This window comes from Hippopotamus amphibius, chromosome 4 (genome assembly GCF_030028045.1).
Source record: "Hippopotamus amphibius kiboko isolate mHipAmp2 chromosome 4, mHipAmp2.hap2, whole genome shotgun sequence".
NCBI lineage: Eukaryota > Metazoa > Chordata > Mammalia > Artiodactyla > Hippopotamidae > Hippopotamus > Hippopotamus amphibius.
Window position 1 is genome coordinate 142544968 of NC_080189.1, and position 144179 is coordinate 142689146.

Consider the following 144179-nt stretch of genomic DNA (forward strand, 5'->3'; position numbering starts at 1 on the left):
TGAAATAAAGTGGGGAGGGAAGGCACGGGCGTGAAGGCAGTGAGTCATCAGAAGGCGGCGTGGAGACAGCACGGGGCTGCAGGCATGAGCTGGGGGAGCCTGGGTCCATCCTGCACAGGCCTCTCGATCAGTGAGCTGAGCTGCATATCAAGCCCTTCTGACATGAGCAGAGGGCCTTGTGAGAGGTCCAGAGGGGGTTGATACACAGGATGGTGGGCAGCTGGGGGCAGCTGGAGGCACGGGGGGAAAGCAGACAGATGGGTATTGGGATTTTGGCTGGGGCCGCTCAGCTGCTGGAAAATGAGGTTCACAAAGTTGCTTGGACTGTGTGGATTTGGACTTAGGGTAACTTAACACTTGGTTAGGTAGCACACACCACAGGCACCCTGCACAGGGACGTGAACAGGATCATGGGAAAAGGCAAGACTTCGAAGGTGAGAAGTGGAAGAGGGTAGAGAGAGCAGAAGGGGGCACCTGGACAATCAGGGCAGCGGCCTGAGGCCCTGAGAGGAAGCATGGGGCTCCCTCAAGCTGGACTTGATTCAAGCAGCTGCAGGAGGAGGGGCCAAGGGCAACCGAGAGGCCCAGCCAGAGGGGAAACTGAGGAGGAGGTTCCGAAAGAGGTTGTAGAGTCCACGGTCAGGCACTAGGGCCACCCAGCTCCGCCCCCAGCTAAAAGTGGTGATCACACGCCAGCAGCTGACCCTGGGGGTGGCGGGTGAGTGGGAGGATGATATTCTAGATAAAACCTCGACTGACAAGTCCCACGAGTGCTTCAAAGAAGCAATTAGGAAAGGGACCACGAGTTGCCTGGTCCCACTTGTGTCAAATTTAGAGTCAGTGCCACGTCACCAGTGACCTACTCTAAGCTTTGCTGTGGTTAACTGCCCCCCCGTTTGCTACCTTTGTTACCTTCTATTTCTCAACAGTCGGGAGTGCACTGCAGTGAAGAAGTGTGGTCAAGAAATCAGACTGCCTGGCTTCACACCCTCGCTTTCCCACTTAACTGTGTGGTCCCGGCCAAATTTTGGGGTTGATTTTTTTTGTTTTTTGTTTTTTGTTTTTTTTGCCAAGTGTTTTTTCAATGTCCCTTCATTTCTACTTTATCTGTGAAGTTGAAATATAGATAGAAACAACTCATGACATAAATATGATTAAATGAAATCATGCACGTAAAGCCCTTGGCACCGCGTAAGGGTTCAATAAACATTTGCCTGTTGTGATGTTGAGGCTAGAAATAATAGTAGCAGTAGACATAGTGATAGCAGTCACGTACCTGTTTCAGGGATGGGAGAGTGGAAGAGAAGTTGGGAGGGGTGTCCTGTAGGTTTGGGGCCCAGAGGAATCTGAGAGGCAGAGCTTCCTTCCATGTTGAATCTCTGGGCACCTCATCATCCCAGGTGGGTTCCTGTAAGCCTGCCCATAGCTCTGGAAATCCTCCCTTCCTTCAGCCTCTGTGTTGGAACCATGTCAGTGGAGTCTTTCTCCTGCTGGGACCCCGACTGATCCACTACCTGACAGTGGTTGTATGTCTTTGCATCAGTCTTTCGTGCTGGTCCTCAAACCAGCCTCTTCTTCCAATTTTCCCCTTTGGCTGTGGGCACCAGCATTTTCCCAAGCACCCAGGTGTGACTTTTAGTCATCCCTGACTGGTTCTTCCCTCTCCCTGAGCCGCCATAATCCAACATCCTGAGACCCTACATTCCTACCCCACAGAATACCTCACATCCTCCCCCTTATCTCCTTTCCCATGGCTTCTCCTTCCCACTCAGGTCCTTCTTACTGCCCCCTTGGGCTATGACGAGAGCACCCTAACTAGACGCGCAGCCTCCAGGTTCCTCCTCTCTGTGCCCCTAATTCAGCCTCTGATTTGTCATCAGATTACTCTTCCTAACTTGGGGGCTTTCAAAATTTTTTGGCCATGACTCACAATAAAAGATATATTTTACCTCACAACCCAGTACACACATACAAAACACGTCAAGCAATACTGCACTCTGATATTTTTTTATCATGAGACCCACAAAATTGACTTTGTGACCCACTAATGGATCACATCCCACCGTTTGAAAACACTGTCCCCACAAAGCTCTAATCATGTCACTACCCCAGTGAAAGCTGTCAATAGTCTCCATCATTGACTGACTTTAGTACAAGTTGTTTAACCTGAATTTCGTTGTTTAACCTGAATTTAGCAAAAGTTGTTTAACCTAGCGTTAAAGGTAGGATGACCTCAATTTCTCTGTCTAAACATTTCTCTCCCTCCATTTATGTCATTTTAACCTCTCTGAGCATTTGTGGTCTAATACATAGAATAAGAACAAAAATATTTCCCCAGCACAAAGGCCAGGAGTAGACCAGATGATATGTTTAGTTTCTTATTTAAGGGCTACAATTCTGGGGTTATAAGTACCCAATATCCAGTAACCAAACATATCTCCTCTTGGTCTCCATATACTCCCATATCTATGTCATTGTTCCTACGGCTCCCTTTAGCCATCTTCCTCCATCTCGCTCTATCTTCCCATGTTGAAATCCCATCAAAGTCCAGCAAGGGTAAAGGACACAGGAAGGAAAGCTCAGCACATACTTAAGCAATGCAATTAGTCCACCAAGGGTGGAGCCACCCTGGTATGTTACACACAGGTCAGAAGAAAGCTGAAACTAAAGAGGTGGGCCAGGGACTTCCCTGGTGCTGCAGTGGTTAAGAATCCACCTGCCGAAGCAGAGGACCCGGGTTCGAGCCCTGGTCTGGGAAGGTCCCACATGCTGCAGAGCAACTAAGCCCGTGCACTACAACTCCTGACTGAGCCTGCGCTCTACAGCCTGCAAGCCACAACTACCGAGCCCGCGTGCCACAACTACCAAAGCCCGAGCACCTAGAGCCTGTGCTCCACGAGAGAAGCCACTGCAATGAGAAGCCTTTGCACCACAAAGAAGTGTAGCCCTTGCTAGCCGCAACTAGAGAAAGCCCATGTGCAGCAACGAAGACCCAACACAGCCAAAAATAAACAAATAAACGAATAAATTGATTTAAAAAAATAAATAAATACAGAGATGGGCTAGGCTAGATCATGCCAAACTGAGACCCTCAGGCTGAGATTTCATCTTGATTTCGAGGTCATGGGGAGTCACTGAGAGTTTCTGAACAGGTGTGATATGACCAAAGGTGAAGTTTAAGAAAACTGATTTGCCTAGAGCTGGGGCATCAGAGGTTATTTCAGTAGTAAAATAGCCTAGATGTAGCTGGTCTCATGACAGGCCAGGTCAGGGACAGATCCTAGAAATTCAGACAGACAGCATCAAGGAGGTTCAGCTTTGGCCATAGATAAGTGTCCTGGAGAGCAAAAGGCATATGGTGTCGTGTTATAAGGAGCAGTCTTGAGCAGAGCGCCGAGAAGGTGCCTGGCTTCTCCAGCCCTGGCAACACAGTGTAGGGGCCCAGCCAAGAACTGGGACTCAGGGCTAGGAGGCCAGTCCTTCACAGGGCTGGTGAGAGCAAAGCTTCTGGCAAAAAAAGAAACCACAACCGTTACTCAGATCCTGTACGTGACAGTTTCTCTGCTAAGCACTTTTGCACACTGGTCTATCTGATGCCAAAGTCTGAAATCTGAATGACACCAAACTGCTCCCAAGGTCTCTGAGGACAAGAAGCAAATTCTCTCTCCTCCTGAGGCCTGGCACAGTGCTTATACAAAGTAAGCCTAGATAAATATGTGTCGGATTGAACTGAAAAGAGATTATCATTCCTATCACCCCATGGATATCGCTGCATGTTTGTCTGTCTTCACTGGTGATTCTAGGGGTCCTGGACCTTACACTGTTTAACTGAAATGCCAGACTTCTCTGGCTGATTCTGTTGATACTCTGAATTCATTAACTTAAATATATTTCTAGATGAAAAGCTTCAGGTGCAGCGTCGACGACTGATGATGTTTGAACAGCCAAGGGAGAAACGAGTATGTGTCGTCTGTCATCCCAAAGGCCTTGGGGGACAGCAAGAGCTCAGCTCTGCAGCAGAACAGGGACTGTAAACCATCATGAGCTTTGTTTCTCTCATGCAGGAGGAGAAACCTGCACTGTTATTATGTCTCTTTCCAAATGCCCTTTTCCAGATATATCTTGGCCTCCCCACTGCCCAACGTGCTCAGTAGATGGGTGGAGCCCCTCAAGGAGTAGTCGGGGTTGGAAGGAAGCTGAGGCTTGTGCTGGAGCTGCTGGGCTCTGCGTGGGGCCCACCACAATTCTGGCTGCCCTGATGTGGGTGGGAGCAGTTGGCTGTGTTCCCTTGGGAGCAGCACATTCCCAGGTGTGAATAGGAGATATGTGATTGCCAGAAAAAGCGTGTAGAACTGTTTCTCTTAGTAACCTCTCCATAAGCATGTATTATTCAGTCTCCCTACCTCCTCGTTATTCAGTCAACACTTACTAACAGCGCCTCTGCTAGCAGGAAAGCAGAGTGAAGGCAGGTCAATTCCATCTTGAGGCTCCTAGTGTATTAAGAAAATGGGACTTCCTAGGTGGCGCAGTGGTAAAGAATCCGCCTGCCAATGCAGGGGACACGGGTTCGAGCCCTGCCCTGGGAAGATTCCACATGCCAGGGAGAAACTAAGCCCGTGCGCCACAATTATTGAGCCTGTGCTCTAGAGCCCGTGAGCCACAACTACTGAGCCCATGTGCTGCAACTATTGAAGCCCATGCGCCTAGGGCCTGTGCTCCACAATAAGAGAAGCCACTATAATGAGGAGCCCGTGCACCACAATGAAGAGTAGCCCCTGCTCGCAGCAACTAGAGAAAGCCTGTGTGCAGCAACGAAGACCCAACACAGCCAATAAATAAATTAATTAATTAATTAAAAAAAAAGAAAATGAACAATGGTTAAATAAGATTTCAAAGTCGTAGTATATTTTAATGTTTGTGTCTTTAAAACTAAAATTATATGATGAATGCTGTCTTCTTTCCCTCCTGTAACTACAACTTTCCATATCTGAGTTTATAACCTTATCTGCAGGTAGTGCAGAAGTCCAAACTTGAGGCTCCTTATGAATATGGGGACTGCATCTCTTGCCCCTAACCCCCCAAGCCTCCTCCCCTGTTCCCTACATAGGTTCACAGAGGACTGAACCACAGCTCATTAGGGCTTTGACTAACATCAGACTGTCCACTGCTTCCGTTCAATCACAGAGACTCCCTCTGACTTCAAGCCAAGCCTGGAGCTTTGAACCGCCCTGAGGCGCTACACCCAGATGCAAGACTCTGTCCTTGTCTGAAGCATGTGAGAGCCTTTACTGCCAACTAAGCTCATAAACCCCACTGCTTGGCTTGAGTTCTACATATGATTTCCTCACATGCACTTGAACTGTGAGGACACCTTATTTCTAAATGCTTGGACACACTCGCCTGTAGCAACAGGAAATGAAAGGGTTCCGCAGAGAGGCTCTTTTGCTTGGGCACATGACACATGCCTCTAAATTCACTGAGCCAGGAGCAGGAGGTACCCTGATGTCCAAACACAGGAGCACATGATTTGATGCCATTGTGATAATATGAGGAACTGCCAGCACCTTCTTTTAAAAAACAGCCAAAGGAAGCTAACCCAAAACATGAACACATCTTCTCTGTAAGATTTTGGCTTTAGGGAACGATGGTCAGAGGGACCCATTTCTTTGGGATGGCTGCATCTCTTTCTTCTCCAGCTTTGCAGGGACCCACCCTGGGGGTTCCTACAAGACCAAATGACCTCCGGGTCAAAACCTTGTTGGATTTCCCTCACTCAGACCTTTCCTCTAAGCATCTAAATCTGTTTCAAGAGAATTAAGGAGATAGCAATCAATCTGTACAATCCCCATAAAAACAAGGGGTTCTGTCTCTTTGAGAAGTGGGAAATCCGAGGCCTCGTTCTGTGTCCCGAGGTGGCAGACCTGATTCCTGCCCTAGAGTTCGCTGATAGCTGGAAGTGTAAAGAGGTGATGAGGGACAGGGAGTGACGCGGCTAGAGAGGGCTGTCTAAAGATCTCAGTAACCTGGAAATTACTGACATGTAAACGGGCCTACCCTTCAGAAAAAGCAGGTAAGCAGATGACAGAGAGCAGGAGGAATAACATAGACGCTATAGTATCATTAAAGGAATAAAAATATTTTTTCAAACTTCATCTTAATTATAAGGAGGTACAAATATGATGGTGTAGCTGCCAGAATTATGCTTTTCTGGCAAACAGCTATGTAACTTTGTTTCCTCACAGACTATGACAAAGGGAAAACATTAAAAAACATTTTTTTTAATCCCAAAGGGAAAAAAAGACACAAGTGGAAGAAACACTCTTTTCCCCAGACCTGATCACACTTATATTTGAAAAAACAGTGTACCTCTATTTATTTTAGAAAGTTTCCACCTATCAGAGAAATGCTAGAAGACAGAGCTGGTTACTCTGTCTTGGGTGTTATCTCTTAAAAGAAAAGTATAAAGGAAGTACCATATCCATCATTAATCACTGAGATTTAGAAATCATTGGTCACGTGACTTTTAGAGTATTTCTGAAGGAAATATTGACTGCTGCCTTCCTCTTTGACTTTAAGAGGGAAAATTCTGGCATAGCTTTTATGTGAATTCTGGTGGATTTGACCATAACTGGACCACCAGTTTCTCTGCCTACACCCGCACTCTTCACCACCTTCTTTATCACCAGTTAAAAATGATTTTCTCCGGACTTCCCTGGTGGCACAGTGGTTAAGAATACACCTGCCAATGCAGGGGACACAGGTTCAAGCCCTGGTCCAGGAAGATCCCACGTGCTACAGAGCAACTAAGCCCGTGTGCCACAACTACTGAGCCTGCATTCTGGAGCCCACGAGCCTCAACAACTGAGCCCACGTGCCGCAACTACTGAAGCCCGTGTGCCCAGAGCCTGTGCTCCACAACGAGAAGCCACAGAAGTGAGAAGCCCGTGCACGGCAACGAAAAGTAGCCCCCGCTTGCTGCAACTAGAGAAAGCCCGCTCACAGCAACGAAGACCCAATGCAGCCCCCCAAACAAATAAATATTTTAAAAAATGATTTTCTCCACCCCTTGCTATCAAGAACATTAGTCCTAGTGACTCCTTCCTTCCTGTCTAAGGAAAGGGGATGCCATTCAACTATTTATTGAATTTATTCAACATGTAGTCATTCAGTGCCTGGTGCTTTCCTGGGCACCGGGGATAAAGTAATGACCAAAAAAAAGGCAGAGCCTTGGACTGGTAGTCAGAACCACACCAACAGATGTAAATTACACTGTGGTAAGTGCTTATCTTTCCAAGAAGATATCCTCCTTGTCCTTAATTCATCCCTTTCGCCTCCTTTGTATCCTAGCTGCTTCCTCTCTCTACCATCGATCTCATCCTGTTCACCTCTTCCCTGTCAGCAGCATGCTCCAGTTCTTCCCTTTAACCCTGCCTCCAAACTTCGTGACAGGATAGGTTTATATTCTGCTTCTTTTCAGCCACGAAACCAGGTAAGTTGGTTCCCACCCACCGCACACTACTAAAATGCTCTCTCAAGACTGGCAACAAGGGGGCCCCCGCTACAGGTCCTCATCGCAGCTTCATCATGGCTCTCGACCTCTCCCAATACCCACCACACCTCCATCTGAGAGGATTCTTCCCTACCAGACGGTGCTCTTCTTTCTCCCTACACTGCCGAGCCACTGGTGTTCCCAGGGTTCCATCCTCAACCCTGTCTTCTCTCTAATCTGGGAGATGCCATTCACTTTCTAAGCAACAGTGACACTCTCTCCACTCACAGCTCCCGTTTGGATCTCTCCTGGGCTCAGATCCATATTTCCATCTCAACCTTTACTCTTGGATGCCCTGTAGGACTTCAGATCTGAGGATGTGCGAAATAAAATTCATGGGTTTCCCTCCCACCCTGCTTCTCCATTTTCTATCACAATCAATAATATCACTTTCCATTCAGGAACCCAAGTCAGAAGCCTCCAAGTTATCTGTGATCACGCTTCCCCCCTCATTCAGGCATTCTATCTGCCATTGAGTTCCACTCCCAGAAAGTCTATCCCAAGAAGGGATGGCAAGTAGGTTTCATATGATGTACCGACTCTAACTAATTTGTAATGACTGCTTGGAGCACTACTGTGTTGAGAAGGATGCTGAGGCAGCATGTGGCCTCACCAAGAAAAAGCACTGTGATCAGCTATCAGTTCTGCTTTGGCTGGCGGTACACGTGCCAGGTATTTGCCCTCCAGCCCTAAACCTTCCCCGGTGAACAAAAGAGATAACCCCTTCCTGTTCCCAGTGCCCCCACTCTGGATGCTCTCTTAAAGTATTACAATAGTCTCTCTTCCCCACATCAACAATCATCCAGCCCTTGCTTTATCGCTCCAAAGCAAAGATCAACCTATTCATGCCTGTTTAGAAAGTTCCCCTCATACTAGGATAAAGCATATGACATTAAAGGTCATTTAGAATCTGGCTACAGCACACCTACCTACTGCCCTGTGGCCTGTGCCTCCCAGACCAAGCAGTATAGCATCGTGGTTCACAGTATAGACTTGAGACCGCCCTGCCCCATTTCAACTCTGCCACTTTGGTTGTATGACCCTGAGCAAGTTATCTGACTCTCTGTGCCTCAGTGTCCTCATCAGCAAAATGAGAAAAATCCTACCTAGCTCACAGGGATTAAATGAGTTAAAGGACAGACAACACTAGAAGAGCTGCTGGCATGTCATAAACCCCATGTAAACATGGACTTCTATCATTGCTACCACGCCTGCATACGTAGCCCCAGTGACTTTGGTCAGGCCATTTCCATTGACCCTGCCCCACCTTTCCCCACTCCCAGGAAGAATACATTGTTCCGTGCTCTGTCCTCCCCCAGAATGTGTCATACTCCTCTACTCCAGCAGTTATCGCAGTGTACTGTGCTTAGGTGGTTTTTTGGTTTTTTTTTTTTGGCTGAGCACGGCAATGTGGGATCTTAGTTCGCTGAGCAAGAATCGAACCCGTGCCCCCTGCAGTGGAAGAACAGAGTCTTAAGCACTGGCCCGCCAGGGAAGTCCCTTTGCTTGCTTTTTCATGTGTGTGCCCGATAGTTGGGGGCCCTTTTTTAGGGCAGGGAAGGTTCATGAGAGAAGATTTCAACCTAGATGGGAGGGTGTCATTTATTTTTATGTCCTCTACTTCTACCATGGTGTCTGGAGAATAGTAGACTTCATTATGCTTGAATGATGATGATGAATGAAGGAAGAAGTGAGCTGGCAGAGGCAGAATAAGCACCGGGTAGTGATAATGATTACAGTTGAAACTGTGGTTTATCTACAAGGGAGATAATAAATAACAGTCAATCTATTGGAATCCTATACCAGTAGCGGGTACGTTTGTTCTTACTTTTATACCAGTAATCACCAGGAATCAACTACCCAGCTCTGTCTTTGCTTCCAGAAAGGGCTTTTATTGAATGTTACAGTGCTCATTTTCACCTCTATAAACACGGACTGCACTTCTCACGGCCCGATTCCACCTTCACCTCCAATCCTATGCTACATTTAGCACAAACAGAAGCTCCCTACTGGATGGTAAGACCCTTGACCTTTACTCTTGAAGGGACCGTGGGCAAGTAGCTCTGAGGGTCCCCTAGTCATAAATATCAGGATCCGCTCAATTCTGCTCTAATCCTACGGCAAATGAGAACAAGGGATTTGGAGAGCTTTGACTTACAGGCTGGATTAGAAAGAATTAGACCTCTACAGGAAAGTACTCATCACTTATCACTGCCTAACGCTCTGGGTGTGATTCAGAATGTATTTGATAGGCAATAGATTTCCACAGTTTATAGTAAACAGCCAGGCACACCTATGTGCCTCCTAGCTTCTCTTCGAGATTTACGACCTTGGTTCTGCCCTTGCGGGTTCAGAGCACATGGCGTGCCCCTCAAAAGTGCAGAGGGGGAATCCTCCACCATGTTCCCTTATTTTCTGTACAAACCAGATCTTCCAGTTCATTCCAGAGAGATATTTATGATTGCCGACCAGCAGATGCACTGAAAATTTGCACAGCACGTTGCCAGTGTGCAGACTGGAAGGATCCCTGAGCAGGAGCCTGTCAGTCCTGTTCTGCCCCACCCTGCCACAGCCCTGGCCATGTCCCGAGTTCTGTTTGCACTGAGGCTCCATGGAGGAGACGCTGATCTATAGTGGCTGGCACGCTTTCCAGCTGGCCTTCTCCTCTCTGCTTCCCCTATTCTAACAGACCACCAGATTGGAGAAAACTCACCCAGAGAGTGTCTTGACTGTTGCAATTTTAGCAGAAGACTGAGGGAAATCCATGTAAAGCAAGCCTATGTGATTTTGCAGTGGGGAGAAAGGAGGCTGCATAATTTTGGGGTGTGTGTATGATTTTGGAAGTAAGAAGAAGATAGAATCTGCTGAGGGCCGGGGTCGGGGGGACAGAATGACAGTCCTGGAGAATGCAGCAAGGTGGGGGCCAGCACACATGAGTATTCACTGGGGATGAAGATCAGGAAACCATGGATCTGAGCAAGCCTGGGCTGACAGTGGACAGGCCACCTAGTACAGAAGGTGTAGCCCAATGCCAAGTGCCCAGAAAAGACTTCCCAAGAGCAGGGTGTCTCCCAGGCCCCTTAGTTGTGGATGGGCAGTGTGGGATTCAGCTGAGAAATCCTGGAACATGAGTCAAATACCAGCAGCTATGGCAACACCACTGAAAGCCAGTTCTCTCTGGTTCAAGTCTTCCTTCCTTCCTCCCTCTCTCCCTCCTTCCCTCCCTTCCTCCCTTCCCGCCTCTCTCTCTTTTCTTTCTTTCTCTCTCTCTTTTTTTTCCGGCCACGCTGCACATCTTGCAGGATCTCAGTTCCCCAACCAGGGATTGAACCTCGGGCCACAGCAGTGAAAGCCTGGAATCCTAACCGCTAAACCACCAAGGAACTTCCTAAATTTTTTTTCTTTCCTTCTTTTTTTTTGGTGGGGGGAGGACCCAGCCGTCCACAAGTCACATGGACTTCAGTGAAGCCCCATGACGGCTTATGTTCTATATTAAGGCTCCTTAATGGCAAGTGACAGAAACCAGCTTCAGCAAGCCTAAGCAGAAAAAGAGGGGATGGGGTGGCGGGCAAGACTGACATATAAAATCCAAATGCAGAAATGAGACTTGGCCTCTGAAAAGGGCTGGAACCAGACATTTAAGTACTACGTCAGAACTGTGTGTCTTGTGTCTTCTCTCCGTGCAGCTTCTTGATTCATCTGTGCAGACAGCTTTCTCTGCTCTTCATTGCATGTGGCTCCCAAGTTCACATGGTACAGATGCAGCCACACCAACTGGCCAACTGCTGGCTTCTCAGAGGCCCAAATCCAAGCTCCCAGGTGACAGAATCCAAATGCTCAGCTTGTTTCAAGAGTTCGCTCCTGATCCCACCAACGCCAGCCACATGGTGCCAACATGGCTGCTGGGAGCCACCCCTGCGAGGATGCGGGAGGGGACTTCTGAGAGAAGTGGCTAGAAGACATGCAGTAGGTGTCTACCCTGTCACCTGTCTCTGCCGCTGCTCTCAGTGTTTGTTTTTTTTTTTATTGGCTGTGCTGGGTCTTCATCACTGCACACGGGCTTTCTCTAGTTGCTGAGCAGGGGCTACTCTTCATTGTGGTGCACGGGCTCTTCATTGTAGTGGCTTCTCTTGTTGTGGAGCACGGCCTCTAGGCACACGGGCTTCAGCAGTTGCAGTGCATGGGCTCAACAGCTGTGGCTCACGGGCTCCAGAATGCAGGCTCAGTAGTTGTGGAACACAGGCTTAGTTGCTCTGTGGCATGTGGGATCTTCCTAGCCCAGGGATCAAACCCGTGTCCCCTGCATTGGCAGTTGAATTCTTAACCAGTGCACCACCAGGGAAGTCCTATCAGTGTTGTTCTTGCTGGTCCCTCTTTCCTCAGATCTTTATATGACTGCCCCCTCCTTTATGTCTCAGCTCAATTATCACCTCCCTGGAGACAGGATCCCTGACCACACCAGCTAAAACAACTATCACCCCCCTCCTCACCCTTCCTACTCTCTCTGTTGGGGCTAAATTGTGGCCCCCCCAAATCCATATGTTTAAGTCCTAACTCCCCGTACCTCAGAATGTGACTATATTTGGAGAGAAGGTCTTTAAAGAGGTAATTAAGTTAAAATGAAGTCATTAGGGTGGGACATCAGTCATAATGCAATATGACTGATGTCCTTATAAGAAGAGGAAATGTGGATAAAGACATGTATAGTGGGGAGAACATGTGAGGCCACAGTGAGAAGGTCTGCAAGCCATGGAGAGAGGCTGAGAAGAAACCAACCCTGCCGACACCTTGATCTCAGACTTCCAGCCTCCAGAACTGTGAGAAAATACATTTTTTGTTGTTTAAGCCACCCAGCCTGTGGAACTTTAAGCCACAGCAGCCCTAGCCCTCTGGGCTCTCTCAACAGTAGCGGCAGCAGCAGCTGTGACAGGGCCTGGTGGGTGGTCCAGAAGCCCTGACGACAGAGACGTGGCTGCGGCAGGCATGGGGGGTTAGTGGCAGCTGGGGAGAAGGCAGGCCTAGGCTCAGGCTCCAGGGGCAGACCAGGCACGGCTGAGGTGGCCAGGCCGAGGCAAAGCTGGAGAAGGGCCTTTCCACCTGCTCTGGTGCCAGGGAGACCTTTTTACAGGTGCTACTGTCTTCCCCATCCAAGAAGCGGGGGGTGGCAGGGGGCCTCCCCTCTAAGCAGGCTATGGCCTCCACGGCACCCCTGTGCGGCTCTAGTTAGAGTACAGAAGGGGACCTTGCAAATCAGCACTGAGCTTGTCACTGCCACTAACCCCATTTCACATGCTGACCAGGCTTTGATGAACTCATCATCCTGTGACCTAGTGGGGGCGGATTCTGCAAAACGGTTGAGGGATATATTAGGTCCCCATTGAAAACCTCTGAACTGAAGGGACTATGTGCAAACCACCAGGAATAAAAGCAGCACACAGGCACACAACCACTCTGACTGGATTTGGAAATTTCTCTGCTTCACAGGATATACTGTGTCCTCATTAACACCCAGTCTCTCCTTCAGTCCCTCAGCCTGCCAGCCACATGGTCCACATTTCCAAGCTCAGAATCCAGTGGTTGGCATCAGACAGACCATACGTCCCAATGCCTGACTCAGCTTCTCACTTCTCACCTAGATGTGTTGATACTCCGTGGGCACAAAAAGAATTGCCAAACTTGCCATGGGTTCTCCAGGGTCCAAATATGAAAACTGCAAAGATGTGTTTGTTTTCCCTTATCTGGCTGTTCCTGTATTCTATTGACTTACTTACAACATATTTTTGTTTATATCTCATAAGAGCTTCATTTTTCGCCATTCTTTATTTGGCCCAGTGTCGTGCTACTTTCTGGGAAGCTTTTTTTTTAAATTAATTTATTTATTGGCTGCATTGTATCTTCATTGCTGTGTGCGGGCTTTCTCTAGTTGCAGAGAGTGGGGGCTACTCTTCGTTGCGGTGCATGGGCTATAGGTGCATGGGCTTCAGTAGTTGTGGCAAACGGGCTCAGCAGTTGTGGCACACAAGCTTAGTTGCTCCACGGCATGTGGAATCTTCCTGGAGCAGGGATCGTACCCGTGTTCCCTGCATTGACAGGCAGATTCCTAACCACTGCGCCACCAGGGAAGTCCCTGTGGGTAGTTTTTCCTCATCTCTTTTCTGGCTTGTTCCAGTTCGCTCACACTTTTTGTATGTTCAAAATTCTCCTATTGTCCTCTCTATATTCTTCCTCTCCAAATCTATTTTCCTATTAAAGATTTGGCTCTGCTTTCTCCTCCACTTTATTTTTTCTTTCTTTTCTTTTTTTTTTTTTAATTAATTAATTTATTTTTTTGGCACACGGGCTTAGTTGCTCCGCGGCATGTGGGATCTTCCTGGAGCTGGGATCGAACCCGTGACCTCTGCACTGGCAGGCGGATTCTTAACCACTGCGCCACCTAGGAAGCCCTCTTTCTTTTCTTTACTCACCCTTGGAGATCTCTCTGCTCTCCTCTTCATCTCCTACTCTGTCTTGGCCCTCTCTAACGAAAGTTCCCCTCATCCAGATGCCCTCTGAATCTTCTGGCATGTCACCAGCTTCCTCAAAGTCCCTCCTCCTCATTCTGGTGAAATGCCTCTCCCAGGGTCCTTGCTTTCATATCAGGGTCCTAAAAATCTCTGTATCGGTAGAAATCAGCCAAACTATTGCTTGAGGGCTAATACCGGGCTTCTCCCTTATTTCAAATAGCATAGTGATTTGTATACAGAAGTTAATGATATTCTTATTGATGTTATTAGATTGCTTTTTACCCTTATCTTGGAAGAGTTTTATAGGCTTTAGGTTGGGTACTATTGAGCCCTTTACTGCATGTGTACAAGTTATAAACTCCCAGGCACACCCGGATCATAGTAAAACCCTTTTGTTAGCTTTAAGAGGCATGGATTTGACACCAAAGAGTGGTGCATGCAGATGTGCAGTTAAGGAAGTGAAGCCAAAACAGATGTTTGAGCACATGATGAGCCCACTAAGTAGCAAGGACGTGAGCCTCATCCATCCCTGAAAGGACTGAAGATTACTGGAAAGAAAGGCAAGATGGTGACTCATCCCTTGTCTCCATAGCAACCGGTTTGGCCACTCCTTCTTATTACCAGAAGCTAGCCCTCTAAGGTCATCAATGCCACTCCTGGCCCTGTGGCCTCATGACTCAAAGTCTTAAGATTTATAGCATTTTCTGAAGGGGCAAAGGCCATTCCTGTGGGTAACTCCTTTTTAAAACTCATAGGTTAGTTATTTACTATGGATGATTCTTTCAAGTCATTGGTTGCCAGGGACCCTCTTCAGAGAAGAGGTTTTATTTTCATAAACAATCCCCAGCATACGGTGACTTCTATGTGTAAGCTAGAGGGGACGGCGATGCAAGAACAGTACCAGCCACTAAGGCACTTTCAAACATACCGTAAAGGATGCAAGACACCTTCTCAGTTCCATCAGGTGGGTCCTTCACATGCACATTTCCCTCCTACGGTGAAAAACTGGACAAAAGAATTCCTCTTTACGTAATTAATCGTTTGGTTATTTTAGGGAGGATGGGAATTATTCAGGAACCAGATTATACCTGGTTTCCTCCCTAGTTTACATAAGCAAGGATTCTCTGTTCAGTGTCTGTCCAGATGAGTTGTAAAAGTCAGGACTTCTGGATTCTGTTCCTAGACATGGATGAACTTGAATAAGTATCACTTTCCCTGACAGTAAAAATGAGATAAGACTTTATCTATGACTTCCAACAAAAAAAATAAGACAAAGTTAAAAGGAGAATATACATAATTTGACTTTCCTGTGCAAAATGTACTAAAGAGTTGGCCGACTGCTTCATCATGGAGTGGCTTGGAGACTGGGTCTGTTTATCTGAAACAAGTGATCAGCTTTTAGTTCCCTGGGGAAGAGACATTTAAAAGCAGTTTTTTGTCTTTCATTGTTTTGTTTTGTTTTGTTCGTATTTTACAAATATAGCAACCTATTAATTGAATTCTTGATTCTTAAATTTTTAATCATTTTAAGAGGCATTATATTGGGAGGGGGTGGGGGGTGAAGGGGAAGCTGAGACGAAGCGAGAGAGTAGCACAGACATATATATACTACCAACTGTAAAGTAGATAGCCAGTGGGAAGTTGTTGTATAACAAAGGGAGTCCAACTCGAGGATGGAAGATGCCTTAGAGGACTGGGACGGGGAGGGTGGGGGGGACTCAAGGGAGGGTTGGGGGGGAGTCAAGGGAGGGAGGGAATATGGGGATATGTGTATAAAAACAGATGATTGAACTTGGTATACCCCTCAAAAAATAATAAATAAATAAATAAAATTAAAATTCTCAAAAAAAAAAAAAGAGGAATTATATAGTTAACTAAGAGGGAAGAGCATTGAAAGTGATAAAATCAAACAGCCACAGGATTTTTTTCCAGTGCCCACACTATGAATTTATTTCCTTAGCAAATACTGAGTGCCTACTATGTGCCTCTTGGATTCATCAGTGAATAGTACAGCAAAGAACTCTGGTCAGGAAGGGGAGTAGAAGAAAGTCGGGGTGAAGCAACAATACACAGTATATATAAGAAATAAATGAATTCTATAGCAAGCTGGAAATTGATAAATAGTATGAAAAAAAGAAAAATTAGAGCAGAGTAAAGGGGGATCCGCAGCGTGAGGAACTGGGGGAACTTTTGAGCTGCAATTTTGAATAGGGTACTAGAATAGTAGACTCATGGAGAAGGGCCACTGGAGCAAAGACTTGAAGGAGGTGAGAGAGTGAGCAGGTAATGGGAGAAGAGGATTCCAGGTGTGGGAACAGCCTGAGCAATAATGCCAAGTTCGGAGCAAATATTGTGTGCAGGAAGGAACAGCTGGGGGCCCGTGTGGCCCGGTGGCGGGGTAGGGGTGGTAAGCGAGGGGAGGAGAATAGGAGGGAAGTCAGAGTTAAACTCCAAATGCAAATGTTTGCTTTCTTCAACTTTCTTAGCAGCAATACAGCTTTATGTATCACATATCCTTCATCCTCTGACATTATAGGACCCCACCCGAGCAACACTGTCAGGCGACTTGGGTCACCTTAGTGTGATTTCTGAGTTCATAGGAACATTGCAGCCCATTGTGAATCACACATTTTAAAAACATTAATGTATCTTCGTTTTCAGAGTTATTTATAGATAGATGGATTGATACATATTTATATATCTAAATAAATTTCAGGAGTGTAAACTGTAATTTGCACTTTTCATAAATTTCCATCTTTCAATCCTACTGTATCAGAGATTACACCACAAGACCTCATTTCCATCTTCCACTTTGGTTTACTTAGTAAACTCACTGCCCAAAACATAGAACATGCATAACTGTATCACTAAGTTACATCACAACCACCAGTTGGCCAGTTCTAGCCAGGCCTCCTTTGTCTCACTGAGGTTATTTATAGACTCCCCACAGTCCTGTTCTTGCAAGAGCTGGACCCTCCCCAGCCCTCCCCTGCTCAGTGCACCCCAAACAAGTGCCCTATGTGGACCCCTCTCGTGCCAGCCCTGGGGAGCTGCAGCAGCTGCCTGCCTCTTGGGAAATGTCCATTATCTACTTAAGGGAACTCCCAGTGACACTGCCAGTGCCTCTCCCTGGTGAGAACACAAACATCTGTCCCAGGTGTCTGCTCTGGAAATCTGTAAAGAGCCAGTAAGCCCTGGGGTGTGTGTAGAAGGGGGAAGAACAGCTGCCTCACACCCCAGCGCTGTATTTTGTCACTTGGGCCTTGATGCAACTTCTCAAAAAGTTTTCACAAAGACAACCCCATCACCTTCTGGCCCCACGCCTCTCTCCCTGAGGCTCTAGCCCAGCAAAAGAGGCTGGACTGGGACTGGTTCCGACATCCCCTCCTTAGTTCTCTGTCCTTACTCCATCGTCTAGCACCAAGTCCCTTCCTCCTCTAGTCAAAACCCCAAATGCTCCCCGACACAGGTCAAGCAAATACAGAGGCTTTCTCACATATGCTATCAGCCAGACACACTACGAAATTATTCTTTCCTTTTCTGAATGACACCTTCCAACTTCTAAACCTACCAATTTTTGGTGGCCTGCTGGCAGTGGTGTTTTCCCTTCCTCCTTCCCTTCCTTCCTTCATTGGTATGATTCTCTGCCTCATTCTGTTGAATAGCAAAGATCCCACTTCCAAAGGTTTACTTCTTAGATGCTGACATACTTTCAACCTGACCTACGTTGTGATCTTGGTCATACCTAATTCTCTATGCCTCAGTTTTTTCATCGTTAAAATGGGCATAAAAATACCTACCCCTCTGATATATGCACGTAAAGCACTAGGTGTAACACAAAGCACATAAGAGGTGACTGATGAATAGCAGCCGTTAATATTATCTAAACTTTGTTTACATATACATATAAAATGAGACCTATTTGTATATAATGAATATATATACATATATGTGAAATGATTACCACAACAGTTACCACATCCATCACTTCACATAGTCACCTTTTTCTGTGTGTGTGATGAGAATATTTAAGATCTACTCTTTCAGCAACTTTCAAGTATTGTTAACTATAGCCACCATGCTATACATCAGACCCCAGAACTTATGCATCTTGTAACTGGAAGTTTGTGCCCTTTGACCAACATCTCCCCATTTCTCCCATTCCCGAGCCCCTGGGAATCACCAAACTATGTTTCTATATTTCTGTTCTTATGAGTTCAACTTTTCTAGATTCCACATATAAGTGAGATCATTTTGGTATTTGTCTTTCTCTGACTTACTTCACTGAGCATAATATTCTCAAGTTTCACTCATGTTGTCACAAACAGTAGGATTTCCTTCCTGCCATTTTTTATGACTGAATAATATTTTAGTGTGTGTGTGTGTATGAATGTGTATAGATATAGATATCAATATATAGCTATAGATATATAGCTCACATTTTCTTTATCCCATTTATTCATTGACAGACCCTTAGGTTGTTTCCAAGTCTTGACTATTATAAATAATTCTGCAATGAACATGGGGGAAGCAGATATCTCTTCAAGACAGTGATCTCATTTCCTCTGGATATGTACCCAGAAGTGGAATTGCTGGATCATATGGTAGTTCTAGTTTTAAGTTTTTGAGGAACTTCCATATTATTTCTACAATGGCTGCGCCAATTTACATTCCCACCAACAGTACACAAAGGTTCTCTTTTCTCCAGATCCTCTCAAACACTTATCTCTTGCCTTTTGGGTAACAGCCATCCTACCAAGCATGAGATGATACTTCATTGTGGTTTTGATTTGCATTTCCCTGATGATTAATGATGCTGAGCCCCTTTCCATGTACCTGTTGGCCATTTGTACATCTTCTTTGTAAAAATGTCTATTTGGGTCCTCTGCCCATTTTTTAATCAGGTTTTTGTTGTTGCTGTTTGTTTTTGTTTTTGCAATTGAGTTGTATGAATGAGTTCCTTATATATCTTGGATATTAACCTCTTATTTGGATATATGATTTGCAAATATTTTCTCCAATTCTGTAGGCTGCCTTTTCATTTTATTCATGGTTTCCTTTGCTGTGCAGAAGGTTTTTAGTTTGCTGTAGTCCCACTTGTTTACTTTAAGCTTTTATTGCTTGTGCTTTTGGTGTCATATCCAAAAAATCATTGCTAAAATCAAGGTCAAGGAGCTTTTCCCCTGTTTTCTTCTAGGAGCTTTATAGTTTCAGGTCTTACATTTAGGTCTTTAATCCATTTTGAGTTAATTTTTTATTGAAGTATAGTTGATTTACAGTGTTTCAGGTGTACAGCAAAGTGATTCAGTCATATATATATTATTTTTCAGATTATTTTCCATTATAGGTATTACAAGATATTGAAATAGTTCCCTGTGCTATACACTAGGTCCTTGTTGTTTATTTTATATATAGTAGTTTGTATCTGCTAATCCCAAATTCCTAATTTATCACTTCCCCTCACTTTCTCCATTGGTAACCATAAATTTGTTTTTGATGTCTGTGAGTCGAATTAAAAATTTTTGTGAGTGGTTTTCTGAGCTTAAAAAAAAATTCATCTTGGACATCCTTAGCCATTTCACTCAGCTATTACCCACCTAAATGCTACCAAACAAATACCGTTTCTCTTGGAAGCATCACTACTTGTGACAACATTTCTTAGAGCCATACGCTATATTTTATTTTATTCCTGCCTTTTCCAAAGATACATTTGGACTCTCTCCGATCTTTGAGAAAACAGACTTTCTAAGAAGTGATTCACTATTTCGATCATTCATTCATTAAACAAATATTTACCAAACACAGATGCTAGGGAAGCAGTGAGGAGCAAACAGCAAAAAGCGGTTTAGGGCTCCTAGTCTGAGAAGCGTGCACCCGCATCACAGTTCAGAAAGGGAACAAAAGCAAGGCCAAGAACACGGAGCATCTCACCTAGCACCTCAGAAAACCTGACAGGGCCCTCCCTGTGACCCAAGTCACTGTGCGAAGGCTTTGATGCCGAGAAGGGATTTAGGTAGAGTAAATGCAGAAGGGATGAGAGTGCCTGCGATGCAGGCAGAAAAAGAGTAAACACGGCTAAAGCAAGCAAGTAAGTGGGTAAGCAAAACTCCCCAAAGCAGCACACACTAAAAGATTCCCAGACTCTCCCTATTTTGGTCCGAGGAGTAGGCAGGTGAATCTGGGAGGGCGAGGAGCCCCAATCTGCAGCCGCTGCGGAGGGCTGCGGGGACGGAGGCCGCGGGTCAGGGTCCCACAGGCCGCTGTCCCAGGTTAGGCGTTTCCTTTGTGCCACCTGGGCGCCGGGGTGTCCGGCGGGGCCGGGGACTCGCCCAGCCTTGTCTGCAGGGAGAGGCCGGGGTGGCAGGGATGGCGCCCCGCCCCGGGAGAGGCGTGCCGGCTCGGGCGTATTTGAGGCGCAGAGGCGGCCGCCGCCCCGCCAGGACGACACGGCCTCTGCCTGAGTTGCCCCCGCGGCGCGCGCACAAGTGCCGAGGCGTCGGGTGAGTGGCGGGGGCGCGGGGCCCCCTTCCGAGGGCTGGGCGGGCGCGGGGAGCGGGGAGGGGGCTTGCCTTCCCGGGAGACCGCGCGCGGGGGCACCGAGGAGCGAGAGCGCAGCGCCGCGCAGCGCAACGAGGCGGTGGGCCGCGCGTTCTGGCCCGGGTCCGTATCCCTCGCGCCGTCGAGAGAGGAGTCCGAGACTCGAGGGAAGTTAGTAGCGCCTTACAAAGACTCACCTGCGTTTCCTCGCGGCGGGCGGCGGTGTCCGCGGAGGCCGGGCCGGACTCGGGACGCCCTCCGCGGCGGCGGGGAAGCTCAGCCCCGGCCGTGCGCCCGCCCCCGCGCCCCGGGCAGCAGCGGTGCGTGGTGGGCGCGCGCGCGCGCACCGTCCCAGCCGCCCGGCTCCTGCCTGGCGGGATGAGCCAGGCCCTCCTGCCCGCGTGCGCAGCGGGGCTGCCCGGGACTCTGTCGGGCGGCTCCACGACCCCTAAACTGGCTCTCGGCCACTCGATCTTGCTGTGGGATGGGAATGCGTTCTGCTGCCAGGCCAGCGGCGTCAGGGGCTGCAGCCGCTCCCTGCATGCTGACCCCGCAGAAAGGGTGCTGCCCCGAGGCTGAGTGTGCGTGTGCCCGATTTGGCGAAGACCGCACATCCTCAGTTTTTGCAAATCAGTGACTCATCCTTGTCCAAATGTGGGCATTAACGATCTCAGATCAGTGCCGGGGATCTGTGGGGTGTGGCTGAACGTTGGTCCAAGAATGCAGAGCCCTAGCTGAGGTGGGGGTAGGGGGGCTTTTAAAACTTGTTTGAGGATTTATTCCGTATTGTGAGTTGCTCAGATCAAAGCACTAAAATGCATCCAGTTTGAGGAGTAGGAGCTCAGGGGCACAGGGATGGAGGTTGTGCCTTAGGCTTCATGACCTCTCCTTAGCGATTCCTATTCCAGATACCGTGGAATATTTGTAAAGTGACTCCTGGGAGTTGGGTTGCTGGACAGTGAGGACGGTTGGAACTCAGTGACCCAGTCTGTTTCTAGGATTCTGGAAATGGAATGGAAGACAGGCTCATTTAGTTCTGAAGAAAATGATAGCAAAAAAAAAAAAAAAATGACCATTTGGCACCGAGCATGAGAGAAAATTTTCACCAACTTCCAAAATTCTGACTCATTTGCCTCAAGTTTATGAAGCTTATCTTTCATAGTAGGAAACTGTGTTTGCATAAAAATTTAAGTTCAATAACAAAAATGTATTGTTCCACAATAGCCTCCTTTTCAGACCTACAGTCTTTCATTCCTTTGATGGCCATGGCTCATCCTTGATCCATGGGACACTGGAGCCGCTTCCTAAATTAATAATGTGCGGAGGTTACACTTAGAATCAGCATTTACTTCATATTCTGGGGAGACGTTTGATGATGGGTCTTGAATGTTTTGAGCTTAGAAATATTAGGTGGATGCCTCACCAGGTTACATAAGAAGCAGAAGAGGAGGAGCACTGCTTGATAGATTGACCCCAAAAGCTAGTTTTTTGTTTTTTAAGTGGAATAGGCAAGTCTCGCTCTGTTGAGGGCTCCTTAATCAATGATAGTTTGCTATGCTACAAATATGCAGAAGTGCTTTATAAAGACTTTTTACTTATTGCTAGTGAGGTCAAAAGGTCAACATTGGTCTCCCCTATGATTTAGATACTGTTTGCCTAGAACCCTCATCAGCCAGACTCTAAATCTTAACTGTAATAGAGATCTATATTCATACAGTAAAACTTACCACTCTTATGTTACCTTAAATACCAGTTGGCTTGTAAATTTCATCTACCTGAGACTCATGGTAACTGATCTAAAACTTAGCCTCTCTTTCCTGCGATAGTTTGGGACACAGGCTTCTGCTGAGGACAGCTAGTTAACATTTCGTCTGATGCCTGACGGGTTCTTCTCATTAAATTCTGAGTGGTAAGCCTGCCAGGTCAGTAATTCCAATTTGCTGCTGACTAAGTATCATGTGTTCTCTCTTGACTGATGTTCAGCTTTTCCATATGGGAAAAAAAATCAGTAACTGAGAGGTACAAAGTAACTTTACCTTCCTTGATGCTGAGGAACTATGATGAAAAAGAAATCCTAGTAAAGGACCGGTTTTCCTTTATTCTAACCAGCATCACTGAATTTGGCTTTGGTAAGTGGGTGTTCCTCAAGCCCTGTTCTGTGTTTCAGTAAGGCCAGGAAGTAGACCTCCTCTCCTGTGTTCTTTGCGGAAGAGTGTGGGCAGTGCTTGGGGTTCTGAGGAAATATGTTGGTGATCTACTTCCCTTACAGCTTGTGTAAAGTTGGGGCCCTGTGTGGGCAGAAATTTCAGAACTGCACCTGGGAACCCGGGCAACTGAATTAATTGCCACATGGGCCTAGAATAGTGGATAGACACTCTTTATTAAAGGGCAAAGCTGCAATTAACAGCTGATTAAAGAGGTCTGCGTTCTGACTCATGTTTAAGTTCCTTATTCCAAAGTGATATTGAACTACTTCCTGTAGGTTTTTCCAAATGTGAAGATTCAGGTAGTATTTCTTAAATGTTTTTGTCTTTGGTGTAGTGTTTCTTTTCTGTCTTTTCAGACCTCTCTGATTCTGGGAATGCCAGAGTTCACATACCTATAGTATCTATAGAGTGGGAAGTTTTTTTTTTTTTTAGTATTTGATTGTTTTTCTATATAAACTACTCCTCTAAAAGGAAGGAAGGAAGGAAGGAAGGAAGGAAATTTCCAGGCAAGTAAGGGAGATATTTATCCAAATAGATGTGTAGTTGTGTTTGGTTTTTTTTTCTTTTGGTTCTTTTTGTTTTTAAGTTCTGAGTTTGCTAACCTTGATTTCAAAGGAACATTGGTTAGAACCCGTTTCATCAAAGATCTGGGAGTTGACATAATCAAAACAATGCATACCCAATTTTTGGAAAAGTAAGCTTTATTGGTTTAAATCTGGTTATAATTAGCAAAGTGACTGTGCAAAATGGCATCCTTGTATTCAATATCACTGCACACTGAATGAGTCACCCAGCTAGTTTCTGACAAAAACACCATCTCTTTTTTTATTTGTTTACAATTTCAGCGTGTTATGCAGTTCTGAATAAACAAACCAGAGAATTTATTTCTAAATGAAGTAATTAACACTTTCAAAGGACTATACTTTAAAACTTCAACGTATGAGGTTTTATACCAGGGTAAAATCAGCCTGAGTTAGGCGTCAGGGTGCTTGGACCCTGATCCTTGGCCTACCAATGACAAAATGACTTTGAGTCACCACAGTAACTCCCTGAGCCTCAGTTTCCTCACCTCTAAAGTGAGGATATTAACTTTCCCTGTCAATCTCATAAAATTATTATCAGAATCAAAATAGGTAAGGTGTGTGAAAGTGCTTTGTAAGCTGAAAAGCACCACACAGATGTAGGGTGTCATTATTCTAATGGGCTCGTCTAATGTGTCACAACACAATCCAAGCTGTCATCCTTGGTGTTATGTGAAATGCGGTAGAAATAAAGTGGAATCTGCTTTGTTTCTCAAATTGTTTTGGTCTGGTTGGAAAATAAACGGAAAATGCTTGAACAGAGACTTTGAAAAGAATAAATGTTACATTTTGGGAATGCTATCTTTGTGTGAGTTTCTGGTTGAGACCAGCCTTTAAACACATCTAAGTTTAATTGGATTTATGTTAATAAGACACTTCATGAGGCTCATGGTACAGATTTAGCTAGTTTTAACAGTTGAAACTACCTTTCTGGTTTTTATTGATCCACATTTGTACATTTATGTGAGGATAAACATGCTAATTAGCCTAAACCAGTGGTTCTCAAACTAGGCACAATTTTGCCCTCTTTCCACTTCCCCCAGGGGTATTTGGCAGTGTCTGAACATATTCTGGGTTACCACAATTGGGGGAGGGGGCGGGGGTTGCTACTGGCATGCTGTGCGAAGCCAGGGCTGCTGCTGCACATGCTGCGGTGCCGGGGACAGCCCTTGCCTACAAAGTATCCACCTGAACTGTCAGTGGTGCTGAGGGTGGGGATGAGCTTGAACACAGGGGGATATTTACAAGAAGTCCAAGCACTTACAAAGTTATAGCTGAGTCTTTGATATGTTGCCCAGGAGTGCAAAAAGAATTTGTGTAATCAAAGGAACTAAGCTTTCTGCCCACTATGAAGTTCAAGATTGTTTCTCACTGGCATCCAAAATGAGAAGCTTTATTTTCGTGACATAAGAAATGTCCTTTCTTTCCCTTTTCTGTTCCTTCTGTGGTAGCAGCAGTTTTCAAGGCAGAGGCAGCCTTTTGGGGAAGGAAGCACAGAGGAACACCCAACTTTTGCTTTAAAACATACTAACTAAATACAGTTAATATAAGTCCTGGGAGAATCACGGTAACTTCCCAAATTGCCAGCAGTTTCTGTACTGGAAGACAGACACAGTGATAACAGTGATAATCTGAATGTTTCCAAGTATATTTGAGAATGCCCAGGTTAAAAAAGAGATGTGCAAAAAGAAAAAAAAAATAGTGAAAGGTAATATTTAACTGTTATAAATAACAGCTGAGTAGGATAAAATATCAGGTGTATAAATGAAACGTACGTTAAATTCTAGGATGAGCTCTGCCTGTTTGGTTTTTTTAACAATAAAAATCTAATAATTTACATTTTTAGGACCTAACAAGTAGCCACCATTTACTCAATATGTTAAGAATAATAACTGAGAAACTATCACAAATAGGCAACTTAAGGAAAAAGAGATTGTGATTGTTTAAGGTCCAGGTAATTTTGCCCGTACCACAAGTGACCCTCCCCAGGCCTGAGGAGCCCTAAAGCTGCCCTTCTCCCCTCACTGCTAGAGCACCAGCAGCCGGAACAGATGGAAAACATCCTGTTTGGATGGAGACTTGGCACAGGAGGAGGAGCAGGAGAAGCAAGAATGATGTCTGGGGGCTACTCTTTGAGGCAGCTTTGGGCAAAGCCAACCTTCTTTGGTAGCATCCTACCCAAAAATATTTTCCTCCACCTTGTCTGGCTTTTTTTTTTTTTTAAACTGTAGTTTGTTATACTGCCAGAGATTTCATTTGGAATAACAAGTATCTTAAAAAAAAATAAAAGGAAGCATCTTTTGCCCACCTTTCTTCTTTATTGCCCCACATCCTAATCTCACCTTTCCTTCAAGGCTTAGCTCAAACAACACTGTCCCTTCTGCTGTTAGAAGTCATCTTTCGGGGTTGGGAGGGGGCGAAGGGGAAGCTGGGATGAAGTGAGAGAGTAGCATTGACATACATACACTACCAAATGTAAAATAGGTAGCTAGTGGGAAGTTGCTGCATAACATAGGGAGATAAACTCAATGATGGGTGATGACTTAGAGGACTGGGATAGGGAGGGTGGGAGGGAGTCGCAGGAGGGAGGGGATATGGGGATATTATGTATAAATACAGCTGATTCACTTTGGTGTACCTCAAAAACTGGCACAAGAGTGTAAAGCAATTATATTCCAATAAAGAGCTTAAAAAAAAAAAGAATGCCCTGTCAATCTCAAATGTCTCTGGTTTGACTGATGAAAATAATTAAAATGTGTATACCAAAAAAGAAAGGAAGTCATCTTTCCAGTGTGACTTCCCACAGCACGCAGTGTGGCTCACAGCATCCATCACTTGTGACCCCTTTTGGCCTCTGGACTCTTTGACCATACATCTTGGCCGATGCCATCTTCAAACCCAGGAGCCCGCCCAGTGCCTGGCCCAGAGCAGGCATAAATGTGTACAAATGAAAGAATAAATCAAGCAACTAGGTCTTGGGGGAGTGGAGTGGGGAAGGCAGGGATTATTTTTCAAATCTCAGTAGAAAGTACCAACTGCTTCCTCCTAAAACCCAGAAGAAGGCTTAGGGCTGTTAGTGGGAACTGGAGCCCGGTGGGTGGGTGAGATTAACGTGCTGAACACTTTTTATGAGGTGGTGGAAAAAGAATACAGGAAGGAAGACGAAGGAAGACCAAAAAACCAGGACTGTTTACATTTGTTACCAAGGAAAAGGGGCAGAGCATTTTCTTCCCCCCTCCCCCACCTGTGCTGTATGGCCTGTTTCCCCCAGGGTTCAGGCCACAGGCTAGTGTGATTAGAGTTTGTTGTTGTTGTTTTTTTATAAATTTATTTATTTATTTTATTGGCTGTGTTGGGTCTTTTTTTGCTATGCGCGGGCTTTCTTTAGTTGTGATGAGTGGGGGCTACTCTTGGTTGCGGTGCGTGGGCTCCTCATTGCTGTGGCTTCTCTTGTTGCGGAGCACAGGCTCTAGGCACATGGGCTTCAGTAGTTGCAGCACATGGGCTCAATAGTTGTGGCACATGGGCTTAGTTGCTCCGCAGCATGTGGGATCTTCCTGGAGCAGGGATCGAACCTGCGTCCCCTGCATTGGCAGACAGATTCTTAACCACTGCGCCACCTAGGAAGCCCTAGTGTGACTAGAGTTTAAAGCTGTGAATTAAATACAGCCTGGTGATCCAGGTGGAGTGCGTCCCCACCCTGTGATCAGACATTTCTGTGGCTCCCCGCTGTTGATTTGGGCATATGTGGGGAACAGACTGGCTTGTGTTAGGGGAATGCCTGTACATTGACTAGACCTGCACAGTGAGCTGTTTGTGATGTTAAATGCATACGGAAACCAGTGAAATCTTTTGGAATCAAACGATAACCTGTGTTTATTTGTTTTTGTTTTTTTTCTACTTTCAGGAAAATGGCGGATGGTTTTTCGGTAAGTGTTTTATGTCTGTTTTCCTACCCTAATATGGATAGGTCAGGAGGTTGAAGATGTGTTTTTGTTTGTTTGTTTTAACCACCCAAGTTTCCCATCTAACTCTGCCACCACTGGCTTCCTCTGGCCAGTGTCCAATGAGGTGTTGTTAGCTCAAGTCTTGTTTTTCCACCAACAGATTTGGGAAGAAAGCCAGGCAGAGAGAAGCCTGGCCCCACTAACAGTAACCCCTTCACCAAAGGCCTAGGGCAGATGTGGGTGGATTTTACAGGCAGGAGCTGAGAAACCAACAGAACAAAGGGCAGTGTGGTACAGTCTCAGCATCCTGATTTTTTTTTTTTAAATCCTGCAGTGCCCTCTACTCCTCCTCCCTTCCCAAATGCTGGAGTAAAAAGCAGGCAAAATAAATTCCTATTAGTATGCTTTTGTAGTCCCATACTCCTTAGCAGAATGACTCACACCACCTACAGCCATGAGCTCGAGTTTGTTTTCTTTCTTTCTTTTTTTAAAAAAATATTTATTTATTTATTTATTTATCTATTTTTATTTATTGGCTGCATTGGGTCTTCCTTGCTACACACAGGCTTTCTCTAGTTGTGGCGAGCGGGAGCTGCTCTTCATTGTGGTGCTCAGGCTTCTCACTGTGGTGGCTTCTCTTGTTGTGGAGCACTGGCTCTAGGCACAGAGGCTTCAGTAGTTGTGGCATGTGGGCTTAATAGTTGTGGCTCACGGGCTCTAGAGCACCGGCTCAGTAGTTGTGGTGCACAGACTTAGTTGCTCCATGGCATGTGGGATCCTCCTGCACCAGGGATCAAACCCACATCCCCTGTGTTGGCAGGCGGATTCTTAACCACTGTGCCAACGGGCAAGTCCCTCAAGTTTGTTTTCTAAATCCAGTTTACTTTCTATCATCATCCAGGCCACAGGGGCTCCCTTCACAGCCTCACTCTGTTGCCCCAATACCAGGTCTGGGGTTGGGTTCCTGATGCATCAAAGGGTCAGACAGTCCTGGCAGGTCATATTCAGTCAATGTAGAAGTCTTTACCGAGCATCTTGCAGGTACCATCTAGCACTGTGCTAAACACTGTAGGGGACAGGGAGGGAGAAGGCACAGTCTCTTCCTGGGGAGAAAGGACACAAACCAACACTGGCGCAGCGTCTTGCAGTCTGTAAAGAGCCATCCCAAGTGCTGCCGCACCTGTTCGGCACAACAATCACATGCAATAGATCATTATCCCCATTTATACAAACAAAGACACTAAGCCAATACAGGTAACATGATGGCTCCAAGAGTTTGGAGCTCTTGATGGGTGGCACTGGATTTCAAACCAAACCTTCTAACTCCGCATCCCAGGCTCCTCCCTGTGTACAAGGCAGCCTCTCTGATAGTAGCCCGGATGCCCCCCGGTGGTGACTTACCTGGTGCACCCGCAGTACAGTAGACCTCCAGCAGAGGGAAGTCCAGGGCAACCAGGGCCCGCCTGGTGGAGGTTTTGCAGTCCAGATGCATCTTGATTTTCGTGATTGTTTTTCTCACGTCAATTAGAAAGTATGTACTTTTATATAAAGGATGGCTAGCTCCCAACTTTAGCAAATTATGAAAAGGCAACCCTTAATGATCTGAGATAATGGGAGGCAAGAATAGTGATAAAGCATGTGTCATCCCAAAGTCTAATTTTTGTCTTAGAAACTCAAAACTAATAGGTGGAAAAAAAGTTTATTGATATGAGTTTCATATCTTTACCATATCCTTCTAATTGTTAGATCACATATTCCTGAAAATTCTGTTGTTGTGAATGTTTTTCATTCTGTCATTGTTTATGTCTTTCTTTCCAGCTTAATGATGCCTTAACTGGGTCTGGAAAACCAAACCCTCAAGGTTGGCCTGGTCCATGGGGAAACCAGCCTGCTGGGGCAGGAGGCTACCCGGGAGCATCCTATCCTGGGGCCTACCCTGGACAGGCACCTCCCGGCCCCTACCCTGGACAGGCACCACCCGGCCCTTACCCTGGGCAGGGAGCTCCTGGGGGCTACCCAGGCCAGGCACCTCCAGGGGCCTACCCTGGCCCAACAGCACCTGGTTATCCTGGACCAACTGCACCGGGTGCCTACCCTGGGCCTGGGGCGTACCCGCCTCCTGGACAGCAAGGTGCTTCTGGAGGATATGCTGCTGCCGGCCCCTATGGCATCCCTTCTGGACCACTGGTAAGATGGAGCTGGTCACTTCATATGCTTGACTGTGATCAGGACAAAGCTAATGAAGCACGTGGCAACTGTCTGGAGCAATGATGCCATCACTTTGTAGTGCTCTGGCTGGGAGCTGGCTCTGGGCACTCACCTGCAAAGGGCTTCCGGGAGACCTAAAGCTTTAAACTCGCCACTTAGAGCTACTTTGCGAGGACCAGCCACAGTGTATGTTGGTCCAATAGAAAAAATAGTTGCTTGTGTTGAGTTTAGTATGTGTACTGTTAGTATAAAGAGAAGCTAAAGCATCTTTTGAAAGCATCTGTAAAGCAGCTTTAATATAAATCAAGTTAAGTTCATAGTAATTGAGGCAGTTTTGGTTGTTATTATTATTAATAAACATTGAGTATGTCACATGTACCAGGTGTGTGCTTCTACATGCATGATCTCATTCAATTCCATAAGCACCCTGTAAGATATGCTTATATCCCCACTTTACAAATGAGGAAATGAGCCAACAAAGAGTTATATTACCTTTCCATGGTCATAGAAGGAACCTTTGGGAGAACCATGGTAATCTGGTTTTTAAACACCTACAGATAATTTTGTGATCTAAGGATTGAATTTTCATTTATATTAAAACCCATTTTAATAAATGAATTCTAAGAATAAAACCTAACTCTGTGGGGCTCCAGACAGATTCTCAGACACAGACCCTTCCCTTCCAGATAGTCTAGTTGGGAGAGAAGACACAGATAAGAGGAAAGAGTTCGAGAGCAGTGTGGGATGAGCCTCTTTCAGGACTATGGTGGCACAAGGAGCATTTGCTCTGCTTGTTGGTCAGCTTAGAGAAAAGCAAAGAGAGCGTACTGGGGGCATGGGAGGCGCTGAGCAGGGCCTGGACCACAGACAGGTAGTCAGTTGAGATGGAGAGGGATATGGAGGCTGTGGAAAGGAAGAGGCAGGTGGGAGAGAGATTGCAGAGGAAAAACCCCAGGATCTAGTGGTTAAGTCTTAGGAGTCAGAGATGACTCTGGCTTTTCAAGGCTGAACAAGGAGAGCACCAGCCAAGGGTCAGCCCAAGCCAGGAACTCAGGAAGGGGATCGGATGAGGGAGGAGCAGGGGAGACGATTCCAGTTCACCAGGAGCCAAGCCAGACAGAGGAAGCACAGCACTAGTACAGATCAGACAGATCCGGGCTAGAGAGAAAAGACTTGGGAGATGGTAGAACCCGGGGGAAGCAATTTTAAAGGAAAAAGAGAAGGGGCCAAGGACAGGGCATTGGAAATATTTACAGAAGCTTGAACATAGAAGGGCAACACATATTTGTAGAATGAACCGAGGAAGGTATTAATTCGAAAGCGTCCATTCTACAGATATCAAGTACCTGCCACATTCAAAGCCCTCCGCGGGGCCTTGTGTGAGTAGAACATAGGAGACCTCAGAAGTCCAGAAGGTGCCACAGTGTCTACCCGCCGGGAACAGAAAAACCATGTTATATGACAGGGATCTTAAGAGTGGCACAAAAACGTTAATATTGATTGCAAGGTCTAGCTTAAGCCTTTCCAAAAAATAGGCTAAGTGGATGAGTTATAGATTGGGAGGGGCTCATCACGAGAGATACTGTTCTCCAAAAGAGAACATGTTCTGCTTTTGGCACCAATAAACTGAGGGCCTTATTCTCGATTATTAGTTGTAGTTGTTCAGGGAGCCTTCTCTCTTCAGGCCCTGGGCAAGGTGATCTGAGAGTCTGAAAAGGCAGCTTAAAGTACGATTATGTGCTATTCACACATATTAACAGTGGTTGAACTTTAGCAATATCTGTTTCTTTCTTCCCTCAAAAAAACAACTCTTTATTGATATATATATATATTTTGTTGTTGTTGTTTTTCCCAGAATGTGCCTTACGACCTGCCTCTTCCTGGAGGAGTCGTGCCTCGCATGCTGATAACCATCGTGGGCACAGTAAAGCCCAATGCCAACCGGTGAGGAGCACAGTTAACAAGGCTAACATAGTCATTGAATACTTTTGGAATAAAGGGTGATTTTTTTTTTAACGTTTTATTTTTATTTACTTATTTATTGGCTGCATTGTGTCTTTGTTGCTGCACACGGGCTTTCTCTAGTTGTGGCGAGGGGGGGCCACTCTTCATTGTGGCGTGCGGTCTTCTCACTGCGGTGGCCTCTCTCTTGTTGTGGAGCACAGGCTCTAGACACATGGGCTCAATAGTTGTGGCTCACAGGCTCTAAAGCGCAGGCTCAACAGTTGTGGCACACGGGCTTAGTTGCTCCATGGCATGTGGAATCTTCCCAGAGCAGGGCTCGAACCCGTGTCCCCTGCATTGGCAGGCGGATGCTTAACCACTGCGCCACCTAGGAAGTCCAAGGGTGATGTTTTGAATTTTAATAGAATTTTTTAAATTGCACATTTAGAATCTCAGCTATTCCATAGTTTGGGATTTCCCCACAAATCAATATGCATTCTCACCAAGAAGACAAGGTTTCCCTCTCTAAATCTTGTGTTTCTCCCAGAACCAGAATAGAACAGAGTTCTGTTTTGTGAGGACAAAGAGGAAGAGCAGAAAAACCCATTCTGTTGGTTCTTCGTGGCAGTGAAAGCCTTAGAATTAAAGGAAAGTAGAGCCTTTGTAATGTAATGTTTGGCCATCCCTCCACCTCTGAGCCATAGATTGTCTAAAAAAAGCAAAGCCCATCAAAAATTAGGGTCAGGGACTTCCCTGGTAGCCCAGTGGCTAAGACTTCATGCTCTCAATGCAGGGGGCCCGGTTTGATCCCTGGTCGGGGAAACAGATCCCACATACATGCTGCAACTAAGAGTTCGCATGCCGCAACTAAAAGATCCTGCATGCCACAACAAAGATCCTGTGTGCTGCAACTAAGACCCGGTACAGCCCAATAAATAAATAACAATTAAAAAATTAGGGTCAACGACAAAAAGATGCCTAGTTGATCTGAAGCTTAACTATTACACCTCTCTGTCCTCATATTTTGTACGAACCTCCCTGCAATTGTGAAGGTCACGACTCACTCTCGGATTTGCGAGTTTGGCTGCCATTTTCATCTTCACACTGGATTAAACGGCAGAGTCACACATTCCCAAGGTGTTGGCCTGGTCTACAGATGATAAGTGACAAGATGGGGACCCCAGTCTTCTGAGTAGACACTATTTACTTAAAAAGTTTGAAAAGACTCTACAAGTTAAAGACTTTGTCATAATAAATCAGCCTTCGCCATTGGTACTGGTTTGGTTGAGATGAGCTAGGAGCGGGTAGGACTTTAAGCTCACTTAGGAAAATCCATGCTGATTTACAGCTGTGCTGGGATGCCTGGCTCTGCTTATCACCTCTGGTTATATTTACATATGGTACAAGCAGGCTAAGGCTATCCTGAAGTTGTTCTGTATGTCTGTCCTTGAGGTTGGTGGTACCATGAAAGCTCCTAGAGCCATTAACTAATCTGTTTCTGGGTCTTATAGACGGTACACAAAAGGTACAAATCAAGCTGTGTACACAGATTTATTTAAGAATCCATAAACAGCCTCTAGGAGTGCCTGTCACCTTGATCCTGGTGAATCAGCCGGAGCAATCTCCTCTGTTACCAGGAGGTGGACTCAGATTCTGATCCGATCATTTTACAGTCAGCTAACCAGTTCAGTCCGCCTCCAGCCAGCCTCCTCTGGTTCTACGTGGTAGTCACTACCCTAAGCCAGCTCTTCCTTCCACACAGCCTATACAGCTTCTCTCAGCACAGTACTTCCCTGCACAATAAAGCTTGTCTCACAGCGAGTTACAAAACATATATATCCTCTGCCTGTGTCCTTGTGCATCTTGCCTCCCAAAATAACATAGGGCCCAGCACCCTGATCCTGTGCAGACAGCACTCACAATTTGGTAATATCTGCTCTCCTTCTGCTGTAGCTGCTGTCACGCAGAACTATCCTGGTATCTTTGCCTCATTTAGGACTATTGCACTAGAAAGGTTAGTTCCAATAACAGTAGAGATGTCGACTGACACTATGGCAGATCAAAAACCAATTTTAGTTGAAATGGTTAAGGTGGTAGTAAACTGAAAAATGTATTGCTTTGATCTGCAAAACCTATGTGAGGAATTACATCAAGGAAAAGAATCCTTAAGGTGGTAGAGATGACAATTATCTTCCTTTTCACTGCTGAGAAAATACAGACATTGCATATTTAGTCAAATACAAATTCTATTGCCATATGACTATATTAGTCCTTTCCTTGTGAATTTAATCATTGGTGGTTTTATGTGTCTGTTATTGGGTGAATGAAATACCCAAAGAATCATTGTGAGCAGTTCGAATGCAGACCTTGCTTTAAAATAGGAGCACCAGCTGCTTCTGAGGGTAGCGCTCTGGGGAGCACACTTTGGGAAACTGCGGGTTAAGTGTAATACTTTAACAGCCAGAGAACTTGTGTTTCTATTAACCTTGAAGAAGAAGGAACAGGGTAGAAAGTGTATCCAGCCCTTCCTTTAATTCCACTTCACATCAATGAAATGTTGAACACATTTATTGTTATGACTTTACAACTTAGCAACAAGATACTGAACATTAACTACGGTTTCTCATTCTTGCTGTTTTAGGACTAGGTTTTTGGTTAGCTATGAGGAAGCCAGGTACTTTTTATGTGACTGGCAGGGCAGAAAAAAGGTAGCCATTATCTCCACAATGTCGTGCATAAAGTGCCCTCAAAGTGGCCCCAGACCTCTACAAGGAAACCTTGACCATTTTTATGTGTAGAGGTGGTAAAAAGGGAATTGCAGCTGAATAGAAGGATATGACCAAAGGCAACAAGGCCAAAAAAACTCAACACATATTGTCTTGTTTACTTTGAGATACTGTAGTGGTACATCGAATACAGTAGTCCCCCCTTATCTGAGGTTTCACGTTCCACAGTTTCAGTTACCCAAGGTCAATTGTGGTCTGAAAATATTAAATGGAAAATTCCAGAAATAAACAATTCATAAGTTTTAAGTTGCCACCATTGTGAGCAGCATGGTGAAATCTCCGTGTCCAGCTCCATCCTGCCCAGGACGTGAAATCATCCCTTTGTGCAGCATATCTGGCCTATTTAGTCACTTAGTAGCTGTCTCAGTTATCACTGAAATAAGATAATAAGAAAAATAGTAAATAAGAAAAAAAATTGTATGCTGAGGTTGCTAACTACAGTAAGTACAAATCTTCTGTCCATGAAATTGAGAGAAAGGGAAAAGAAACTCATGCTAGTTTTTTTGTTTGCTTTGTTTTTTGCTGTCATACCTCAAACTGCAAAAGTTATGGCTCCAGTGCATAAGTGCTTATTAGTTCAGATGGAAAAGCATTAAATGTGTACAATATTTTGAGAGACCACGTTCACATGACTTTTACAACAGTATATTGCTATAATTATTCTATTTTATTGTTAGTTGTTAATCTCTTACTGCACTTAATTTATAAGTTAAACTTGATCATAGGTATATACATATAGGAAGAAAGTATGTGTGTGTAGATAGATAAATAGATATTTGGTTTGGTACTATGCATGGTTTCAGGCATCCACTAGTGGTCTTGGAGCATATCCTCCACACATAAGGTGGAACTACTGTACTTGGCCCAGTACACTTTCCAGTTTGAACCCATTTTCTGCTTTATTTACTTTGTTTAGAAATTTTTCCTGTATTTCATAAATGATTTGCTCTTTAGAAAATTATATGTTCTTCACTTAATACAAATGTACAACTTGAATCATTTTACTAACTCTGGTCTTTGGTTTAAAACAGACTTGCTTTAGATTTCAAGACAGGGAATGACGTCGCCTTCCACTTTAACCCACGCTTCAATGAGGACAACAGAAGAGTCATTGTTTGCAATTCAAAGCTGAATAATAACTGGGGGAGGGAAGAAAGACAGTCGATTTTCCCATTTGAAAGTGGTAAACCTTTCAAAGTAAGTGATTGCTACTGCTATGTATTGATAATGTATATTTCTCATGGGGAATCACTCTTAAACCACAATGCACTGGAAATGAATTTTCATCACTTGTCCTGGCACACCCACCAGTACATCTGCTCCCCATCCCAGGGGACTAGTCTCAGAAATAGTGGCACTCTCCCCAGCTCCATTCATGCACCACACCATTCCCCCTATTACCAACCCTCTGAGTTTAAGCTTTTCTGAAAGTGAGAAAAATAGCATCTTTAATAAAAAAAAAAAGGCAGAAAGTCTTTATGGTATAGTTGGGCTGAGACTTAATTCCTTAAAACAACATGGTTAGCATGGCAATCAAAACTAAATGATTTTTGGATTTCCCTGGTGGTCCAGTGATTAAGATTCCACGCTTTCAATGTAGGGGGCACAGGTTGGAGAACTAAGATCCCACATGCCGCGTGGTGTAGTTAAAAACAAAAACAAAACAAAACAAAAAAACAAAAAACCTAAATTTTTCTAATTCTAAAAGTAATAATGCTTGTTTTATGAAAAGTATTTATAGATTTTTAAATTAATGAAAAAGTCCTTCATCCTTTACCCCTTCCCCCACCCTCACAAAGGTTAGAACTTGAGTATCTTTCCAGTGTTTTCTGTGACAAGCAACACACTTTTTAAGCACTGCATCAACAAATATTAGGTCCACAGTGTCAGGTTAGGGTTGACTACAGAGTGGGTAATAAAACAGCTAGATTGTCAGCTCCTCAGGGGCAGGGGCCAACAGGGACCATATTCTACATTTGGTGGACATCTTTCCTTATCAGAACATTGTCACCTAATAGTACTTCATTGTTGACATATGTGATAATTCAGCTAGTTACCCTACTGATGAAAATTTGGAGTATGGAAATATTCCAAACAAACCTGGAAAGTTTTATTTTACTAAAATACTGTGATAACTATCCTTATAAATCTTTGCTTCCTAGAAGAATAATTTTACTCAAAGAATATATATGTTCAAAATTTAGATAAAGATATTGCCAAAGTGCTGCTTCCAAAAGGATGTAAGGATTAACACATCCTCTAACTATTGGGAGAGTATGTTTCCCCTACTCTTGCCAAAACTGGTTATTATCTATCTTCATAACATTTGCCACTCTAAGTAGAGAGTTCTCACTTAGAGCGTTTATTTTTATGTTTACTTTTAGGTGTTTGAGGCCATACAAAAACTTTAAGATTTTATGTAGATAAACTATTAATGTTTTCCTCTGTGGCTTCAACTATAGATCTTCCTAACAATCTGACCGTTTTAAGTCTTTGAATAATTTGGAGTTTATTTTTGCTGTAAAATTACTTTTTTCTGACTTTAATTAGTTCCACACATGATCATAAAGATGAAATGTTGGACATCCTGAGCTCAGGCCAGACTGGTCTTGAGATGAACAGGCAACCCTAACAGTTTTGTGTATGTGCCATTTCAGATACAAGTGCTGGTTGAACCTGACCACTTCAAGGTTGCGGTCAATGATGCTCACTTGTTGCAGTACAATCATCGGATGAGAAATCTCAGGGAAATCAGCAAATTGGGAATTTCTGGTGACATAAATCTCACCAGCGCTTCACACACTATGATATAATCTTACAGGGGCAGATACTTTTTAAAGAAATGAAATTGAACATAAACCTTACACATTTAAAAGTTTCATGTTCGCTTTGAGTGAAAAATTTTACCTTTATTCATCAATGTCCTTCTTGTAAATCATCCATTTAATAAATATTGTAAGACTTACCTGTTTTATATGTCATTTAATTGGGATACAATGGACTCAGTGGAAAAAAGATTTATGTAGCAATGTTAATACTGTCTCCAAAGTTTTTAATGTTTGCTAAACTATTTTTTAAAGAAGAGGGACTTCCCTGGTGGTCCAGTGGTTAAGACTTCGCCTTCCAATGAAGGGGTGCAGGTTCGATCCCTGTGGGGAGCTAAGATCCCACATGCCTTGGGGCCAAAAAAACCAAAAAACAGAAAACAGAAAATATTGTAACAAATTCAATAAGACTTAAAAAAAAATAGGAATAAATACTACCCCCAAGTTAACCTCTCTTCTAGAGTTTTATAAAAATCAACAGCTGCTACAAAGAAATTGTTCTATTTTCTTACGTAAGGAAACATAATATATTCAGGAAATGAGAAAAGCCGAAAGAAAAAGTTTACATATAGACAACCCACAATTACTGTTAGTATTCTGGTATATTTCTTTGGCCTCCTCTTAACTCTCTCTCTAAACTACACTTCACTGCTTTCAAATCAGTAATTGATACCAATATCAGACAATCTTCCCATGGGTTCTTTTGGTTTTATGAAATCTCCAGATTTGTAGAGGGAAAAAAAGAGTAGGTTTTTAATTAGAAATGTAATCAGCTTGAAAAAGTTAATAGTTCCTATTGTCAATACTCTCAGCCATGCCTTTCTGCCCTTCCTCATTACCAGCAAGGCCAAAGGTTAATATAATTTCAAAATTAGGATATGCTCACATCACTTCATTTTATAGACCAAAATATTATTTGACCTATTATTGTTTCTACAATACCATCTTCTCAAGTACTTTGTTGCCACAGGTTGGGTTCCCCAGGAGGCAAATAGATTAGAATGCAAGAGGTTTATGAGGGAGTGCCCTTTCTCTCAACAGCTGTGGAGATGAGCAGGCACACAATTAGGCAGAGTGAGAAGTTGAGAATCTGTGCCTCAGCCTACTCTACAGGGGTTATGAGCTGGGATGATGCTTTAGAGCTGTCAAGAGGGCAACAGGCCTTCAAAGTTTCACTTCAGTCAATGGATACAGGCCATCTAGCAAACAGTCTGATTTTGGGTGAAGTGGCTTTCTTCACCTGAGGCAGTTCTCACTCGGGATGATTCCCAAGGACTTGACTGTCTGCCAGCAGCACTTAGAGCAACTAAAGAAACGCGTCCTTCAGTCCTAAAGTGGGATGTGAACAGCACACCATGGCTTATTTCAAAAAGTATGTTAATTCCTTATTCTAACATTCTGATCTTGACTGTTCTACTCCAATGATTAAACAGAAGAACACAGTAAGCTATGGAGAAAAGAGGGAATTTGGTTTACACAAGATTATTTAAACCTCTGAGCCTTGGTTTCTTTGTCTATAAAATGAGCTGTATAATAGATTTTATAACACATTTTTTGTCTATAAAATGGGTTACTGTGACCATTGAATAAATATTGTTTGCAAAGGGGTTGTCATATAGTAGATCCTCAATAAATGGAAATCGCATTTTTTTCATTTTTGGAAAGGCTCTTGTTCTACCCAGTTTTCTCTCATTTTGTCTCTAAAGATTTTCTTAATACCTCATAATTCTACAGTCCAATAGCCCAAGGACGCTCTATCTAGTTATAGGGCACATTGATGTCTGCCGACCCAACTCATTCTCTGCTTCCTAATAGTCCTGGTTTTACCCAGATATAATCCCAGATAAAATAGGGAAGCCTGATTAGTTTAAGCAAACCCTAGCTGACCTGCAGATGGAGACATGGCATCAGCTGGCCTAATCAGACTAAAGGGAAGGACATGGATCTGATCACCACTAGCAGCCAAAGTTCCCAGCTTTAGAGATACTGACACCAAGGATGCCAGGAGGAACTATGAACAGATGTTGGACCTTGATGCCAGCATTGACCTGTTGATTGTAAAGTGCCTGAAATCACCCAGACAACTTGTGAAATAATAAACTTCCTTATTGTTAAGCCAATTTGAGTTCATTTCATTATTACTTAGAAAGCCAAAAGCTTTCTAAATGATTCAATAGTACATCGTATTAAACCTACAAAAAAAAAAAAAGATCATGTTTACTGACATTGTTTTATTCTCATCTGCTTTATCCTTGAGGGCAAATGTTATTTTATTGTTATGTTGTTTATTGCTTTATATAGATTCTAAGTCTTGGGTTGCTTTGTACCCATCTCTTTTACATGTTCATGGCCCAGGACCCTTAGAAAACCCTAACTTTATATAAAATGTTTCTTTGTTCTGAATGTCTTGCTTGAATGGTTCATTGATGGCTATTAAAACTTTTTTTATTATACTTTGTTAAGACTAGGCATTCTGAGAATATTCTTCTAAGCCAGCACCTCACATAGTCTGACTGCTCACGTGGACTTGATAATAAATACTGTCTTTTCTACAAGCCTAACACATCTTCCTCTGACAACAAAAGTAGATGCACTTTCCTTTCTTGTTTGGAAACCCCTCATCTTAAACGGTTATCCATAAAGTTGCTGCTTGTTTGGTGAGTACCTCCAGCAATCACCTCATGTGCAAACAGAAATAGCTGGACCCAGGTTTGGTGACAAGTTTTAGCTACAATGAGTCATATTAGTGCTCTGTTATTCTGATGGCCCTGTCTTCTACAATCCTATAGTTAACAGTTTTATAAAAGAGAAAATACTTCAAATGCATTAAGTGATTGATGAAATTCTCTTTAAGGGAAGGTGGCATTTCCTTCAAAGGTTGTCAGTCATGTCAAGGGGAAAATGAACAAAAAACAACAAAACAAGAATTTAATGGGAACATCTTATAATGTAACCATTTGAAACTGCAGCATGTAAACTGACTTCAGAATCCAGAAAGCTCATCTAAAGAAACTCAACATACCCTGGAAAATGCAATATGCAAAGCTGTTCAACATCAACAAATTTAAGAGTTCAAATTAAGAATGAAGCATAAAAGAATGCAAAGATTTCTGTCAAAGTTAAACATTATATTTCAGTTAAACCAGAGAATGTTCATAAGCTTTGAGTAAGTATACTTACTTTTAAGCTTATACATTTTAAACAAAAAAAAAGAGAGGCAAGGCACAGTACATTTTATTCTGCATGGTTAATATACAAAATATCCCCACTTCCCTTGAGAAACAGAATCATATCTAAAACATACTTTGATGAACAATGAATATTAAAATTGTACACAGTCATTCCTCAGAATCCTGGGGGCATTGGTTCCAGGACTACCCCCTCCCCTCACACACACACACACACACACACACACACACACACACACACACACACACACACACACACACACACACACACACACACACACACACACACACACGATACCAGAATTCAAGGACGCTCAAGTCCCTAACAGTGGGCCCTCAGTACAGAGAGGGTTGACTGTATAACACTATATAAATGGATTGAATAGAAATGAACACAAATACATATTCTTCAACTTTTCAATATTCTAAGAATATATCATAGCACTAATAACATGAAAAAAAATGTCTGGATTTATTTTTAAATTCAAAATTCTTCTGGTTGATCTCCACTGAGGGGCCTTAGAGGTGAAAAGGTAATCAGGTTACCACCAAAGGAAATGTGTCTGGTATGTTCTTGATGTCTTCTTTCCACCTGAGTGAATGTATTACTGCAGTTTAGGCCTGGCTAGAGAATAAATTTAGAGAAGTTACTAAAGTAACCATCAAGAGTTTCACCAATTAAGTTTTCAACATTGCAATTAATAGTGGATTAATTAATAATATAAATGACATTTTTTGTACACGTGATAAAATTATTAATAACATGACTATGCTACTTTCCATGGATCTCATTTCAAATATATAGCTTTTTTAATTGAAAAGTATATTTAGGAATATATGCCTTAAAAGGTGACTAATAATATGAAAATGGACTTTGGCAACATATGCAAGATAAATAAAATTGAGGCCACTTATGCAGATTCCACAAATCCTAATTCATATAATTGTACTTAATAGATCTTTTACTACTGTGCTCCTGCTGGGATGCTTTTCTTCATTCCCCCTCAAACCCCACCTCAGGTTCAAATGATGCACAGAGCTAGTAATAATGTGGGTCTAAAATAGAGAGATGGACCTATAAAAAAAATCCAAAAATATAAATTCTCATATTTATGGACGTGGAAGATAATTCACAGGGAGACTAAGTTATAAGATACTAAGATTTATCAACAAAATAATATATGGTAACTGTGAAGCAATTTTAATCATATTACTAACATATCAAAAACAATATTATGATTCATTAACTTCCAGATTTACTTATAATACCATATATTATCAGAACCAATCATTCAGAATTCAGATCTGAGAACAAGATTAAACCAGGTTTACATAAATTGACCTTATGCTGAAATCCCTGTCCCTCCAGGTCTCAGCCTAGGACTAAAGAAGCCTGAGACCAAGAACGAACAGTGTGGTCACAGTAACACACTCCATTCTGCTTTTGAGATGCAGCCAGCCCAGAAGGCTGAATACAAAGAAGCTATCTTTGAAAGATAATAAAAGTCAACATATTCAGAGGTCCTTAAGGAATTAGTGGCTTAAGGAAGCCAAGCATTTGCCAGGCTTCATGAAGCTAACAAAAATTGTTGCTGTTTGATCCTACATTTGCCTTAATGAATCTTTTATATTCTGAGATTGAAGATTACCAAACCAAGGCCATGCCCTCAACTCATTTTAGCAATTGGTCCTGGAAAATTTCAAGGTAAGGATGTAAACCAGAGTTGTCGCCCCGGGCTACATGTTAGAATTGCCTGATGAAGGTTCTAATCCAGATCATTGAAATAAAAACATCTAGAGTGGAGCTGAAAACCAATGCTGTCAACACTTTGTAGGCAAGAGAGCACTACTCCATTCATGCCCTATACTACTCAGTGCCACCATCCATGAATACAAATCAGACAGCTCTGCCTGAAGAGGAATTTATAGTTAATAAGGGAAATAGATTCCTGAAAGTATAATATGTTTTAGGAATACAGTATCACTTATTCATATTATCCTCTTAATAAGAGATTAAATGTGCACGCTGTATGCACTGTGCACCTGTGCCTATATGGAAATTAACATGCAAGAGATGATAGCTTTTACAGGAAGACTTCACAGATGGGCAAATGCTTGAACTAGATTTAGAGGCAAGAGGTCACTAAAAAAGTAAAGGCTGGGGAGCGTCCAACCAAATAAAATAGCAGGACATAAATATAGTAATCTAACAGAATTGGAATGAAAATAAGCAATGATGACTGAAGGTTGGACAGACATTATCTCCCCAACTGTACGCTTCAAGAGGTAGAAACCTTGCACTATATTTTTCTTACATCACTGAGAAATACCCAGCATAATTCAAGCTACGTATTAGATATTCAAGTATCCAACCAATTTGTCACAACAAATTTGATACATAAACCATATAGAGAATTAAATCTTCAGAGTTGAATACTAAAGCATACTATATTTTAAAGTATTAACATACTTTAATAAAATTTTTTCTCATTTTGAAGATGAATAAAAGTAGATTTCAGGGTAAATAAAACAATGACAAGATGTAAATTTTAAACTGTACACAAATTGTAAAGTAGTATTCATTTTGTAAAACAAATCTAGAATATAAAGAACATCTCAAATAAAGCTGGAAAACTTACTGAATCAAGTAGATGGCATTCAGTAGTGAGACTTTTATTATCAAATAGTACTGAAAAACAAAAGAATAATTTTTAACTTTTTAAGTAATATTCTCACAGTTATGGGTTGTTAGAAATGGACAAACCCTTGAAAGATATGAAAAATTCCATATAGCATATGCTAAGAAAAATATGGGTCATCTCGTGCTATAACATTTTTTAAAATGTAGTTAAATTTCTTTGTAAAATTCTTATCCTTAATTTCAGTATAAAAAAAGGCTTCTATGAACAAACCTCATGCTTGTAATTTAAAGGTACCCAAAAGATACTAGAAGAAGAGCATAGCCAGAGTGCATGGAATGTCTGGCCACGGCTATAGTGTTTATTTTTCCTTAGGCTCCAGCCAGAACAGCACCATGCATTAGCAGATGAAAACAGTAGGTGAAACTACCCCACATTATATTAGAACCAAAATACAAGAGTCATTTCCTACTGAAGGACAATCACAACAAAGTAGATAGGAAAAGGCATTAGTGTAGAAAAAGAGGGTGTTTTGAAGAAAGGTTTGAGGATGTTTGATGGAAAAGAAGAGAACTAAAAAAGTTTGGGTAATTTTTCTAATCCTGAGTCTTCACAGACAACAAAGGATCCCACGTAGCTAGGTCGAATGTAAAGTGCTACTGACATCCAATATGGATTAGTATCTATTGTTGATTTTTAATAAGTCTACCTCAAAAGGTTTGGGGTGGATAGCAGGGTACCACAACACAAACTAATTCTCATAAGATATTTATTGCAAGTGTCCAATTTCTCAAACTTCATTCTTGGAAACTGTATCCAGAAGTGTTTATAATAATCTATACTTTAGTCCAAGTTCAGTTATTTAACAAAGCCTTATTTAAATACATTAAAAAGACCTTACCTGACTGGGACATTTTCGTTTCTTCTTCCTGTGAGATGTTATTTTGTGATGGTATATTTTTTTCAGGGCTGATCATCAAAACATCCTGTGTTATAATTGAATTTAGTTCCATTTCTGCCACAGCATCTGGAATTTCTTCCTTTTTGTTAGTATTAACATCATCTGCCACTTTGCCAGCAAGGAGAGCCAAATGAATTCTTTCACTAGGTAAACAATCTATCTCAAAGTTTATCTTATTTACATCCTGGAAGTAAAAATGGTTATTACATTTAATTACCCAAAACTGAAATAAACAGAAAAAGTCTTATCACTAATAAAAATAAGAAATAATAGAAGGATGACATTCTGAGCACAAGCTAAAGAACATTGTAAATCCTACTATCTTTCTTCTTGAACAATTAGATAATATTACAGCAATAGTATAATTGAAGGAAAGATTCTCAGCAAGTACCAATACTCCAGCTCAGAGACTGGCAAACATTCTACGTGATGGGCCAAGTAGTACAGTTGACCCTTGAACAATATGGGTTTGAATATTGAGGGTCCACTTACACGTGGAATCTTTACAATGGTAAATACTATAGGATCTGCAGTTGGTTGAATCCATGGATGTAGAACTGCAAATAGGGAAGAACCAAGTATAAGGGGTATGCCGACTGTAAGTTATACATGGATTTTTGACTGTGCAGAGGGATGGCAACCCCCTCCTGCTGTTGTTCAGGAGTCAGCTACAAATATTTTAGGCTTTGTGATCCAAAGAGTCTCTGCCACAAACACTGAACACTCTACTGTTGTATTTCGAAAGCAGCCAGATACACCACGTAAACAAATGACTGTGGCTGTGGTACCATAAAACTTTATTTACAAAAATAATCTTGATGTGAATTGAAATACAAATTGGCACTATGGTCTCAAACAAGCAAAGGTCTTTGAAACAAGAACTATCATTTTATATGACTGCTTTAGATTTCCAATGGGAATTCCGGAGGTTGTTTATGGAGTTACTATATATAATAATATAAACAGATAACATACTGGGCTATCTAATGTACTGGAACAGGACTTACATGGTTTACTTCAATTAAATCTTGTAATCCAGGACCCTTAGCATCTTCTACTATGCTGTTCCTGAAAAAGAAAAAAGCATCATTGTACTGAGATAATTAAACATTTTGCCATCTTTCGACTTGTGTTTTGAGACTATTCTTTATGAGTCAAAGATAGAGCCCCATCCAAGATCAGGCCTGATCCAAATAGATTAGTTTTGGATGACAGCTGCTACAAGATGGTCTTACAAACCAAATGCATTTTCTCCAGAAAGCTCACAAGCCTGTGACCATGCTGGTCAATCTACTGGCAATCTTTTGAACCTCAGCCAAATCCAGGGCCACGTACAAGAGAAACTCAGCATAAAGCTTACTTCTGGGGGATTAAAGCAACAACTCAATTATTGTATCACTGGAGCTGGCCACATTGACTTATTAGTTAGTTATAGCACAATATATTCTAATTCTGAAATTTTTAACTTGCATTTTATTAGAAACACCTGTCTCAACTTCTTGGCATCGTTTAAAAATATATATATACTCTATTTTTCTGGTTTTCAGCTTCACTTTGCCTTCGCTGTACAAAGTTGTTTACTTATAAGATGCTCTTTCAGGACTATTTTTGAAAATTAAGTAAAAAAATTTTTTTTCTTTAAAGAGTACTTGTAATATCACTTAAATACAAGTTTGGATCTTCTTAGTACAAGATATAATGAACTACAGGATATACAAAGTAAAATAACTTGCATTTAAGAAATGACAATAAATTAGTATTTTATAACCCACAGATTTCTAAAACACCTAAAACATTTCAATCCCTACAATGGCTAAATATACTTTGGTTTATACTGAAAACTAGAAATTTTATAACTTGTTCCATGAAATATTTAAAAAGAAAAACTTTCATTTGTTTCCCCTATTTCAATTCATAAGGTGTTCTTTATTTTTTGATAGCCTTGTTTGGTGTGACGGCAGAGTATTCAATGCTGTCCCATCTCCAGATTAATAATAAATCCAACAGTCCTATCTCAGCTCCAGACTACAATTTTATTTCCTACTTAAAGTATCTTTTTCCTATCATATTTCTGGTACATTTATGTTCCACGAACAAGGACCACATAGGTAATTTTGATGCCTCTGTACGGAGGCAGTAAGTACTATGTAGCATAAAGAATGTAGGCAATATCCACTCTCACCAACTATAAGCTGAATTTGGGTAAGTACTAACTTTTTAAGTATTCTCATTTTTAAAAAATGGGGATCTAGTACCTAACATAGTTGTTTTGAGGATTAAATGAGAGAATACATGATAGGAACCTAGAACCATGTCCAGCCCATAATAATTGTTCGGTACATATTAGCTCCCCCTTCTTTCACTCTGCCGCCTGTCAAGTCGGCAATCTCAAGGCACCTTCTATAATGGCTGGTACAAAAGTGCCCACCTCTCAATGACCCTGCAGGGAGGCATCAGCACTATTTTGTAGATGATGAAACTGTAGCTAAGTGAGTTAATTAAACTTGTCCTCAAGTTTCATAGCTAGTATGTCATACAGCTGGTTTTGAGCTCAGATCTGTCAAGCACCAAAGCTGCAGGCTGTTTAGCACAAAGAATACTATATTGCTTCCTTTCTTCCTTGTGCTGCAGAATTTACTTCACTCATCTAGATATGACCATTTACCAATCTGAAACGTGAAGCCCTAATTTCCTCATTTAAAAAATAGAAGTATTGCCCATATGTTACAAGGTCCTTGTGAAATTTCATTAACAATATATATCTTGCATACTTAACCAGGTTAACAATCAGAAGTGGCATTTGATGTCTGCATCTGTTAAACTCTTAATAATAACATATTAAACAAATACCTGTTTCCATGAATATCTGAAATCAAAGTCTTATCAACATGTTCACTTTTGGTACCCTGAGGATCAGAGTTCTCTGGTGATGTAGTTTGTCTTAGGAGGCCCATTTTAGCCCTGCTCTCAGACACAGCTTTGCTGACAGACGTAGGTGTTCTAAGTCTTTGAGAAAGACATTCAGAAGAAAGTCCTAGAAGATGACAGAAATCATCTTAATACCAAAAAGCTCTTTCATTCGTTTTTCATTATAACTAGGAAGACAGTGCAAATTCTTCCTGTTCCCCTACCAACTAGCCTCTTTCTCCTATATAATAATGTTTGTTAAAGTCAAATGCCTGGGGACTTCCCTGGTGGGTCCAGTGGTAAAGAATCTGTCCTGCAATGCAGGGGACGTGTGTTCAATCCCTGGTCGGGGAACTAAGATCCCACATGCTGCAGGGCAACTGAGCCCCTATGCCACAACTACGGAGCCCACACCCCACAGCTAGAGAAGAGAAAACCAGCATGCCACAACTAGAGAGAAGCCCACGTGCCACAGTGAAGAGCCCACGCGCCACAACAAAAGATCTCGCGTGTCGTAATTAAGACCTGACGCAGCCAAAAAATAAAGATTAAAAAAAAAATTAAATTAAAAAAAATCCTATTTAAAAAATATAAAGTCAAACGCCTGGGACTTTCAGTTAAAGATAGTACTGAACACACACACTAAACTGCTTCCTCTTGACATCCCACTACTATAAACAGTAACTGAGATAATCTTGAAAGGTTGAACACTACAAAGACAAAGCATCCTCTTTTTTTAAGGTCAGTAGCTTTTAAAATTTGAAATATAATTTTCAAGGACAAAGGAAACTAAACAAGAAACAACAAAACTCAGAAGATTTTGGAAGCGTAACGCAGATGGATGAGTGGGGTATTACTTAGTAGACCTAGAAAAATAAATCCTAAGCCACCAGTCAGGAAAGATGGGAATCAACCCAGTTTATACTGCAGCACCCCTCAAAAGAATTGGTGGCCTCAAGAATCTCCGGAAGCAGAAGTAAAAACAGGGAAGATTAGTTCAAGGTCAGTTTAAAGAACAATCAGAGGGACTTCCCTGGTGGTGCAGTGGTTAAGAATCCACCTGCCAATGTAGGGCACATGGGTTCGATCCCTGGGCTGGGAAGATCCCGTGTGCGGTGGAGCAACTAAGCCTGTGCGCCACAAGTAATGAGCCTGTGCTCTAGAGCCTGAGCTCTGAAACAAGAGAAGCTACCACAATGAGAAGCCTGCGCACTGCAAGGAAGAAGCCCCGCTCTCTGCAACTAGAGAAAGCCCACGCAGCAACGAAGACCCAACGCAGCCAAGAATAAAATTAAATAAATAAATTTTTGAAAAATAAAAAATTTAAAAAATTAAAAAGAAAGAAGGAACAATTAAGAGTCCAGATTCCTTTTCTCATTATGCACAGCTGGGCAACTGTCAACAACCCCCTCCCACCACCAATATAAACAAACTAGAGGCTTATCTCCCCAAAAAGGTGAAATAGAGGGTCTCTGGTTTAGGGGATAAGGTTGAGATGCATACTATATGGAAAAAGGGGGATTAAATGAGTATTTTTAAAAACTGTTGATATACTCAAGTTTCCCTCCCTGCATGTGGCTCCTGAAAGACTGGCAGGCAGAATTATACCCTCCAGGCAGCAAGACTGGAAGGATCTTCTCTAGGGAATCTGACGAGCCGGTGAGAAAAGACTTAAATACAGTGATGCGCAGGTTCCCAGCATAATGGTGCAGCTGAATCACCCCACAGTAAAGACCTTATTACCTATGTGCTGCTGTGCAGAGCCCTGCTCTAACCACGAGCAGGCAGCGAACAACCATCAGACACCCAAGGGAAGCCTCTAATACAGAAACCAAAACCAAAGAGATGAGAGTATCTAGGAACAAATATTGACTATCCGGGGGGGGGGGGGATACATAAAAGTTATCATTAACGTCTATGGAAAGATAAGACAGTGCACTTATGAAACAAGTACAGAATGTTATAAAATGGAACATTTGAAGAATAAGAAGAGTTCTTAGGAATTAAAAACATGATAGCCAACAGGAAAGTTGAAGAAATTCAGGAAGCAGAAGAAAATAACAAGTACAGGAAAGAATGATAAAAACAGTCTATGTACCAGATGAAAGATATGTGTTTCTGAAAGAAAGATCAGAGAGAACCAAGGAGAGTACATCAAAGGAACAATTCAAGAAAAAAATCTACATTTTGTTTAGAGAGGGCTGTAAACAATATCCCAAAACTCCTTTAAGCACTGGAAGCAGTCACCTTTAGGAAGTGACAAATGGGATGAGAGGGGCTTCTTGGGGAACTTCTGCCTTTTCAAAAACCTGGATTTCTCTAGTCATAAGTGCGGAGGTGGGTACATAAAAGAACAGACAGCGGTGAGCCCATAGTCATGGAAACCACTAGGATCCTTGGGGAGTAAGTAGCAAGGAGCCATGCCATTCGCAGTGAGGCAGTTCCTGGGGGTCCAGGGAGTGCAGCTGCTTAGAGTAAAGAAAATATACCAGAAGCACACACCAGGTGTGATACCTAAATTGACAGGGAGGTAATAATATACTTGAGGTGATAAACTGATATTTTAATGTAAATATTAGATAGCAAGTCAAGTTTATTGTCAGAAATCTTCCTAGTGGACACAGTTAAATAATTGGAAAAAAAAATCCCTCCTGCTGATTAGTACTTAAAGAGGACTTAGCCCCTTTCTCCTTGAAAATAAACATCTAGCACTTAAAGCATTAACAGAAGTGTCTACCGAGATTTAAGGAGCAGATTACTTCAACTATGACCTCTCATTATATGGCTTATACACAATTTCAATCTAGGTAAATAAACTCAATCTAATAAAGATAGCCAATGAAAAAGAGTACTAAAGAATTCCAACCAGAGTTAGAAAATCATAAGAAAGAATGGTTTCCTGAAGTATTAAAAGCTAGTTACACTTCAATATTTTAAAATTAGGAAATTGGGGGACTTCCCTGATGGTCCAGTGGCTGACTCTGTGCTCCCAATGAAGGGGCCCAGGTTTGATCCCTGGTCAGGGAACTAGATTCCACATGCCACAACTGAGAGTTTGTTTGCTGCAACTAAAGATCCTGCATGCTGCAACTAAAGATCCCATATACTGCAACTGAGGATCCCACATGCCACAAGGAAGATCCTGTGTGCTGCAACTAAGACCTGGCACAGCCAAATAAATACATTTAAAAAAAAATTTTTTTAATAAAATAAAATTAGGAAATTGGTACATTTACTATATTTCAAAAAGATTGGAGGAAAATGTTTAATGCAAATGAAAATTAAACCAAACCCACCTTCCATAAACTGTTTCTCTGAAATCACAGAAAACACATAAATCTTCATATGAAAACTATTTTTCACCTCTTACACAAGCTCCCATCCAACCCAAATATTTCCCTTAAGTAGTCTCAGCAGAAAAACTAACCTGAGAATGATTTAACAGGACTTTCAATTCTGAAAAATCCAGCATCAAACACTATTTTATCCACTTCCTTTGGCATTACAGAGGCTGCTGCCTCAGCATGCTCTTCCTGCTTAATTCTCTCTCTCATTGCATTTTTAATGGCAGCTAGGCGATTTCTAGCTGCGATTCTTCCACCATCATCCTGTTTGGGTTTACTTGGTATACCTGAAACAACTTTTTTCTGTGAAGAGAAATTATAACGTTTATTAAAGCTATTCATTACCATCTTACAAGAAAAACATAAAAACATAAAAACAAATAAAGCATACATAAAATATTCAACACATTCATCATATACTTATCAAGCTCCTAGTACGTGCTGAAATGCTGGGGGTCAAAAGGTAAAGGACAAAGTTCCTGTCCTTAAAGAGTTCTCAGCTTCACAGTGAAGAGTTAGATAAGGACACCAAGAATAAGTGTCATGTTAGAAATAAATTCAGAGGGCTGAGTTTATCAACAAATCAACCTGCAGAGGTACCAAGAAAGCTTACAGGAAGTAGCAACTAAGCTGAAATCACAGCTAGGTGGCTACAAGATGGGATGAGGAAAGGGCTAGGTAGAGAGAAGAGCATGTTTGCAAAACCAGAAGTGAATGAAAGCACAGAAGAGTTCGCAAGATGTAAGTAAAAGCTAATTATAACCCCTCGCATGTAACCATTTTGAGGAGCTACATCTATACAGAGGACAAAGGAATAAAGATTACTGATGATTTTTAATCAGGAGGTTAACATTATCAAATTTATGTTTTGGAAAAGTCACTCTATGTCCAGCCTGGAGAATGGATTGGAGGGGTTACAAGCCAGTCAGGAAGGAGATAACTGCAGTGATACTGGAAGAAGATGCTAGTAGTTAAGATTAAGGAGGGAAAAAATGGAAAAAAGTAAACAGATTCAGGAGATATTTAAGAGGAAGAATTGAGAGGACATAGCAATCTTTTAGATATGTGTGGGTGAAGATGGTGAAATACAGAAAGGAAAGGACCACCCGCATAAGATAGCCAGGTTTCTATCTTGGACACCTGGAGGGATGACAATACCATTCTCTGAGACAGGGAAACAGATGAGTGTGGAGTTGATTTCAGTTTGGGATATACAGATTTTAAGGTATTACTGTGTCAGCAGTAAGAGTGGTTTGAAATACAGATTCGGGAATCATTGACAAGTGGATAAGATTGCACAGGAAGAAAATGGAAGGAGAGAAGACTTGAGTTGAGGTAGGAACTGGGGTATCACAAACACTTAAGGGATAAATGGAAGCAAAGTTGCAAACATGACTGAAGAAGGGGTTCAGAGGTATAGGAGGAAAACCAGTAGAATACAATTTCAAGAAAGAGGGAGTAGACTGTATTTAATACTGCAGAGGGACTACATTTTATAATTGTCTCATAACTGCAGCAACAAGTGGATCAATAACCTTGGTTATAACTGTTCTAGAGGCATAGAGGGGGTGAAGGTGAATTTCAGTGAGTTGGAGAGGTAAATGGGAATCCAAACAGTAAAGGCAGAGTATAGACAACTTTTTCAGGAAGCTTGTCTGTGACTGGAAAGAAAGAAATGGGAACAGGGAAGGGGAGGTACTGATAACTGGAGGGAGATGTGGACCTCACAGGTTTAGCTGCTTTTTTTTTTCTAATGTAAACAAAGATAAGACCCTTAAACATATCTAAAAACTGATGGGAAAAGAGGGAAAGATAAAAAACAAGGCTAGGTGATGGAATGAGAGGTCAATGAGTAGGAGATAGAAGGGAATGGTATCCAAGTATACATAAAAGATAAATTTTATTTTATTTGCTCGCAATCTTAACAGTAGCCTATAAAATAAAGTAGGAGGAGAGAGACACCTGGTGATACAGGGCAGAATTACAAGGCTCTGACATACTGCTATACTGATATAGCCATTACCTGCATCACTAATAACATTAATGTTTCCAGGACTAAGTACTCAATAAATGTTCAAGCACCCTTCACTGTTTAGTAGATTTAAAACTCATCAGTTTTGTCAATGTCCTTAGAGTCCTTGTCATAATAATCAGTAAAATAATTTTATTAAAATGTTTCTTTAATACTCTGGCATCTTAAACTCCTGATTCAAAACAGTTTTTATCTGGATTACATAGCACAATAAAGTACCAATTAGATACCTGATTTTATAACCACAGGCATTTTTCTAAAATCTGAAAGGAAAACTGGCAATGCTCTAAGGTGGTTTGAGAAGTGTTCAACTGAACCAAAAACTCTGAGTTTAAAAACATCACTGGAAAAAAAATTCTACAAATAGATAAGAATGGAATCTATCATGATAAAGTAAATTTTACAGAGAAAAGTAATAGGAAATTTTACGAGATAAAGTATAGAGAAGAAGACAAACGTTCTAAAGAACCATTGTTTCTCTTCTATATTTAAAAAATTCTTTCATTTTAAAATATATTACACAAAAGAGGCAGCATAGCCTAGTGGATAAGAATAGCAATACTGGAATGAGAAAGTCTGGCCTGAAACCCAGCTCCAGCTTGGGCAAGTAACTTAATCTTTCTAGGCTACATATTCCTCAGCTGTAAAATGGGAATAACAGTACCCCCCTCAATAGGACTGTTGAGAATTAAATGAGTTAAAAAATGTAAAGTACTTGGAACAACTCTGGCACATATTAAGCATTATATAAATTATCTACTTCTACTATTATTATTACCAAAAAAATGTATAAACACAATTTAAAGAATAAAACACACACACCCCCCCACTATTTAGCAACTCAGAAGCTCTCGGGGTGCCCAATTCAATCACAGTCCCTATCCTTCCTCCCTCTGGAAATAGCCATCCTGAATTTCGTGTTGCCGCTTTCCTTATTCTCTCTTCAAAGACAATCAGGACATTGGTAAGCAATATATGAAACATCTTATAAAATGATAAAAAATCCAAAGCTAAATATTTTTAAAGCTTAAAAAAAAAATTCTTTAGAGTAGAAGAGTCTATATTAGAAACCCACAAACTTACCCGAAAAACTTTTTTGCTTGTATTGTTACTGTTTTGCCATCCAGATTCCTCAAGTTTGGTCAGATTGTTGAATTTTTGGTTTACGTCTTCTATCTGTTAATAAAGTATAAGTTTATCAGATTAATGCTAACCACATTAAAATTACGAATTATAAACTGAAGCTTCAAAAAAATTAGAGAATGGCAACATAAAATTAGACTAAATCATTCTCAATTTAGTACTCGAGTAAAAAACTCTTATGGTACAATTGTTCATAGTTATTTTTGGTCTTATAAACCTCCAAAATCTACATAAAGGATGTCATATATGAATAACTCTCCTAAATTATTTTTAATCACTAAAACAGTAGGAGAGGGACTTCCCTGGTGGTGCAGTGGTTAAAGCTCCATGCTCCCAATGCAGCGAGCCCAGGTTCAATCCCTGGTCAGGGAACTAGATCCCACATGCCGCAACTAAGGAGCCTACCTGCTGCAACTAAGGAGCCTGCCTGCTGCACCTAAGAAGCCAATGAGCTGCAACTAAGGAGCCCTCGAGCCACACCTAAAGGAGACTGCCTGCCACAACTTAAGACTCAGAGCAACCAAATAAATAAATAAATATTGTTTTAAAAATTTAAAAAAAACCCAAAACGGTAGGATAGATATCCTAAACATTTTTGTTTCCTAAATTACACAATGTAAACACAACTTTCTCTCTTTTTCACAGTTTACTTATCCATTCCCCTACTAAATGACATCTTGGCTGCTTCAAAGTTTTGGCAATTATGAATAAAGATGCTGTAAAAATCTGTGTTCACATTTTTGTGTAGACATATGTTTTTAATCATTTGGGTAAATACCAAGAACTGTGATTGCTGGATTATATGCTAAGTGCATGTTTAGTTTTGTAAGAAAACTGCCAAACTGTCTTCCAAAGTGACTGTACCATTCTGCAATGAATCAAGAGCTCCTCCTGCTCTCCACATTCACCAGCACTTGGTGGTTTGCATTTTTGCCCTTCTAACAGGCGTGCAGTGGTATTTCACTGTAGTTTTAATTGGCAGTTCCTTAATGATCTACTACATTGACCCTTATCTTTTCACATGCTTACTTGCCATCTGTACATCTTCTTTGGCAAATTGTCTGTTCAGGTATTGTCTCCATTTTAAAATCTGGTTGTTTTAAGCGTCCTTTGTATATTTTGATATGAATATGTCTATATCAAATATCAAATACATCTTTTGCAAATATTTTTCTCCCAGTCTATGGCTTGCCTTCTCATTCTCGTCACAAGATCTCATTTTAAAAGATTCAAATAATATCCCCATCCTTCTGGTATTTCCAATCTCCTTCAAAGAGGCAACCACCGTCAACAGTTTGGTAAACTTGATTCAAGTCAAGTCCCCTTACTGCGCATTTATATTCATGTGTACTCTCAAGCTCTCTCTCAACAACAACAAAAAATTTAAACGAGGAAAAGATGGTCTTTTCAAGAAACAGTACTGGGAAAATTGGATATCCTCAGGAAAAAGGTGAATTTAGACTCTCACCTACACCATACACAGAAATGAACTCCAAATGGATTACAGAACTAAATGTAAGCACTAACACTATAACACTTTTAGAAAAGAAAAAAACACAAGAAAAAAATCTTTGTGACCTGTGGTTAGGCAAAAAGAGTTCTTAGATATGATCACAACATAAAAGAAAAAAAATTGATAAATCGAACTTCATCAAAATAAAAAAAGTTGCACTTCAAAAGACATCATTAAGAAGATTAGAAGACAAGCCACAAACCGGGAGAAAATATTTGCAAGTAATACTTCTGATAAAGAACTTGTATCCAGGATATACGAGAAACACTTAACAATAATAAAGGCAAACCAATTTAAAAATGGGCAAAAGATTTGACTAGATATTTTGCCAAAAAAAGACATATAAATGGCTAATAAGCACATGAAAAGATGCTTAACATCATTATCATTAGGGAAACACAAATCAAAACTATAATGTGACACTTCTCACCCAGTAGGATGGCTATACTAAAAAAGACGGACAGTAACAAGTATGGATGTGATAAAATAGGAACACATACATTGTTGGTGGTGACATAAAATGGTGTAATCACTTTGGAAAACAGTTTGGCAGTTTCTTAAAAAGTTAAACATAAATTTACTATATGATCCAGCAATACCTAGGTGTCTACGCAAGAGAAATGAAAACATATATCCACACTAATATTTGTATATGAATATTCATAGAAGACTATTCATAATCACCAGAGTGGAAACAATAGAAATGTCCATCAATTGGTAAATAAAGTACAGCTATAAGCTACAACATGAATGAACCTCAAAAACACCATGCTAAGTGAAAGAAGTCACATACAAAAGACCACATGTTGTATTATTCCACTTAATGTGAAATGTTTCCAAAAGGCAAATCTACAAAGACAGCAAGAAGATTAGTGGTTGCTTGGGGGCTATGAGTGGGAATACAAACTGATTTGCAAATAGGCAAGAAGGATCTTTTCGTGGTGATAAAAATATACTAGGGAATTCCCTGGTGGTACAGTGGTTAGGACTCAGCACTTTCACTGCGGCGCCTGGGTTTGATCCCTGGTCAGGGTACTAAGAATCTGCACGCTGCAGAGTGGGGCCAAATAAAAAAAATTTTTTTAATTTAAAAAAATTATTTTTAAAATAATAAAAATGTTTTAAATTTGGATTATGGTGATGGTTGTACACCTCTGTAAATTTACTGAAAAGCACTGAATTGTACACTTAAAGCGGGCTAATTTTATGATGTATAGATTATACTTTACTTCAATAAAACTAAAAAAAAAAAAAAAGGCACCAGCAGCCAATTTGAAGAGGCTCCCACTGGCCAAAGCTAATAAATGAGCATGGTAACTGTAAACAATGAAAACACATCAAGTAGCTTTAAACCCATAAATAAATGATACTAAGAAACAAAATTAACTGATCACCATTGAAGGATACTAGTGAACCAACTCATCAATATGAAAACTGGTAAATATATAAACACTGGTCACAAAGTAATGCTTATATTATGACTACATAAACACTATTCACAACTGGGCCACACAGTTCTTGAGACTATTAGGTTCCCTTACTCACTTTTTCTCTAGACTTACTAATTGTTTCACTTTTTGCTTGCTTAGTTGTTCGTATGTCTATCATCAATTTACTCTAAACTCTGCACAGTAAGTATAAATCTCCTCTTAATACAATTTAAAAAACAAATCAGGTATTTTACTCTGTTCAGATTTTCCAGAGACAGGAAAACAGTTCTGGCAGAGCCCCCGGTGCCCCTGCTCCGGTCAGGAACTGCTGCTTCCTAAGCTTGCTGCACACATTCTGCCTCCCCTCAGCCTCAATTTTCTTGGCCCCTTCCTGGGGATCGAACCCACCTCCTCCTCCATTCTTCGCTTACTCCCTCATTTTTGTGAGGGACTTTCTCACTTAGCTTGCTTGGGAGGTAAAATCTGAGACTGTGTGTGTTTGGAAGATGCCCTTCAGCCCTCACACTTGGTCAGCTACAGAGCTCCAGGGTGGAAGTTATTTCCCTCAGAAGTTTGGGGGCATTGTCCTCCCAGCTTTTAATGTTGCAGCTGAGAAATCCAAGGCTATTCTGATCCTTGACCCTTTGTATGAAACTTATTTTCTCTCTGAAAATTTCTAGAGTTTTCTCTTCATCCCAAGAGTTGTACAGTTATACTTAATGGTGTGCATTGGTGTGGCTCTACTGTGATTCACAGTGCTAGGCACTCAGAGGGCTCCTTCAGTCTGGAACTCATGTCCTCCAGTTCAGGGGAAAATTTTTAAACCATTTCATTGACGATTTCCTATATTTTCTGTACTCGTTTTCTGGAATTCCTATTATTTGGATACTATACTTCCTAGATTGGTCCACTTCCTCCATCCAAATACCTTTCTTCTTATGTGTGCTTTGGCTTCTTTCTTTCAGGTTTGAGGCTTTCTTGTAACGTTGTTTCTTGAAATAGTTGTTGGCTATAGGTTCTTTTTTTTTTATTATTTATCTTTTTTAAGCTCTTTATTGGAATATAATTGCTTTACACTGTTGTGCCAGTTTTTTCTGTACACCAAAGTGAATCAGCTGTATTTATACATATATCCCCATATGCCCTCCCTCCCGTACAGGTTCTTTCTTCTTTTTTTTTTTTTAATTAACTTTTTTTTTTCTATTTATTTATTTATTGGCTGTGTTGGGTCTTCATTGTTGCACACGGGCTTTCTGTAGTTGTGGCGAGTGGGGGGCTACTCTTCATTGTGGTGCACGGGCTTCTCATTGCAGTGGCTTCTCTTGTTGTGGAGCTCCAGTAGTTGCGGCACACAGGCCCAGTAGTTGCGGCACACAGGCTCAGTAGTTGTGGCTCTCGGGCTCTAGAGCGCAGGCTCAATAGTTGTGGCACAGGGGCTTAGTTGCTCCACAGCATGTGGGATCTTCCTGGAGCAGGGCTCGAACCCATGTCCCTTGCATTTGCAGGCGGATTCTTAACCACTGCGCCACCTAGGAAGTCCCCGTACAGGTTCTTGAAATAGTATTTTATACGCTTATTTCTAAAATATGCTCAAAAAGCTAGAAAGTTTCATCTCCTCCCATGCCTTTGCTGATCTCCTAGTGAGTCGCTCTCTCAGAGCACTTTTTACATTAGATTGGAATTATTTTGTCTAACTCACTAATCAAAAAACAAACTTCTCTGGGGCAGAGAACATGCCTTATTTTATCAACTCCTAGGTACAATGTCTGGCACACAGTCGGAACTCAGTAACTGCTACATGCACCAAACTACTAAAGACTAGATTTACTCATCTTCTCATATGTAGAATCACTACAGATTATGCAACAGTTGAATATAATTTCAATTTCCAACCCAAATAGAAATTATACTGACAATTTGGGGGAGGAGAAGAAATCAGTCATCAAATTTAGACAGAGCTTTACAGTTTATAAAGGTGCTAATATTTCATTTAATATTATAGGTACATAAGTAGCTATATTAACTCTGTTATACTATTGTTACCTCATTTTCAAACCAAAAAACAGACTCAAAGTTAATGTATTCTGAATATATTGACCACATACCTGAAAACTAACCATATCCCAAAATCCATCCAGATCTGTACAGGTAGTCTCCTTTTCACCTCGTTTATATTCACAATTGTCCACCAGTCCTTCAAACTGTTTGAACCTTTCTTTCATAAGAAGTCTTGTTTGACCAACTGCTATGCGAATAAGATCTTTAGCTAAAGGAAATACAAGAGTTTTAAAAGTTAAAGGAGAAAACAAGACCTTTATTGCAAGCCAACCAGCTGATAAGATGACCTCATTCCAAATATTCTGGTCACAGAATCAAATGTTTTCTTTAAAGCAAAACAAAAAATATCTACTACAAAACTTTGTCATACAAATATTGAGCAATTCCTGCCTCAATTCCTGCTAAAAATTAGCAATATACACTCTCATACATATCGCTACACAGTAAAGAGCATTCTACCTCTCCTTGTATTTTATAAGAATTCAGCCTCAAACAACACACTGCACATCAGTATCTAAGGACTTCAAGCTGGCAGCACACAAATGACTTTTTTCTAAACAGCTTTCCTGAATAGGTAAGATTATGGAACTTTTCAGAAAATTTGATCAATTTTGATTTGATTTCATATCATATTGATTTAGGTAACTTTTGTTCAGAAAATATTTTTGTATAATTAAGCAATAGCAGATATAGCTGTCATTCATAAAGTCATAGCTTAAAAAAAATCTAATAATAAAATAGATAAATATCTAACTCTCAGGAATCAAAGTCAATATTCTAACTACTCATATCTTTTAAGTCAGGTAGCATTTTAACACAGAGATATTAGTGAACATATGTGAGATATGAAAAATTCTTGCTATTTAGAATAACAATGAAACTATGAAGTTCAACACTAGATTTTTATGTTTCAAGTAAATGTTACCATATTAAAATAAATAAAGCTAAGACATAAAAAAATATAAATATTCCCTCACCAGCATCTGGAATGTCCAATTCAAGCTTCCTATCCCACTCAAGGCAGTGTGAAGTTAACTTCTCAGTTTCTGACTGAAGAATATTTCTAAAATGATGACATACATTACCACTATGACACTTATACAACATTAATTTCCCAGAGCTGATGCTTAATTATTTTATAAACTGTGATATGCTAAAATCCATAAATACAAGTTGATATTCTATGTATGTCCATCCTTCTACTTGGCATTAACCATCCACCTAAAACTTAAGTGGATGGTTAATACCCAGAGCCCATTTTTCAAGCTAATATTTCTAGTTTTTTCTGTTCTTATTTTTTAGTGGCTGAGCAGAAAGAATCAGACATTCCTTAGTTCTGTTATTTTCTATGGAACTAAGACCAACCCAATTGTCAAGAGTAAGACAAAGCTAAAAACGGTAAGTCTCAAATTACAGTGATAGGGCCTTACAGATTCTATTCGGCTTTGCTTATCCAAAGGCAGTGGTTCTAGAAGCATTTTTGATTGTCATGAACTGGAGGAGTGCTACTGGCCAGGGATGCTACAAAACATCCTGCAATACAGAGGAGAGACCCCACAACAAGAATTATCCAGTCTAAAATGTCAGTAGTACCAAGGTTAAGAAACCCTGGCTTAAAGTAAATTTAATGTGTTTCTTTACAAAAACATCTGAGCAGGAAAACTAGCTTTTCCTAGAAGAATAATTTAGCTGTTTATGTCCAGTGGCAACAGAAAGCAGCTTAATTAATGAGAAAGGAGACCTGGCTTAGATGTGACATTATTTAGTTGGGTAAATTGTTAATCATCTCAGTGTCTCAGTTGAACAACACAGTGAACTAGCTAATCTCTAAAAGACCTTATAATTCTAAAACATTATGATCTAAAAACAATTGAAGTGGCTCCCAAATATATAAAAAGATATGCATTCATAATAGAAAGAATGGATATTAAATCTAGAGTAAGGGGAATTCCCTAGTGGTCCAGTGGTTAGGACTCTGAGCTTCCACTGCAGGGGGCATGGGTTCGATCCCTGGTTGGGGAAATAAGATTCTGGATGCCATGTAGTGCAGCCAAAAAAAAAAAAAAAAAAGATACAGAAAGAAATAAAATAAAACTTGACTAAGATAATATTTTAATATTTATCTATTTGAATGATAAAGCTCAAAAATTGTTAATATTGTATTGGAAAAGGTATGGGAATTTTCTTGCTGTAGTCACTCAAAGATAATAGAATATAATCATTTTCTGTGTGATTTGGAATGTTAAGTCCTTTCTCGAAATGCAGGCCTCTGATATATTTCTAAGGCATTTAGGTGACATGTTGAGGTTCCCCAAATAGGATGTTAATTTTCAATCCACAGTTAGAGAAACATAATCCTATCTCATGATTTGGTGGGCCAAAGAGCCTCCTATCATCTCCCATTATCCTTCTTTTATAAAATAAACTTTAATTTGGTTCTTTGCAGCGGGTAAAAAAAAAAGGTATAAGAAAATAGGAACTCCCATAGCTTGCTGGAGGAAATGTAAATTGAGGTCCTTGTATATTTGCACATGAGAGAACTGAAACATATACAAGATTGTTCTTCACAGCCTTGACTGTAATAGTAATACTAGACTGAACCCAATGTAAATAACGAGCAACAGGGACCTATTAAGTAAATTACGGTACATCCATATTATTGGATACTATGTAACCATTAACACACACACACACACACACACACACACACACACCAGGAGAAAGCTATTTAAGTACTAAAATGGAATGTCTATTACATTTAATATTAAATGAAAAAATAGTATGCTATTGTTTATTTATAAAAAGAAAAAATACATATTTATGTTAGTCTACGTATGCATTATCTACCACTGGAAGTATTCACAAGAAATGAATAACACTTGCCTCCGTGGAAGGTTCGAACTATCCCCTGGGAGAAAAAGACTTCTCACCTGTACCTTTTTCTACCTTTTGAATTAGGTATCACATGAATGTACTAGTTACTGAAAAAAATCATTAAAATTTAAAAGATAAATGAAAATAGCCGAAATTCAGTTTCCCCCAACTCATCTATTATATTTAGGTTAAAGACAGTTTAATTTTGGTTTTAAATGTCTAGACACTAATACCAAATTCTTACCCTAGGAACAAATGGACAGACCTGAAATACGGCACATCATGTTGTGGCTGAGACATCTGATCTTCACTTACTCCAAGTGATGGGACTTCTTTTGTTGAAAGGCCATTTGAATTTTTGTTAGTAGTTTCATTTTTACTTAAAACATGTTCTATAGATTAAAGAAAATATGACATATAAATTTCAAAGCAACAACTCATAAAATGACATCCCCGCAAGACAAATTTTTTTTAAATCCTTCAATTCTTTTCAATGTGGAATTTTAAAATTTTATTTCTGACTCAATAATTTTATTCACCACATAGCCTCTAAAGTGTCTCCCAATATTCCTCTTCAAATTTACATTTATTTCCCATCTTCTCAGTCTGTATTCCTCACTTCAACTCTTTCTCTCTCCAGATATCCTTCCCCATGTTTTCCCATCTCTTCTGACCCTGAGACCAAAACATGTTTGATAAATCAATCCAGAGAAGTAAGAAATTAATTAAAATGATACCTTTATTCCAAAGTGTTAGAGAACCCAAAGGACATTGTAATTTACTTGAATCTTGATGTACCATCTTAGCAGAGAAAGTTTTACATTTTTGTGCCAAGATTTCTTTTGTTGCTTCAGTCTTATCACTAAAAACAATAGCAAAAATATACTTTATGAAACACGAGCCTCATATATTTAATTGAAGGATTTCAAAATGATGTTGCTTTTTAAAAACCTGGGATTAAATAGAAATATGTTTCTATTTTTTTTAAATGTGTCTTTTTGGGAGGGGAAAAATTTTAAACACCTATAGTGGGAATGTCCATCTTTACTAATTATAATGACACCCTAAGACTGTGAAGATCTCTTCACGGAACATAAGCACTCAGTATTCTTGGATGCTGCTGAGCAGTTTCTAGTAAATTTGCTACCAGCCAATCTTTGCAAAACAATCTTGCTGTTTCTATTAACAATTCCAACTGATTTTCCCCCTACTTTGCAAGTTATTTTTATTGTAGAAGTAGTTTTTCTAAAGTAATACTCAGCAAAAAATAAACAAAAAAACCCCAAACCATGTCTGATCTACAGTATTATAGTAATTTCTTCCTTCTAAAAATATATTTCTAAGTGTTATAATAAAGTCACTTACTAAAAGCAAAAAAGCACAAAATGTACCATGAAAATAATGATGAAAACAATGTATAGGAAATAGTAAAACTGTCAAATACATTACTGTAGCCTTCTGAAGAATTTTTTTAAAAGACCATAATTTAGTAACTAAATATTAACTTTTAAAAAGCACAGGACAAATCTAAGAAAGGCATTTGTTAACCATCTTAGCAAGTAACTCATTATTAACATTAAATTCTTACACTTCTGTGCTTAAAGGGGTCCAGGTATAACTGGGTGTCAAGAAAGCACTGGCACTTCTGGGAGTCATAGGTGTTACTTGATAGGTCTTCAGACCATCTAGTGGCTGAAACACAAAATCTTTAGGTGCAAAGGAATTCTTCCCTTTCCTCTTTGCACTATTTGTCTTAGACAAGTTTTGCACTTTTGATAAGACTCCATCTGGATCCATTCCATTTGTTGCACTGGTTTGTGAATCCAAATTATTTTCTTCACTATCAACTTTAAAAGAAATGACCTAGACGGGAGGAAACAGAATAGAGTGAGAATTTCTCTTCTGGGGATATAGTCAAAGCAATTTTTACAGGCCTGAAAATATGAAAGTTGAGGTAATGTGTCCCATATACATAATTTAAGACAGAAAAATAAATACAATTAAATGTAAATATGGAATCAGTAGACCAGCTAGCTAAACTACTGTTATGATCCAGAGAGAGAGAGCCAATCCTCATTAAAAGGACTAAATAATAGGTTTTAGGTATTACAGCAAATTAAAATATATGAAAACTAAGGTGGAAAAATTACTCACCAAACACCTATCTTTTTATTTAAATTATGTTGATAATTACAATGACTTGACAATCAGAAATCCATTGTTTATTGGATGACTACTACTGTCAAGGACCAAATCCACTTTAAAAATAAGCTTGAGGGACTTCACTGGGGGCACAGTGGTTGGGAATTCACCTGCTAATGCAGGGGACACGAGTTTGAGCCCTGGTCCGGGAAGATCCCACATGCCAAGGAGCAATGAAGCCCACGCCCCACAAGTACTGAGCCTGAGCTCTAGAGCCCACGAGCCACAACTACTAAGCCTGCATGCCACAAGTACTGAAGCCCGTGCTCCTAGAGCCCGTGCTCCAAAACAAGAGAAGCCATAGCAATAAGCAACCCCAGCTTGCTGCAACTAGAGAAAGCCCACAGGCAGCAAAGAGGATCCAACACAGCCAATAAATAAATAAATAAATAGATAGATAGATAAATAAACTTTAAAAAAATAAAATAAGCTTGATTATAAATAAACTTATCATATGAGAAAAATACTTCTCAATGTGACACAGTGAGATTAACCATAAAAAAATGTGCAGTTTATTCTCTTTGTCAAGTCAGTTTGTTATTTGGTTTTTTAAAAACTGAGATATAAATGACATATAACATTATATTAGTTTCGGGTATGCAACATAATGATATTTGTATATATTGCAAAATGATTTAGACAATGTCTAATGAACATCTTCACCACACATAGCTACAATTTTGTTTTTCTTGTGATGAGAAATTTTATGACCTACCCTCTTAGCAACTTTCAAATTTACAACACAGTATTATTAACCATAGTCACCATGTTGTACATTACATCCCCAGGACTTACTTATTTTGTAACTTTTGACCACCTTCACCCGTTTCACTCATTCATATAAACAATTTTTAGAGGTTTTTACATTTCTGATTTTTAATTTTTAGTCAGGAATATAGCCTCATTTCTTATACTTTGGTATAACTTCTTTTTTTTTTTAAAGGTTAAGGAACTGTAGCATGAATTAAGCCAAGGCATTGAGCCCTGCAAATGGTGGCTCTTTTTTGAAGACTCTACCAGGTACTATGCTAGATGCTATCAGAAATGTTAGGTTAGGGACTTCCCTGGTGGTCCAGTGGCTAAGACTCCGTACTCCCAATTCAGGGGGCCCAGGTAACTAGGAGCTCACATGCCGCAACCAAAGATCCCACATGCCGCAACTAAAACCCAGCATAACCAAATAAATAAATAAATAAATAATATTTTTAAAAAAGAAAGAAAGAAAAGTTAGGTTATTTAATTCTTAAAACTACTCTATGTAGGTATTATGTGTGAAGATGGGAAAACAAACTGATAAATTGCCCAAGGTTATATAGCCAATTGGAAGCAGAGACAATATTCAAACTCAGGCCTAACTGAATCCAAAATGAATGCTTTTCACCCACTCCATCCTCTCTCTTAGCTAGTTCCCACATGAAGGTTTCTGTCAGCTGTGTTTTTATCACTTTTCTCTATTTCCTGTTAACCAAATTATGCTTTCTCTACCTATAAAACTGTTGTTGTTGAAAAACAACAACAGTAAATCCTCCTGATGCTTCTTTATGGTTCAAGAGGTTTTAACACACATGCAAGTTAACTTCTTGAAGCAGCTCTATATGCTTAATTTCAATTTTATGAAAGTAGCAATGAGATTTTTCAAAGAATCTAGAAACAAACAGATATTTATACGCTACCTTGTCAGGTTTTGTTTCTATCTTTTTAGCAGATCTTCCTTGATTTGGTGCCTTTCTTTCTGCTTCATTATCTAAAATAAAAGTGAAATAAGACATCCATTTTGACTGGGTAAAAAATGCTGCATTAGAAGTACTAGGTAATTTGGGAAAGGAAAAAAGGCAATAGGAATGTATGTCTTAAAAGATTTTATGATTAAAAGTCACATTATAAAGTAGGATAAAAATAGATGAAATTTCATGCCAAGTATAGGCCGTCTGTTTTCAGAACAAAACAAAAGGTGTTAAGGTATTTAACCTTTTGTCTCTGAATATCAAATACATATTTATTATAGAAAATTAGAAAAAAAAATGTTAAGCTCTTTATTGGAATATAATTGCTTTACACTCTTGTACCAGTTTTTGAGGTGCACCAAAGTGAATCATATTAAGCTGCATGTATTTATACATATATCCCCATATTCCCTACCTCCCGCGATTCCCTCCCACCCTCTCTGTCCTGGCCCTCTAAAGCATCACCCATCATAGAGCTGATCTCCCTTTGTTATACAGCAACTTCCCACTAGCTACCTATTTTACAGTTGGTAGTGTATATATGTCTATGCTACTCTCTCACTTCATGCCAGCTTCCCCTTTGCCCCCCACACCCCACCCCATCCCCATGTCCTCAAGTCCGTTCTCTACATCTGATCTCCACTCTTGCCCTGTCACTGCGTTCATCGGTACCATTTCTTCAGATTCCATATATATGAGTTAGCATACGGTATTTGTTTTTCTCTTTCTGGCTTACTTTGCTCTGTATGACAGGCTCTAGGTCTATCCACCTCATTACATATAGTTCAATTTCATTCCTTTTTATGGCCGAGTAATATTCCATTGTGTATATGTGCCACATCTTCTTTATCCATTCATCTGCTGATGGGCATTTAGGTTGCTTCCATGTCCTGGCTATTGCAAATAGTGCTGCAATGAACACAATGGTACATGTTTCTTTTTGGATTATGGTTTTCTCAGGGTATATGCCCAGGAGTGGGATTACTGGATCATATGGTAGTTCTATTTGTAGTTTTTGAAGGAACCTCCAAACTGTTTTCCATAGTGGCTGTACCAGCTTACATTCCCACCAACAGTACAGGAGAGTTCCCTTTTCTCCACACCCTCTCCAACATTTATCGTTTCTAGATTTTTTTGATGATGTCCATTCTGACCGGAGTGAAGTGATACCTCATTGTGGCTTTGACTTGCATTTCTCTAATGATTAGTGATATTGAGTATCTTTTCAGGCCATCTGCATGTCTCCTTTGGAGAAATGTCTGTTTAGGTCTTCCACCCATTTGTGGACTGGGTTATTTGCTTTTTTGGTATTAAGCTGCATGAGCTGCTTATATATTTTGGAGATTAATCCTTTGTCTGTTGCTTCATTGGCAAGTATTTTCTCCCATTCTGAGGGCTGTCTTCTTGTTTATGGTTTCTTTCGCTGTACAAAAGCTTTTAAGTTTCATGAGGTCCCATTTGTTTATTCTTGATTTTATTTCCATGATTCTAGGAGGTGGGTCAAAAAGGATCTTGCTTTGATGGATGGCATAGAGTGTTCTGCCTATGTTTTCCTCTAGGAGTTTTATAGTGTCTGGCCTTACATTGAGGTCTTTAATCCATTTGGAGTTTATTTTTGTGGATGGTGTTAAGAAGTGTTCTAATTTCATTCTTTTACATGTTGCTGTCCAATTTTCCCAGCTCCACTTATTGAAGAGGCTGTCTTTTTCCCATTGTATATTCTTGCCTCCTTTGTCAAAGATTAGGTGCCCATATGTGTGTGGGTTTACCTCTGGGTTCTCTATTCTGTTCCATTGATCTTCCTTTCTGTTTTTGTGCCAGTACCATACTCTCTTGATCACTGTAGGCTTGTAGTATAGTTCCAAGTCAGGAAGCCTAATTCCACCAACTCTGTCTTTCCTTCTCAAGATTGCTTTGGTTATTCAGGGTCTTTTGCATTTCCATACAAATCATGAGATTTCTTGTTCTAGTTCTGTGAAAAATGCCGTTGGTAATTTGATAGGGATTGCATTGAATCTGTAAATTGCTTTGGGTAAAATAGTCATTTTCACGATATTGATTCTTCCAATCCAAGAACGTGGTATGTCCCTCCATCTGTTTGTATCGTCTTTGATTTCTTTCATCAGTGTCTTATAGTTTTCTGCATACAGGTCTTTTGCCTCCTTAGGCAGGTTTATTCCTAGGTATTTTATTCTTTTTGTTGCAATGGTAAATGGGAGAGTTTCCTTAATTTCTCTTTCTGCTCTTTCATTGTTAGTGTATAGGAATGCAAGAGATTTCTGTGCATTAATTTTATATCCTGCTACTTTACTAAATTCATCGATTAGTGCTAGCAGTTTCCTGGTAGCGTCTTTAGGGTTTTCTATGTATAATATGTCATCTGCAAAGAGTGACAATTTTACTTCTTTTCCAATTTGGATTCCTTTTATTTCATTTTCTTCTCTGATTGCTGTGGCTGATACTTCCAAAACTACGTTGAGTAATAACAGTGAGAGTGGGGACCCTTGTCTTGTTCCTGTTCTTAGAGGGAATGCTTTCAGTTTTTCACCATTTAGAATGATGTTGGCTGTTGGTTTGTCATATATGGCTTTTATTATGTTGAGGTAATTTCCTTCTATGCCCATTTTCTGGGGAGTTTTTATCATAAATGGATGTTGAATTTTGTCAAAAGCTTTTTCTGCGTCTGTTGAGATTATCATATGGTTTTTATCCTTCAATTTGTTAATATGATGTATCACATTGATTGATTTGCATATATTAAAGAATCTCTGCATTCCAGGGATAAACCCCACTTGATCACAGTGTATGATCTTTTTAATGTGCTGTTGGATTCTGTTAGCTACTATTTTGTTGAGGATTTTTGCATCTAAATTCATCAGTGATATTGGCCTGTAATTTCCTTTTTTTTTTGTGGTATCTTTGCCTGGTTTTGGTATCAGGGTGATGGTGGCCTCATAGAATGAGTTTGGGACTGTTCCTCCTTCTGCTATATTATGGAAGAGTTTGAGAGAGATAGGTGTTAGCTCTTCTCTAAATGTTTGAAAGAATTCGCCTGTGAAGCCATCTGGCCCTGGGCTTTTGTTTGTTGGGAGATTTTTAATTACAGTCTCAATTTCCATACTTGTCTGTTCAGAGTTTCTATTTCTTCCTGGTTCAGTCTTGGAAGATTGTACTTTTCTAAGAATTTATCCATTTCTTCCAGGTTATCCAATTTATTGGCATATAGCTGCTTGTAGTAGTCTCTCATGATCTTTTCTTTTTTTTAAAATAAATTTATTTATTTATTTATTTATTTTTTATTTTATTTATTGGCTGTGTTAGGTCTTTGTTGCTGCACACGGGCTTTCCCTAGTTTCTGCGAGCGGGGGCTACTCTTCATTGTGGTGCACAGGCTCCTCATTGTAGTGGCTTCCCTTGTTGTGGAGCATGGGCCCTAGGCACATGGGCTTCAATAGTTGCAACACATGGACTCAGGAGTTGTGGCTCACAGGCTCTAGAGCACAGCCTCAATAGTTGTGGTGCACCAGCTTAGTTGCTCTGCGGCATGTGGAATCTTCCCAGGGCAGGGCTCGAACCAGTGTCCCCTGCACTGCCAGGTGGATTCTTTACCACTGCGCCACCTAGGAAGTCCTCTCATGATCTTTTGTATTTCTGTGGTGTCAGCTGTTACATCTCCTTTTTCATTTCTAATTCTGTTGATTTGCATCTTCTCCCTTTATTTCTTGATAAGTCTGGCTAATGGTTTATCAATTTTGTTTATCTTCTCAAAGAATCAGCTTTTAGTTTTATTGATCTTTGCTATTGTTTCCTTCCTTTCTTTTTCATTTATTTCTGATCTGATCTTTATGATTTCTTTCCTTCTGCTCACTTTGGGGTTTCTTTGTTCTTCTTTCTCTAATTGTTTTAGGTGTAAGGTTAGGTTGTTTATTCGATATTTTTCTTGTTTCTTAAGGTAGGACTGTATTGCTATAAATTTCCCTTTTAGAAATGCTTTTGCTGCATCCCATAGGTTTTGGGTTGTGTTTTCATTGTCATTTATTTCTAGATATTTTTTGATTTCCTCTGATTTCTTCAGCGATTTTTTTGGTTGTTTAATAGTGTATTGTTCAGTCTCCATGTGGTTGTATTTTTTACAGTTTTTTTCAGGTAATTGATATCTAGTCTCATGGTGTTGTGGTCAGAGAAAATGCTTGATAAGATTTCAATTTTTTTGAATTTACCAAGGCTTGATTTGTGACCCAAGATGTGATCTATCCTGGAGAATGTTCCTTATGCACTTGAGAAGAAAGTGTATTCTGTAGTTTTTGGATGCAATGTCCTATAAATATCAAGTCGAGATGGTCTAATGTGTCATTTAAAGCTTGTGTGTCCTTATTTATTTTCTGCTTGGATGATCTGTCCATTGATGTAAGTGGGATGTTAAAGTCTCCTACTATTATTGTGTTACTGTTGATTTCCCCTTTTATGGCTGTAAGCATTTGCCTTATGTATTGAGGGGCTCCTATGTTAGGTGCATAGATATTTACAATTGTTATATATTCTTCTTGGATGGATCCCTTGATCATTATGTAGTGTCCTTCCTTGTCTCTTGTAATAGTCTTTAAAGCCTAATTTGTCTGATGAGTATTGCTACTCCAGCTTTCTTTTGACTTCCATTTGCGCGGAATATCTTTTCCCATCCCCTTACTTTCAGTCTATATGTGTCCCTTGGTCTGAAGTGGGTTTCTTGTAGACAGCATATGTATGGGTCTTGTTTTTGTATCCATTCAACCAGTCTGTGTCTTTTGGTTGGAGCATTTAATCCATTTGCATTTAAGGTGATTATTGACATGTATGTTCCTATTACCATTTTCTTAATTGTTTTGGGTTTGTTTTTGTAGGTCTTTACCTTCTCTTGTGTTTCCTGCTTAGAAAAGTTCCTTTATCAATTGTTGTAAGGCTGGGTTGGTGGTGCTGAATTCTCTTAACTTTTGCTTCTCTGTAAAGCTTTTAATTTCTCTGTCAAATCTGAATGATTTTTCTCTTTTGATTTCTGTGTCAAATCTGAATGGTTTTTCTCTGAAGGTTTTTCTCTTTCAGGACTTTCAGTATATCCTGCTACTCCCTTCTGGCCTGCAGAGTTTCTGCAGAGAGATCAGCTGTTATCCTTATGGGTTTTCCCTTACATGTTATTTGTTGCTTTTCTCTTGCTGCTTTTAATATTTTTTCTTTGTGTTTAATTGTCGTTAGTTTGATTAATATGTGCCTCGGTGTGTTTCTCCTTGGGTTTATTCTGTATGGGACTCTCTGCACTTCTTGGACTTGATTATTTCCTTTTCTGTTGGGGAAGTTTTCCACTATAACCTCTTGAAATATTTTCTCAGACCCTTTCTTTTTTTCTTCTTCTGGGATGCCTATGATTCGAATTTTAGTGTGCTTAATGTTGTCACCAAGGTTTCTGAGACTGTCTTCCATTCTTTTGTTTGTTTTGTTTTTGTTTTTGTTTTTTTGGCACATGGGCTTAGTTGCTCCACGGCATGTGGGATCTTCCTGGAGCTGGGATCGAACCCATGACCTCTGCATTGGCAGGCGGATTCTTAACCACTGCGCCACCTAGGAAGCCCTCTTCCATTCTTTTTATTCTTTTTTCTCTTTCCTGCACTGCGGCAGTTATTTCCCCCATTCTATCTTCCAACTCACTTATTCATTCCTCTGCCTCAGTTATTCTGCTGTTTATACCATCTAGAGTATTTTTAATTTTGGTTATTTTGTTATCTGTTACTGTTTGTTTGCTCTTTAGTTCTTCTGAGTCCTTATTAACTGTTTCTTGTATTTTCTCTATTTTGTTATCGAGATTTTGGATCATCTTTACTATCATTACTCTGAATTCTTTCTCAGGCAATTTTCCTATTTCCTCTTCATTTATTTGGTCTTGTGTATTTTTATCTTGTTCCTTCATCTGTGACATATTTTTTTTGTCATCTCATTTTCCCCCCACTTTGGATGGGCTGGATTGTGTTCCTGTCCCACTGGGTGTTTGGCCCGAGGTTTCAAGCACTGGAGTTGGTAGGCTGTTGAGTGTAGCTGGGTCTTGGTGTTGAGGTGAGAACCTCTGGGAGACCTCACTCTGATGATTATTCCCTGGGAACTGGGTTTCCCTGTTAGTCCAATGTTTTGGACTCAGAGTTCCCACCTCAGGAGCTCAGGCCTGACCCTGAGCTTGTGAATCAAGATCCCACAAGCTGGTTGCTCCAGGGTTCCTGCGGTCTCCTTGGGCCTCAGGTCCCCTGCCAGCCTCTGGCAACCTACCTATTTGTGGGGAGACTTGATCTCCATGTCTGAAAAAATTTTTAAAAAGCACAAAAACAACAACAATCAAATATTTTACCCAAGCTTTCATTACTCAGTGGTAATCACTGTTGACACTTCAGAGTATGTTTTTCCAGTTTTGTCCTATTTTCACATTCGCCTACATATTTTAGAATTTCGATCACACTGTTCAGAGTTTGACCTATTTTTCTGTGCTCCCTTCATATTATTAATCATGTCATTAAGTGTCCTTTCACACATGGTTCTTAAATGGTTACATTGTATCCCACCAAATGGATCGACTGTAATTTACTGGGGCCATAAATTTTTCACTTTGAAGCACTGCTTACATCAATATTTGAGCTTCCACTGTGTGCTAACAGGATATGGGGGCAAGACCCTATCTTCAGGAATTAGAATCTCCCAGTTCCTCCTCTCCTACTCAGAGAAGTAAATGGTGATTTAAAAAATTGAACACAAAATCCTCAAGGACAAAAACATCCTGGTTCAGTCACTAATTAAGAAATTGTTCTCACCATTAGCAGTGGCCCTCGTCACTGGCTTCCTTGCTGTAGTAGGTGGGACTGTTCTGGCAATCTGCTTTGCTGCTTGAGTAGCCGATCGAGTTATCCTCACTGGTGCCATTACAGGCTGTACAGCTGTGGGAAAAAAATAACAAATCAAATGCCTTTTCTAATTTTAAATTATTGTTGTGGCAGTATCAAAACTTATAAGAACTGCTAATACTTCTACCTTTTTTCTCTTTGTCCAACACTTGCTTTTCAGAATTCTGTCTTTGACCAAGTCGGATTGCTTGAACATCACTCCCATTATCGATCTATTTAAAAGATTAGGTGCCACATGATTTAATTGCATAATGAACCATATCACCACATTTTTAATGTGTAAATTGACCCCTCATCTGAAATCTGATATTGTAAATGACCCAGCAAAAAAATCTATTACTCCAAATAAAATGAGATGAAGAAACAAGTTTTCCATTATATAAAGTTCTTTATAAGCTTTTTCAGAATCCTAGAATTTAGAAAATGCTAATAACCTAAGCTATTAAAAAATAAATGACTTATAATTTTCTAAGACTCCTTAAACATACCAGGCATGTTTTCAATTCAAGACCTTTGAATTTTATCTAGATAATTCTTCTGGAAGAAATCTCTTTCCCATAGTTTACCTTTCTACTTCCTTAAAGACTTCATTTATTGATAAAATATCACTATCTCAGTGAGGCCTGATCAAAATTCCACCCTACACCTACTTCAAAACTCCCCACCTCCCTTCTTTTTTTTTTCCTCCATCTCCCCCATAATACTTCATGCTTTTGACCATCTGACACATTATATAGAGTTCTTTTTTCAGTGCTGTTTCTCATGTAAGCTACTTGAAAACGGGAAATTTTGTTTGTTTTGGTCACTATTATATCCTAGAGTGTAGAGGAATATGGTAGAGCCTCAAATTCACTGAATACATGAAATGTAGCTTCCTCACCTGACAAAGAGGCATACTATTTCCCTCATTGCCCACTTGACTTTATTTTAGTAATTCTCCTATAAGTTTATCCATAACAGTGTTTTGAAGACACGTAAGTTTATAACACTCACCCTATATGCTTTACATTCCTATCTGCACTTCATGGTGACATGGGATGCATAATAGAAGCCCAGTAAACAAACAAACAAACACAAAGAGTGTGGCCCAGAGTTTAGTATAGATCTCATAAGGGATGTCTGGGCAAAGAATATTTTAAGTGACTATTTCCTTAGCATCTAGTCAAATCTGCTTTGTCACTGTACCAATAACAGTGATTCTGGTACTATTAACTCTAGTAATATAATCAGTATGCTTGAAGCTGGTATTAGATTAAAAATAAATTTACTTACTCTGAGGAAAAAAAGTACAATTTGTCATTTTTGTAACAATGACCTACTAATTATCAACTATACCTTTGTCAGCTCCGTTTGGTCTTTGGCCTTTGATCTTGTAATCCGTACAGAAGTTGGAACAGTCTTAAAACAGTCAAAAGAAGATAAAGTTAAAAAAAATAATAAACTGGCAAAATTTACATGTCTCATTATGAAATAAAGTTCTGATTTTAAAGTTAAATTTTATCCTTAATCATTTATGATAAAAAGATACTTGCTAACTTAAATTATTAGGTTTTTTTTTTCTTTTTTAATTTTTCTTTTTATTTTTTTGGCCATGCTGTGCAGCTTACAGGATATTAGTTCCCCAACCAGAGATTGAACCCAGGCCCCTGGCAGTGAAAGCAGCAAGTTCAACCACTGGACTGCCAGGGAATTCCCTAAATTATTGTTTCTTCAGGTTCTGGCTTGATTTAAATTATGTATAAGTTAATAGCTTCAAAACTTACCCATATTTCTCAATGAGGAGAGAGAAGAAATTTCAAAGCATATTTTCCAAGTACTAGGATCCTTGTTAGTATGATTAGCTGGACATATTAGAAAGGGGGTAGATGAACAAACTAGAGTATTAGGATCTTTTGTTTTCTGTTTATGAAAAGATACTGTACAGCTTACTTCCCTAGCTTTGACAATTTGCCTTCTAATCGCATGATTATACACCTGTCCATTGTCAGTAAGAAAATGGAAACCTGATCACAAAATGTGGAAAAAAAATTAGCATGAGAAAGACTGATTTAAAAAATTATGAAGCATTTATCAACTCCGTAAAATTTCTTAAGAAACATAATCAGACTTCTCTAGATGAGAAGTCATTTTCTTCTCCAAATCTCAATGAAACCTAGTGCTAAAAAAATTAGGCTTTCTTTATAATACATAAAGGGAGTAAAATTCAGCAATGGCTATTGTCTAAATAGAACGAAGAACAATTATTGGTGAATCTTACTTTTTAACACAATGATGTGTCTCTTATTCCTCCTACATATATTTTTAACATATTTTAAAATAGTTGTTTACAGTATAAACCAATGATTGGTATTCTACATTATTCTTGAAAAGATGGCTTAAATCTAATGCCTTCCAAGAGGTCTTCTTTGGTGTTCCTCCAAATATAAACAATCTCTCCTTCCTCTAATATATAGAACATATATTTACCTATATCGTTCCACCTTGAACTACAGTTTATTAATTTTGGTCTCTTCTACAGTGTCCTAAGATCATACAGAGCAAATAAATCAAAGAGCTGTCAAATGAATCATTGAGATTCACGAAGCCTAGAAAAACAAGCAATATCTTGGGCCTTTATATTATTCAATTCTTATTTAAATCAGGAATGAGTATATAAGTCAATGAGATCTTTTATATATATCTTTAAATAGCAATCACCAGTGACTAATTTACAAATCCAACTGATCTGTTTGAACTTCATCCTTCTTGACTCACTAACCATTCTCTTTAGAGCACCCCTCCTTTAGCTTCTTTACTCCATTTTAGCTCTGCTGCCACTCTGACCAGTCCCTTTCAGCCTATCACTGCCCACCTGAAGGTGTTCTCTAGACCTCACTCTTTCATAATTTTCTATATCCTTATTGGAGTGGTCTCATTTAGTCCTACAGCTTAAGCATCCATTCATACTCCCAATATTATATCCTAAACCACATCTTAGCATGGATCTCCATCCTGATTTTCAAATTTTATTCCCAACTGCCTGTATCTAGATGGCCCAAATAGGTTTTTTTTTTTAAAGGTTATTAATATTCACCCACTTAAGCTGTTCCTTTTCTTGCCTTCCTCATCCCTTTTAGCCGCAGCAAAATTTGTATTATTGGCCAAACTATTATCTTCAGAATCATCATCTTATCTCTAATTCTTCAACTTCCTTCACCCCTCACCATCTACTTGGTCACCAGTCCTATCAAATTTCTCTCTTAAGATGTTTTATATGACACCTGTTAGAATGGCTATTATCAAAAAGACAAGAAATAATAAGTGTTGGTGAGGATATAAAGAAAAGGGAACCCCTGTGCATTGCTGGTGGGAATGTAAATTGGGGCAGCCACTATGGAACACAGTATGCGAGCTCCTCAAAAAATTAAAACTGATCCAGCATTTCTAATTCTGGGTATTTATCCAAAGGAAATGAAAACACTAACTCAAAAAGATATATGTATTCCCATGTACACTGCAGCATTATTTACAATAGCCAAGACCTAGAAACAATTCAAGTGTCCATCACTTGAGTTAGGTGCAGGGTGGGTAAAATGGGTGAAGGTGGTCAAAAAGTACAAACTTCCAGGTTTAAAATTAGCAAGTCCTGGGAATGTAATATACAGTATGGTGACTACAGTTAATAATATCATATATTTGAATAATATTGTATATTTGAAAGTTGCTAAGAGAGTAGATCTTAAATGTTCTCATCACAAGAAAAAAAAGTTTTGTAACTATATGTGGTGATGGCTGTTAACTAGACTAATTGTGATGACCATCTTGTAATATATACAAATAATGAATCATTATGTTGTAATCTGAAACTAATAAGATATGTCAATTATATCTATAGAAAAATGTCTTAAACCTATTTCTTCTTTTTAAACCAATGGCCCAGTTCACTTATCTCATCTCACCTATTCTATATATAGAGAATATTCACAATCTAGACCCACAACTGGTCTTTCTATCTATAAATACCTCCCTTTCTAGACTATAACCCTCAAGGCCAGGGTAATCTTCCTGAATATTACTTTGATAATGGTACAACCTCATTTACAAGCCTCTCTTGACTCTCCATATCATAAAGGATAAATGCCACATACTTTGGCATAGCATTCACTGTTCAGCCTGGCTCTGTCTGCTTTCCTAGTTTTATCCAATCTCAACCTTCCTACAGCTACATCAAGAGATCCTGTTTTCATCTTCTGAGTTACTATTATGTCATTCCCACCTCCTCCCAACTAGTTAAATGAATAAAGGGACTCGGGGGAAACAGTTATTTTAGTCATCTAATCTCCTAAAGAAAATTCCAGTTAAAAGGAACTATTCCTATATCAAGTTAAGATACTAAACTTACCTTTTTTGGCTCAGCTTTCACAGTACTCCGGTTTGAGAAAAGAAAACAAGGAATATCAGGTCTATAAAGACCCACTTTAAATACTCCTCGTTTAGCTTTCTCTCTCTGCTCTTTCAATTTTTGAAGCTGCTTTTCTTCTTTGTATTTTTGGAGCATTTGTTTTCGTTGATCACCTAGAATAGTTTTCGTTGACTCTAAGTAGAAAAAGAAAACAGTATATAAAACATTTCAGATAAAAAGGTAAGCAAACATCTGAACTTTAACTTCAACTGTTGCAAAGAAGTGCTTTTAGTAAATTCTTGTTCATTCCTTAGCACTTCAAGTTATTTCCACCCCTATTTTAAAATTCCCATGTCTTTCACCTTCACTTGTTCAAATATGTAACTGCTTACTATGAACTAGGCATGTATTACTCACTTTTAAAAATTATTTATTTATTTATTTTGGGGCTGCATTGGGTGTTTCTTGCTGTGCGCAAACTTTCTCTATTTGCTGTGAGTGGGGCTACTCTTCATTGAGGTGCACAGGCTTCTCAGTGTGGTGGCTTCTCTTGTTGTGGAGCACGGGCTCTACACACGTGGGCTTCAGTAGTTGTGGCACTCGGGCTCAGTAGTTGTGGCTGGCGAGCTCTAGAGAACAGGCTCAGTAGTTGTGGTGCATGGGCTTAGTTGCTCTGTGGCATGTGGGACCCTCCCAGAGCAGGGATCGAACCCATGTGCCCTGCATTGGCAAGTGGACTCTCAACCACTGCGCCACCAGGGAAGTCCCGTATTACTCACTTTTAAATTACTTAGCTTCCGTATTCCGCGCTCCCAATGCAGGGGGCCCAGGTTCAATCCCTGGTCCGGGAACTAAGATCCCACATACCGCAGCTAAGGCCTTGGCCACAGCTACCAAGCCACAGTGCACCACAACTAGAGAAGCCAACATGCCGCAACAAACCCCAGTGCAGCCAAAATTAATTAATTAATTACTTTTAAAAAATAATCAAAACAGTGTGGTAGAAGCAGATCCTTCAGTCTCATTCAAGCCTTCAGATGCATCCCTGATGAATCCTGACTGCAATTTCCAGAACCACCCAGCTAATAAGCTGCACCCAAATTCCTGACCCACAGAAACTGTGTAAATTAATAAATGTTTGTTTTAACCTACTAAGTTTTGGGGTAACTAATACCATTTTTTCCTTTGATATTAGGGCTACTTTTCAGTTTCTTTAGCTCAATTTAGGTTTCTACCTAAATATTCTTATATTTATTTAAAGTATGAAATATTATATAATACATTACTTATTAAAACATTTTTATATGAAAAATATAAGTGGCTACCACGTGTGAGACATTTTTAGGCAGTAAGAATAAGTAAGAAAATTTCTGCCCTTGAGAGGCTCAAGTGTACACAGTTTCAGTTTGGTTTAGCATGAAATAAATAGGAGAATGCACACAATAAAGGATCAGTACAAGCCGCTGCCTGGGGAGATCAGGAAAGTCTCCTCAGAAGAGAGAATACCCAAGAAGGGTTCAGAAGAATAAGGTATGTGTTTACCCACTGGGTAAGGGTTAAAAATAATCCAGACAGATAACTACACAAACTGAATAAAGTTACTACAAAAAAACATATACCCACAGTGGGTGAATTTTATAGTATGTAAATTGGGCCCCAATAAAGTTGTTCACCAAAAAAACACAAAAATAAAAACAAAACCCAGGGGGCTTCCTAGGTGGCACAGTGGTTGAGAATCCGCCTGCCAATGCAGAGGACACAGGTTCAATCCCTGCTCCAGGAAGATCCCACATGCCACGGAGCAGCTATGCCTGTGCGCCAAAATAATAAAATAAAATAAAATAAAATAAAGCAAATGCTGTATAATTCCCTAAAAAAAAAAAAAAAACAAAACCCAGGCGGAGAACAGAACACGCAAGAGCACAGACGATGAAGTGATCAGTCATCAACAAACCCCCTTTATCTTCAACTTCTCTGAATGTTCCCTTCATCTCTTGATCCAAGTGAAACCTGGCTCTCCCCTGAAGAGATTGCTTCCCTAGCTGTCCTCTCTACTGGTTAACTGTTTTTTCTCCCACACTGGAATATCGCTGGACCTAACAAGGAGATGTGACCTCATTGCTGCTTCCCAATTATTTCTTCCTCTTCACTAAAAGATCCCAGCTTTACATTTCATGTCATCAGATCAAACTATCCAGCATCTCAGTTTGTCTCCATGCCTGTTTCTCCTTCCTTGAAGGTTTTAGCTCCTGATTCACTGTCCGTCTCCATCACTATTCTTGCACCAATCTTGATGACTCCTCCAAAACCCTGGCTTCTCAGTTCTTAGGTGTTCTTTCCTCCAATGACATTGCTTCTACTGCATCTCAGCTACCCATCCCCATGGTCATATCCATACTAGTATTTCAACTTTTTATGTGTCATGGCCCACATAAAAAGTAACATTCACACAGCACATTGGAGCAAACAGAGATGCTGCTTGTGATCAAATGCAACCAATCAGCCAAAGAGAGAGAGCTCTGACTAATCCAGGCCCTGCTGAGAGGACCAATATCTTGTCACGCCTGTATTCATTTGTGAGATAACTAGGCACTTGAGACCTCATTATTACCAATAAATAACTGTATGTCCTTCATAAGCCCAATTTCAAGTAATCCACCCTCTGATTACCATATCTTATCTTTCCAACAATTCTCTGGCCCCACCAGGACCTACCTATATGCTACTGATCTACAATCATCTTTTTACTGTCTCTCATCTCCCTCACATCGTCAAGTGTTTTCATATCCAATTTACAGTCCATGATTTATCATCATCACTACTTCAACTTTTTGGCCCCTTTCTCGGTTTGTTGTACTCTGGCAAAATCCCAACTCCAATTAAATGCCGCTCTCTGACTACTTCCCACCTGCAATGCACACATGAATATGGTTGGAACAACACACAAAAGGCATGCTACTTCTTCTCTTAATACAGTTGGCCCTCCATATACCTGGGTTCCTCATCCTCAGATTCAACCAACTGCATATGGAAAATATTCGGGAAAAAAAGTTCCAGAAAGTTCCAAAAAGCAAAACTTGAATTTGCTGCACTGGCAACTATTTACATGGCATTTGCAATGTATTTACAACTATTTACACAGCATTTACATTGCATTAGGTAGTATGAGTAATCTAGAGATGATTTAAAGTACACAAGAGGATGTGCAGCAGGTCATATGCAAACATTATGCCATTCTGTTTAAGGGGCTTGAGCATTTCCAGACTTTGGTCTGGGCATGGGGGCAGGGGAGGACTCGTGTACTGGAATCAACTGCCCTCAGATACCAAGGGAGGACTGTATTTACGACTACAAACTTATGTTGGACCATATATTTCCGTATTTCATTACTCTTTCATTCTCCTGAATCGCTATTTCATACATTATTCTTACCTCCAACCTGCAACAATTCCTCTCCCATCTGCATTCAAAGCTCCCATCCTGGTAAGTGAGCCCCCACACTTCACCTTCCCTCTTAGATGAGCTGAGTGTGTTCCTACCTAAGGCCAACCCCTTCTACCTAGCTCTAGATCCTTTTCCTTCTCACCTACTCAAGGACATTCTTCTAGCAACTGACCCTCTCACTCATTCATTTTTCTCTCTATACTGGGTTATTGTCATCATGAAGTTACAAACACGCAGTAATTCTTCCCAACTCACATCCTCATTAGCCACTTGCCTCATTTTCTCTATTCCTATTTAAGGCAAAATTTAAGAGAGTTATCAATATCCCTGTTTCCAATTCTCCTCCTGTATCCCCCCTTACTTTTTTCAAAATTATGAAAAATTTCAAATATACACATAAGTAGAATATAACAACTGCCCATAGACCCATCACCTAGATTCAACAATTATGAACATTTTTCCGCACTTGCTTTTTTTCCTCAAGTATTTGAAAACAAATTCCACTCACAAAATTTCATCCATAAATACTTCAGTATGCACCTCTAAAAATAAAGACATTTTCTTTCATAACCACAATACCACTATCACACCTAACAAAGTTAGCAGTAATTCCACGTTATCAACTATTATAGGGACCAAATCTAAACCTCCTTGTTTGTTTCAATGAGGTCTTTTTTAAACCATTTGTTTGTTCAAATCAGGAACCAAGCAAGATCCACACATTTGGATGCCTTTTAAATCTCTTCATCTAAACCAGATCTTCCTCCCCACTCTTCTTTTCATGTCATTGTCTTGTTGACAAAAATTAGTCCACTGTCTTACAGACTATCCTGCACTGTATATTTGTCTGTTTGCTTCCTTGTGTTTTTTGCTCACTCCTCTAGCTCTCATGTTTTCTATAAACTAGAAATTACATTTAATGCTTTCATTAGGCTCAACTCCAACTTTTGGGGCAAGAATGTGTCTTCAGTGGTGCTGCCATTCTCTCTTGAACCTATTTCAACCTGGGTTTCATTCTCTGAACTTCATTCCACCGAAACTACTCATCAATAGCACCAGTGACCTCCACAGTGGTGAAATTCTCACTTCTAGCATCCCTTGACCTAACAAGCAGCACTGACAGTTAACCAGTCTCTCCTCCTTGATATGCTCACTTCACTTGGTTTCTAAGACACCAGGCTCTTCTGGTTGTCCTCTTAACTTCAGTTTACATTTCTCCTCAGTTCTTTGCTAGTTTTCCCTTGTGTCCTCATCATTTAAACACTGGAGTGCTCACCATTCTTCTAGCCTTTCACCACACCAAAACTCTGGATAAACACATAGTCGTAGCTTCAAACACCATGTGTACGTTGGCCACTCCTGAATTTATATCTCCAGCTCAGACTTCTCCCTCAACTCATCTTGTATATCCAACTACCTTTTCATAATCTCCTCTTACACATCTAATAGGTATCTTAAATTTAACACATCCAAAACTGAACTTTATTTTTTTTTTAATAAATTTATTTATTTATTTATTTGGCTGTGTTGGGTCTTTGTTGCTGCACACGGGCTTTCTCTAGATGTGGCAAGTGGGGGCTACTCTTCATTGTGGTGCACAGGCTCCTCATTGCCGTGGCTTCTCTTGTTGCCGAGCACGGGCTCTAGGCACGTGGGCTTCAGTAGTTGTGGCACACGGGCTCAACAGTTGTGGCTCACAGGCTCTAGAGCATAGGCTCAGTAGTTGTGGAGCACAGGCTTAGTTGTTCCACGGCATGTGGGATCTTCCTGGTTCAGGGATTGAACCTGTGTCCCCTGCATTGGCCGGTGGATTCTTAACCACTGTGCCACCTAGGAAGCCCCAAAACTGAACTCTTTTTTTTTTTTGAACTCTTAATCTTACTACTCCCCCAAATCTTTCCTCCCTCAGTCCTTCACAATTTAGTAAATGGCCAATCCATATTTTTAGGTGTTCAGGCCAAAAACTTTGGAATCATCTTGACTTCTCTTTATCAATCCTACATCCAATCCATTAAGAAATCCTATTGGTTCAACCTCCAAAACATATCCAGAATGCAACTACCTATCTTTGCTGTTACCACTATGATCAACCATCAGCTAAATTATTACAGTAATCTCCTGACTGGTCTCTCTGAGGCCATGCTTGCCACCCCACAATCTATTCTCAACACAATGGCCAAAGTGATGCTTTTAAATCATAAATCAAAGCAATACCCAGTAATCCATTACTGGCTTCACATTTCACTCAGAGTAAAAGCCAATGTCCTGGGACTTCCCTGATGGTCCAGTGAGTAAGACTCCTTGCTCACAATGCAGGGGGCCCAGGTTCAATCCATGGTGGAGGAATTAGATCCCGCATGCATGCCACAACTAAGAGTTCGCATGCTGAGACTTCCCTGGTGGTGCTGTGGTTGAGAATCCGGCTGCCAATGCAGGGGACACGGGTTTGAGCCCTGGTCTGGGAGGATCCCACATGCCGCAGAGCAACTAAGCCTGTGCGCCACAACTACTGAAGCCCGTACACCTAGAAGCCCAAGCTCCACAGCAAGAGAAGCCACCACAATGAAAAGCCCAGGCACTGCATTGAAGATTAGCCCCCGGTAGCCACAACTAGAGAAAGCCTGAGCAGCAATGAAGACCCAACACAGTCTAAATAAATAAATAAATAAATAATTTTTTTAAAAAAGTTCACATGCTGCAACTAAGAAGTCTGCATGCTGAAACTAAGAAGTCCACGTGCTGCAACTAAAGAAACTGCATGCTGCAACAAAGATCCCCTGTGTGCTGCAACCAATACCCAGAGCAGCCAAAATAAATACTTAAAAAAAAAAAAGCCAATGTCCTTATAATGATGGCCCTCAGGGCTCTATGGGAGCTAACCTGTTTGCCTCCTCTAGCCATGTTTACCTACTTGCTTTCTCTGGAACACACCAGGCCCACTTCCACCTGCAGGCCTTTGCAAATGAGGAATAAAAGATATTTTAATAGCATATTGACAAGGTTAAATTTTGTTTGAAAGATTTTGGTCAAGGAAAGAAGTGTTTGAGAGGGTAAGAATAGAGGCAAGGAGACAACTCAGAAGGTAATATCACCTCTTAGACAGAAAATGTCTAGTTCTTCCTTCAAAAGCCATCCTATATAATCATATGACCCAGTTTTCATTTCCTCTGAACTCCTGAGAGATGTTATTCTTTACTCTGTTCCCCTCAACGACCAACCCACTTCTTTAGACCTTCAAACACAAACTGACCACTTCATCTCAAAAACAAAAAAGGTCCCTACAACACTTTAATCCAATTCCTTTCTCACTTTCCTTTAGAATCACAAAAATGACAAATCTGGAAGACACAGTTTAGCCCAACACCCTCTTTTACAGAAGCAATTAAGCTGAATATGTTCAGTGTCTTGGTCGTGTCACACACTACACTGGTTCTGGAAAAATGACAAAAGTGAAAGAGTGAACACAAAACAATTTGACATCTCATTTCTTTCTCTATAAAACTTCTAAGACTTTATCTTCCTGCCATTTCTTCACAATCTATCCTTGCTTTATTTCACTGCAATCTAGCTCCTAGTGCCTGCTGTATAAACACAACTAAATAGGTGTCCAGTGACTTCTTCCAATTAAATGCATTAGTCATTTCCCAATTCTCTTCCTTCTTTTCTGTAGCATCGCTTGCCTTCTAAGACGTTCATTTTTATAATTTTTATCTCTTGCTGAGATCATTCTTTTCTTTTTTAGTTGGTTCTTTCTCTCCTAATTATCTCAAATCCTTTTGGGCAAACTACAGGGATGAATTCTTTGCTCTTCTCTCTAAGCAATGTTCCCATTGGCAAAGTATCTTTACTTTGTAGATACTTCAATCAGTTCTATTTTTATGTTCCTTATCAATTTATCTTGTCAATATTTATCTTATCCAAGCTCCAGATGTAAGAACTTTAGGATTTTGGACTTCTCTGGTGGCGCAGTGGTTAAGAATGCACCTGCCAACACAGGAGACAAGGGTTTGATCCCTGGGCTGGGAAGATCCCACATGCCGAGGAACAACTAAGCCCATGCGCCAGAACTACCGAGCCTGTGCTCTGCAGCCCGTGTGCCACAACCACTAAAGCCCACATACCTAGAGCCTGTGCTTCGCAACAGAAGCCACCACAATCAGAAGCCCGCGCACTGCAACTAGAGAAAGCCTGTGTGCAGCAACGAAGACCCAACACAGCCAATAAATAAATAAATAAACAAATAAATAAATTTAAAAAAAAAAGAACTTTAGAACTCCTATAAGGCCATATAGGTAAAAAGTGTTATAATACTGCATAGGTGAATGGCTTTAGCCTAGCTAAGGATATTCACAGCCTTTCCTTCAGTGTTTTTGGTTTTGGGTTTTTTTGGGGGCAGGGGGTGCCACGCCCCACAGCTTGCAGGATCTTAGTTTCCCAACCAGGGATCAAACCTGGGCCCCTGGCAGTGGAAGTGCGGAATCCTAACCACTGGACCGCCAGGGAATTCTCAACACAGCCTTCACTTGAAATAGACAGCATTTAGTTGTAGAAAACACCAAGTTATTTAGAATGGCATTTCAAAACTCCATTCTTTTGGTCAGGGCTTTTTTTTTAACCTCAGGTATTAAACCAACTTTTATTCGCTCTTCAAAGCACCTGAAATTGCAATAGACCTTTACTTACTTGGCTTGAAACCGGCCTTTTCTGGAACAAGGTCATGAGGCGTCTCATCTAATTCAAGAAGAATTCTACCTTCCGAGCTTGGAATGTTGACATCTTTCAAACCAAAGTATCTATTTCGCTCATATTCCTTATGTCTGTTTTCTTTCTGAGACAGTGATTTCCTATGAGCAATTTTAGTTCTAATCATGTCGGTACTTGTATCCTTTCTGTGTCGACTGGCAAAATGTGATGAAGCCATCCTATCAAGAAAAAGAGAGAAAGACCATTTACATGGAATTTCATTTTGCTATTTAAAAAGTTAAAACAAGGACCTACTGTATAGCACAGGGAGCTATATTCAGTATCTTGTAATCAACCTATAATGGAAAAAATCTAAGAAAGAATATATATATGTATAACTGATTCACTTTCTTGTACACCTGAAACACTATAAATCAACTATATTTCAATTTTAAAAAGATTGATTTCCTGACGAATATATACATCTGTGTGCTATAGGTGAAGCATATAATAAATGGATGGAAAAAACTAAAAAAAAAAAATTTTTTTTTAAAAAGTTAAGATTCCAGTTCACCTCCTACCCCAGAATCTTCTGAAATAAAAATATTGAAATACAGCTCTTGGGACTTCCCTGGTGGCACAGTGGTTAAGAATCTGCCTGCCAATGCAGGGAACAGTTCCAATCCCTGGTCCAGGAAGATCCCACATGCTGCAGAGCAACAAAGCCAGTGTGCCACAACTGAGTCTGCGCTCTAGAGCCCATGAGCCACAATTTTTTTTTAAGCTCTTTATTGGAGTATAATTGCTTTACACTGTTGTGCCAGTTTCTGCTGTACAACAAAGTGAATCAGCTGTATTTATACATACATCTCCATATCCCCCCCCTCTGGAGACTTCTTCCCACCCTCCCTATCTCACCCCTTTAAGTCATCACCAATCATCTGGTTGATCTCCCTGTCTTATGCAGCAGCTTCCCAGTAGCTATCTATTTTACATTTGGTAGTGTATATATGTCAATGCTACTCTCTCACTTCATCCCAGCTTCCCCTTCGCCCACCCTGTGTCCTCAAGTCCGTTCTCTGCATCTGCATATTTATTCTTGCCCTGTCTCGGCGTTCATCAGTACCATTTTTTTAGATTCCATATATATGAGTTAGCATACGGTATTTGTTTTTCTCTTTCTGGCTATCTTCGCTCTGGATGACAGACTCTAGGTCCATCCACCTCACTACAAATAACTCAATTTCATTCCTTTTTATTGCTGAGTAATATTGCATTGTATACATGTGCCACATCTTTATCCATTCATCTGCTGATGGACATTTAGGTTGTTTCCATGTCCTGGCTGTTGTAAATAGTGCTGCAAAGAACACTGGTACATGTTTCTTTTTGGATTATGGTTTTCTCAGGGTATAGGCCCAGGAGTGGGATTGCTGGGTTATACAGTAGTTCTATTTTTAGTTTTTTAAGAAACCTCCATACTGTTTTCCATAGTGACTGCACCAATTTACATTCCCACCAACAGTGTAGGAGGGTTCCCTTTTCTCCACCCCCTCTCCAGCATTTATTGTTTCTAGATTTTTTGATGATGTCCGTTCTGACGGGTGTGAGGTGATACCTCATTGTGTCTTTGACTTGCATTTCTCTAATGATTAGGAGCCACAACTATTGAGTCACGTGCCACAACTACTGAAGCCCACATGCCTAGAGCCCGTGCTGCGCAACAAGAAGCCACCACTCACCAATACTAGAGAAAGCCCATGTGTAGCAATGAAGACCCAACAGAGCCAATAAATAAATAAATAAATTTATAAAACAATAAAATAAAATAAAATAAAATAAAATAAAATAAAATAAAATACAGCTCTCTGGGCTGAGACCTAGGCTGCGGCAACATGGCTAAACCCACCAAGACGGTTGGAATTGTGGGTAAATACGGGACCCATTATGGTGTCTCCCTCAGGAAAATGGTGAAGAAAATTGAAATCAGCCAGCATGCCAAGTACACTTGCTCCTTCTGTGGCAAAACCAAGATGAAGAGACAAACTGGGCATTTGGCACTGTGGTTCCTGCATGAAAACGGTGGCTGGTGGTGCCTGGACCCACAACACCACTTCTGCTGTCACAGTAAAGTCTGCCATAAGAACACTAAAGAACTGAAGGACCAGTAGAAGGCCACCATTTGAAACATTGCTAGCCTATAATAAATGGGTTAATTTATGTAACAAAACCAAAAAAATTAAAATACAAAATGGAATAAATATGTGACTGAAGAGTGGGAAGAAGGTTATTAAAAGATAAGACACCACAACCTATTTTGGGGTTTGAACAGGAACTTGCTTGGCAGATGAAGTTAAGCCCAGGAAGCTAAAGTCCGGAATATAAATAAGAGGGTCTAGGCTTACCATAGAGAACGCTGCAAAATACAGTATGAAGTAAAGGTGAAAATAGGGAAAGTAAGTGAAGGACAGTATACAGAATAGTTTCCTTAACCTTCCCCTGGTGATGAATGCAGGCAGCCTGGCATTTTTTCTCAAGCCAAAAAACAAAACAAACAAAACACACAAGATGCTTATCAGGTAGGTAGGAATGGTAAATAGGCAGTTAGATATACAAGATTGAGAGAAAGAAGGGTTTTCAGAAGTACCACGGTGATGCAGAAGGATAACCATATAGTTTGCCCTGGTGAGAAAAGAATAAAATTCTTTTCGGCCCTGTAAGAAATCATACAGTTTACTTGGCATATACTCTTTTCTCAGAAAGATCCTTGAGAATATATTCAAGCAAAACAAGGCAGAACAAGAAAGACAATGGATTCCAGGAAACCGTGGATCCAAATGAGGAAAAGAATAAAGGAAAGTGGAAAGTCTAAAGGCATCTCCTATACAGCTGGTAAAGAGAACAACCAAGCCAAACTGGAGAAGGAGGACTGATTCTCCAGGGAAAAGTCTTGCCAGCTTAAAAGAGAAGGGGGAAAAAAAAAGGACAGAAGGTTTGCTATTGTGAAGTTTAAAAAGATATAAGCACAGTATACTTTTCAACACCAAGAATAACTAAGAGAGTTCACTAGAAAAGTGCAGATTAAAAAAATCTGCACAAGAAATGCAACAAATTAAAATGTTACATGATTTTAGGCAATCAACAGAGTATAAAAAAATGAGAATTCATCTGACCTGGATGCTAATAACATTCTCCTTTAAGGGCCCAGGGAAAGCGACAAAGGACCGTGCTTTTTATCAAGAACTCTCCTCTACTATTTGATGTGCCACTTCCCGCAAATATTAAAGAAAAATTAAATTACGTATTAGGTATTTTAAAATACAGCATAGAATTATACACGGCAAAGAAAGAGAGAGAAAGAGAGAACTAACATTGAAGGTACATTTAATTATCATCTAAATCCTAAAAGGTGTTTAGTATAATTGCCGTTATACAGATGAGGTAAATTAACTGCCCACATTAGCACAGCTAAACGGGAGTGGAGCTGGAATCCCAAGCCAGGCAGCCTGGCTCTCCGCACACATCTAAGTTCCCTTCTGTGGCTGACTGGAGTTTCTTCCAGCTTGCAAGTCTAGAACGCCTTAGTTCTGCTTGCCTAGGTTGTCAACCCGGACGTTTTCAGTTGTCGGAGTCTGGCAGAAGCTACTGGAATAATGCAGGGGTCAAAGGCCCATTACGCCCCGCTGGTGAAATGCTGCTGCTCCACAGATCCTGGCAACAAATATTTACTCTTCTGGAGGCTGCGACATGAGCTTCGGGGAGGGCAGGTAACACGGTCCTAAGAGGAGCCTCCCGGAGCGGCGCCCAGCTCGCAGCCGCCGGTCCTCAGACCCTTCTAGGCTTTCTAGCGGACCAGCGCCCTCCTCCAGCCTCCCAGCATCCACCTACCTGAGGCAGCTTCTGGCGTGAAACCTCAACCAAACTAAAAGTAAAGGAACCCTCTGGTCCTGGAAAACCACCGCCGCCTCCGAAGAAGGAACGCCTACAAGACTCGGCAAAATTCAAACTTCCCGCACCCAACTTCTGATTGGAGGTATTTTAACAAACACTTCCGGTAAAAGTGCCCGCCTCTTCCCCTGGTCGAGGCTTGCGATTGGTTCACTCCTTGCCCTATTTGAATTGATTGAAAGGTGAACGGGCCGTTCAAAGGGTGGGTGTGAGCGGAATCAATGGGCGCGTCCGCGACGCGATGTTGATGAGGGCGGAGCGGTGGGAGCCGTGGGGTCGGCTGGGAGAGGGCGTGGCCGGCGGTTGATCTGGGGCTACGCCTGAATCAGCCCTGGAGCTGCTAGGGCCTCGCGGGGATTCGAGAAAGGACAGAGGAACGGGACTTAGAGTTTGCAGAGCTTTTTAATATCCTTATTTAGTTACATAAATCCAGCAGAGCTTATTGGAATATTTCCTTCACTCGACGTTTTAAAGAAAGGGCTCATTACCACACCCAATTTCTCCTTACATCGTTTACTGTTACTTTTCAGCGTTACCAGCCTTTTTTTTTAGATAGAGGTAAAATTATCAAATACAGTGAAGAGCATAATTTTTTTAGTATATAATTTGATGAGTTTTGCTAAATGTAAACAGCTGTGTAACCACCACCCAATCAGGATGTGAAACATTTCCATTACTCAAGACTTCTCTTAAGCCCACTCCCAAATCTCCCACTGCTTAGACAATCACTCTTCTGATTTCTGTCACCTTAAAAACAGTAGTAGATATTCTTCCCTGTCTACCTTCTTTCTCTCAGTGTAATGTTTTCAAGGTCCATCCCTACTGTTACATGAATCAGCGGTTGTTTTTATTGCTGAAAAGTATTCCATTGAATAATTTGCTTATCCATTATCCTGTTAATAGATATTTGGATTGTTCTAATTTTTAGCTATTATGAGTAAAGTTGCTATAAACATTCTTGTATAAGTCTTTTTGTGGTCATGTTTTATTTCTCTTGGAGAATGTAGGTGTGGAGTTTTTTTTTTTTTTAACTGAGTTCTAATTAACATATAGTATTAGTTTCAGGTGTACACCATAGTGATGCAATATTTTTGTACATTATGAAATCACCACAATAAATCCTGTTACCATCAGTCACCATACAAAGTTGTTACAATATTTGCCATATTTTGTGACATTTGTTTTATAGCTGAAAGTTTTTACCTCTTAATCCCCTTCACCTATTTGGTCCTTCCCTCTGCCCCCCACTCCCTCCCCTGGCAACCAACAATTTGTTTTCTGTATCTGTGAGTCTGTTTCTGTTTAGTTTTGATTGTTGGTTTATTTTGTTTTTTAGATTCCACATATGCTTGAAATCATATGATATTTGTTTTTCTCTGCCTGACTTATTTCACTTAGCATGTTACCCTCCAGGTCCATCCATGTTGCCACAAATGGAAATATTTCATTCTTTTTTAATAGTTGAGTAATATTCCATTGTATATAAATATATGTACACTTTATTATACCACCCTCTTATCCAGCAATGGACATTTAGGTTGCTTCCATATTTTGGCCATTGTAAATATTGCTGCAATGAACATAGCGGTACATATTTTTTTTGAATTGTGTTTTCATTTTCTACAGAGAAATACACTGAAGTGGATTTACTGTTTTCCATATTGTCTGTATCAATTTACGTTTCCACCAACAGTGCAAAAGTGTTCCCCTTTCTCTACATCCTTGCCAACACTTATTGTTTCTTGTCTTTTTGATAATAGCCATTCTGACAGGTGTGAGGTTGTGGTTTTGATTTGTATTTCTCTGATGATAAGAGATGCTGAGCACCTTTTCCTGTGTCTGTTGGCCATCTATATGTCTTCTTTGGAAAAATGTCTATTCAAATCCTCTTTTTTAATCAGGTTGTTTGTCTTTTTTGATATTGAGTTTTATGAGTTCTTTGTATATTTTGCCTATCAATGCCGTTTTGGATATATCTTTTGCAAATATCTTCTCCCATTCAGTATGTTGCCTTTCTGATTTGTTGGTGGTTTCCTTCACTGTGCAAAAGATTTTTAGTTTGCTTTGTTGTGCTTGCCTGAGGAGACATATTCAAAAAAATATTGCTAAGACTAATGTCAAAGAGGTTACTGCCTATGTTTTCTTCAAGGAGTTTTGTGGTTTCAGATCTTACATTGATGTCTATTCTGAGTTTGTTTTTGTATGCAGTGTAAGAAAGTGGCCCAATTTTATTCTTTTGTATGTAGTTGTCCAATTTTCCCAACACCATTTATTCAGGAGACTATCTTTTCCCCTTTGTTGTTTCCCATTCTTGCCTCCTTTGTCATAAATTAATTGACCATATAAGCATGGGTTTATCTCTGGGCTCTCTCTTCTGTTCCATTGATCTATGTGTCTGTTTTTGTGCCAGTACCATACTATTTTGTTTACTGCAACTTTGTAGTGTAGTTTCAAGCCTGAGAGTGTGATACCTCCAGGTTTGTTCTTCTTTTTCAAGATTGCTTTGGCTATCTCTTGGCTTTGAATAAAGTTGCTATAAACATTCTTTTACAAGTCTGTGGGCATGTTTTATTTCTCTTGGGGAAATATAGATGTAGAATTTCTGGGTCATTCAGGGTATACTTAACTTTATAAAAAATTGCCAAGCAGTTTTCCGAACTGGTTGCACTGTTTTACATTCTCACTAGTGATGTATAAGAGCTCACATTGTTCCACATGCTTGCCAAGTTTTGGAGTTGTCACTCTTTAGTTTGAGCCCTCTAGTGGGTGTAAAATGGTATCTTATTTTAATTTTGTAGCTCCCCATGACTAACGATGATGAGCATCTTTTCATGTTCTTATTAACTACTTTTATATCTTATTTTGTGAAATGCCTGTTCAGGTCTTTTGCCTATGTTTTTAAAATTGAGGGTTATCTTTTAAAATTTGGTTGTCTTTTTAGTATTCAGTTGTAGCAGTTCTATCTATTCTGGGTACAAGTCATTTTTCAGATATTAGTATTTTGAGTATATTTTCCCAGTCTGTAGGTTGACTTTTTAAAATAATAAATCTTTAATTTTATTTCATTTTATTTACTTATTTATTTTGTTTTTTATTTTTTGGCTGCATTGAGTCTTTGTTGCTGCAAGTGGGCTTTCTCTCTAGCTGTGGCGAGCGGGGCCTACTCTTCATTGCAGTGTGCAGGCTTCTCAGTGCAGTGACTTCTCTTGTTGCAGAGCAGGGCTCTAGGCATGTGGGCTTCAGTAGTTGCAGCACACAAGCTCAGTAGTAGTGGCACACAGGCCCTAGAGCAAGTAGGCTTCTGTAGTTGTGGTGCATGGGCTCAGTAGTTGTGGCTCAAGGGCTTGGTCACTCCATGGCAGGATTTTCCCACACCAGGGATGGAACCTGTGTCCCCTGCATTGGCAGGTGGATTCCTAACCACTATGACACCAAGGAAGTCCCTAAACATTTAATTTTTGGATAGCTCTAGATTAACAGAAAAATTACAAAGTAAGTTCCCATATGCCCCACATCCATTTCCCCCTGTTACATTAGTATGGTTTATTTGTTACAATTAATGAACTGATACCAATACATTATTATTAACTAAAGTCCATACTTTATTCAGATTTCCTTAATTTTTACCCACTGATCTTTTTCTGTTCCAAGATACCACATTACATTTGGTCATCATGTTGCCTTGGGCTCCTTAGACTATGACAGTTTCTCAGACCTTTCTGTATTTTTGGTAACCTTGACAGTTTTGTAGAGTACGGGTCAGGTATTTTATAGACTGCCCCTTAATAGGAATCTGTCTGATGTTTTTCCTGTAATTAGACTGGGATTATGGGCTTTTGGGGAAAATGCCATAGAGGTGAAGTGCCATTCTCATCATATCACATCAAGAGTATACAGTATCAACATGATTTATTACTGTTAATGTTAACCTTGATTATTTGGTTGAGGTAGTTTGTCAGATTTCTCCAATGTAAAATTACTCTCTTTTCCCCTTTCCATACTGTACTCTTTGGAAGGAAGGAAGTATGGGCAGACCACGCTTAGGGACTGAGAATTTATGCTCCATCTTCTTGAGTACAATAAATAGGAACATAAACTATTTGAAATTATTCTGCATGGGAGATTTGTCTCTTCTCCCCCATTATTTGTTTGCACAAACACTTATATTAGTGGATATTTATTTTATACTTTGGGTTATATGCTAATACTACTTTATTTTGTTGCTCACATTGTTCAAATCTCAGCCATTGGTAGCTCCTTCAATTTGTTCCTCCATCACTTGGATATGTCCCCATTGTTGTGGGTGTTTTGTTTGTTGTTTGTTTTTGTTTATTTATTTTAGTATTACTTTACTTTCTGACTTTACAAGATGCTCCTGGTTCATCTTATTTTTTAAATTTTTATTTATTTTTTTATTTTATTTTTGGCTGCGTTGGGTCTTTGTTGCTGCACGTGGGCTTTATCTAGCTGTGGCAAGCTGGGGCTATGCTTTGTTGCAGTGTGCAGACTTCTCAGTGCAGTGGCTTCTCTGGTTGCAGAGCACGGGCTCTAGGCATTTGGGCTTCAGTAGTTGCAACACACAGGCTCAATGCTTGTGGCCTGTGAGCCCTAGAGCACAGGCTCAGAAGTTGTGGCTTACAGGATCAGTACTTGTGGCTTGCGGGCTCTAGAGTGCAGGCTCAGTAGTTGTGGTGCACGGGCTTAGTTCCTCTGTGGCATGTGAGATCTTCTCAAATCAGGGATTGAACCTGTGTCTCCTGCATTGGCAGGCAGCTTCTTAACCACTGTGCCACCAGGAAGTCCCTCCAGGTTCATCTTATATTTTCCTTGCCCCACTACTAGAATCAGCCACTTCCCTAAGGAGCACTGGTTCCTCTTCTTTGAGAATGGTACTAGAAACCACGATCTGGACAGTAGGTGTCCTCCTTGCTACTGGGGAGTTTCTCAGCTGACAGAGTGAAGAAATATACCTGTCTAGACTACATATGTGTACATATCTATAAATATTTCTATATGTAAACATCTGTACCTATATTAAGCTAATCATGAGTTCATGCTGATGTCTCCAACTCTAATTCATTACCACGTGGATCATTCTAGCCTCCTCCCCTTGCTTATCTGTAACATCCCATCCTAACAGTAGAAAACCTCACTCTGTTGCTTGCCTTTGCATTTTCTTAGCATCATTGGTGAGTAGAGGGTTTAAGTTTGATGAAGTCTAATTTATAACTTTTTTTTTATCTTTAGTGCTTTGTTTCCTCTCTGAGAACTATTTGCCTACCACAAGATCATAAAGTTATTCTCCTATGTTTTCTTTTAGAAACTTGATAGTTTTAGCTTTTATATTTAGGTCTGTGATCCATCTTGAATTAATTTGTGTGTGGTATCTTCAATCTTTTCTCACTTTTTAAATACATTCTCCAGCATCACGACGCTGGACAATGTATTAAATTGTCCCGTATGTATGGCTGTTTATGGGAAAAGATCCCCCTGCAAAGCCTCAGGTGATTTCTTTGAGTTAACTAGAGCTAAAACACTTTAGCGCATTAAGAAATATAAAGCAAAGCATAACACATGGAAGGACACAGCATTGCATGTTCAAACCATTCAGCAGCAAGGGTGAGATTGGCAGCCTTGGTGAGAATTGTTTCAGCTGAAGGATTGTGGCGGAAACCATATGGCAATGAATTAAAGCTTCATTAGGAATTACTGAAACACAGGAAGAGAGTTTGAGGAATTAGCAGTTTCAGTGATGGAAAGAACTTTGAAGATCAGTGACTTGTACAAGATCCCACAGCTAACTAAGTAGTAGAGTCAGGACTCAAACTGAGGTATTTTCATTTTCCTGGCTGGAAACATAGCTTGTTTCTCTGTTGTTGTGAGAATGGAAAAGAGCATAGGCTTTGTGGTCAAATGGATGGCATTTAAAATTGCCACTTCACATTGGCAAGTCTTCTGCACTTCTCTGAATCTCCATTTCCCTATCTACCTCTTAGGAAGGTTGGGAAAATTAAAAGAAATAATTAGTTCCAGTTCTGCTTCCTACCAAGATGCTGACAAAGTAAAATTACTAGCTCCTTTCCCCAAGATCAGTCTCAGAGGAGCTACAGAGAGGGAAAAACAAAAACAAAAAACCCCAAAACAACAAGTTACCTAGTAAGCACCCAAATACCAAGGAAATAGAAAATTCTAGGGCAACATGGCTGTTCTGAACTAGTGTTTATGGGATAATGCATATGGCATGGGGCATAAGGCAACGGAGGATAAAAATGGATAAAATAGGAAAGAAATTGGCTTTTGCATCATCTCTTGGGACAAACTACACCTGCTTCTATATAGCAGCAGGTACAGAGAGAAAAATAGAAATAGATATTTTAAGATGAGCAAATACCTTTGTAATATTTGTTGTTATTTAAAAACTGCTACGACCAAAGGAAAAGGAGAACATATATTTAAACTAACGTAGAATGAAACTCTCCAGATAATAAGAAGATATGGAAGGTAGAAGTGAAGGAAAAACAAAGATGTCATAAAATCCTTGTCTAATATAGCATTTTTTTAAGTAGAAAGCATAGAAAAGGTGAGATAAATTGAAATTACAAATTAAGATGATAAAGTTACAAATATATCAATAATGACAGTAAGTATAAATGGAGTAATCTCACCAGTCAGAAGATAGATAGGTGAAGGGGAAACTGAGACGAAGCGAGAGAGTAGCACAGACATATATATACTACCAACTGTAAAACAGTCAGTGGGAAGTTGTTGTATAACAAAGGGAGTCCAACTCGAGGATGGAAGATGCCTTAGAGGACTGGGGCGGGGAGGGTGGGGGGGACTCGAGGTGGGGGAGTCAAGGAAGGGAGGGAATACGGGGATATGTGTATAAAAACAGATGATTGAACCTGGTGTACCCCCCAAAAAAAAATAAAAAATAAATAAAAAATAAAAAAAAAGAAGATAAAGATAGGATTTTAGAAATCCAGATATATTCTGTTGAAAAGACATGTGTCCAAAGCACGTGGATATAAAGAGTACAAAATAAAAGGATGGTATATACTATGTCAGGCAAAAACTAACCAGAAGAAAGCTGATACATTGTTGGGGATGGAGAAGGTCATGGTGGAATGATGAAAATTTCAATTCACCAAGCTAGAGAAGTCTGAGAGGGGTGCATCTAATAAAAGAGTTTCACAGTAGATGAAGCAAATATTTACAGAGCTACAGAAAAAAAAAGGGATAAATCCACCATTATTGTGAGCAATTCAATACACCTCTCTCATTATTGATAGGCCAAACAGACACAATTTTAGCAAGGACATATAGAGGATGTGAACAAAACAATTAATAACTTGGCCAGGGACTTCCCTAGTGGCGCAGTGGTTAGGAATCCACCTGCCAAGGGACGGGACATTAGTTCCATCCCTGGTCTAGGAGCAACTAAGCCTGTGCGTCACAACTACTGAGCCCACATGCCTAGAGCCCGTGCACCACAACAAGAGAAGCCACCACACTGAGAAGCCCGAGCACCACAATGAAGAGTAGCCCCCCACTCGCCAGAATTAGAGAGAAAGCCTTCACAGCAATGAAGACCCAACACAACCAAAAGAAAAAAAAGAAAAAAAAACAAAACAAAAGAATAAATAAATAAAATAAAACAACTTGGCCAAACATCCAACAGAGAATACCTATTTTTCTCAAGCATACTTGGAACAGTTACAAATAATCATATATTAGGGGGGCTTCCTAGGTGGTGCAGTGGTTGAGAATCTGCCTGCCAATGCAGGGGACATGGGTTCGATCCCTGATCCAGGAAGATCCCACATGCTGCAGAGCAACTAAGCCCGTGCGCCACAACTGTTGAGCCTGCACTTTAGAGCCCATGAGCCACAACTATTGAGCCCATGTGCTGCAACTACTGAAGCCCACATGCCTAGAGCCCATGCTCCACAACAAGAGAAATCACGGTAATGAGCAGCCCGCGCTCCACAATGAAGAGTATCCCCCGCTCACCGAAACTAAAAGAAAGCCCGTGCACAGCAAAAAAGACCCAACACAGCCAATAAAATAAATAAATAAATTTATTTTTTAAAAAAATCATATATTAGGCCATGAAGAAAGCTTCAACAAATTTCAAACAAATATACAATGAAGTTAGTCACTGAGAACAAAAAGATAAATTAAAAATCCCTGTTAAATATTTCTTGCCTGAAGAAGAATTTATGATGGAAAATTTAAAATGCCTAAAACTAAATGACAATGAAAAGAATACAAATCAAAATTTGTGAGATAATGCAAAATAGATATTTAAGGGAAATCTCGAGCCTTAAATGCTTATATTAGAAAAGAAAAAGTCTCCTGGATAATTCTAGTGTATAATTACAACACATCTGTTTATCCATTCATAAGCTGATGGATATTTGGGTTGTTTCCACTTTTGGGCTATTATCAATAATGCTGCTAAAAATATTCATACACACAAGTTTTAGTATAGACATTTGTTTTCATTTCTCTTGGGTGGATACATACAGGTGGAATTTCTGAGTTATATGGTAATTTCAGGTTTAACTTTTTGAGGAACTGCCCAACTATTTCCAAAGGGGCTGCACCATTTTACATTCTCAGCTCACACTAGATGATTTTACAAACAGCTTTATTGACATATACTTGATATACAATGAAATGCACTTATATAAAGTATACAATTTAAGTTTTTTTAAAGATTTATTTTATTGTTTTATTTATTTATTTAATTTTTGGCTGCATTGCATCTTTGTTGCTGTGCACGGGCTTTCTCTAGTTGTGCTTCGCTACATTGCGTGGGTTTCTCCTTATCGTGGCTTCTCTTGTTTCTGAGCGTGGGCTCCGCGCATGCGGGCCTCAACAGCTGAGGCGCGTGGGCTCTAGAGCGCAGGCTCAGCAGTTGTGGTGCAGGTGCTCAGTTGCTCAGCGGCGTGTGGGATCTTCCCGAACGAGAGATCAAGCCAGTGTCCCCCACATTGGCAGGTGGATTCTTGACCACTGTGCCACCAGGGAAGCCTGAGATTTAAGTTTTGACAAATGTATACACCTGTGAAACCATCACCACAATCAATATAATGAACATATTCACCACCTCAGAACTCTCCTTTTGCCCCTTTGAAATTCATCCTTCCCACCGCACCCCCCCACCCCACTCCCTATTATCCCCAAGCAACCACTGATCTACTTTCTGTCACTGTAGTTTAGTTTGCATTTTCTAGAATTTTACATAAATGGAATCATACAGTAAAAGAAAAAAGAAAAAGAAAAGCAAAAAGTCTCAAAATTAATAAGCTATGTATCCCTCTTAAGAAGGTAGAAAAATAAGAGTAATGTCAAAAAAATAGAAAGAAACAATAAAGGAAAGAAAGGAAAGCAGTGAAATAGCAAGATACAATAAGAAAATCAACCAAGTTAAAACTTAATTCTTTGAAAAAATTAAAATAGATGAAACTCTAGCAAGACCGATTCAAAAAGACAAATATTATCATGAATGAGGGCACACAAAGGGGACAATACACGTTATCTATTGCTATGTAACAAATTATCCTAAAATTTGTAGAATACAATGAAAACAGTATTATTTGATCTTGATTCAATGGGTCAGGAATTCCAGCAGATATCAGTGGGACAGTTCATCTCTGCTTCATGTCTGCGGTCACAGCTGGGATGGCTTGGTTAGGTCCTGGCGGGGATGGATAGGGCTCTCTCTTCTCATTCTCTCATCTCCTTCTCCCAATAGAGCAAGAGGATTCAAGATGGTCTCACCCACCTGTGTGGGACCTTCTTACTGACCATCAACTGGGGCCACTCTTTCTACACACTTAGTCTCTTATTCTCCAGCAGATTCTCCATTTGGCCTCTTTCTCCAGCAGGCTATTTTGCACTTCTGTACTTGGCAGCTGAATTCCTTCTCAGCATATGTGGAAGACCTCTTAAGACCTGGGTTTGTAAGTCCAAGAATGTTACCTCTACCTCATCCTATTGGTCAAAGAAAGTCACAAGGCCAGCCTAGATTCAAGGAGTTTCAGTCTTATAGGAGGGGTAGCAGAGTCGTGTTCAAAGAGGGATGGGCACAGGAAGAAATGATTCATTGGGGGCCATTTTTAGCAATCCATAGTAGAGGCATAATTACATATAAAGTTCTAAAAAGATAAGAAGAGAATAAGAAGACCAATATGCCAATTCTGAGAACTTAGATTAATGAATAAATTCAATAGAAAGCTTAAATCATCCTATAACCAATTAAAGAAGTTAAAACTGTGGTTACCTATGTTCCCATAAAGAAAACAGCAGGCCCAAATGGTTTTACAAATAAGTTCTAACAGATTCCTCCTTCAACTGAGTTCATGGTAAATTCAATAAAAGGAAGAAAGTTTGTATACAGAATGCCATCTTCCTAACTAAAAATAAAATCAAGAACCTCTAAGTTTCCCACTGTAAGTGGTGGCAGCTTATCTTTGCAGCACTGACTTAATCTCCCTGAAATTTACCACCCCTTAGGGATCTTTAGCCCACATGGTCAGTCCATTGATTACTTGCAACTGAAACAAGTCTGGTATATTTCAACCAGGACTTTGGTTTAAATGCTAGGGTATTATGAAAGGAAAATACCTGTCATGCTGTATTTCTTAAACATTTTCCATTGTATAGATCCGATGGAAAAAGAGAGTTCATAGTATCTCCAGTGGTCTAAACAGGCAACCCAAAGTGGTCCATCTCATTCTAAAATTGTCAAACTCTCACATTTTTCCTTAAAAATCATCTTGATGCATTTTTCTTCATAAAATGTGAAATCTATATAGAATTTTTTAGTATTTTATTTCCAAAATTTTCAACAAAGGTAGATGCTCCAAGAGGAAGCCCCATAATTTTCCTGTGATTAGGTGTTTTCCAGTGTGCAAAGCACAGGAGATAATCTGATTTGTTACAGATCTGGCACAAACCCAAGGGAACCCAGAAATAAAGAGATCTTGCATAATTTTCCCCTCTTTGATTTCTTGTCTCCCGTCATATTTGGGGCATGTCTTTTAAGCCCACCACCCAGAGTTGCTCCTACAGGTCTAGGCAAGACCTGTCTACTTTTCTAGAGCTGACCTGCATAGTTGTAGTTTCCTGGTAGAAGAGCTGCTTCTTTCTGGGGTGTGTGGGATGATCTCATTCAGAGAAGGCGGTCTAAACAGAGATGTGACTTTAGTCTTTCAATTTCAACAGGGTAATCATACTGTGGTACAACATAGCAACCTCAATACTTAATTGAGACAAATGTATATATGTAGTCAGGGGAGAGGGGTTCAGGTGTGTAGTATCATCTCATTTCATTATAGTAAGATGGAAAATTCCTGGCCAAGAGTTAAAGCTGGATTTCAGTCTTTTTTTTTTTTCCCCCAAATTTTTATTTATTTATTTAGCTGCACTGGGTTTTAGTTGCAGCACAAGGGATCTTTGTTGTAGCATGCGGGATCTTTAGTTGTGGCATATGGACTCTTAGTTGTGGCATATGGACTCTTAGTTGCAGCATGTGGGCTCTGGTTCCCTGACCAGGGATTGAACCAGGGCCCCCTGCATTGGGAGCCACTGGACCACCAGAGGAGTCCCTGGATTTCAGTCTTGATCATACCAGTTATTACATGTTTATTTTGGGGCAAATCGTTGCTGTGAACCTTAGTTTTCCCATATACAAACCATGGGAATGATATCTATCTACATACATACTTGATAGGATTGTGTTAAGGATGAAATGAAAATAATACATGTGAAAATGTTCTGAAAACTGTAAAGCTCTGTATAGATAAAACCTGCTGTTGTTGTTAAAGTATTTTTAATTGGGAAAAAGAATGAAATGGTGTTTATAAATAACTTACACTATTTTTTGAAAATTACTAATTAGGCTCTCCTGATAGAAGGTCTTTGGAAAATATATGTTTCCTAACAGTGATTGTCTGGGGGTAATTGTTCCTTTTAACAAATTCATAAGTCATGCCAGTAGTTTCAACAAATAAGATAGGACTAGAAGAAGGTAGTGAGAATCTCTGAACAAAAGGAGTTATTGGATTTCTATGGAATTTTATTTATCTATGTAATAGTTAAGCATTTCTAGGTTAAACTATGTAATGAAATTGGCAAAGACAGCCAGTTCTTTTAGTTGAGACTTTTACCATCAGAAGGACACATTTTTCCCAGTTTAAGAAACATTTTAAGTTAATAAGTATGCAGGTCTGCAAAATTATTATCCTTTCTATAAACTTTAACTGTGAGACACTTATACATTCAACCTAACATAATGATGACCTAAGTTCAGAATGGTATCTCAGTACTGAAAATTAATGAATCAGCAGTTATTGTAATTGTAGAAACCCTGAAATAAAAAAAAACTGTCAAGAAAGAGGTTATAGAAAAGAGGTCATGGTGCCACTTAAAAATATATCAGAATTCTCTTAGTATGTATTCTAGGGCAGATAGATATGCATGTTCCTAGAAGAAGGAATGCTGTAAATAAATCGGTAATTTTCTATGTGGCAGGGAAATTATGCCAAGATCATATTTAAAACAATGAATTCAGGTGTATGGATGGAGAATTATTTTTACATAACTGGTGACACTATAAATTAATATAATTTTTGGAGGGAAAGCATTTTGGCAGTATGTGCCAAGAACCATGAAAACTTCAGAGACTTTTTGACCCCAAAATGCCATATCTGATGATTTACCATAAAATCATATGCCTGAAGATGTTCACCAGTTTCCTGACAATGAAAAACCTGAAGCTATTTAAATGTCAACAATAGGGGAATGGGTTAGTAAGAGTCTAATCTACATGATGGCATATTATGCAATCACTAAATACGTAAGTGTGAAAGCCAAATAATCACATAGAAAAGTGCACAGGGGAATTTCCTGGCAGTCCAGTGGTTAGGACTGCACGCTTTCACTGCCAAAGGCCCAGGTTCCATCCCTGGTCGGGGCATTAAGATCCCACAAGCTGCTCAGCATGGCCAGAAAAAAAAAAAAAAAAAAAAAAAAAGGAGCCTAGGGCATAGTGTTAGTGTTCAATGTAATGTACCAATGCTTATTTGCTGTTGAAAAAAATGAACAGGAATATCCCAATTATAATAGCCATGTTAAAGTGGAGATAGAGAAGACTGTTTTCTTTCCTTTCTGCTTCAAAATGTTTAATAGTAAGATGCTGTTACTTTACAATCATAAATGTGTTAAATTGCTACCATAAGGTCAATCTTAAGAAAGATCACAATGACTGTAAATCTTGCATGTGTTCAATGGTTGTTTGGAGACTTGGGGATTATAAGATCTTAACATGTTTACATTGGAAAGTGGGGCATTTACTTCTCTATTGCATATAGCTTTTAAAAAAAATTTTTTTTAAGATTTTATTTTATTTTTTATTTTTTGGCTGTGTTGGATCTTCGTTGCTGTGCATGGGCTTTCTCTAGTTGTGGCAAGTGGGGGCTACTCTTCGTTGCGGTGCATGGGCCTCTCATTGTGGTGGCTTCTCTTGTTGCGGAGCTCGGGGTCTAGGCCCAAGAGCTTCAGTAGTTGTAGTGCACAGGCTTAGTTGCTCTGCGGCATGTGGGATCTTCCCGGACCAGGGCTTGAACCTGTGTCCCCTGCATTGGCAGGAGGATTCTTAACCACTGCGCCACCATGGAAACCTGCATATAGCTTCCCCTCCACCCCCCAATGGCCACAGGGTGCAGCATGCAGGATCTTAGTTCCCCCAGAGATCGAACCTGCGCCCCATCCCCCCACCCTCGCATTGGGACTGCAGAGGCTTACCAATGGGCCACAGGGAAGTCCAAATATAGTGATTTTTATGCAGTTTTTAATACTCTAAAAGGGTATTAATCAAATGGTAAAAAGTAGTGGAATGGTGGGGTGGAACCCACAAATCCACAAGTAACCAAATTGTAGCATTAATTCATATTTATTCATTTACCTATTTTTTAAAATCAGTTATAGGACCTAACTTAGGGACTTCCCCTGGAGGTCCAGTGGTTAAGAATCTGTGCTTCCACTGCAGGGGGCACAGGTTTGATCCCTGGTCAGGGAACTAAGATCCCACATGCCACACAGTGTGGACAAAAAGTTAAAAAAAAAAAAGTCTGCATTCATGTTTTGGGACTTCCCTCATGGCGCAGTGGTTAAGAATCCACCTGCCAATGCAGGGGACGTGGGTTTCATCCCTGGTCTGAGAAGATCCCACATCGCGGAGTAATGAAGCCTGAATTCCACAACTTTTGAGTCTGAGCTCCAGAGCCAGTGAGCAACAACTACTGAAGCCCTCGGGCCTAGAGCCTGTACTCCACAACAAGAGAAGCCACCACAAGGAAGATTAGCCCCCACTCGCCACAACTAGAGAAAGCCCAAGCACAGCAAGGAAGACCCAATGCAGCCAAAAATAAATACATACATACATAAATAAATAATTTTTAAAAAGAACCTAACTTAGATAACTCATTATCTAATTTTTAATTCTTTTTGTGGAGTTTAATTCAACATTCATTGAGCCCTAAGTACTATGTACTGTGTTTAATCTTACCAACAACCTAAATAAATAAGATACAGTTCTTGTCCTCAAATAGTTCCTCTAATGGTGAATTTGTAAACAAACACCTTATCTTAAATCCAGAGGTGCTTTGGTGACCCCATTTGGCGGTAATCAACTTTTTAATCTAAGCAATTACTTAATCAGCTAACCAGCAACTGCTTAAATGCCTGCTATTAACGACTAAACTAAAATTAGTGAAATTTTAATGAACACTAATAACCTCTAAACATAGTACTATTTTCAGTCTTTTAAATGATATTTTTATACTTTATAATAAACATCTTTTAAATGAGTACAGTCTCATTTGGATACTGGTGAATTGTGTCCTCCATAAAAATCTCCAAACAATTCTTCTAAGAAGAGGATTCTGTTGCTATCTGGATCAATAGCTTTATCAATGAGGCTTTTTAAAATATTCACATAAAAAAATAAATGAAATGAGAAAGTACCATCAAAGTAATAAGTTTAAAAAAAAAACAGAATACAAACTATAGTATAGTTTTAATCCAGTTTTAGAAAACGAAAATACTTATATCTAACTGTAATAATTGCTAATAGGTAATAAGATCTAGCTTTGTGCCAGGCAGTGTTCTGCAAGTGCTTTACACATTTAATCCTCACAAGAACCCTATAAGGTAGTCAAGGTTAGGAAACTGAGATACAGAGAGTATAAGTAATTTGCCTTAGGACTTCCCTGCTGGCTCAGTGGTTAAGAATCTGTCTGCCAGTGCAGGGGACATGGGTTCCATCCCTGGTCCGGGAAGATCCCACATGCCGCAGAGCAACTAAGCCTGTGCGCCACAACTACTGAGCCTGCACTCTAGAGTCAGTGCTCCTCAACAAAAGAAGCCATAGCAGGCCTTGCAGACGCTGCCACCCCGGAGCCACCCGTGCAGCCTAGCCGTGGTCAACCCCACCGTGTTCTTTGACATCGCCGTGGGCGGCGAGCCCTTGGGCCACGTCTCCTTGGAGCTGTTTGCAGACGAAGTTCCAAAGACAGCAGAAAACTTCTGTGCTCTGAGCACTGGGGAGAAAGGCTTTGGTTATAAAGGTCCCTGCTTTCACAGAATTCCAGGATTTATGTGCCAGGGTGGTGACCTCACACGCCATAAGAGCACTGGTGGCAGGTCCACCTATGGGGAGAAATTTGATGATGAGATCTTCCTCCTGAAGCATACGGATCCTGGCAAATCTTGTCCACGGCAAATGCTGGCCCCAACACAAGTGGTTCCCAATTTTTCATCTGCAGTGCCAAGACTGAGCGGTTGGATGGCAAGCATGTGGTCTTTGACAAGGTGAAAGAGGGCATGAAAGTCGTAGAAGCCATAGAGCGCTTTGGGTCCAGGAACGGCAAGACCAGCAAGAAGATCACCATTGCTGACTGTGGATAAATCTAATAAATTTGACTTGTGTTTTATCTTAACCACCAGACCATTCCTTCTGTAGCTCAGGAGAGCACCCCTTCACCCCCACCTGCTTAAAATATCCTATAATCTTTGTGCTCTCACTGCAGTTCTTTGGGTTCCATATTTTCCTTCTTCCCCTCCAAGTTTAGCTGAATTGAAAAGTTTATGATTATGAAATAAAAACTAAACAACAGTTAAAAAAAAAAAAAAAGAAGCCATAGCAATGAGAAGCCCATGCACCACAACGAAGAGTAGCCCTTACTCTCCGCAACTAGAGAAAGCCCGCGTGCAGCAATGAAGACCCAATGCAGCCAAATAAATTAATTAATTTAGTTAAATTTTTTTTAAAAAGTCTAGGAAAAGATGTAATTTGCCTTAAAGTAACCTCCTCCAGATCACACATAGAAAGTAGACAAAGAAAAATATTTGAAGGAAATATCAAAATTTTAATAGTTCTTAGGTCTACAGAATGTAATGATAGATAATTTTCATTTTCTTCTTTGGTTATGTATTTTCCTAATTTTTTCTAAAATGAATCTAAATTGTTTTATAGTCACAAGATTATTTAAAAATAAAATATTCAAGTTTTAAATCAATAAAATTGCTCAAAAAATAGTAAATAGAGTCCTATAAGTCAATATATTTTAATAAGCATGCAAAGAGCGTTAGCATTGACTGATGACTTTTTCTTGTAGCTTGAGTGGGAAAATGAAATGACTTAGGAAGTGCATTGATAAAATCAGAACATTTCTTTCAGTGAGTGTAAAAATCCTTAAGCTTGCATTTGGGGTCTATTTCATGCACACACCCTCCCATAGGAACACATTCTATTTAAACTATGCACAAAACTTTTCCTGAATGAATCTAATATGTACCTATTAATCCAATTCTGATCTAAAAAACAAGAGCATTGCAGAATCAGCAGGACTGCTACAGTATCTGGTCTTTGACTTCAAGTCCCCCCTTTAAAGCCACACCACTGACCCATACCTGAAGGGATAGCACTTCTTAGTGCCTTGACTACTTGGCTATAGATTTGAGTCCACACTTCTCTGCCTTCAGTGTTTATGCCCTTTCTAGAACACGAGGCTGCCTCTCAAAATGATCTACCACATGGTTTTTCTTTGGTTTCTTTTATTCTGAAAAATTAAAGATGTTCATGCAACACTGAAGCAAATATCAATGTACATTTCAGAAAATGTGCTGATTAAAATTAGTTACCCAATGATTCATCATTAGCCAAAGGCAGAACTGAAACATGACTGTGGGTGTACTTTTACCTCTATTAAATCATCACAGGGTACATGTCTGGTCCCTGGGAATGAGATGAGAAATGGCCCTATCCTAACAGATGGATACAGAGAAGGCTGCCCAGAGTCTGCCAAAACTCTTTAATGCTGACTCCCGGTACTTCTAATTATTTCTGTCCCAAGGAACCTGTGGTATGTCTTACTGGTAACAGCAGATAATTTCAGGGAAGAAGTTTGAAGAACTTCTTTATAGTTCCTTTACACTGTTAGGGATGTACTTGGAAGATGTAGAAGATGATGTTTCTATTTCACAATAATGATAGAATCCCTGCAAACATGAGGGAACAGAGCTGATCAGCAACCCTGAGCTTCGATTTAGGGTAGCCTGGCTTGCCCTGCAGCTAAAGAGAAAAACTGGAATCCAAGAAAATTGTGAATTTTTTTAATTTGTAAATTTGAACTTTACTTGTAAATTTGAATTTACAAACTGGTACTTGATACAGTTATTGGAAAACTCTTAACAATGTTTGTAACAACTTGGATCTGTGAGTACAATTTTTCAACTGTAAATTTTATGACAACTAAATACAGATCAACTATTTCAATGAAAATATAAAAGCCAAAATTGAGATCTGCTGTCCTGGATTTTGGAGACTTGGTATGACTAAAAGAAAGTGAGATGTCTAATTTTACATTTTTTTAATATTGATTCTGTGTTGAAATAATATTTTGGAAAAATTGTGCATCTATTGAGTTAAATTATATTACTAAACTTAATTTCACCTGTTTTTTAAATTTATTTTATTTTATTTTTTCGGGGAAGAGCTTTATTGCTTCCAGGATGGCTGCCCAGGATGGCTGCCACAGCCTGGGTGAGGCCCTTGAGCCTCACTTCCCTCTGGTCCAGGTCCAAGGACCTGGTAGACCCATTGCTGAGACCCAGAACCACTGCCAAGTTGGTCACTCCAGGCCTGGGACACAGTCCTAGAGGTTGGCTATAGCTGGGGTTGGGGTGGGGGCATTCCCTTCAAGCTGGGCCAGCCCTCACTTCCCGGCCTCTAAAGTTCTCTCTGCTCAAGCCCAGGGCTGTCTTGTTGGCTTAAAGGATGGCTCCACGGTTTACCTGTGGGACAGCTGGACACTGCCGAGTGAGAATATGCCATCTGGTCCCCGAGAAAAGCCAGACAGTGTCATGAGCCGGAGGGGACTGGCTTGAGACCCTGCCTACTGCCCCATATCCCTGTAGCAGGGCACAGGCTAGTCTGGGCACTCCTACTCTACAGGGAACCCATTGGTACCACTGCCTGAGGGGTCCTTTAGTGGGTCTCTTTCTGCACAGCCAGTGGACCAAACTTACATCTCCAACCTTATTGAAAAATAAATTAACCCTAACCTCCTCCCACCCCAAGTTCAAAAAATGATAATACACCGAGCACTAATTGGAGAAACGATTCTGGAAGCAGCCTGGCTGCCTAATGTCTGCCTCCTGCGTGCTGGGACCGCTGGGCATGATCAGGGGCCTCCTGGCCCTCTGGTTTCCAGGACCCAGGCTGAGAGTGAGGCTGAGAGCTGGTGTCTGAGGCTGGCCTCTGAGCAGACACAGCTCTGGCTTCCCTGCCAAGCCCTTGCCACTCCCTTGTTTCTTTTTAATGTGGCTATTAGAAAAATTTAAATTGCATGTGTGGCTCACATTACATTTCTATTGGAAAATGCTATCATAGTTTATGAGAAACTTTGTTGTTTGAAATATCAGGGAAAATGGAACATCTCACTCCCTGTGGGTTACTTTGACACAGGGAAGCAGCCTCAATTTCCAACCTGGGGCTTCAGAAAAGAGGTTTTTAAATGGTAGTTTCCAAGGAAACAGTTAATCAGACTAGAATATTCCTTACAGAACTTTAAAAATGTTTCCGAAAGGAGGAGGTCAAGGCCACGTAAACAATGTTTCTCCTCAGGCTACACAACTCCTCTCCTTTGGAGTGATCACTGCCTTTTTATCAGTGACATTGAAGAGGAAAGTTAGAAACTTACACTCAGCTAAAAACAACTCTATGCTTGTTTTGCTTTTGTGAAATATGCTTGCTGCACTGAGAAAAACAGAAAAACAGGATAACCTAACAATTCAGTGTAACTTTAAGATGTTTTGCTAAAAAATGGAATGTTCTGCACCTGCTTTTGTAAGTTTCTGTTTGGAAACTTCCATGCTCTGTAAACATGTGCACTATAAAATTAAAGCTCACCCTGAGTTTGGGGCCCAGAACTTTGGAGCCTCATCTTGTCTGGGGCCGCCAGCTTAATAGACCTGAGTTCTCCAACCCTCTGAGTGTGGTGCTTGATTTCTCGACAGAGCAATTTCTGCAACATTTCTGGAGGGCCCAACGAGATTCCAACCACACTGGCCCCTTGAGCCGCCAGACCAGTGGCTTGGCCTAGTTGGAGCGAAGGAGCTCTGAGACGAACGAGGAGGTGCACCACCTGATGACATTCCATGTTCTCTTTCGGACCAGTGTTCTGACTCTCCAGTTGGCCGGGCCCTGACCGGACTCAGTGGAGGGACAGACCAACTCACCAGGAATGGCTACAGGATCAGGTAAGGACCCAGGGCACTGAACCCAGTCAGGTCCCTTCTCCAGATGGAAGAGGAGCTTGATCATGTCCTGCGGTTTTCAGTAAGAAGACCACCAGTTAGGGACCTTCCCAGAGGGGGAAGGCACTGTGATAAACTCTGGTGTGAATGTGTGTGTGTGAGTGAGTGCCCTGGTTCATCCTCGTTCCAGGGCAATTGTGTGGCTCCATGGCCTTCGTGGCTATGGAGTCCTAGTCGGCCCTAACCTGCGGTTCCATGGTGACCTCATATGGCGCAGGGCAGTGTCTGTCTCTGGGGGACCCAGTCCCTCCCTGCAAGTCAGATTCAAGTCGGGACTCTATACCACCCTCCAAAGCTAAGAGGCACCTAAATTCTCCATGGGGATGCAGCCAGGTGCACACCTGAATTGTCACCTCTTCTGAGGGGGCACCCACCCCTGTTTGTTTCTGTGACACCGACACAGGGCAGGATAGACAGAGTGCGGGGAGAAAATTGATTACTGATTTGATTTAGCAATTGTGTATGTCCAAACTGCCCTTTTGCTCTAGGGACCTCTGCCAAGATTATTTTCTTAAAATTTTAAGGCTCACTCTCCCCTTCCATCAGCTGACTCATTGAGCTGACTTATTGAGAAATTAGGTTTTCCCCAAAAGAACTGACCCATTTGCCAGACAGATCTGTACCTCCCTCCTTCTTGGTCCCCTGGACCACTCCGTGCAGAGCAGCACACTCTGACGTGTTCTTGTATACTTTGGGATTCTCATTATGAGGCTACCTTCCTCTGTCACCTTTCCTTCATAATCCCCTGATTCCCCAAGGATTTCAGGCTCTTCCCTTAGGCGAAGGGTACACATACTTGCTCCCTCTGCCTGCTCAGTGCCCTCGAGAGGGTCAATCACCCCAGACCCCCTCCGGAGTCCCACCTGAAGTTATTCCTCTGCAAACCCCATTACAAAAAAACAAAACAAAACAAAACAAAACAAAACAAAACAAAACTGCCTCCTTTCAGCCCTGTCTCCCTGAGATATTTAACGATCAGGGCCATCTTTAAGGAGGCATGTACTCGTGCTGTCCGGGAATACTGGGCTTTCCAGGAGTAACGACATCAGCACTACCTGGGTTATAAGGCCCTAAGACAAGGCCCTTCCTGTGCGCGCCCCCCTCCTCCCTGGTCAAAGAGGTAGATTACACTTGTCAACATGGGGGAAGTTCCTCTAAACTGACTGTTTTGGATTGTATGATGAAAAACTTTAAGAAAGGTTTTTCCAGAGACTATGGGGTTAAGATGACCTCAGGAAAGCTCCACACCCTGTGCGAGTTAGAATGGCCCACCTTCCACCTTCGGGGTAGGATGGCGTGCGGAGGGTACTCTAAACCTTCCTACGATGAGAGCTGTGTACTGAGTGGTGACAGAGACCCCTGGGCAAGCAGACAAGTTTCCATACAGAGATTCCTGGTTGCATATCGCTGTTCAGCTGCCTCCTTGGGTTCAGTTCTGTGCAAATAGGCAGGGACAGTGTAGGATTCTTGTGGCCCAACCAGCTCCGAGGACAAGCAAAGAAAAGGCGGCAAAGGGTATCCACCAAGCAGACCCCAAAGAAGAGCCCCCTGTGCCTCTGCCCTATATGCCAGCTGCTCTGCCAGTTCCCATTCAGCCTCCTCACCCTTTACCAGACAGCCCTCCACCATCTGTGTCTCCACCGCCTCAAAATCCAGAGTGCCCTTGAAGCCCGTGGTGACTTCGCTCGGCCAATCAATCAGTTCAAAAGCCCGCAGCCCTGCAGATGCCTTTGCGAGACACCTGAGGCCCACCCCAGGTCAATGAGGACGGCTCTGTCCAGCCAGGACACCCGGTCCTTTATCATCAGTCCTTCAGCACCACCAACCTTCTCAACTGGAAACACCATACCCCATCCTGTTTGGAGAAGCCACAAGCAATGACTGACCTCCTCGAGTCCATTTTTCACACCCACACGACCAGTGCACCTATTGCAAAGAGACCGGACACTAGAAGAATGAATGTCCCCATCGTAGAGGGACAGCTGAAGGGTCAAAGAAGTTCAGTCAACCCAGCAGAGGAGGGTACCAGCCTGAGCAAGCCACCCAAGACCTTATCAGCCTGGCTGGAGTAGGATCGGGGTAGGGAGGACCGGGCTCCCTGATCCTGGGCACCTGGGAGCCTGTGGTTGCAATGAAAGTAGTGGGCCAATCAATGACTTTTATGGTGGACACTGGAGCTGAACACTCTGTGGTAACCACACCTGTGGCTTTCCTCACAGGTCGAACAGCAACTATCATTGGGACCACAGGGGACAGGACTGCCCACTCATTCTGCAAGGCCTGCTCACGTCAGTTAGGGGGCCACCTAGTGACTCATGAATTCCTGTATGTACCAGAGTGCCCCGTTCCTTTGCTGGGCAGAGACTTGCTGACAAAGCTTGGGGCACGGATCACCTTTGTCCCCGGGAAGCCCACAAGCCTCACCCTGGGGAGCCAACCAGCTCTGATAATGGCTGTGACCATGCCCAGGGAAGATGAATGGCATCTCTATTCTTCAGAAAGAGAACAAACGAATCCAACTAGCCTTCTAGAAGAGTTCCCTGATGTCTGGGCAGAAAAGGGGCCCCCAGGTTTGGCCAAAACCCATGCACCCATTGTGGTGGACCTGAGGCCAGGGGCCACTCCTGTCAGGCAGAGGCAATATCCAGTACCGCGAGAGGCATGTCTAGGAATTTAGGACCACATCCAATGCCTGTGTGACGCCGGAATTCTGATCGAATGTCAGTCTCCCTGAAACACTCCTCTCCTACCAGTCAAGAAGCCTGGAGGGAATGACTATCGCCCCGTCCAGGACCTCCGCACTGTCAACAATGCAGTGATCACCATCCATCCAGTGGTCCCGAACTCTTACACTCTCCTGAGCCTCTTACCCGCCCAAGCGAGCTGGTTCACCTGCCTCAATACCTAGGATGCCTTCTTTTGCCTCTAGCTATCACCAGCCAGCCAGCCCTTGTTTGCCTTTGAATGGGAAGACCCACACACCGGGAGAAAGACACAGCTGACTTGGACCGACTGCCACAAGGCTTCAAAAACTCACCTACCTTGTTTGGTGAAGCACTGGCTGCAGATCTTGCTGCCTTCCCCGGAGAAGCCTTGAACGGCACCCTACTCCAGTATGTAGATGACCTGTTGCTAGCCAGTCCCACCCAAGAGGACTGCTGGAAAGGCACCAAAGCCCTATTGGCCCTACTCTCCACCACGGGGCACAAGGTGTCATGGAAAAAGGTGCAGATCTGCAGACAGGAGGTCAAGTACCTTGGGTTTGTCATATTGAGAGGGCATCGGGCACTCAGACATGAGAGGAAGCAAACCATCTGTTCAATACCTCGGCCAAGCACCAAGAAAGAGATCCATGAGTTCCTCGGGGCTGCCGGATTCTGCTGGATCTGGATACTGGGTTTCTCTGAAACTGCTGAGCTGTTGTACGAGGCCACGGCAGGGTCTGGTAAGGACCCCCTTGAGTGGGGGCCTAAACAAGAAAATGCCTTCAAAGAGATAAAGAGACTCTTAACCAGTGCTCCAGCATTAGGGCTGCCAGATGTGACATGGGATTTTAACCTCTTCATGCATGAGAGAAATCATACTGCACTGGGGGTCCTCACACAAACAGTTGGGCCATGGCAGTGCCCGGTCGCATATCTGTCCAAACAACTGGATCCTGTGGCCGCGGGATGGCCGCCATGTCTCTGGGCATTAGCTGCTACAGTGGTCCTGGTCAGAGAAGCAGACAAGCTTATGCTGGGACAGACTATAAATGTAAAAGTCCCCCATGCTGTGACCACGCTGATGAACAGCCAGGGACATAAATGGCTGACCAACACCAGAATGACTCACTATCGAGGACTGCTCTGCGAAAACCCACGGGTCCGCCTCGAGACGGTGCGGACGCTGAATCCTGCCACCTGCTCACCTACGGAGGCGAACACCCCCGATCACGGCTGTGAAGAGGTCCTGGATGAAATCTACTGGAGCGGGCCAGACCTGACGGACACTCCCCTCCAGAGCCCAGAACTGGAACCGTTCACTGACGGAAGGAGTTTCGTCCAGGAAGGACGACGCAAAGCAGGCTATGCAGTAACAACAACAGATGAGATAATAAAGGCTGAGGCCTTGCCACAGGGGTGGTCGGCACAACAGGCTGAGCTGTGGGCACTCATCCAGGCGCTGAGGCACGCCGAAGGGAAGCGAGCCAACATCTACACAGACTCAAGGTGTGCCTTTGCTACTTTGCGTGTTCATGGAGCCATCTATAAAGAAAGGGGACTACTAACAGCAGGGGGAAAAGGGATCAGAAACAGAGAAGAAATCCTTCAGCTGTTAGAGGTAATTTGGAAGCCTTCCCAGGTGGCAGTCATCCATTGTAGAGTCCACCAGAGAGGAACTGATCCAGTCAGCAAAGGAAATCAGTTGGCTGACCAGGCAGCCAAGGAGGCAGCGACCCAACCGAGTCTCACATTGTGTCCAGAGCCGATTTCTAAGGTCCTCTTGGCACCAGAATTGCCCCCGTCCCCGAGGTATACCAAAGAAGAAGATCAATGGGCTTTAGGTGAGGGAGGAACTAAAGGAAAAGAGGGCTGGTGGACGCTTCCAGACCAAAGACTCTTCGTCCCCAGTGCTATAGCAGTCCAGCTGGTACAGCAACACCATGAGACAACTCACTTAGGGAAAACTGCACTGGAAAGTCTACTGAGCCACTACTATTTCATTCCTAAGCTCCCAACCCTGTGTGCCCAGATCAGTGCCAGGTGCGTGACTTGTGCATGAAACAATGCCAGCCAAAGACCAAGACCCAGCCCAGGGGTGCAGACAGTTGGGACATTGCCCTTTGAAGATTTAGAGGTGGACTTTACTGAAGTCAAGCCTTACTGAGGCTATAAGTATTTGCTTGTGATAGTCTGCATCTAATTGGGATGGGCTGAGGCCTACCCCACGCACACTGAACAGGCGTGAGAGGTGGCCAAGGCCCTACTAAGAGACATAATCCCCAGATATGGGCTACCTCCCTCCACAGGGTCTGACAATGGGCCAGCCTTTGTGTCTGAGATAGTTCAGGTTTTGTCCAAGACACTGGGAGTCAAACAGAAGCTCCACACCGCTTACAGACCACAAAGCTCAGGGAAAGTCGCACGCATGAATGAGACCCTGAAGACTACGTTAGCTACACTCTGTCAGGAGACCCACTTACCTTGGGTCGACATGCTACCCCTAGCCTTGCTCTGAGCCTGATGCACCACGAGGTCCTCAGGCTATTCTCCCTTTGAGATCTTATACAGGAGACCTCCTCCAGTGATAGGGAAGCTCAAGGGAGACCCCCAGCAACTAGCAGACCTGGAGATGTCTCATCACCTCCAGGCCCTGGGAAAGATCTTCCTCTGTATTACTCGAGAAATCTTAGAAAGGACTCCCATTCCCTTGGGCAACTGGGTTCATCCCTATCAGCCAGGAGATGAGGTATGGATAAAAGACTGGAGGAAGGAGCCACTTCAGCCAGTTTGGACGGGCCCTCATATGGTCATCCTGGCGACCCCTACTGCTATTAAAATTACAGGAGTCACCCCGTGGATCACCACACCCGGGTGAAGAGAGCAGCACCTCTAGAAGGGCGAGGGACCTGGACGGCCAAAGCTCATCCGAACCAGCCGCTTCGGGTCTTCCTATGGAGACAAGCGAGTCCCGTCTGAGAGCTCCAGCCCTGCTCCAGTCACTCCAGGGCTGACTGGTCTACACATGGTGGAAGCTTGAGGAATTCGACGAGGGACATCTGAGGGTCAGGGTTACGATGACACCCTGCCTTGTAGGGACTGGTTGCACCACTGGCCTTGGTGTTTTCTATAGGCTAAACACAAGGGGTCATGTTGGCTATAATCTACCCAAAGGTAATGGAATCCTGGAGAACTATTTGGGGGTTGGTTTTCTTACCTAGGGGGATTCAAAATGCTTATGGGAATAGTCCTACTCCTCCTTGGGACCTTTTACCTTGCCTCTTGCCCGTATTCATATGAGGTTAGTTTCCAGCCTAGCTGAGGCCACCGTGGGTAGGAGGGCCACCGCATGTCTCCTGGCCCTAAGAGGTTATCATCCCCTGGGCTTAGAAGATCAAGAAGTTGATGCCTTATAAGATTTAAGGGGCATCAAGAGGGGAGATTGAAGAGGAAAGTTAGAAACTTACACTCAGCTAAAAACAACTCCATGCTTGTTTTGCTTTTGTGAAATATGCTTGCTGCACTGAGAAAAACAGAAAAACAGGATGACCTAACAATTCAATGTAAATTTAAGATGTTTTGCTAAAAAATGGAATGTTCTGCACCTGCTCTTGTAAGTTTCTGTTTGGAAACTTCCATGCTCTGTAAACATGTGCGCTATAAAAGTAAAGCTCACCCTGAGCTCGGGGCCCAGAACTTTGGAGTGTTAGCTCATCTGGTGCTGCTGGTTTAATAAACCTGAGTTTGCCAACCCTCTGAGTGTGGTGCTTGGTTTCTCAATGGACCGATTTCTACAACAACATCACCTGCTCTGCTCTTGCTTCTAGAACAAAGGCAACAGAGAAACTTCAGTTGCTGAAGTGCCCCTGCTTCGTGACAGCACTGATCCACAGTGGATCCCAGCTTCTTCTGCTCCCTCCTCAGCATCACTCAGCACTGGCCCAAACCCTAAGGTAAGCCCCTCCCAAGTCCCTCTTGCCTAGGCATCCCAGGGTCCCCAGGAGAGGCTTCGTGCTCTCTTGCAGCAGCAACTAAATAAACCAGACTTTAACCACAGGTGTGTTCCTGGTGGTCTTCATCTGATGAGCTTTATCTGTAGACCTCTTGAAATGGAGTCTTGAAATCTTGAAACTGGATTACCAAAAAGGAGCAAGAGGAATGAATTATTCATTGATTCAAGAAACATTTATGATGTGAAGGGTGGAGTTTTAGAGTCCAACCAACCTGGGCTGAGTCCTGGGTTGCTCAGTGTTCTCAAACTTCATTGATGCAGGTTCTATCAATACCTACTTGGTAAGGTTGTCGTGACGATTAAATGAAACACCTTATCTAAAGAGTTCAGCAGAGCAGCTGGCATAAAGCAAGCACTTAAAAAATGGTACTTACTGTCAGCTGACCACAAAGGGGAAAAGTTAGGATGAGAACCAAATCTTGTGGATATGCCCATGTTCACTAGACCAGCCCTGTGTCTGACAAGGCAGGGAGTGGGGGTTGGGTGGCAAATGGGATTTAATTAATTAATTAATCAATTTGCCTGGAACACTTAAAATCAAAAGGAGAGTGAAAGGGCCTCTAATATCCATTGGAATTAAAAGATGAAGGAATTACATATAAAGGATTCTCCTTTTCTGTTTTCCCAGGTTTTAAAGATGCTCTTACTTTATATGCTTAATAAACTTTTAATGCCTAGTGGCTCCAGAGTCCACGTACACCAAGCCTTGGATTAGCAGGCTACCGAGATGACTATAGGGTAGTGTGGAAAGAGTGTGGGCTTTGGCCCCATAGATTTGGGTTTAAATCCCAACCCTGCCATTTTTTAATCCATAGGTTAAAGGCCACATATGGCCTTGGACGAGAGACTCAGTCCTTCCTGAGCCTCTGTTTGATAACAATACCTTCCTCATGGAATTTTAAGATAAAGACACTTTATATAAAATACTTGGCAAATAATAGATTTTCAGTGAATGGTACTTTAAAATAATAAGCGACAGCAATAAGAATAATAACAGTATCCTTGAATCTACCAACAGAAACTATGTGTGCTTTTAATTAAAATATTGAGAAATAAAGTGCAAGATATATTGCTATCAAAAATTAGTAGGAATGACAAAATTAGTGTTAGTTGGTCACAACTACAAACTGGTAAATTTTTTCTAGAAAACAAGCCTAAGAGATGTTTCCCAGTCAGTCTAACTTGTTTAAAGTTAAAGGGTGGGTAAGATTTCACTTAATTCAGAACATTCTAAGCCATTGCTTTGCATCACCATCTCCCCCTCCAGATGCCATTTTGAAATTTAAAAAAAGAACTCATTCAAATTTTTCTTATTCCACTTATTGCCGCTTTCTTTCCAGCAATCATTAAAAGCTATTGATAATTCTTCCCTCAGAAACTGTCAGAGAAAACATAGCAGAAATGAAATAAACAGGTTGATTGAAATTTTTATATGTAGATGTTTTATATAAAGTGACAAATATTTCATTTTTTATGATGCTGTGAACTCATGAAATATGACTGAAAATACTCTTTTAACAAGCTCTGTAAAATTTAAGCACACACCTCCAAAATCATCGCTGAAAATGTGTAAACACAGAGCTGACATTGCAATGATTTAAAAGTTATGCATACACATTGACAAAGCCTGCAGGGAACTGTGTGTGTGGCGAAGGTGTATGAACCTTTCTTGTATCTTAATTCCTAACAGTGTTGTAATAATAGTTTTTGTGCAATAAATAATGTGGGAAGACATTCGGGAACCTTTTTGATGTGGGCCGAGCGATGGGATTCTTGAGCAGTGGAGGAGCTGAGGGTGCGGGGCGTGGAGACTAATATCACCCTGTTTGGTCCTGAAGGATGGCTGGTTAGCCAAAGACGGGTAAGATTCCTCAAGGGAGGAACAACCTAAGACAGGCACAGTCGCAGAGGGGCCAACACGGGTGGGGCACAGACCCCCAATATCTGAGAGAGGTCTCCTGCCCCCAGGGCTGTTTTGCTCTCCACCCCCAGCTCAAATCCACACCTGCTCAACTCGGACCCAGGAAGTAAACAAAGATAACTGCCTCAATCATGTGAGGCCTTTGACTGTTTATGAGTGTAACCTGAGAATGTTAGCCTACGAACTCAATAAAAGCAGCCTGGGAGGAGTCAGCGGGGCTCTTGATCCGAGAGGTCTTGAGCCCCCCGGTCCCACTTTTCTCTTCAGTCTGTGTCTGTGTCTTCTTCAAGCTTGCGGCACCCGTCACTCACCTCGAGTCGCCGAGCTGGTCTCGGCAAGTGGCGCCCAACGTGGGGCTCGAAAGGCTTGAATGACGAAGGTTCACGGAAAGTGAAATTGATAAAAGTAAAGAATTGGGAAATGCCGTGAAGCCCCCAAGAGGAGAGTAAGAGGCCTCTGAGAAAATCCTGCCAGTAAGTAAATCTCTTGGGTAGTTTGTGTTCGGGGTAAAATATGGGAAATAAAGTTTAGATTAATATCGACCAGATGTATGCCTGTTACGGCAGCTCCTAAGGGCAGGTGGAGTAAAAAGCAAGTGAAGGTCTTGTAAAAAGCAAGTGAAGGTCAATTGTTAGAAATTCTGTAAATAGTTGAGAATACTGTCTGTGGTTTCCTTCTTTAGGCTAACACTGGGTTTATGTACTTGGGGATAAGGTTGGGAGCAAACTTAAAAAACTGCATTCTAAAGGGACTCCTGTACCAGGTTCTGTTTGGTCAAATATGGTCTCTGATTAAGTCAGTATTAGAGCCTCTATTAGAGCCTCTATGGGCTCCTGAGGGCTCAAATGATAGCTTTGATGAGGAAGCCCGTCCGTCAGAGGACCAATGGGCATATGCGGTGCCAAACGAAACTGAAAAACAAAAGGGAATACAAATGGCTGAGGGATTAAGACCCTCGGCTCCCTTACTTGTGGAGGAGGGCGAACTTCCTATACTGCCCCCTCCTCCACCCTCTTTAATGCCGCCTGGGGGAGCTTATGCCTTTCCTGTGTCTATAGGACACTCAGTCTTATCACCCTTACAGAAGGGCATTTTGCAGGCTAGACAAGAGGGAAATCTGGAAGCTATGCAAATGGCATTTCCAGTGACTGTTCATGAAAGGGTGGCACCTGGAGTGGATCCTAATAATCCCAATGGAATTTATGAGGCAGTACATGAGCCGATACCCTTCAAAATAGTGAAAGAATTGAAACAAGCAGTACAAAATTATGGAGTAAATTCTCCCTTCACCATAGGTATCATACAGGGAGTAGCCGAAGGCTCTCGTTTGATTCCAGCTGATTGGGCAACGTTGGCTCGTGCAGTACTAGCCCCGGGAAAATTTTTACAATTCAAAACCTGGTGGTGTGATCATGCTGAAACTATGGCAAACCAGAACCAAGCAAGGCAGATTCCTATCTCCTTGGATCAATTGATAGGTAGTGGAAATTGGGGCAGAATTCAAGATCAGATTCTGATGGAAGATCAGGCCATAGAACAGGTGAAACATTGTTGTTTAAGAGCCTGGGAGAAAATAGAAGCTAAAGGGCAAGCTCCTGTCTCTTTTCAAAAGATCATGCAGGGGGCAAAAGAGCCCTATACTGAATTTATTGCCAGATTACAGGAGACTATCAAGCGGCAGATCACTAATGCTGAGGCTGCTGATACTATTTTGCAATTATTGGCCTTTGAAAATGCGAATACAGATTGTAGGAAGGCCATTGGACCTATGAAAGGAAAGGGAACATTAAATGATTATATTAGAGTGTGTCAGGGAGTGGGAACTGAGAGCTTTAAAGCAACAATGATGGCACAAGCTATGGCTGGACTGAAAATAAATAACAAATTTCCAGGGAAATGCTTTAACTGTGGTAAACAAGGACATACAAAGAAACAATGTAGGAAGAGAATGGATAGAAGGGCTGTTAATTTTCAAGATAATGTAATCAAAGGGCAAAAACAGCCTGGACTTTGTCCAAAATGTGGAAAAGGATTTCACTGGTCAAGCCAGTGTAAATCTAACTTCCATAAGGATGGAACCCCCTTGTCGGGAAACTATCAACGGGGCTCACTCCTAGCCCCGCAACCAAAGGGAGCCTATCAGATCTAGAAACAGACAGAAGTGGCCCAATACTCCGCAGTGCCATGGAATTATCACCAGCCACAGCAGGCAGCGCAGCCTTAGACCTTCCTTGTGCAGAATCTATTATTATACTGCCTGCAGAAACTCCAACATTGGTCAGAACAGGAATTACTGGACCTTTGCCAAAAGAAACCGTTGGCTTAATACTAGGAAGGTCTGGTTTAACATCAAAAGGAATTAGAATTCATACTGGAATGATTGATAATGATTATACTGGAGAAATTAAAGTGATGATATCAACTTCGGTTCCATGGAAAGCCCATCCAGGTGATAGAATAGCACAGTTGCTTATTCTGCCATATTATAAGATTGGCAATAGTACAAAAGTAAGGAGAACGAGAGGCTTTGGAAGCACAGGAGAGGCTAGAGTTTTCCTCTCTGAAAAAATTTTAGAAACACGCCCGACATGCTCAATAACTATAAATGGAAAAGCTTTTAGAGGATTAATAGACACAGGTGCTGATGTTTCAATTATAAGCAGTAATCATTGGCCTTCTCGCTGGCCTACTTGTCCTGCAGACATTACAGTGGTAGGTTTAGGTAGAGCTCATGGCTTGCAGCAAAATGCTAAAATATTGCCTTGTATTGGCCCAGATGGGCAGCCAGCCCACTTACAACCCTATATAGCAGACCTTCCAATTAATTTATGGGGAAGGGATTTATTGCAACAATGGAAGGCTGAAATCCACATCCCAACGTTAGATACTTATAGTATGCGAAGTCAAGAAATGCTGGTAAATCAAGGATATCAGCCAGGGTTAGGTCTTGGTAAATATCATCAAGGGAAACTATTTCTCATTCCAGCTGAAGGTAATGCAAATAGAGAAGGTCTTGGATATCAGTCTTTTCACTAATGGCCACTGTTCGTAAAAGCTTACTGCTTCCCCCAGCACCAATCCCATTGACCTGGAAAACTGATACACCTGTATGGGTTGAGCAGTGGCCTTTAACCATAGAAAAGTTAGAAGCTCTAACAGAATTAGTGACTGAACAGTTAGAAAAAGGGCATATTGAAGAATCTTTTAGCCCATGGAACTCTCCAGTATTTCCAATAAAGAAAAAAACTGGTAAATGGCGTTTATTAACAGATCTCAGAGCAGTCAATGCAGTTATACAACCAATGGGGGCCTTACAACCAGGCCTCCCATCACCTAATATGATCCCTGCTAATTGGCCTTTAATAGTTATTGATCTGAAAGACTGCTTTTTCACCATTCCATTACATCCCAAAGATAAAGAAAAATTTGCTTTTTCTGTGCCTGCACTAAATAATAAAGAACCTCGAAAAAGGTTTCAATGGAAGGTGTTACCTCAAGGCATGTTGAATAGTCCTACTATTTGCCAGAATTTTGTTGCTAAAGCCCTTGAACCAGTGCGACTAGAATTTCCTAATTGTTATCTTATCCATTACATGGATGATATCTTGTGTGCTGCTCCTAATCAAGATTTACTTGCTTCTGCGTATATTAGCATGCAGCTTTGCCTTGATAGAGCAGGACTTAAAATAGCTCCAGAAAAGGTACAAATGCATAGCCCATATCAATATTTGGGCACAATAGTTGATAGAACAACTATTAGACCACAAAAGGTGGAACTGAGGTCAGATCAAATCCAAACTCTTAATGATTTGCAAAAACTCCTAGGAGATATTAATTGGCTCCGCCCATGCATAGGGATCCCCACCTATGCATTGTCTAACCTATTTGCTTTGTTAAAAGGAGATTCAAAATTAAATAGTCCAAGAACTTTAACATCAGCTGCTTTAGAGGAACTAAAACTTGTAGAAAATAAAATTCATTCTTCTCAATTACAGAGAGTAACTGTTAATCAGCCATTGCAATTAATTATATTACCTTCTCCTCATTCACCTACAGGGATATTAATGCAAAATGAAGGAATTGTGGAATGGTTGTTTTTAGCAAATACTACGGTAAAATCCTTGTCACCTTATTTAGAATTATTAACTCAGTTGGTTCTGAAGGGAAGAACTCGAAGTAAGCATTTAATTGGAACTGACCCTTCACATATAATTGTTAATTTAACTACTAAAGAAATTCAGGCTTGTTTCCAAAATTGTGTAAGTTGGCAAATTGCCTTTGCTGATTATATTGGGAAAATTGATAATCACTATCCGAAAAATCCCATTTTGCAGTTTCTTAAGAGAACTCAATGGATTCTACCTCGAATAACAAAATCTGAGCCTATACCAGATGCTTCTATAATTTTTACTGATGGCTCTAGTAAGGGCCGAGCGGGATATACGGGATTTAAAACACAACAAATCCCTGTCCCTCACTTTTCAGCTCAGCAAGCAGAATTATATGCAGTTATCTGTGCTTTGCAAGACATACCTCAGGCCGTTAATATTTTATCTGATTCTGCCTATGTGGTTCAAGCCACTAATATGATAGAAACTGCTACTCAATCTGAACCTAGTGTAAACACACGGGGCTTGCGCCCTAATTCTTTATGGCAAATGGATGTTACTCACATCTCATCCTTTGGTAAGCTCTCCTATGTGCATGTAACCATTGATACATTTTCTCAATTTATATGGGCTACTGCCCAGTCTGGTGAAACTGCAAAGCATGTGCAAAAGCATTTATATACATGCTTCGCAGTCATGGGGTTGCCACAAGCCATTAAAACAGATAATGGCCCTGCTTATATTAGTAAAGCATTTCAACAATTTCTTGATATGTGGTCTATATCACATTCTACAGGACTTCCTTACAACCCCCAGGGACAAGCAATAGTTGAAAGAGCAAACCAACTACTTAAAAACATGCTCCAAAAACAAAAAGGGGGAATCACCCAAGGGCAACAAACAATTTTAAATAAAGCCTTATTTACTATTAATTTTTTGAATGTATCTGCACAGGCTACGGATACAGCAGCTGAGAGGCATTTTCAAGCCTCGTCTAAGAATGTGACTCACTTTAATGATGCACAGCCGCTGATATGGTGGCAGGACCCATTGACTAATATCTGGTCATCAGGAAGGTTAATCACATGGGGAAGAGGGTTTGCTTGTGTGTCACCAGGACAAGGCCTGGAACCTGTGTGGATCCCATCTCGGAGAATTAAGCCATATCATGAGCGTTCCAAAGAAACACCATCTTGAATGGGATATAGAATCTCCGGAGATGAACTTTGTACATTTGTTTTCAGGTTTGAGCTTTGGAATACTAAGTTTACTAATTATGCCATCCCTGATAGACCTTTGTGTAAAATAAAATGGATATGGGCTGACAGACAAGATCAGATTCTTTGGGATTTTTGCCATGGGATGGAGGGTGTGATACTACTTAATGGTTCCTATGGAACAGTATGAAACTGGTCCCCTAAGGGGTATGCAGTCTCTAATGGTTTACACCAAAAAAACTCCTCCTGCAATCCCTATAAAAGGTTGTGATGGCATATACCAATATTGCCATGCACTCGCCCTATCCCATTTTATGGCTTAGGATTGGATTAATACTTCCTTGGCCTCAATTAGAGAATGGCAGAGCTCAAACAGAAATATGGAAACTTCCCTTAAGTTTAAGAACATTACAAATCTGGAATGGCCATGATGCCAGTGACACATCGGCTGGGATATGGAGCAAATGGTGTCACACTGGACATACAACAATTACAAACTAAAATAACTGGCATGCAATATGATTTTTGCAGTCTCTACACCAAATTTGCTACTTTACAAAGTATAGCTGATGGATTAAAAGCATTGCATCCATTGGATTGGATAAAAGGCATGAATAGCAGTCTCCTAAGCATTTTGATACTTTTTGTTGTCTTTTAATTATCCTATGTTTAAGTTCTCAGGTGCACAGGAAGAACGCTCCAAGGATTGACTGAAAAAGAAATAACTCGAATAGGCTTATCTTCTCCTACAGGCTTATCTTCTCCTACGAAAACAAAAAGGGGGAAATATGGGAAGACATTCGGGAACCTTTTTGATGTGGGCCGAGCGATGGGATTCTTGAGCAGTGGAGGAGCTGAGGGTGCGGGGCGTGGAGACTAATATCACCCTGTTTGGTCCTGAAGGATGGCTGGTTAGCCAAAGACGGGTAAGATTCCTCAAGGGAGGAACAACCTAAGACAGGCACAGTCGCAGAGGGGCCAACACGGGTGGGGCACAGACCCCCAATATCTGAGAGAGGTCTCCTGCCCCCAGGGCTGTTTTGCTCTCCACCCCCAGCTCAAATCCACACCTGCTCAACTCGGACCCAGGAAGTAAACAAAGATAATTGCCTCAATCATGTGAGGCCTTTGACTGTTTATGAGTGTAACCTGAGAATGTTAGCCTACGAACTCAATAAAAGCAGCCTGGGAGGAGTCAGCGGGGCTCTTGATCCGAGAGGTCTTGAGCCCCCCGGTCCCACTTTTCTCTTCAGTCTGCGTCTGTGTCTTCTTCAAGCTTGCGGCACCCGTCACTCACCTCGAGTCGCCGAGCTGGTCTCGGCAAAATAATAGGTTAAAAATTCCTGCAAATAGCTGAATCTAACTGTATGTCCCTGAGGATTTAATTAAATTTTAAAGTCATTTAAAAAACACATCTTTCTTGGGATTCCCCTGGCGGTCCAGTGGTTAGGACTCAGCGCTTCCACTGCCATGGGCCCCAGTTCAATCCCTGGTCCGGGAACTAAGGTCCCACAAGTTGCAGCCAAAAATAAATAAATAAAAATAAACAATAGGCTTCTAAATTAAAAAAAAAATTTTCTTAAAAAGAGTTTTAATTAATTGCTGCATAATTATGTTTTATATATATTATATACCACAAGTCATTCTATTCTTACTAGCTATTTAAGCTATTTTTTCCTATTATAAATAATCCTTTAATTAACATCTTTTAAAATGTCCATTTTTGGTCAATTTTTTTTTCATGTCACAAAATTATTTTTTTATCTCCTTTATAATGGGAGAAGGGAGTGGCATAATTTTTAAAAGCTATTTTCTAAAAAACTGAAGGAAGTAAAAATACCTGTCAAACAATGCAACATTTATACATTTACCCCCCACCCCCACCTGTCACTCCCCATCACTGCCATCTCCATCTTCGTGTGATCCCTTTCAGTGTGTTCAAGCTTCTGATCACTTCTTAGGAGGAAATCTCAGATACAGAAGTACTGAGTAATAAAGGGCCCAATAATGATATCAGCAATGATATCACTTATGTGGAATCTAAAAAATACAACAAACTAGTGAATATAACAAAAAAGAAGCAGACACAGATATAGAGAACAAACCAGTGGTTACCATTGTTGGGGGAGGGGTAACATCGGGGTGGGTGTCTGGGAGACACAAACTATTGGGTGTAAGATAGATTCAAGGATATATTGTAGAACATGAGGAGTATAGCCAACATTTTGTAATAACTATAAATGGGAAGTAACCCTTAAAATTGTATAAATTTTTTTTTTAATTTAAAGAAATTATAGAAATAGTAAAGGAAATTATTGGTGGCAAAATAGAAAAATTCAAATACTATATATATAAAATATATATTCATATATACATATATATAATAAGAAACAGTCGCGCACCAGAACACAAAAAGAGAAAGAAAACTAATGGAATGGGGAAATGCTTACAATTAATATGTCACATGGAAATTTGTATCTAAAAGATAAGAGAACTGATAATAAATTTCTTTGAACAGTATCCAGTAGTTAAGTATTTTACAGAGGAGAAAAATGAGAGCAAGAGATGAAGAATTTGCCCAGTTTCTGAAGGAATTTACACTGTGATGCACGTGCTGAGTCCATATGCTTAATGACTATATTATCTTATACTTTCTCTGATTCTGGATTTCTGTATATTTGTTACATGAAGCTTAGATTTCATGACTAAATATGTAGTGTGATGTATATTGATAGAGAATATATATAGGAACTACAATTTAATTTAACAGAATGCTGGAATATATTCTCTAAAACGGTTTTACTGGATCAAAGGATATAATTATTTTTGGACTTTGATAATAAAAATGAGTGATTTTGAATGATTTCTTCTGTTGAAGGCTGCATGCTCCTGAATATTGCTCTGTCACTAATTTTGTATTAGTGTTTCCCTCTAATTGTTTTCCATGTGTTTCTTCTTGGGTAAATTATTTGTTTATCTGTACAAAGCTAAGGAGATTTGTTTTTCAACATGGTCATTTTAGCAGGTGTTCATAATACGGGAAGGAATTTAATAGTGAAGTTTTAGATTAAAGGCCTCATACCCACAGGTATATTTTAGTGTGAGTTCTTTTTAAATATATCTTATAAATATTAATGAGGCAGTGTGTTTAAAATAAACTTACTTTATTTTTAATTAATCTAATTTTTGTTAGAAAAGAATTATATTACATAGATTAAAAATTAAGCTAAAAAAGTTAAAATGAAAACAAAAAAGTCTCCCTCCTCTTCGCAGCTACCACCTCCCCTCCTCAACCCCTAATTCATTTTCCAGAAATCACTTCTGTGAACAGTTTCTGCTTCATATTTCTTCAAGTTCTATCAAATTTTACAGAATCTATTGATATTCTACTATGAAAGGTTAATAATTTATCATGAGCTAGCTACCTTTCCATCTCTGGATTTTATTGCTTATTTTTTATATTTTTATTCTCTAGTGGTTGCCATATTTACTTTAAATAACATACTTAAGTGTTGTATGCATTGAGTTCCCACAGTGAAAAATGAGAATAATACCCTCCTTTCTACTTCTCTCCATCTGCCTCCCAGTGTTTCTCAGTTATACTCATATGTGTCTGAATAATATTGTACTTTCCCTTTTCCATTTCTCCATTCAACCTAGTAACAGGCTCTGAATTTTATCACTTCAGGGAGGTATAGGACAGGGAGGAAAGCAGAATTAGCCTGTAAAATTTGTTCTGGCTTTTGTTTTCTATAAGCTTAAGCTCATCGAGGTGCACAGGATTTGAGGGAGGAAGCATGATGACCCGGAGAAGCAGGAGGTGGGGAGAGGCTTCTCCCCTAGAGATTCCATGAGGGTTGGGTGGTGGTGAGAATCTGTGTAAGACTCAAACACTGCTCCATGATGGAGCCCCGCGGCGTGGGCAAGCCTGAGAAGACATAGCCATGACAGATATCTGGAGAAGGCAGGACCCTAGCACAGGGTTCCCAACCTCTGCCAAGACTCCCATGCCGCGCACATGGGGCCTCGAAGGAGCAGAGACCTGCTGCATTGGAAATAATCACTCACCAAGGCCCTCAGTTACCTGGGTGTACAGATTACTGACCGTGTACCTTCTCTCTGATGCTTTGGCAACTGTGTATCTTTATAGGACCCAGGGAGGGCAAAGAAACCCCAAGAATATCTGTGCTTACATTTCCCATCAATCAGGATTTATGGGGGAGGTAGAAAGAGAAAGGGAATATTTTCCAGTGGCCAAAGTTAAATTGAAGTGTAGAGAATAAAGTGACTATTTCTTATGTACTTGAATATGTTGCTTGAGATTTATACCTTGCAACATAATTTTTAAAAAATCATGATTTATGACATTTATATGTACCTCTGTAATATAATGATTAAATCTCCTGTGTTTGGGGCATGGTTTGATACCCAAAAGTGAAAACTAATAGGTGGCACATATGTTGTTATGATTACATAAGTATTATTCACTGTGAACCAAATATTGTGCTTAGACTAATTTAGAAGGAAACTGAATCCTATGACATTAAAAGTTTCCTGCTTAAATCTTTAATTTTTTTCTACATCTGCTTAGTTGCCACCATTGTTGTATAACCTGATGTCTTGGATTCTTATTTTTGTGCTGCAGTACTTCCTCAAGTAATTTTTTTCATGTATGGAGCAAGAACGGTAAATTTTGAATTCCCAGATATATTTATTTTGTCCTCATGCTTATTTAACAATAAAGCTAAGTTTTAAAAATCTTCCCTTAGATCTTTGAAGACATTACTTTACTTTCTTCTTTTGTTTTTGGCCAGGCCGCTTATGAGATCTTAGTTCCCTGACCAGGGATATAGAATCCAGGTGCTCAGCAGTGAGAGCGTGGAGTCCTATCCACTGGACCGCCGGGAATTCCCTCCACTTTCTTCTATAGTCTTACTTTTTGTCCACTTGCTAGAGATTAAGAGAAGTGAATCGCTTGTGTGTTTCTAGTTCTCCTTGTATCGCCTACAGTTTTTGCTTTATGAATACTGATGCTATGTTCTTCAGTACATAGATTTTATATCTTGTTGTGAATTTCCCCTTCAGTATCATAAAGTATCTTCTCTAATGCTTTTTTGGCCCAAATTCTGAAGTTACTACAAGTCTGGCTTGATTTTTCTCTGAGGGCCCAATACTCTTACCAGAAACCATCTTTCATGAGCTGCAGTGATGGCTGCTCCACAGACTTCGAATTTGCTGTTGCTGAGCCTCTTAGAAAGAACCCCGCTTGTCTTTGTCCTGCGATGCAATTTCTTTTCTTGATTTTTTTCATGAAATTCAAACCCATTTGCTTTCTATTTTCCAGGTAGTCCTCAAATTTTCTGGTACACTGATGATACTCGCATCATTTTCTACTGATATGGCTTTGTGCTCTAAAAAAAATCTGACTTATTCCAGTGGAGGTGGGAGGGTGTGGGGTTACCCATGTGTCAGAGTCTACACCTTCACCTGGAATCTTTCCTAGAGGTTCTTTTTTTTTTGGACACACCCCATGGCTTGTGGGATTTTAGTTCCCTGACCAGGGATTGAACCTGGGCCCTCGGCTGTGAGAGCACGGAGTCCTAACCACTGGACTGCCAGGGAACTCCCCCCCTTAGAGGTTCTTAATAAGCACCACATTTACAGGAATAAAACATTGTTTACTGTCTATCCATTTTCTTTTCCCTTCCTTTATTCTTCAACATGCATTGCACACAAAATCATTTCATTTACCAGCTGTACACTTTTCCTTAATATTCATTAAAATTCTCAGTGCTTTAGTTCTCTTTTCTCCCCATGAATGTAAAAAACTGGAAAATGTAAAATACTGGAAAGACCTATTTGAATGATGTATCTCTAGTGAGCTTTCAAAAATGTTAGCATACATTTTAAGACATTACTGTATTGTTTTGTGGCCATTGTAGAATGGCATAATTCCAAAGGGATCTATATTCAGAATACAGTACAATAATTTTTAACAATGAATAAGTTCAAAGGTTTGAATAAATTACTTGCATATAATTTTATTCTTATACTTTCCATACATTTTACAGCTAGCAGCTATTTGCAATAAGTAATTTTTTCTTTATGTGCTAAATATACATGCAGAAAGTTATATACTCAATTTAGCTATAAATATGTGATGTCATTATCTACCTGACCTTTTTTTAAAGCAATTCTTTTTTTTAATAATTTTCTTTTTTTTAAATTTACTTTTGGCTGCTTTGGGTCTTTGTTGCTGCACGTGAACTTCCTCTAATTGCTGCTAGTGGGGGCTACTCTTTGTTGCGGTGCACGGGCTTCTCAGTGTGGTGGCTTCTCTTGCTGCATAGCATGGGCTCTAGGTTCATGGGCTTCAGTAACTGTGGCATGTGGGCTCAATAGTTGTGGCTCATTGGCTCTAGAGCGCAGGCTCAATAGTTGTGGTGCACGGGCTTATTTGCCCCTCGGCCTGTGGAATCTTCCTGGCCCAGGGATGGAACCTGTGTCTCCTGCATTGGCAGGCAGATTCTTAACCACTGCGCCACCGGGGAAGTCCCTGTCTACCTGATCTTAAATTCTCATTTTGGAAGATAAGTCTTTTTTCTTTTTTCATAGAAACGTTGGTTCACCTACTTTGTTAGCTGCATCACAATCTGTATTACCATTTTTCATTTTGGAAATCTAATTGTTGAAGTCCTTTAGGAACCAACTTGCAGTACAGCAGACTTACCATGTGGTGGCACCCGAAAGCCCAGAAACCAGCATCATGCAGACCTGTTTCAGGCCTGTATCTAAAAATTTAGGCAGACGGCTATCTTGTAGGTACCAGTAGGAAACAGAGCTGTGAAACAGTCGTATTAAAAGATGCTAAAAATGTTCTATAGCTTCATTGGGTTGTGGTTACATAGGCATATACATATGTAAAAATTCATGGAGCTATATATCTAAATTTGTGCATTTTACTATATGTATGTTATACCTCAATAAAAAAAAATTTTAGTGATTATAAGTGGAAAACATTTTATGTAAGCCACCTTAAACTTTTCCCTGTTATTGAAAACAACAACAAAAAATTTGTTGGGATACCATGTATTATCAATTTCCCTAAACAGTATGAAACTATTTAATAATAGTTATTTTAACTTATTGCAATAGATTTAAAGCATTCTGAAACTGTCAACATTAAAATTGTCAGTTGTGGTTAAAACTGGACCACCAGCAGCACAGCAATACAGTGCATGGATAAATCATGGATATAATCACATATTAGAACATGATCCAGAAATGAGAATTAGGGAAGGACTGCTACATGCATCAACATGGATAATTCTCACAACACAAAGTTAGGTGAACAAAACAAGTCACAAAGATCACTTATATATAAACTCATATAAGTTTCAAAAACAGTCAAAATAAACTATATTGTTTATGGATGCATGCATACGTGGTAAACCTAGAGAAATACCAGAATGACTATAAAAGCTAGATAGTGGTTACCCCTTGAGGGAAGGGAGGATGATGCCATCTGCAGAGGAGAACACAGATGGTTTCTAAGGTCCTGGCATCATTCTGCTATATTTCTTCACCTGGTGGTTACACAGGGGTTTGCTTTATAATTTCTCTTGAAGTGTAAAAGAAGAAGATATAAAAGTAAAAAAATCCGATAATCAGATATTTTATAGTCCAGAAAGCCCAGGGGTTTATCCTCTGGGAAACTGAAAGTAGTCATAAGCACCTGGCGTTATATGAGGGTTTCCAGATTTAGCAAATAAACGTAAGAAACTACAGCAAATAAAATCAGGAAGCTCAGTTAATGTGAACTTCTAGTAAATGATGACTAATTTTTTAGGATAAGTATATCCCCATGCAATATCTGATCCCATGCAATATCTGGGACATACTCCTGCTAAAAAATAATTCTTTGTTTACCTGAAATTCACATATTAATGAGCTTCCTGTACTTAATCTGGCAACACTAATTATGTGGTGGCAACACTAATTATGTGGCGAGCTGCACAGGGAGAAGCAGTTCTCAGTGGCCCACTGAGTGGAGTACCCAGAGGAGAATCAAGGAAAGGAAAGAGGAAGAGGAAAAGTCTTAAAATAAATTAGCCTGATCCTAAACCCCTATCTGAACAACAGAGTAATGGATTTGCTGAGTTTAACCATTATTGCAATAGTCCAGAAGTAATGAATTGACATAAGCTATTGAATAATTTCTACCAACAAAAAGCAATATTGGAAACTATTTTAAAAAAGCCATCCGTGTTTCTGCTAAAAATTGCGTGTCTCTAACTGCATCAGCATCTCTTCTGATGATTTGGGATGAAGATATTGTGGAAGATAGCCTTGATGATGCTCATTCTGTGACTAAAGTTTTTCTAATTCACAGCCAACGATTAGCAGGAGTATGAAGTTGCAAGGAAGGTTGTTTTACCTTTATTCTACAAATATTCTCTGGCAGCTCACCATGTGCCAGAACCCAACTTAGACCCAAAGGACAGGATAATGAATGACACAGATATAGTCTCTTCCTGTGGAACTCAGAGTCTAGGCCCTAAGGGACTGTAAGATGATGACAGACAGATGGACGGATAGATAGATAGATAGATAGGTAGATAGATAGATAGATGATAGATAGATAGAGATAGATAAATTATGTGCACTAGACAAAACATTGTCTAGCAATATTGGGTATCTGCTGTTTGCTGGCCAGCATTCCTCTTTCTGTTGGGAAATCACCAGACCCAATTCTATGTTATTTGGTTTGGGTGGAATTGACCCCAAGCCCATGACCACAATTGATGATTCAAGGATGGGCAAATAATCAAATTAGAACTGATGAACCCCTGAGAGGCATTAAGTAGAGGCTTCTGGAAAAGCAAAGCATTCACTCTTGCCTTTGGTTATGGTCACTATGTTGGTAATTTGAGAGAAGCCATCCAGACAGTACTGTCAGATACACACTCAGACGGCATCGATTACATGTGCAAAAGATGAAGTCAACCCCAGAAAAAGCATCCTGGTGACACTGTGGAGACCTGATGCAAGGGGAACTGAAACTCCTCACAGACTTTTCAGTTAAATTGAGCCAATAAATTCATTCTTTTTTTTTTTAAAGGAATGAAGTTCTTTTTAAAAAACTAATTAAGTAATTAATTTACTGGCTGTGTAGGGTCTTCATTGCTGCGCGCAGGCTTTCTCTAGCTTGGGTGAGTGGGGGCTACTCCTCGTTGTGGTGCATGGTGTGGTGCATGGGCTTCTCATTGCAGTGGCTTCTCTTGATGCAGAGCACGGGCTCTAGGCAAGTGGGCTTCAGTAGTTGTGGCACCCGGGCTCAATAGTTGTGGTGCACGGGCTTAGTTGCTCTGTGGCATGTGGGATCTTCCTAGACCAGGGATCGAACCCATGTCCCCTGCATTGGCAGGCAGATTCTTAACCACTGCACCACTTAGGAAGTCCCAATTCATTTACTTATTTATTTATTTATTTACTTTATTGGCTGTATTGGGTCTCTTTTTTTTTGCTGTGCTTGGGCTTTCTTTCTAGTTGCAGTGAGTGGGGGCTGCTCTTCGTTGTGGTGCGTGGGCTCCTCATTGCCGTGGCTTCTCTTGTTGCAGAGCACAGGCTCTAGGCCCGTGGGCTTCAGTAGTTGCGGCACATGGGCTCAATAGTTGTGGCTCACGGGCTCTAAAGCGCAGGCTCAATAGTTGTGGCGTACGGGCTTAGTTGCTCCGCGGCATGTGGGATCTTCCTGGAGCAGGGATCGAACCCATGTCCCCTGCATTGGCAGGCAGATTCTCAACCACTGCGCCACCAAGAAAGCCCACAATTCATTTATTTTTAAGGACAGTTTGAGTTTCATTTTTCTGTCATTTAAAGCAATAGAGTCCTAACTGATACAGTAAAAGCCTAAGAGGAAATAAAAGATTTCTATCCTATTCCCCAAGCTCCAGTTTCATCCCATGAAGATAATCACTGTTACATTTTTCTTCAGACATTTGTTTGCCTTTTCATGCCAATAGGATTGTATACCCCCACTTGCTCTTTTTAATCTTATGTTGTATTGTGGACATTTTCATTTGTTGATGCAGTGTTGTCTGTAAGTGTATCATCATCAATTTAATGTCTTCCACTGATAGAAATTAATTTTTCCTCAATTTTTACCTTGATAAACAATACCTTGATGTATGTCTTTGTGCATTTATGCAACTATTAAAAAATTCTAGAAATGGAATTGCTCTGTCAAAGGGAATGTATGTTAAAAATTTTGCCCTTCAAAATAATTACATCAATTCACACTCTTCTCAGAAACAGAGAATGTTTCTCCTCACCAATAAGAACACTGTGTTTTGTGAAATTGAAGAAATTTTACCAGTATGATAATGAAAAGCAGTATTGTTTTCTTTCTTTAAAAAATTTTTATTTATTTATTTATTTATTTATTTGGCTGTGTCGGGTCTTACTCGCGGCAGGGGAGATCCTTATTGCCGTGTGTGGGATCTTCATTGCTGTGTGTGGGATCTTCATTGCAGCATGCGGGAAGTCCCAGTACTATTGTTTTCTTGATATGCATTTGTTTAATGAATGTATAACACACACAACAAATGGAGAGACCCATACACAGTTGGGCTATTTTATAAATTATCTATTTTCCTATGTATGCCCCACCCATATCTTTTGCTAATTTTTCTATTGGGTCATTTGTCTTTTCCCTATTGATTTCCCTATTTTCTTTATAAATTAAGAAAATAGACCCTTTGGGACTTTCCTGGCAGTCCAGTGGTTAAAATGCCAAGCTTCCAGTGTAGAGGTCATGGGTTCCATCACTGGTGGGGGAACTAAGATCCCACATCCCACATGCCACGTGGTGTGGCCAAAAAAAAAAAAAAGAAAAGAAAATAGACCCTTTTCTCACATATGGTTTGAATACATTTTTCCAAGTTTGTTGTTTGTCCTTTAGCATTTCTTTCCTTCTTTCTTTCTTCCTTCCTTCCTCTTTCTTTCTTTTTCTTTCAGTATAACATTTCAAGCATACAGAAAACAGGAGAGAATTATATATGAGCACCCTAAATGCCCACTTTTCAGCTTTAAAATGTTATCATTTTGCAATTTTGCTTCACTTTAAAAAAAAAAAAGAATAAAATGCTACAGATACAATCAAAGCTTCTTTTATATTCTCACTGATCCTATTCCTCTCCACCTCTCCCTAAAGGTGATGTGCGTCTGTTTTCGGAGACCCTTTATATACTTGAAAACCCCCTCTTACGCTCCAGAGATTTAAATATTTTCCTACATCATTCAAAAACAAAAAACAAAACAGACAGCAAAAACAAATTGACTGCTAACAGTTTTCTCAAGTAAGTTTCATCAGGGTCTTCAAGCATCTTTCTAAGATTAATTTCACAGTATTGCAATAGTAGGGCTTGCAAAGTTCCCTGGAGAAGCCCTGCACAAAGTATGCCAGTCTTCTGATTAATGTTGCTAATAGAGAACAGAGAGGAATCTACCCAAGCTCAAATGAGGTTATGATTAGATATATTCTATATTATACTATATTCTATATTATTTTATATTATACTATAATTTATTTTGACCCCAGGAGAGTTTATTTTTTAAACAGCCATAGTACCTCTTTTTGTCCACTTTGACACATATGTTAATTGGGGTCAAAGCCCTCTATATAAATGGTGATGGTCATGGGGGCAGGGGTGTTTAGATTCGCTTGGACATGTGAAAAGAAGAAATTTCATAAAGAGAGTGACGAAACCAATGTGGTCACGTCTGAACATTTTTGCAGAAAGAATTAAAAGACAGTTTTTTAAAAATCTTTGAGGACTTCCTAGGTGACGCAGTGGTTGGGAATCTGCCTGCCAATGCAGGGGACACGGGTTTGAGCCCTGCTCTGAGAAGATTCCACATGCCACGGAGCTAAGCCTGTGTGCCACAACTATTGAGCCTGTGCTCTAGAGCCCATGAGCCACAATTATTGAGCCCGTGTGTCACAACTATTGAAGCCCACGCACCTAGAGCCCGTGCTCCACAACAAGAGAAGCCACTACAATAAGGAGCCCACGCACCAAAATGAAGAGTAGCCCCCACTCGCAGCAACTAGAGAAAGCCCGTGTGCAGCAACAAAGACCCAACTCAGCCAATAAATAAATTAAATAAATAAATTTATTTTAAAAAATCCAGTTAGGATTTTGAAGAAAGCAATTTAATTAAAAAAAAAAAATCCTTGAGTAATCCGTAGTCTTTTGAAAATATTCTGAAACTTCTAGCTCATTGCTTATTTTTAAAAGTACCCAAATTAGGCAGTCACCTGTGATTTTGACAAGCATCTTAGTATACTTCTGTGGTTTTATACTTTTTTCACAGATCACTTTTAAAATATATATAATTTTGTAAAATTATAAAATTTGTATAAATTACATCATACTGTGCATATTCTTCTGTAGCTCATCGTGGTTACTCAGCATGACCTCAAAATTTATCCCTGTTGATGCATGTAGATTGAGTTGGTTCATTTCATCTATTCAATGATATTCCCCTTGTGAATTTGATTTTCTATTTTAAAATTAATAAACATTTTGTGGCTTCCTAGCTGGCACAGTGGTTGAGAATCTGCCTGCCAATGCAGGGGACAAGGGTTCGATCCCTGCTCCAGGAAGATCCCACATGCCATGGAGCAACTAACCCTGTGCGCCACAACTATTGAGCCTGCGCTTTAGAGCCCGTGAGCCACAACTATTGAGCCCATGTGCCGTAGCTACTGAAGCCCACATGCCGAGAGCCCATGCTCCGCAGCAAGAGAAGCCACGGCAATAAGGAGCCTGCGCACCACAATGAAGAGAAGCCCACACTCACCACAACTAAAGAAAGCCCTCGCGCAGCAACAAAGACCCAACACAGTCAATACATAAATAAATAAATAAATAAATAAATAAATAAATAAATAAATAAATAAATAAATAAAATTTACTTTAAAAAATTAATAAACATTTAGATTCTTCTTTTTTCTTCTAGTAAAAACAGTGCTGCATTGAACATATCTCTTTGTGCACGTGTCTGAGAATTTCTCTAGTTCATCTGACTACAAGCGAAATTGCTGCTTTTCGAGTCTCACCTCTCTGTACCGAATATTGCCAATTTGCTCTTCCAAAAGGTTGTATCGTACAATTTCTATTTTCCCTGGCAGTAAATGAAGGTTCCTGTTTACCCGTATCCCTTCTGTTTCTAGTGTTTTTGTTTTAGAGTTGTATAATTTTAATAGAAGTGTTTTTTATTAAATTATTGCCTTGTGACTTCTAGCTTCTGTGTGTGTATATGCACGTTGTCATGTTTGGAGGGTGGGTTTTGTTTTTTGATTTTTTGTGTTTTTTTGGTCATGTTTAGTTTTGGTAGCTATTGCAGCTAACCTTTAAATACAGCTCTGTTGTTTATTTTGTTTCATGATGATGAAATTAAAACAGAATAGTGCTGATGGCCCAGAAACCTGGTAACCCTGCATCATGATTCTTTCCAGATTGTACAACTCTTTGCCTGCCAAATATTAAGAGGGGCTAACAGTAAAATTAAATTAAATTCAGAAAACTGTGATTTGAAAACTGGGCTAAACACTGTATGTAATAGCCAGACACTTCTCACTGAAAGGTTTTTGCTCACTGCACAGAACCGGGTTATCTGATGCAGCATTAATAACTATCAGGTCCAAGGTGAATAGTTAATCTGGAGGGTTCCAGTACTGATGTTTCTCTCCCCCTATCTTCCTCGTCCTACTTTTGAATAGTGTTCACTTTCTGTTCCTTTTCAGGTCAATCTTAAAGTTTCAGGAAAGTCCTAGATATAACAAAGTTCAGGTTAAATTTTTTTGCAGTGTAAGCTCATTCAAGGCACTGAACTTTCTCACATCCCAGCTAAAAATAAACTAAAACTCCAAACCTGTAGGATAACCAGATGTGACATTTGCTGAGCTGTCCTGTATAAATAAGCAATACATTACAGAGTGAAGAACTCTAGCAGGTGTGGTAAAGCAGGAATGGCTTTTTGACATAAACTGATGACATTTTTACTTCTTCTGGAACAATCAAAGATATTTTCTCATTTTACACAATCTTTTTTTGTGAAACATTGTTTCATAACAGTATAAAATCTAACACTTTATCACAGTATTGCTGGGGGGAGGAGTGCTTTCTTTCACCATCTAAATGTCCCTAAGTGAAGAATTTTGGCCTCAAGATGTGCATTCGTCCAAGTTATGTGTGAAATTTCCTTTAAGAGAGTCCAGCTACTTTAGAAAAGTTTAAATCCTGCAGAAGGATAGTCATTTTGTTTTTCAATATTTCACTATTTTTAGAAGGTAACAAACTCTTAAGCCCTTTTGTCCAGACCTGTTTTTTTCTTAAATAAGAATTTAAAGAAAATAAGTCTTCACTCAAGACACATGGGAAGACATCCCTAGTTTACAAAGCCTTCTCAGATGTTTATGGTAAGGTATTCATAATCCTATTCCCTCAACAGAAAACTGCAAGACACTTTTGGTTACAATTTGTGTTGTAACTTATGTATTACCTTTTGGTTATTCAATTTTTGGAATTCACTGTTCCATAAACCTGTGCCTGTCATTTACCTTCTGTTTGACCCCCTGACTATTCTCATTTTTTTAATATTTATTTGGTTGTACCAGGTCTTAGTTGTGGCAGGCCGGCTCCTTAGTTGCAGGACATGGGCTCCTTAGTTGTGGCATATGAACTCTTAGTTGCAGCATGCATGTGGGCTCTAGTTCCCCGAGCAGGGATCAAACCCAGGTCCCCTGCATGAAGAGCGCAGAGTTTTATCCACTGTGCCATCAGGGAAGTCCGTGACTCGCTGATTCTTGACTCTTACCTTCCTTCAACTTCAGCTCTCAGGTGAAATGGGTTAACTCAGACTTGAAGTTGTATTTAATGTCTTAAGTTGCTTTTATTAACATCTTCGATGGTATATATAGAAAAAGTTAATAGATCCTTTCTTTCACATTGGGAAATTATAAATCAATTCTGTGGAGCAGTATGCGTCTCTCCATGCTCACTAATAAACTCATCGCAGCTGATGGTTGGTGTTAATCTCTTTCCAATTAGGGAAGTACATGCTCTCATATCATCCTGAATGAGGGCAATGGTGTTTAATTTCTCTGACCCTTCTCACTTCATTGTCCTTTAAGCAATATATTATGATTGTACAGCTTGTCACAGAACGTATGGGGTGGTAGAATAACACAGGATTGGGAATACATTGCTTGGATTTGAGTCCAGGCATCTAAATTAGCTGTGTGACCTCAGATTCTTCATCATGAAAACAGTCATTTCAGTTATCTTACAAGATAGTTATGATAATTAAATGAGATAAAAAATGGGAATAACTCAAATACCTTTTAAAAACTTTTGATTATTGAAAATTTCAAACGTATTGTAAGGCTGAGAGAAGGGTGTTGTGCCCTCATGTACCTAATACCCAGCTTCAGCAGTCAACCATTCACAGTCAGTGATGCTCATCTGTGCTCCATTCAATGGCTGCTTCTTCCCCAAAAGGAATATTATAAAACAAATTGCAGGTATCATATCATTTCCATCCTTAAATATATTAGTATGTATTTCTAAAAGGTAAAGTCTTTTTAAAAAAGCATAATCATAAACCATTATCATATTTTAAAAATTTAACAAATATCGAGCCTTTGTCCATTTCCCCAATTATCTCATAAAGTTTTTCTAGAATTATTTAATTTGACTCAGGATCTAAAGAAGGTCTACATAGCCTTTGGCTGGTCTTTTTTTTTTTAACTTTATTCTATTTTATTTTTTTATTTTTTAGCCATGTTGGGTCTTCATTGCTGAGCGCAGGCTTTCTTTAGTTGCAGAGAGCAGGAGCTACTTTTTGTTGCCGTGTGCAGGCTTCTCATTGCGGTGGCTTATCTTATTGCGGAGCACAGGCTTCTAGGCGTGCAGGCTTCAGCAGTTGTGACTTGTGGGCTCAGTGGTTGTGGCTCACGGGCTCTAGGGCACAGGATCAATACTTGTGGCACACAAGCTTAGTTGCTCCATGGCATGGGGGCTCTTCCCTGGAGCAGGGATCAAACCCGTGTCCCCTGCATTGGCAGTCAGATTCTTAACCACTGCTCAACCAAGGAAGTCCCGGCTGTGCTGTCTTTAATCTACAACTGCACTGTTCAGTATGGTACTAGCTACATGTGACTATTTAAATTTAAACATAAATTAATAAAAATTAAATGAAATTTAAAATTCAGTTCCCCAGTTGCAGTAGCCACATTTCAAGTGCCAAATAGTCAAATGGATAGTACAGATATAGAACGTTTCCACCAAGTATTGTGGGACAGAGCTGATCTATAAGTCTCTCTTCCCTCTCTGTTTTATTCTTTGTAATACAGTTGTGGGGAAAAAACCAAGTCATTTGTCTTATAGAATCTCCCATATTCTGGATTTTTCTGATTGAATTACTGCAGTGTTATTTAATGTGATCCTTGGTCCTCTGTATATAATTTCTGGTTAGAGGTCGAAATGAAAAGCTGTTCACCTGTTTTGTGAGTTCACATTCCACCATGTGACCTTAAGCACACAACCTGACCCATGCAAATATCAGTTCCTTCGTGTATAAAATGGGAATAATAACAGTACCTATACCATAGGGTTGTTGTAAAAAGTAAATGAGAGTATAGGGACTCCCCTGGGGTTCCAGTGGTTAAGACTCTGTGCTTCTACTGCAGAGAGCGCAGGTTTCATCCCTGGTCGGGGAACTAAGATCCTGCATGCCACGTGGCATGACCAAAAAGAAAAAAGAGGAAATGAGAATATTAATATAAAGTGCTCAGCCTGGTGCATGGCACATAGTGTGGATTAAGCATATATTAGCTATTCCTTGTGTTATTATACTGGTTATTAGGCAGTGATTCTCAAATAGCAGTCTGCATTGAAATCCTCTGTACAGGACTTTTTGGGTCTGCATCTAGCAGCTTGCAGGATCTTAGTTCTCCGACCAGGCAGTAAAATGGGGAGTCCCAACCACTGGACCACCAGGGAATTCCCTATACAGGATTTTTTAAAAAGTTTTCTAGAGATTCTTATGCAGTAGTTGGAATATGATCCTCCCAAATCTGTGTTTGTAACGAGCCTTGATGATTCTGATGCAGTTATGGGTTTGGAAATGGATGACTTTGTGATATGTCAACTTGAGTAGGCTAAACTACAATCTCCAGAATTTCCTTTGTAGTATGCTTCTTGTTAGGGTGGAGGACAAGAGATCTTCTCTTGCAAGAGCCTGAGGAGAAAAGGGAAGCAGCAGCCGTTTTGCAGCATATACACACCTTCTTCCAGTTACTCAATCAAACACAACTTAGGTGTTACTATGAAAAGGCTTCGCAGTTGTAATTAAAATTGCTAATTAGTTGACTATAAATTAGTGAAGAAGGAGATTATACTTGGTAGCCATGACTTAATCAGTTGGAACACTTTTAAAAGAGGGCTTAATTCAGGCCCAGATGGCTTCATTGGTGAATTTTAGCCAACATTTAAAGAAGAATTAATGCCAATTCTTTACAAACATTTCTAGAATATAGAAGAGGAGAAAACATTTCCCAGCTTATTTTCTGTGGTCAGTATTACCATGTTAAAACCAAAGACATCACAAGAAAAGAAAATTAGGGAGCAATATCTCAGAAATATACACATAAAAATCCTCAACAAAATACTTGCAAACTGAATCCAGGGACATGTAAAAAGGATTATACACCATAACCAAGAGATTTATCCCAGGAATGCAAAGTTGGTTTAATACCTGAAGTGAATTAATGTAATACACTTTATCAACAGCATAAAGGACAAAACCATATAATTACTTCAATAGATGTAAGAAAAAGCATTTGGTAAAATTCAATGCCCTTTAATGAAAAAAGCAATCAAGAAACCATAAATAGAAGGGACTGTCCTCAACCTACTAAAGGACATCTACAAAAATCTTTCTCCAGAGAGTCCACACCTTCCATTCCAAAAAATTTACTTATACCTGGATTTATGTAGAAAGGTCTGCGATAGTCCAACATCTGGGCCTGGGTGAGACTGTCTTCTAAGTGTGGGAAGAAATTTTAAGAAGTCTACTTGCCCACAGGTATATGCCATGTTATCCACTCTAGTCTTTATTAATAATACAGGTGATATTGTGGCTCATCTCAGCCCCTAATGCCTTGGACTTTGTATTTTTCCTCAACTGGCTCAGAATTAGGGCAGGGAAGAGGGATGATAGCATTTGGTCCCTTGAAAGACCCCAGCATGAGGCAATAGAAGGAACAACTTACAGACAAGTTTTAGACATGCACAATAGTAATACCCAGAGTCATGACTAGAATCTTAGACTGTTTTTTAAAAGTTGGAAAGGATCCTAGAGATCCTCTAGCAGCTAGATTCTAACCCACAGGGGTTAAGTAATGTGTACAAGACTACCCAGCCATCTAGTGACATATCACAACTAGAATCCAAATGTTCTTTCGGCCCACTGCACTTCCCACCACACCCTGCTGCTTCCTTACGATGCTGAGATGAAAAATCGCACATTATGCTATTTGTTATCATCTGCTTCCCTGAAGATCAGAATTTTGTCATTGCTATAGCTGAAGACAGAAATGCACTTAAGTGAAATAATTTTCCCTTGGTAATAGGGCTTATCAGAGGTAGCGCTGGCAATGAAAAATAGTACTCTAATTTTAGTTCAAGGCTGTACTCATGAGATCATTTTTTCTGTCAAAATGCCAAACTGAAATAAATAGGAGAGTGGGACAGCATGGAAATACATTCACTGCAGCAGAGTCTCTAGCTGATATGTTAATTCAACTGACAATCTTCGGTTCCTTTTCTAGCATGATGTCAGAGTATGTGGTGGTATTAAAATTTCCTCCTGTAAGAATAGAAGGAAATAAGTAGAATGGGGTGTTACTGCCTAACTCCAAAGCCTGTGATCTTAATTAACTATGATGTTTTTACTGCCTCCCCAGATGCATTAGGTGCAAAGGCAAATATTTAGACAATAAAATGAAAGTTTAGGTGAATTTCTAGAAACAGTTCATTTATATGTTACTCATAAAAGGAATAGAACTTAGCACTTGGCTATTATAGCTTTCTTTAAATAATCGTTTCTGTAAATTTATTTGTGGACATACAATAATGTGAAAGAAATACCTAAGGCCACTGAGATGACAGCTGATCTGTTAATCAGGCCACTTCTCTTTGATTTTCTACAAAACCTACAATGAATTTTATTTTCTACAAAAAAATATATCTAATCCTATCTGCTTGCCATGTTGAGATATCATTCATTCATTCATACATAGTTTTTGAGCATCTACTGTGTATCAGGCTCTACTTTAGGCACTGGAAATAGAGTTACAAATAGAAGTCCCTGATCTCATTGAGAAGAGGGTATTATGAAACACAATAAAATCCCTTATTTGCTGTAGTTAGAGATAGGTATTACTCTATTTAATAAAGTTGCAATATTTGTGTCCTTAGAAAAGAGGGACTTCCCTGGTGGCCCAGTGGTCAAGAATCTGCCTGCCAATGCCGGGGACATGGGTTTGATCCCTGCTCGGGGAAGATCCCACTTGCCGTGGAGCAGCTAAGCCCCATGTGCCACAACTACTGAGCCCATCTGCCACAACTACTGAAGGCTGCGCACCTAGAGCCTGTGCTCTGCAACAAGAGAAGCTGCCACAATGAGAAGCCTGCACACGACAAGGAAAAGTAGCCCCCTGCTCGCTGCAACTAGAGAAAGCTTGGCACAGAGCCCCAAGGCAGCCAAAAAAATAAAAAATAAATTGCTAAAACAAAAAAGGGAGAGAAAGAAAGAAAGAAAGTAAAGAAACTATGGTCAAATAAGTTTGGGAAATAATGCAGCTAAAGTCTCTTCTTAGTGCTTTGAATTACACACTGGTTTATTAAAGACTCTAAGATATTAGACAATGAAAGAAACTAACTCCATTTCCCTGATTTATTTGACCATTTAAGCTTTTTTTTTTCTTTCCATTTTTGGAATAGCACTTATTAACCTCTTGTTGGAACGAACCTTCCAAAGAAGCCAGTTTTAGAAAATACTGAACTGTAAGAGCTCTTTGTATTGTTCGTTTGTTTGTTTGTTTATTAGCTGTATTGGGTCTTTGTTGCTGCTCGCAGGCTTTCTCTAGTTGCAGCAAGCAGGGGCAACTCTTCATTGCAATGTGCATGCTTCTCATTGCAGTGGCTTCTCCTGTGGAGCACAGGTTCTAGGCATGCAGGCTTCAGTAGTTGCGGAGCATGGGTTCAGTAGCTGTGGCTCACAGGCTTCATTCCTTCGCGGTATGTGGGATCTTCCCAGACCAGGGCTCAAACCCGTGTCCCCTGCATTGGCAGGCGGATTCTTGACCACTGCACCGCCAGGGGATTTCCTGTTGTTTTTGTTTTTATATATGCTCTATGATTCTTTTTTTTTAATTAAAGTATAGTTGATTTACAATATTGTGTTAGTTTCAGATGTACAGCAAAATGATTCAGTTATATATATTTTTTCCAGATTATTTTCCATGATAGGTTATTACAAGATGTTGAATATAGTTCCCTGTGCTATACAGTAAATCCTTGTTGCTTATCTACTTTATACATAATAGTTTGTATATTCTATGAGTCTATATCAGTTTTAGCTTTATTTTATATGGTTAACTTTTGGAAGACAAATATGGACCACCTGCACTTGCCCAAACACATAGTAATAATCAACTATATTATAATAAGGGTCTATTGAACATACTTTTTTTCTTATCTTTCCAGGTTGATCCATCTCTGCAAGCCACTATAACATTTAAAAAGTAGAGCTTAGTGAACAATTACAAGGTGAATACCATGTAGCCACCATCCATGTCAAGAATTAGAACTTTCCTGGTCATCTCAGATGACCCCTCTCTTCTTCCAAAATAACCACTCGCCTGACTTTCATTGCAATCTCTCTCTTGCATTTCTTTACACAATAGTTTAGTTTTGCCCATTTAGAAAAAAAAAAAAGCCCACCTTGTTATCTTTTAATCTTTTAATCTCTTTTAATCTACGATTCTCCCACTGTCCTTTCTTTTCCTTATATTTTTACCTGTTATAAACTCAGTCTGTATGACACATAGACAGTTCTACAAACTGGATTTTGCTGATTGCACACCTATGATACAGTTCAGCATGTTCCTTGCCCTCTGCATTTCCTAGAAGCTGGCAACTGGATCCAGAGACTTCACCAGGCTCAGTTTTGATTCCTTTGTGTTCTTTTTTCAAGAAATCTAGTTTTTCACTCTTTTCTCCTTTTAACGTTAGCAGCCATTGATACTCAATACGTAGATTCATTATTTCATTGAGAGTTGCAAAAAGATGATATTCTATTTCTACCATTTTGCTTTCATGTATTACTTTAGATATGTGATTGTATAATGAGGTGCTTTCCTTCATCTACTATTTGGTTATCCAGTGGAATAGTTTTTATAGAAAAGGCAGGAAAAATGTTTGAGTTTTCCCTTTTACTTCACTAGTTTTTGGTACAATGAATTGACTCCCTATCATGTTCTAAATTTTCACTTAGGTTGTTAAAATATTATAATGAACTTAAACATAGTTGAGACATTTCAGTTTATTGCAACTCTCATCTGCTTTTTTTTTAGGTCGCACCATGTGGCATATGGGGTCTTATTAGTTCCCCAACCAGGGATGCAACCCATGCCCCTGGTAGCGGAAGCTCGGAGCCCTAACTACTGGACTGCCAGGGAATTCCCCAAATCTTATCCTTTTTTAAAAAAAAATATTTATTT

General features: G+C 40.5%; 2 protein-coding genes and 2 pseudogenes across 4 annotated transcripts; 3 read left to right on the forward strand and 1 right to left on the reverse strand.

Annotated features, from left to right (window-relative positions):
• The first annotated feature begins 20445 nt into the window (after positions 1 to 20445).
• LGALS3 (galectin 3) lies at positions 20446 to 39540 on the forward strand. 2 transcript variants are annotated; one of them, XM_057731095.1, is made up of 6 exons: positions 20446 to 20552; positions 27285 to 27306; positions 29143 to 29511; positions 31388 to 31476; positions 35294 to 35459; positions 36920 to 39540. In XM_057731095.1, the coding sequence occupies exons 2-6, from the start codon at positions 27289 to 27291 to the stop codon at positions 37073 to 37075; spliced, it is 798 nt and encodes a 265-aa protein (XP_057587078.1). In that variant the 5' UTR covers positions 20446 to 20552; positions 27285 to 27288; the 3' UTR covers positions 37076 to 39540. The 2 variants fall into 2 exon arrangements, with proteins under 2 accessions (XP_057587078.1, XP_057587079.1); XM_057731096.1 differs by lacking the exon at positions 20446 to 20552 and adding an exon at positions 22416 to 22511.
• A 981-nt stretch (positions 39541 to 40521) lies between these two features.
• Positions 40522 to 88501, reverse strand: DLGAP5 (DLG associated protein 5). 2 transcript variants are annotated; one of them, XM_057731876.1, is made up of 19 exons: positions 88413 to 88501; positions 84525 to 84763; positions 76398 to 76591; positions 73352 to 73414; positions 72144 to 72228; positions 71927 to 72049; positions 65052 to 65122; positions 62765 to 63039; positions 61914 to 62038; positions 61442 to 61568; positions 59280 to 59365; positions 58350 to 58510; positions 53242 to 53334; positions 50210 to 50429; positions 46726 to 46909; positions 44883 to 44943; positions 43816 to 44059; positions 42915 to 42964; positions 40522 to 40900 (listed from the first exon to the last, which is right to left on the reverse strand). In XM_057731876.1, the coding sequence occupies exons 2-19, from the start codon at positions 84760 to 84762 to the stop codon at positions 40760 to 40762; spliced, it is 2541 nt and encodes an 846-aa protein (XP_057587859.1). In that variant the 5' UTR covers position 84763; positions 88413 to 88501; the 3' UTR covers positions 40522 to 40759. The 2 variants fall into 2 exon arrangements, with proteins under 2 accessions (XP_057587859.1, XP_057587860.1); XM_057731877.1 differs by lacking the exons at positions 84525 to 84763; positions 88413 to 88501 and having other exon boundaries at positions 71927 to 72051; positions 72145 to 72228; positions 76398 to 76470.
• Positions 86420 to 86684, forward strand: LOC130851958 (60S ribosomal protein L37a-like; annotated as a pseudogene).
• On the forward strand, positions 88272 to 104515 carry LOC130851959 (peptidyl-prolyl cis-trans isomerase A-like; annotated as a pseudogene).
• Positions 104516 to 144179: the final 39664 nt, after the last annotated feature.

Coding starts and splice junctions, on each gene's coding strand:
- LGALS3 (XM_057731095.1), top strand. Junction 29,512..31,387: donor GCATCCCTTCTGGACCACTG/GTAAGATGGAGC, acceptor TGTTTTTCCCAG/AATGTGCCTTACGACCTGCC. Junction 35,460..36,919: donor AAAGTGGTAAACCTTTCAAA/GTAAGTGATTGC, acceptor GTGCCATTTCAG/ATACAAGTGCTGGTTGAACC.
- DLGAP5 (XM_057731876.1), bottom strand. CDS start 84,762: ATGGCTTCATCACATTTTGCCAGTCGACACAGAAAGGATACAAGTACC. Junction 73,415..76,397: donor TGAAAGCTGAGCCAAAAAAG/GTAAGTTTAGTA, acceptor GACTGTTTTAAG/ACTGTTCCAACTTCTGTACG. Junction 72,050..72,143: donor GTTGGACAAAGAGAAAAAAG/GTAGAAGTATTA, acceptor TTTTTCCCACAG/CTGTACAGCCTGTAATGGCA.